Source organism: Fringilla coelebs, assembly GCF_963513975.1.
Source record: "Fringilla coelebs genome assembly, chromosome: 6".
Classification (NCBI taxonomy): Eukaryota; Metazoa; Chordata; class Aves; order Passeriformes; family Fringillidae; genus Fringilla; species Fringilla coelebs.
This window is the reverse complement of record NC_140034.1, coordinates 54,685,322-54,806,550: the sequence shown is the minus strand read 5'-3', so window position 1 is coordinate 54,806,550 and position 121,229 is coordinate 54,685,322. Positions and strand designations below refer to the sequence as shown.

Here is a 121,229-nt window from a genome sequence, read left to right as displayed (position 1 = left end):
TAAAATTTTTTTTTCCTACTGTTAGAGAAACAGAATAAATAACAGCACCTGTGTATTTTAAAATTACGTTGTTAATAAAATCCTGGTACATTTACATAAATGACAACATTAATGTACAATTAAACAAAGCATTGTAATATTACAGCAACAAAAGAGGACCTACATATTTGTACAGATAGCTGGAGCAGCTACTTGAAAATACTTTCCAAAATAAAGCCTTCTGTGGCATTTCTCAGTGATAATTTTGACCCCCCCTGTATGGCTTTCTATAATAAATAGGGTTATTGGAGCTGGTGATGTTCAGCAGATGTGTACCTAAAGCACAAAGGGAGTGTGCCCTGACCAACCTGTCAGCTGACTAAAAATCCTTATCCATGCATGCAATTTGCCTCTGTTTAAATCCTTTAGGAACAAGGCCATGTCAGATTTTGATGGATTTGCTGGGAGATGCTGGTGGTTCCTTCTCTCCTTCCCTTTATCTAAACGTGTCTGTGCTGGGCTTTGGAGCCTGAGCCCAGCTGAGCCTCCTCCTTCCACTGTGTTTAGATACAATGGGAATAAATTGTTGAATTTCTAATAAGGAATAAATAGTTCTCCACTGAAAACTTGGTTTCCTCTTGCTTACCCGTCTACAACAAATGGAAATGTCCTGGCAAAGGATTTTTGGTGGGTGTTTAGCACAGCTCAGTGGGAATGGCTGGAGATCTTTCCTTAATCCCAACCAGCTCCAGAGAGAGACCAAACAACTGAGCTGGATGTTCTTTGGAGGTCAGGGGAGGCTTTTATTGCTTTTATTGCAACTGGGCAGTTTTTCAGCCTATTGCCAGCTCCTGCTGCACCTGAGCCTTCTACAAAGTGTCTTTTGTGAAGTAGGGTCTCACAGGTAATATTCAGAAACAGGCTTTTAAGGTGAAGAAAGTGACTGACACTATCAGACCTTGACAGCAAAAGGGTAAACAGTCTTTTTCTTTCTCCTCAAAACAGATCCAGATTAACAACTGGCACAGTGAAACTGTATTTCAAAACACTCAAACCCCCAACTCTCCCCTCCCCTCCCTGCCCCAGCTCAGCTCCTCATATTAGGCTTAAAGAGTGAGTAATTTCAGTGTTAGTATTAGTTTCTACTCAGCTTTGAACATACAAAACCTCTCTCTCAAGGTGCAAACAGTTTTGGGGGAAGTTTCTGTCGGTCTGTTGCGATGCACAGATGCTGGTACTACTGAGGGGAAGTATTTGTGTGCAGACAGATGGCTCGTGGGATGGGCTTTAGGATCAGGAAACTCCTTCTAGGCAGCCTTTTTACAGGGAAAACATCTGTGTGGATGAACCTAAGCCCATGTGGGCTTAGCTCAATTGCCTCTTTCTCCACAGCCCGGCGCCGTGCTTGTGGAAAGGGCAGCGCCCATGGCTGCGGTTTGGGCTCTCCCCTGCACCCCAGCTGGTGTCTGGGCCGTGGCAGTGTGGTTGGTGTGACAGTGTTGTTCTTGTGGCAGCAGCAGCAGCACAGAGAAGCCAGCTCCTCTCCCTCGGCACGGGGGGTGCCCGTTCCAGGCTCCAGGGCACTCACAGGAAGGTGCAGAAGGCAGCCAGCCCCAGCGACGCCTGCAGCGCGGTTTGCCAGCCAGACCGGGGCTGCCTCACACCCTGGAGGTGACGTACACCGAGTGCAGACGCCCGGCCAGGGCTGCCTGCAGGTCCCTCAGAGGGTCCAGGCCCTGCACTTTGCTGTTCCTGCTGTAGATGAGCTGCTTGAACGAGTCCTGCTCCAGCAGGGAGCTCATGTGCTTGAGGAAGAAGCCCTCGCAGAAAGAGGCCAGTTCTGGTGCATTGTGAATCTGAGGAAGACAGCAGGATTATTAACCTCTTCTGTACGTCACAGACCTAAATGACATCCCTGAGCCTCTCACTCCTAATGCTCTTCTCCTTTTTGTCTCTTGGAAAACATTAAAAGACAGGAGTAACAGTGGAACACCACTGAAGGCAGGACTTTGTCCGATCATTTCTCCTGGTGCTTTTTGCAGGGAGGCATCCAGGCTTTTTTAATTCCTTCCCCTGCTGCTGGCAGAGCTGCTGGCCTGCACTCCAGCCCCTTCCCTTCCTGCAGCAGAGCAGCTGGCTGATGAAGTGGCCAAGGTACCTGTTTGGCTGAGCCACAGCACACAACAAGGCTGCTGTGCTGGCAGATGGTGAGCAGGGCTCGGGGCAATCACGACACGGGTCACAGGACGGGAGCCTCATCCCATCAAGGAGGGGCTGAACACAGGAGAACAGGGATGCTGCACTCCTGAACCACCACGAGGTGATTTCTGCCTGGGACCTGGCTCCTTTTGCTTCAGGATCAGTAACAAGAAAAATGAAACTCAAATTCAATATTAAGAAGCTCTGTGTATACACAGCCTCTTCCGGGGAATTCTGTGCAAATAATAATTTAAGGAAAAGTACATAATGGCCAGTAGGGAATGCTGTTTCCGCTTTTTAATACTGCACACTGTTAAATTTTAGGTCTGAAAGAAACCAGCGCAATGTGAGAGAAAAGCATCAGTGGGACACTACACACACAGTGGGAAAAAAATCATTACCAGCCCTCTGTGCAGTTTTCTCCTTGTGTTTAAGGGATCTGATCCTGCAAAATTCCAGGAAGAGCAGAGTATTTCTCTGATTTAGGTTACTTGCTACAGAGGTACGTATCTGTCACACAACAGACTTTATGCTCCTTTTGGAACTGAAAAGAATATTCTATAGCAGCAGGGGTGCTAGAAAAGGGTTCACTCTGTAGTTGCTGTGGTGTGATCAATTGCCCCTGCTGCTCCCAGGATTTGAATCCCTCAGGATTTGCTGATGTTGCTGTATCAGCCTGTTAAGACAGCTTTCCCCTACTCTGCAGGGATCCCCCATCCATTTCATCCATGACTGCTCCAGACAAGAAAACACACCGGGGCTGTGCAGGACTTTCCAGCCTGGGGCTGGGAATCGTCTCCCTCGTGTTGTGGCTGGGAGGAGTTACCTGCAGGGAGGGTGCCCACCTGGGGTTTTTAGTTACCAGCAGCAGCACGCAGGCTGCTCACTGGGGTTCTCAAACCAGGGGAGTTGGATCTACCTTTGCATATTTATAGATGTTGACAGAGTTGTCCATGCTGATGGTCTGGGCACAGAGGATTTCACAGTGTCTCTGGAGGCCGTCCAGCTGGAACAGGCTGGCAGCCGACAGCAGCTATGGGGACAAGAGAGAGGCTATTTGAGATCATGAGGCTTGAAAGGCCTGGGGAAGGCAAGCAGGATGGATGATTTCCTCTCTGAAGAGTCTCTGACTCGCTGTTTTAATGGCTAAGTCCTCATCAAACAGCAAAAAGGCTGCTTCATGCTGAAGTGACAGACTGACACATTTCCCCTCTAAGCAAAACCTCCTCCCACAAGCATATTTGCTCTCCTTTCTGTCAGCACGACACAGAAACACCAAGCAGCGATGTTTTGAAACTTTAAAGCTCATTTCCAAGCGTTAAATATGCTCCTGGACTGAATGGGAGCCTGCTGTTAGCTCCTGGATTTTGCCTTTCAACTCTGTTTTATGCCCCAGCGCACTTGGCAAGACTTAGAAGAAAAAGCTCTCTCACCTCTAAGATATCACTGGTGGGAATTTCCATGGATTCTGTCCCTCCATAGTATAAATACTGCATCAGCATCTGGAATGGGAAGAAGGCCAGGCATGAAGTTATCAGGGCAGTCACAAGGGGCTCTTGATGGCTGTGCTCCCCTTCCTGAGCAGATGAGAATTGCGTCCTGTGCCGGCTCTCACCTCCACTGGTGGCTTTTTTCTCACTTCCTAGCATACCAAATCTGCTGCTTTCTAACAGTCCTTTTTCTCTTGGGCCTGAAAAGGGCCCTGCTGGGGACTTTGGGCTGAGGGTGACAGCATGTCTCTGAGCAACACCACTGTCCTTGCCTGGGATCCGGGCTGCTGAAGCCTGGCAGGCTGGTCACGCGCGGAGCTGCCAGCGAGCCCAGCGTGAGCATCCCAGGGACCTCCCAGCCACTTACCTCCCCTGCTGGGCTTCTAATCAGCTTCCAGCCCCTCTCCAGGCCCGGAGGAAAAGGCATTAATTGTCTGCAGGGAGAGCAAGAGGCAGCTCGTGCTCTTTGATCTGCATGTGCCACCCCCAGCCCAGGCAGTGTCAAGGGAGGGAATGGATCTGGTATTGGATCACAGAAGTGTCCTGGGTGCTGTGTGGGGCTTGCAAGCTCTGCTTGCCATTCCTAACAGGGCTGGGAACAAAACTAAGCTGCTCCTTGTGAGATTGCCTTATTTGTTTAAGAGAGTTACATGAGAGCAAAGCTTTTGCCAGCAGAGCCCTGAGCAGGACCCACATCTCTGGTGGCTCAGCATCCTCCACCCTACCTGAGCCCAATTCTCCTTAACCCCTCTGACTGTATTTACCATCAAATTGTTAAATATTTCATTGTTTCAATTCTTTCTGATCTATCTCTCTCCCTCTACTGAAGCACAAGTTTATCTTTAGAAACCTTTTGATGTACAAATGCTGTTAAGGAAGCCTGTTTAAATACTCAGTTACATTTTCTTCTCTGTTGTGGCTTGAAGCTGCAAAATTTGGATATCACCTATCCAACACAAAACTTGTACAGCCCTTTACAAGCAGAACAAAGATATTCTCATGGTCAACTTATTTCCCTCTAGTGAGATAAAAGCACTGCTGACCAACAGACCAGGTCTGTTTGCTTATAAAAAGAGGAAAAAAAAGCCTCAATCCTTTAGTGAAACAGCTACATGATCTATTCTGAACTTCACATCTCCCTGTTCCTCCACTAAATATGGAAATGTCATAAAAGCAAAGCACAATTCTCAGTTCTGAGCCTTTCTTGACAGGGACACCATTGATTTCTTATCATCTGATTTGAATGAATATGAAGCCTGGCAATGCACCTGCTGTAAATAAGTTACTTTTTGCTTAGCAAAGCATGAAAATCGAGTTGTAAAAATTATGAAAATGGTGTGTTAAAGGTATAAAACTACTTTTCAGTAGAAGACTAGTTTCTCCCACTTTATGGAGGAGTCAGCTGCTTAGGAAGACAATAAGAATATAGACTGAAAGAGTCTGTTTTAAGGCTGGAACTTTGGAAAAGGCTATTTCAGAAAACTCCTAGAATTCAGATCTGTTGAAAGGTACTCCACTTCTACTTGCAATATTATCTAATCATGGTATTACTTATTTTCTACTTATGATATTACTACTTGGGTTTGTTTTACCTTCCAAGTAGTTGAGAAGATGAAAAAGAATAAAGAAAGAGTTGGATTAAGTCCCATACCTTGAAAATGTTGTATTTCATATCACTGATTTCTACAGTCTTGCTGCCGTGGCCGTCGTGCTCTGTTTTATTGGTCATTAGTGTCTTGAACCTGGGAATGGTTTTAAACAGATTTAATTGAGAAGATTTAACTGTATTAGTGTGCCACACACTCATCACAATCAGCAAGGGGAAAACAAAGATCCCTCCTTGTTGTTTGCAAGCTGAAAATTGAAACATTTCCTTTAATTTAATGATTATTAGTTCAGGGACAATTTAAAACTGTAAATTGCCTGGATCTGATCTAATCCCGCCCTGGGATAGGTGGAAAACCCTGTTTCTAAGCCAAGAACAGAGAAAGAAACTGCAAACTGCAAATGCACCAGTGTGAGATTCCAGGAAAGATGGCGCAAGTGCAGCTCTCCCTGCGAAGTCTGGGAGAAGGAATGGGAAGGCAGGGAATGGCTGGATATGTACACTCCATCTACCACACAAGATCTCAGGGATAATCATGGCTGCATTCATTATGTTCCTGGTCAGTGACTCACCTGTTAGATGCAGTGACCAGCAGGACTTTGTGTGCATAAAAGAGCTTTCCTTCCACTAAGAAAGTTACATCAGACATTTCTTTATTGTTCAGAAAGTGAGGATCTGTTTGGTAAATGGACAAAAAAAAAAAAAAAAGGTGACACTTTTTTTAATACTGTGCATGCTTTTCAGAAAAGAAATCCAAACAAACAAATAAAAAACCCCAACTCAGCAGCAACCAAAAGAAGCTCACTGCTGAGGTGAGCACCTTACCCAGCCGAGCTGGCAGAGTCTTTCGGATCTCGGGAATGCTGGGAATGGGGCTGCTGCCATAGCAATGAGTGAAGATGGATGCCAGCTGCTGGTTGATGGAATCATTCTGTGAGGAGGATGGAACAGGGATCAGCAGGGTCCAAATGTGCTGTAAGGGCTCACCTGGGGCTTGCAGCAACTGCACCCTATTGGAGTTACCTCCCCACAGAGGGAGAAGCTTTAAATTAAGGCAGAATTACAATATCTGTGGAGTTATGGAGGTATAAAGAGCTGTAGAGCTTCCCCCAGGTGTGTGTTTGTTTGGAGGCTCTTTATGAATTTAGATAAATGCTTCTCATGCCACAACTCCTAGGGACTTTGCCCAGCCATTCCCCTGTGCCTGTCATGCACAACAACAACGAAACCTCAGAACACTCAGCTCTGGCACAGTTATAAAACTCTGACTTACTTTGCTGGTTTTGAGGATGTCAAACATGAGCTGCAGCCCCTCAGTGACCAGCTCCTCGTTGTAGTCCTCCTCTTTGATGGTGACAAACTCCCTCAGCAGGGTCTGCACCACGGAGTAGCGGGACTGGGAGAAGGTTGTCCGTAGAGACTCGATCCACACATGGAGCTTCCAGGGCACTCCTGCAGCCACAGGAAAAAGGGACAGTGAAAGATGATTTCCTGAAGTGCCTGTGAGGAGATTATCCTGCTCCTATTACTAACGCTTGGCAGCACTGAAGTAGCTCTACCTACATCCTAACACAGATAGATTTTTATCTTGATATTAAACGTGACTGAACTGGGTCACTGACAGATTAAGTGACAAAGGATTGGCACCAAGATCATAAATTGGAAATTTCTGCTGATTTCTAAGGATCGGAGACTCCCTGTTTTGTTCTGAGCTTCATGGTTAGTCAGAAGCACAAGACGAGTTTGAACCGAAGTTGTAAGGATACATAGTGCCACACAACTGTGGTGTGAGGTCTTTTCTCCCAGTTACACACAAGCTTCAAAGCTTTTCTCTCTCCTGCCTTGAGATCAGTTTTGTTCCTTCACCTTAAACCATTGATAAACAGTGACTTTTAGGTGTAAGTATCTGACAGGGAGAGATGCCCCTTCCTTTTGATATGTGTGAACAGAGGATCCAGATGAGGGACATCCCAGAGCAGCAGGAATTTGAAAAACAAAAACACTTATGAGGAGCCTTAAAAACTTAAAATTTAGATTAAACAGCTTTGCAGTTGTTGATCTTCTAAGTGAGGGGGCAGAAAAGGAAGGTTTTTGTGCCTTTATGTGCACAGTGCTCAGAAGGAAGGGCTCACCCAGTGCCCTGAGCTCCATGGTGATGTCCACGTAGCCGTGCTCGGCGCTGTAGTACATGGCCTCCTGCAGAGCCTTCATGCGTGTCTTGCACAGCCGCACCTGCCCCTCGCTGGAGCTGCCCTGGCTGGAGGTGTCACTCTCCACCCCCTCGGCCAGAATCTCCTCCAGGGACAGCACATCCCCCTTGGCCTGCTGGGGCTGGCTCAGGAGCTTGCGCAGGACGTTCCTGAGCAGGGATGAGAGGTTTCACTTACTGACAAAGGAAATTTCAACAACTCAGACAGGACTGTGGGGATTTGGGATTAGGGATCCGGCTCAGTAAACAATAATTTCCTTCCCAAAGACAGCTGGCACTATGGAGCAGCATGGAAACCACTTGTCCTTCCCTACCCCACATCCGAGAAACCGGTGCCCCTCAGCAAGGGCAGAAACATGGCCCGTACTCCTCACATGGTGGGTTTGTTTGGAAATTCACATGGCAGTTGCAAGAAACAGACTTTCTTGTTTGTATCTTGTTTGGGCAGTTTGCATCACGGGTGTCCCTCAGCCAGCTGGGGACAGCTGCTCCAGACATTCCCCAGCCCAGCAGGGCCACCCAGCACTCCCTGTGCTGCTGCATTGCCACCAGCTGGTGCTCTCCGTGCACCCACATCACTCCCTGGGGCTAAATCCAGCTTATTTAAGGACCCAGCTTTAGGATCACCCCATCCTATCCTATGGCAGAACAAGCCTTGGATCTCACTAATGTTTTTTCTAAGAACACAGAGATTTCTGGAGGAGTTTGCAAGTAATGTCTTATTTCTGAACAACCACCCTGAAAACAGAGTTGGAGAGCCTAGGCTGGCTGGTTTAATGATTCACCTCTTGGTTGGTCCCCCAAAAACCAGAGATGCAGACACCCAGGCTCTGCTGTAAGTTATTCTTGCCACCTCAACCTGATTAGATTCCATCTCAGAACATGAACCACGATCTCACAATCCTGATCTCATAACCTGTCCTTAGGTGGGACTTGGTCTGCTGATGTGGGGCTTAAAACCAGCTCACTCTCAGTGCTGCAGAGCCAGACCAGCAAGTGTAAGGACAAGAAACAGCAAACAAAGATCTTTGTTCTTTGTTGTCAGGAGAGTCTTAACCCCATCTGCTGAACTGCACGCACAGGGGTTTGGGTCACAAAGTCACACAGGACACACGGCAACACCTAGAGTGCAAAAAGCCCTGTTCTGAGCAGGAGCAGAGCACTACCTGTGGCCATGTGCTGCTGAGTGGCTGAAGCAGTTCATGTCCTCATGGAGTGAGGATGACATCCCATTGACTTCCAGCATGCTCAGCAGTGGATCGGCGCCCCTGCTGAGCAGCAGGCTGACCAGCTCATAATTCCCTGGGGAAAAAGGACAGGAACATCAGGATGGTCGCTCTGTGGAAGCACAAAACACAGGACTGGCCAGAGGCAGGACTCCCTGGCTCCGTTCCCATTAGAGAGAGTAGGGAGTGGTGGCAGGACACCCAGCACTGGGTGTCACTGGGAGAGGAAGAGGCCTTTTTTATCCCTTCCATAAAGCTTGGAACAGAGCAAGCCAGCCACTCCTCTTCATAAAAGCACAAAGATAACAGAGAAAGAAACAAAAGGAAAAAAACTAAAACCACTTTGAGGTGAGAAGTGTTGACAAACAAGGCCAGCACAGACTCGTTCTCAGAATGCTCAGCTCCTGACAGCCCACTAGAAGAAATGCAGAATTTTTACCTGCATTTAATAAACTAATAAACCAAATTTCTTTATATAACAGTTATTTTTCCCCAGGCTGAATGGAAGCTTGTTAATTTTTCACATCTGGGTGTTGCTTAGGCCCACAGACATGCCCAGACTAGACAGTTTATGTTCCTTGACAGTGCTTTGTGAAGGAGTTGGTGCCATCAGCTCTGCTGTGAGGGCTCTGAGGAGGAGTCAATGAGTGAGGTAAGTTGGAAAACAGATATTTGGAGCCCATCAGGCTGGTGGCACTAAGAGACGGAGAGTGCTGAGGCCACAGGGAGCTCACCTGCAGCTGAGGCCAGCTGGAGGGGGGTCTCAGCATAGTTGTCCTCCCCAGTGTTCACGGCAGAGCCCTCCACGTGGGCACCAGCATCCAGGAGCAGCTGCAAGGGCACAAGAAAGACAGGGAGCTGGGAAAAGAGCAATTCAGAAGGACCAAGCAGCCAGGGCTGGGTGTTAGAAAGGAGAACCAGTGGGTTCAGAGTGAGGAGGGCCCATCTGGAGAGCACCACCTCCTTTTTTAATCTCCTTTATGTTTGTGGCTGTGCAATTGGAATCTCCAACTCCAAAGGGCTCTGCAATCAGAGCAGGAAGTCCATCCTAGCTCCATGCTGTGCACAGGAAGCAGATTCCCCCAGGGAATTACAAGGCTGGTCATACCTCTGGAGCCTGTGTAGGGAGGCCTGGCAGCTGCAGGGACTGTCACACAGAACCTGCTTTCACTGAGCTGCTGTGAGGGAAAGAGCCCCCTCCCAGGTGAAGGGGAGAAGGTGACTGGGTGATGGGGATGTTTTATGGCCAGATGGGGATGGCAAAAGGTTCTGGAGCACCCAGGGCAGGGCTGGCAGGGGCAAGCAGGGAGGATCAGCCCTGAGTGTGAGTATCCATCAGGATGTTCCATGCGTCCCACGATTGTGGGCACCGCAGTACACAACAGGAGCTTTGATTCACTTGGCTTCATCTCCTGGGAGAATCAAACTCATATCTCACACATAAATTAAGGCTGTCCAACCTCTGGAATACCAAAGGCTGCCTGGGCAGTTTGCCAGGTGGAATCTAATCTTTATAATTATGTACAAATGTACACAAACAAAAGATGAGTGTGTGCAGCCTCCATTTACTTACATCTATTTTTTTTTTAAATTTTATTCCTTCCCTTTGAGCAGAAGGTAAACTAAATTCAGCAGCAATTGATTGTCTGATGTGATCAGTTTTTCATTCCCCTGGAAGTTTGGGTAACATTTCTGGGGCTACACCCCATTCTGCTGCCCCCTGTGATAACTGCACAGAAAAGGGAGCAGGGAGGATGCTAAAGGCTCAAATCCCACAACAGCTTAAGTCTCGTTCATGCAATTCTCAAGGATTATGAAGGAAGTTACAGATGATTTGCTGTCATCAGAGCAGACATCAGCACACACTGGATTTTTGCATGTAAATTTTTAAACCAATTAATATCTACTGTTATAAAGCTCCTGATCAAACAGCCAACCTGGAACCACTCCATGTGAAGCACCAGTTTATTTAAAGCTAAAGAAATTATTGTGCAGCATTGTTTTGGGAGCAGTGAGCTTTGGAGCAACACTGAAAGCAAAGAAAAATACAAAAACACGCTGTGTTTTGTTATCAAGGCCTTGCTAGGAATTATGTCACCAATTTTCATTCTCCTTGTTTTAAACAGCAGCAAGTTTTTTCACTGGTGTTTAGGAGGCTCAGGAAGGCTGAGAGCGAGGGCTCCCAGGGCTGCATTTCAGCGTCCTGTGCCTCCTGGAGGGATTCCTGGCTGGAATCTTACCTGGACCACCGAGATGTGCCCGTGCAGCACAGCGAAGGTGAGCGCAGTCCAGTGCCGGCTGTCGGGATGCACCGAGGGGTATCGTGGAGAGGCACTGGGCACCTGGAGCAGGGAAGCAGCACTCATTACCCACTGCAGCCTCCCTGCCTTCCTCCCCTGCCTTCTACAGAGCCAGCTTCTTCGTCTGTGAGTGACAGGCCCAGGGAATGGGGACTTGAGCCACTTAGAGAACACTGTGACCACCACTGGTTCTGCCCCATCCCCTGGGATTCTTAATGGGCTCCCTGGTTTCTCCCTGTGGCAGCTCCTTCCCTCCCCCTCCCCTGCCCATTAGACCTGCCAGTGCCAATCCTAACTGGAGTCACTGAGTGCTCCAAGAGGTTTGGAAGGTTTTCTCCCCACTCCCAAATCCCTAAAGTGATGGTCTCTGGGAGAAATGCCTTGCTTGAAACTTCCAGGACTGAAGCCTTCAGTTGCTGGGAGAGATTTCAGAACTCCTGTTAGTTTACAGCTGGATAGTTATGGGCAGAGGGTTACTCACTGGTATATCTAAATTTGCTCCAGCATCTATAAGCATTTGGACCATGGCTTCATCTCCAGCAGCACAGGCGTACATGAGGGGGGTCATACCCTTCAGAAAGGAAACAAAAAATAAAACCAAAAGCAAAGTTATCTTTCTATCGCTATCAACTGTGCCACTGTCATGGACGCAGTGAGTTTGAATCTTAACCTACAAAGGGTGTGTAGGGACAGCATACATGTATTTATAAAGCATTTTTAATTTAATGCAGAGTGGGCACAACTGATACTGGAAAATGACCCGGACAAAACATCACTGGACAAGGCTGAAAGAACACAAAAAGGATCACTGAAAATCCTAGCCCTGTATTGTCCACAACTCTCCAGTTTTCCCAAGGCTGCCAACAAAGAAATGCCATTTCTTGGCTCATTTGTAGCCAAATGAACTGAAGGCAGAAAGCAACACAAAAATACAGAGGATGAATTTATCTGGCAACTTCTCCCCATTGCTAAAATCCTATTTGCCTCAATATTTCAGCATTTCAATCCCATAAATCTCCCTCCCTCTACTTAACCACAAACCATGACGGCTCAGAGATGAATTATGAGAAAAATGAGCCTTACTTATGGAGCTCATTCCTGAAGTAGCCAAGGACATAAAGGAAATGGCCTGGTAAAATCCATTCCTGCTCACATCCCACAGCTTTCCTGCCCCCTCCTCTTAATTATTGCAGGCATTTGAATTTTTTACAGGCAGCATCTCCACAGCTCAGTGTGCAATAACAGAGCTTCTTCCTTAATGGGAGCTGCACTGTAAAATGGAATTACATCTCTCATACAGGAGTTCTGCTCTTGAGGAGGGAGGAAAGGTGTCTTTTCCAAGCAGCCACAACTCCCAGCCTCTTTCTTTGGGGCACTTCCATTGGTGAGAATATTTCTGGCTGAGATATTCTGGCTTTTGTGGGCTTGGGAGGCTCCACACTCATTATAGACAAATAAACTGAGAATTCAAAACGCAGGTCTGCAGGCACAAACCCCAGCCAGGGCTCTAAAACTTGTATGGACTTAGTTTTGCACTTCCTGCTTGCTCCTTGCAAAGGGAAGAAGAGATTGTTCTCCTAAATATCTCCAATCCCCTGAAACCAGAGTGCTTGGTCCCCATCAGAACTGAAGACAGGGTCCTGCTCCAAACTCAACATTTCTGAGAGGATGTTCTGAGTCCTTTTCCACAGATTTGCATGTACACAGATGGGCAAGTGGGTCTGGACATCCTGGACATGCTCACACCTTGGGAGTGGTCAAAATCCCAATCTGGATCTAAAGCCTTTGTAGTAAATTATCCAGCAGCTCTGTCACGCCTAAGTCAGTTTTCCCAAGTTTGGGCATCTGGCTTTGTCTTACTCTTTTCCAAAAGGACCAAAACAAGCTTTGGTTTCCTGTTCCAGCTATTCCCAGAGTTCATTCCCAGAACTTGGATTTAACTCTGCATGGTGGGCAGTGCCATGCAGGCACTTGCTTGGACACAAAGCTGAGTTGCTCCAGAGTCAAGTGGAGAATTTCCAAGAAACACTGTCTCCAGAGGGGACCTGTCCTGCCCTTTTTGTTGGTGCCAAAACACTCTCTGAGGGCCAAAGAGACAGAGCTGCCCCTCTCACAGCATGGCTGGCAATAGGATCCCACCCACAGGATGAGACATCAGTGTGTGACAGCAGAAACTCCTCAGACTTCCCAAAGAGCTGCACACAGGAGTCTCTGTGCTGACAAATGCCAGACAGCTCCCAGTTTGCTGGGTGGATGAGAGGTAGGGGACATCCTGCAGCACGAAGTGACAGTCCTGGCACCAGTGTCTGAGGTGCTGAGGCACAGCGGCTCACAATGCAAATCACAAAATAATCTTTGAGAGAATGAGAGACCTCTGGGCTACAGTAACTGCAAAAACTTATTTAAAAAATATAAAGAGAAAGTGGGAAACCTTCATAATATAAATCTGCCACTTCAGTCACTTTACTAAAGTGAATATCTATGATGAGATACCCACCTCAGTGACCACAAAGCTCCTGGTACTGGATTTGTAAATAAGGCAACTACACACCCAGGTATGTCCAGGAGCAGCTATTTGTGTATACATTCATACTTCCCTTAAAACTGCAGGATGGTGGGAAGTGCTATGGAAGATGTGCCAGGTTCAGAGCTAGGTCTGAAATGTTACCACAGTAAAATGCTGGCAGTGAGAAAATCTCTCTACCTGAACATAAACCCTTCCCACTGCTCAATATCCTCTTGTTCCAGAGATGTGACAGCTCATTCTCCTCACTGTGACAGCTGTAACGAGTGTTTATTTAGGAGAGGTGGCTTTTCCCCCCTTTTTTTTAAATTAAAAGCTAATTCCATGCATTGAATGATATCCCAGAGGACAGACTCTGCTGTTACTTGATGGGACTGACAGCATGAGCAGAGACTCCCAGGACTACCAAATCCCTGTGGTTCAGTGTAGCTGAGCAGGGAACAGTTAAAAATGGATAAACAGACACATCAGCATGATGGACTATGAGCAAATCTAACACTGACTGACACCAGGCCACTGGGGTGGGGCTCTCAGTGCTGTGTCTTGTATTCTAAACTGCTCTGAGCCCGAAAGCCATGAGACAAAAACACCTTTAGGTCACTCCTCACTAACCCAGCCGGGATCTGGGCTGCTGAGCCAGAGAAGAGTGTCACTGGAAAAGAAACCACTTTGCTTTGACATCCTCTCAGCACGTATCAGACTTTCCATTCACTGCCCCTGTGTTAACCTGCCTGCCATCAGTGCCTGAGACAGCCCATCCAAAGAACAGACATTCCAGTTGATAAACAATCTACTCCAGGCTCTAATGGGATTCTTTTTTTGGAGGGGTGGCATAAGAATGGGGTGGGGAATATTTTTCTGTGTTTTAAAGGATGCATTTTCAGCCTAAATCATGAGCTAGAATTAGAAAACCCTTGGAGAGGCAACAAACACGACCTGGTATTGATTTGCCACATGGAAAGGAAGGAGCTGCTGATGCAGGGGATTTTGGGGTGGTGAGGGTTTGTTCTGTGGCACACCTGATCATCCATGGTGTTCACCCCGTCGGGGCCCAGTGCATCGATGGCCTGGTTGATCAGATCCGTCCTCCCGCAGTTCAGCATGCGGAAGCCCAGATCCTGCTGGAATTTCTCAGTAGCAGCTTTAGCATCCAGTCTCCTGAAGGAGCTGAAGCAGCATTCAGGTCTGTGAAAGACAAAAGAATTCCTGGATGGTGCCCGTACCATAAAAAAAAATACGGATCCTTAGTCTTTTCTGGGCAAAAAATATCAAAATTTTTAAAAGTATGAAATAAAAATCAAATTTAGGCAAGGGAACACCCTCAATGCTTTTCCAGCAACACACTTGAAAGAAGTGCTTTAACATTTCTATGAGGATCTACTAAATCCTTATCCTTTAGATGACTATCAGGACAACTTTTATGTCATCTGGAAGGAGCCCAGGGATTACTGTAAATCCTCTGGCTGGCTGCTCAGACTCTTCTGAATTCCAGACCTGGAAGTGTGTCTCCTTCACTGAAGGATCACTTCCCAACTGGAGCTGGCACTGGGAGCTCAGCCCTTTGATGTTATTTTGGGGTGAATGCCTTCCACAGTACCTGCCTGGTTTCCAGCACAGGCTCTTGAGCAAACTCTCAGTGAGTGCGATATCAGCCTGCCAAGTTCCTCTGATAAATGAGATGCTTTCAGCACAGCCATCCTCCTCTGGAGAGCCTGGACAGCCTGCCAGAGGAACAGGCCACTCATCACCTCACACAGAAGACTCAGGATGAATCTCTCATAAAATCCTACCATAATCTTGTTCTAACTGGTATCACAATCTACAGTGTTACCCAGAATAAGATGTATTTACTTTATATAATGGTAAGAAGAAAAAGAAGAATTATGTAAAAAAAAAAAAAAAATTACTCCACTTGAAATCCAGGGAACCTCAGAAAAACAAAGGTTTTTGAAGGGATGGAACTTGCTTTTGAACATTGTTCCTGTCCCACAGCAAGTCAGGAATAAATAAATAAATAAATAAATAAATAAATAAATAAATAAATAAACAAACAAACAATTAAACAAACTAGTTTCAAGACCTTTTTTCCCCCTGAACATGCTGGATACAAAATGACTGCTTTAAAGGATCAAATAATGCAATCTGGAAATAACTTTTTTTTTTTTTTTTTAAGATCTTTCATTCAAACTATCATATAAAGCAAGGAATAATCTTGTAATTAAGTCTGAGACACAGAAAAACCCTGAACCCAAATACCTGCATTTCATATTTAACTTTCAGAAAGAGAAAAAATCTTTCAGGCCCAGCTGCAGAGTTTGGCCAAAGCTCCTTTATCTCTGGAAGTACCAGAAGGTTAAACATGTATCGCCCGTGCAGCACAGCGAGAGCTGGCTTCTGAGAAATGTAGCGAAAGCATGACCCTGAGATTAGCTCCCTGGTTACAGCATGGTGGTAATTCTTAAGAGTTGGACTTGATGATCCTTATGGGTCCCTTCCAGCTAGGAATATTCTGTGCCTGAGCACTGGCAGCTCCCACCTGCGGCCTGGGCTGCAGCATTTCCAGCACTGGTGGGACTGATAAGAGACTGAGTGAGCTGAGCTACATCCCACAGAGGCGACTTTCTGAGTTTGTCACCTCTTTTGGAGCAGCAAGAGGTTTTGTTGTTTAATATTGTCCATTTCTGTGCTGGTGATTGGCCAGCACTGAACCCACCGCACTAATTGGCGCGTTGGCCAGGAAATCTCAACTTGGTGAGCCAAAACTGCTACAGGCAAGTTTTAAGAAGCTCCAAGGACCGGAGGGGCTTCCCAAAGCTTAGCCCACGTACTTGAGCTGGCGTGGCTCGCAGTCCAGCCCCGGGAGAAGCAGCCTGGCCGTCTGCCTGATGTCGTCGCTGTCCACGGTCAGGCTGCGGCGGTGCTCGGCGTAGGTGATGGCCACGCGCATCCACTCCATCAGCGGCGGCAGCAGCATGAAGGGGCTGTGAAGGGAGGGGAGAAATCCATTATGGAACAAGGGCTGGGGCTGTAGGATACTTTGTGGGTTTCCTGGGTGAGCAAGGGGGAGCCTGGCACAGATAAATCCCACCTGAGGAAGGAAACTGGATTGGAAGGTCACAGCCGTGGGAAGGAGCCGCTCAGCCTCGGTCACCTGAACAGTTTATGTAATAGCTGTGTCTGTCATTCTAAATAATCCATAGGCACAGGATTATTTATGATTTATTATTATTTTTATGCTCCTCAGCTAGGAACACTACAAATATCCTTGACTGTTTGCAACTTCAAACCTTCCTAATTCAGTCCTGCCTCCATTAATCTTTACATTACTGCTATCCCCACGGCTTTTTGCATTTTGCCTTTCTTATGCAGAGCTCAGTTTTGCCCACCTGACCCTCAGTTTTGCCCCCCTGAGTCTCCAGACCACAGAACTGGTGGAACAATGAGGTTTTACTCAATATGAAGGGCTGCAAGGCAATAAAGGAATGTAAATAAGGTAATAACATGAGCACCAGCTCATGATTAGCCCCCCCTTACTCCTGCTGTAAGAATGAACACAGCACTGAGATCACACATAATGTATAGTTACCATAATACTCTCATACACAACACATCTCATCCACCCTCTCAATATACAGCCAGACTGATCTATTTTGCTTGATTTTTCCCCAAGGATACCTGCCACCCCAGTAGAAGGCTTGGAAGTGCCAGCTGTAATGAAAACACCTCTCCCATTCCCAGAAACGACTTCATTAACGCTGTGGAAAAAGAAAAAAAGAAAAAAAAAAGTGCCTGTTCCATTTAACTATTCAAAAGAAAAGAACTGAGGAGAAAAAGAATCAATTCCTTTACGAAGTTCAGAGAGAAAAAAAATATATATGAGGGAATATGAACTGATTTGGGCATTAATGAAAGCAGCTGAAGCCATGAAAGGCATTTTCAAAGCTGTGCTTGTGTACATGTGTGAGGGCAGGAAGAGTGAGCTGCACCAATCCCGTTAGAAACCATTTGTTCATAATGGGAATTGCAAGCAGAACTTCTTTTATCACGACTTTGAACACCCTTCAGGCTGGAATAACTCCACTCTGTAAAAATATGTGCTGTTCCAATTTTCCCAGTTGCAAGGTGCGCCCTGAAATGCTGCCACTATCACTCCACAAACACACCCACTATTTTACGCTCTTCTCCTTCTCTTCCTTTTCTTCTGAGTTGTGAAACAGCTTCTACAAAACCAGAGGTGTTTTAAGCACCGGATCCTGGATTGCCCAGGGCCAGGGTGTTTCTAACAGGACATTGACTTTCTCCTGTTACCAGCTCACTTTTCTGTCAAGAATCAGAATATCAGCGTTGCTGATATTGCTACAATCACCACTTTGAAAATCACCCAGCAGCTCATCCTTCCCAAGATTTTCTGAAAGGGATGGGATGAATCATTCCACCTCATCCAATTCAGAGCTGATTGACCTACTTAAGGGAAGAGCAGGAATTGTCCACAGGCATTTGGGAGATGTCTTTAAGCAAATTCTCTGCTCCAGAGACTTTCAACTCTTATCCGGCCTGGAAAAGAGCCATTCACACTCTTTGAATGCAGGTACTTAAAAGAGGAGCCAAAATAATTATTTATCTTTTCTATGTACTCTGCAGAGCCTTTAGCATGGAATTCAAAGTTCCACAGGGGTGGTGAGGACAGAGAGGTAGGCCAGGGAGGCTAAAAGCATCAAAACTAAATACAGAATTAAATTATATTTAGATTGGGAACGCTCAGGAGCACTGGAAAAGCTCATCTTACAAGAGATTCCATCTGCCACCTTTTGTGGTAAACAAAGATTTAAGCCACATCCCAGCTTCCCTGACACTTCCATAGTGGGAACACTGCTGGGCAGGAACCCTGATCAAACCCTGGTGACTGACTCAAGGCCCTGGAGAGCCAGAACCTGTGGTCAGCCAGCAGCAAATGCCACGGAGTCTGCACCAGAAATAACACCTATCCTGAAGGAATTTCCACTCTACAAAAAAATCCACATGTGCCAGGGTTATAAATGGCTTCCACACAAGCAGACCTTGGATATGGAAAACTTGCTTTGGGAGGAATAGCAAAAAGAAAGATTTTTTTTTCCCCTTCTTTTTTTAATCTCAACAGATTTTTTTCCAAAGGCTTTAAAAGTGACAGCTCAGACTGCCTGGTTCTCCTTGTGTCCAAAGGAGAGCAGACATTGGAATGCAAAAAGCAATGTCAGGAAGTCTCATCCTGCTGTCCTGATTTTCCAAACCCCACCATTGGCATTGCTGTGCAAATTGGATAAATCGTTCTTTATTATTATTCATTATTCTATCGAGGGTCACTATAATGGCTTCAATTGCTATTTTGCTGAAAAAACTTTGTTTCTCTGCAAAATTTCTAGCTTGAGGATGGGCTTTTTACTCTTTCCCCCAGCTTTTATCCAATTATTTCCTTTCTCCCAACTTGGCCACGCTCTGGGAACAGCTTTATCTTCCTTTGCTCACTGACACTCCACCAGATAAGCAGCATCATCCCAGGACTGAAGCAGAAAGGAGAGGTGCAGTTCAGCTGAATGAAACACCAACACTGGGTCAGGTCACACTAAGAAAATAAATGAAATTACTCATTTCCTAGAAAATAAAATGCTGTTCTCAACCCTGTGGCCCTTAACCTGGGCATCCATCTGCCCCTAAGGAATCACTGATCATTTCACAGTCTGCAGCAGGGGAAGGGGGGAACCTTAGTGGAAAATTAACTGGGAGATGCTGCAAGCTAAAGAATTAATTTCTGTCTCTGTGCTCCTGCCTGTGCCATGTTCTGCCTGGTGCCATTTTCCTCTGGTCTTCCTGACATTTAGAAGCATTTGGCAGCTCATTAAATTCCACACATGAAGTGATCCAGCCTTGGGAAGCTGTCATATTCCAGCAGCAGCTCGCTGGGGACACAGACCCTCAGTTTTCTTGGAAGCACAATGCCACCATGGCTTCTTCCCTTTTTTTTGCCATGAAGTTGTCTTGGAGTGATGCCAGCATGAACTGGGAATGTGCACAGGACTGGGAAGTGGAATAGGAACTGTTCCTCTTCTGAACACCTTGTGAAGAATCACACTGATGTCTGATGCTGTCATGGGCTGTCGATATTCCACCCATAAGTTCTCTGAAATTCCCTCCATCTGGAATTGGACAGCCACTCAACTCCCGAGGGAATCACCTAGGAGTTGGGTGAGAGTGCTCTGAGAAAGAGCAGACTTTATTATGGGCTTTTCCCCCTTCCTTTGAGCTAAACCACATTGTTTTATTTAGACATAGCCGAGGAAGCCAAGCAGCATTTGGCAGAGAATTTACAGCAAGTTTTAGGATAACTTTTTCCTGGAAAAGGTACTTTCATTAGAATGGTTTTGGACATGACTGGCATGTGAACAGCACATGCAGCATCTCTGTGGGATCACAGACTTTCAGGCATATCCATCACAAAGAAATCTTTCCCAAAGTGGGCTCTTCTGGGGATTTCTAGGAGCATTGGGATCAAGATATCTTTGGCAAAGGGAAGTTAATCGTATGCAAAAAGGAGAGCACTCTAGAGGAGTTAGAAAATCACATCATCCTTCCTGTGCTTTGAGCACCTGCTAACTCAGGTGAAGACATTGGGGTTTCCCACAAAAACCACTATCACATTCCTTCCCCCTGGCTGTGCCCCCAGGAGGATCCAGTGACAAGACTGCTGAAAAATCAGAGTCACAGAATGGTTTGGGGTGGAGAAAGCTCATCTTGTTCCAACCCCCCTGCCATGGGCAGGGACACCTTCCACTAGCCCAGGCTGCTCAAAGCCCCTTCCAACCTGGGCGGGGGAAAGGAGGAATAAAACATTTCCCTGTTGCCCCACCTCTTCTCTGCTATTTTTCATTGCCTTCTGCTCTGCTACAGCAAAACAAAGCAGGAGCCAACAGTGACCGCAACAGCAAGAAATAAAAACCTTGTTCTTCTAAACAAGACTCTCCTTCTTCTAAAGTGGGAAAGAAAATCCTTTCCTAATGGAAACAGGTGGGAATGGCAAAATTCACCTCCCTTCTGGCAGCCTGAGCAGGGCCTGAGCCACACAGGCACAGTCTCCATCCTGCCTGTGCCCAGGCCTTCTAAATGGTCTGAGTGAACTAAAGCACGTGGAAATCTCACAATATTTATGGTCAGAGTGGGGTAGCCCATGGTAACCCCCCATATTTGACTTACAGGAACTATACAGAGGCTCCTGTGGAGAAGAATCCCAAATCTTTAAAGATCAGTGTCGGGTTTTGCAAAATTAAAAGGAAAGGTTTTCAGTGCAGTGAGCTAATGTTTGAATTTATTGCTGGAATCAAATTCTGTGGCTCAAAGTCACTCCGATGGAAAAAGCCCAAGGATGGCAACAGAGTCAGAAAGAAATCAGAGTGAAGTCTCATTACTTGGAGAAGGGAAAAGATTCTGAGGCAAGACAGAGTATCCAAAACTCAAACCATGGCACACTAATGTGGAAAACAATGGCATATTCACAATTTGGATTCTCAAACACTAAAATCCTTCTTCAAGCAGCAGGGAAAAAAAAATGTATCTCAGAGTATGTAATTATATGTGAATAAAATAACAACAGATATGTTGATTTAGAAGAAACACAAAATTATTGCTCCAAAATACAACCAGGTTCAGACAGGAGCTATTCTTCACAGATTCAAAAGTATTTTACAAAATTTCAAGAACTTCCCACATTTATAGAATAAAAAGTAGGAATTACCATGCTGGGCCCTATTCAAGGATCATCCCAACATGTGCAACATCTTTCAAGGCAAGCAGTACAGATCCGTACAGAAAAGGAAGAAGAAATTTAACCACATCCAAATGACCCCAAAAAGTGTTCTTCTGACTTCACTTAAAACAATGACTGGCTCACATCTCAGAAGATAAGAGTTCTCAAATTTTAGTGGATCGTTATCAAGTTACTAAGGCCTTGGCTTGGTTATGCCATGAGTTTAGAGAGTTATCCTGCAGTCAGACACTAATGGAATGAAAGCCATCTGGTTATTATTATATTTATTAGGATCCTTTCTCCACTGAATCTGCCTTCAGAGTTTCCTCTGTATATAGAGAATATAAAATGGTACAAGAGTAGTTTAAATCTAGAACTGGCAGCTCTGATCCTTCTTCTCACAGACAGTAATAACACCTTTTCCATCCTTTGCAAACTACACTTAAAAATAAGGTGCAGCATCAGACAGGTTTTACTTCATGTTGCTACAAATCAAAGGAAAAGTTAAATTTGAGTTAAAAAAAAAACAAAACAAAACATGAAGCAATCATTGGGAACTCACTATGAAACTTAAAAAGAGCTCTCAAATCTATGGTTTATTTATTGTAATCACATTTTACAAACCTTACTTTACCAACAGGGAAAAGATTTCATTTTCAGGCTGGAAACAAGCACTGGGGCTGCTCTGGAATGTGGCATGTGTCTCATTAGAAAAACATATTTGCAACATCTGCAAAGCTGAAGCAGAGGGAAGGTTTCTAGAGAGGCAGAAAATAATGAAAACCAACTTCAAATGTATACAGTTGTTGTTAAGAGGCAGATAAATATACATGATAGTTTAACTATGACAATATGGTCACAGTTATGGGGTCAAGGATGTGACAGATTTCCATCTGTCCCCCCAGCCCCACATGGAGCTGTTGGAGCCCTCATGGACACAAAGGAAATGCAGAGGAAGGAAAACCACCAATCCTGCTCCTGCTGCTGCTCCCTACTCCTCAGTGCCCTAAAACTCTCCATTAGGTGAAAAATACAGCAAACAATTTGGGGGATGAACTATTCTTCCATATGTCTGGACCTCATTGCAGTCCTGATCCCAATTAACATGAAGCGAGTGCAGTGGAAGCCATGGAGATGCTCCGAGGTGTGGAACACCCCATCTCTGCAGCCAGGCTGGGAGAGCTGGCATTGCTCAGCCTGGATGGGAGAAGGCTCCATGGAGATCTCAGGGAGCACCTAAAGGGGCTCCTGGAGAGCTGGAGAGGGACTTGGGACAAGGGCCTGGACTGACAGGACAAGAGGGAATGGCTTCCCACTGCCAGAGGGCAGGGACAGATGGGATATTGGGAAGGAATTGTTCCCTGTCAGGGTGGGGAGGCCCTGGAAGAGATTCCCAGAAAAGCTGTGGCTGCCCCATCTCTGGAAGTGTCCAAGGCCAGGATGGACAGGGCTTGGAGCAGCCTGGGATAGTGGGAGGTGTCCCTGCCGATGGCATTGGGGTGGGACAAGATCACTTTTAAGGCTCCTTTTAACCCAAACCATTCCATTATCCTGATTCTATGATTATTCCAACAATGGCTCTGGCAAGGCCATCTATATCAGATCCAAGCCTTTCCCAACTCTTACAAAAAAGTGACTGCCCTTGTTTGCAAGCACAAAACACCTTCCAGACAAGATCCAACCAGTGCAACATGTGGAGTCCTGATAGCCAGGACCCACCCTGAGGAACCTGACCCAGGAAAAACCTTGCCATGCCCAACAATTCCAGCAGCAAAGGAAAAAACTGGCACATTTTGGAGCAGGACAGAAGCACAATTTACATGCATGAAAGGAATGAGCCTGTAGCAGCACGTTAGGTGATAGCCAGAGATAAACATGGGCAGAGAGCCAGAGTGGGGTGTCTGCTATTCTTGGATCAGCCTTGATCCTGTGGGCAGAAACACCAAGCGGTAACTCCTACGGTGCATTCCAGCAGCTACACTGGCAAATAACAAAAACCAAACCAAACCAAACCAAAAACAAAACAAAATATCCCATGCTATCTGCAAGCAGATTTACCAGGTGTCAGCTGGTTCTTCACTACCCACAGCCCGGACTCCTCCTTCCCCAATTTTTTTTTGCCCATTACACATAATTCCCAAGAGCAGGAGCAGGATTGAGACAGCAGCCCTTTTAGTTATGACTTCAATCTGATTTGCCAATGTGCATATGTTAAAAGCATATGCTGGCTCTGGAGCCAAACCCAATCTGCCAGATTCAATCACTGAACTGGTTTTCAGGGCCCACTTGTAAAATCCTGACACGGAGCGTTGCCACGCTCATGAAAACTGCCCGGAGCTCCCCAGTTAAAGCTGTGTGAGCAAAGAGCCAGGAAGAGAAATGTTTTTTTTTCTGCAGTTCTGGAATACTGAGAGCTGTTCACTTAATTATAGCTGGAAAAGTTTGTTCCGTTAAACAAAGACAATCCTTACTGAAGCAAAGGGGTTTTCACAATAAACAGGGAAAGGTTTCCCATTTACATCCCAGCACAAGCCAAAACCTAATTAGTGTTTCAAATAAGACATTTTAAAACACAGAATACTGGTATCTAGAGGCAAAACATTTCAAAGTTAAAAAGATGATTCTAAGATGTTTCTTTCCCTTTCAGGACTAAGAAAAAGTTGATGAGACTCCTGTTTTTCTATAGGCCTGACTGATACGGCATTCCTGTGCCATGTCACATTCCTGTGAGCAGGGACACTGTATGTCATCAGTCACCCCACTGCTGATGTCAGTGCTTTCTTCATGAAAATCCAAGGAATCTTTTGGCTTTTCACTTTCCTGGAATCTGAGATGTTCCAGAAATTAATTTAGCATGAAGGCACTAAGAACACACCAACACATATGGGTTTGCACCCCTCTTAGGTGAAATAATGCAATGTGTGCTCTAAAATCAGGTACCCACTCCGCCCAATAATGCAATTTAAGAGTCCATCTGCTTAAATAAAGGGTATTCAAAGCCCAGGGGGTGTAGCATTTGTGAATGAATGGACAGCACTTCTCTAATAGTGCCATGTAAGACACAAAATCCACCATTAATCAAAGTTCAGAAGGAGAAATAACATTACTGATCAAATAGATGCCAGCGTGGCATTTTAAAAGTTTTTAAATTATTATTTTGCAGGAAGACATCACTCTGTCCTAATGGCAAAGTGCTCAATGAACACATTTCACCTAAATCTTCAAGAAGCTTCTGCTCTGCTCCTCAGTTCTTGTCTTAAAACACTGGAGAGTTGCGGTGCAGAATGAAGAGAAAATTCCAGTGGTGAATGAATTTGTTTCTGCTTTTTACTGGAAAACATAGAGTTCCATGTTTGCATTTTGCCTTTAAAAACTGAATAAATAGTGCCATGTAAAGTTACAGATATGAGAAATGCAAGCAACAGAAGTGTCCTGAATTTAAAGAAAACAACTGTTGCAATGAAGTCTTTCTATGCCAGACAAGAAATCATCTTGTTCTTCCATTTTGTGTTTAAGACTGTGAAATCTCCTAATTTCAAACTCTTTTAATGGTTTTATCTCTGGGATTTTTATGATCCTATCAATGGGCACCATCACTGAACCTAAGCAGCACAGGGAACGGCAGACACAACAGCTTAACTGTGGGATTCTGGTAGGTGGATTTAATTGGCCACGTTCAAATTCTCTCAGTTTTCAAATATCCTAAATTTAGAGCATGCATGCACTACATTTCAACATTTGGAGCTTCTCAGCAGATGCCACAAATTCCAGCTATTAAGTCTGCTTTTAGTGCCAGCAGGGCTGCTGAGCAGCCTCTTGCTTTGCCTGCTACAACGTATGAACTTCTACTGAATCTCAAATGAGAGTAATTAAAATGATTCAAGCCTCAATATATGGATGCAAGAGACCTTTCAGCAGGTCACAGCTTGGCCTAACCAAGAGCAATGCTGACAGGACACATGGAAAAAAGCTCTTACCCTGACACCCTCAGGATGCTGTGGCCAAATACCAGCACAAACAGGAGGCCAGAGGCATAACCAATTCCCTCCTACAAAGCAACTTGTCAAATTACCAAGGTTTTATATCTATTTCTCATGGACTGTGAGCTACAGAGTTGCAGATTTTATGCCCAGATGGCAAATGCCTGAGTAAGACACCAGCAATATTTGTTTACACCCCGACACCTGCAGCACAGGGAGATGAAAAAACCCAATTGTCACTCAAGTCTTCATATCAAGTTATCTGCTACCCCATCTCTTTCTCTCTCTCTCTCTCCCTAAAAAGCCACACTTAAATAATCTCATATTAATAGATTAGATAAACATTCTATTAGGAATAAGAGAATGAAGTTTTTTAATGCACAGATAAAACCTGTTCTTGCAACAGGCCCAGCCCGGTTCATGCTGACCACAGCAGAGGGAGCAGCTCTGGGCTTCCTACAGGAACACAGAGGAATTTCAAGCTCCAGCTGCTCTCTCAGCTAATGACCAGCATGAAAAACCAATAATTTTTGTATCTAATGCCAAATGGCAGGGTTTTTTTTTTTTCTTTTCAGCCCCATTAAAATGCTGCTGCCAAAAGGCAAATCCCAAACCACAGAAGCATCAATGATTGATATAATAAAAATGATAAAGCTAAGCATAAGCCTATTCTAACAGCATTGCACTCAATGTGCACAATTATTCTTTTTCAGCTTGTTGAGGAAAATATCAGCAGTCTAAAATTCTGCTCTACTCTTGACTACCTGTTGCTTTAATAAACTGTTCTTTCAGCATCCAATGCTCTGCATTTCAAGCACAAAGAGTAATCAATGAAATGTTTACAACACACAGGACAGACCTTTCTTCCCAGGGTTTCCACCTCAAAAGAACCACGAAGGAAAAAAAATATTTGAGAAACAAACTAATTTTATTTTCTTTGCAGCAGATACCTCCGAGCCCTGACTGTGAATGAAGCTGTACAGAGCCCAAATTTTGTCACTATGCTGGGGCAAATTGCGCTCTAAGATTAAGCCACTTATCTTTAGGTATCTTGAGTGTCTGAACACAGACAGCTGAGCAGCCTAGAAGTAGCCCCAAAGTGTGTTAATTAAACTATTGTAACTTCTTGTACAAGGAAGAATGGGATGCCCATATGGAAAGTCACTTAAGGCACATATGTTTCTGTGATATTCCACTGCACCAGCTCTTCAGAGAGATCCTTCCTGAAGAATTTGGCAGCCCCAACAGGGAACTGAGCACTGGCTACCTGGCACAGTGCAGGGCTGACAGAGGGAACTCTTTAATCACTCAGTCTGGCTGCTGGGAGTAGGATAATTACAAGCAGCTAAGTTCTGAGCAGGTTATGTTAGCCCTGTTATAATTTCATGCTAACATGCTCCTATTCCTCTCAGACCATCTTCTGGAACTGCGTCACAAACAACTCATCCTTTCCCACTTAAAATATTCCCAGTGCTGCAGCACCTGTCCAAGAAGAGCCCCGTTTCTCCAGAAGGATCTTTTCCATTTCTGAACAAAGCCAAAGGGGTAAGGAATTGTTAACTGAATTCCTTCCAGCAGCAGAGAGTTTTCCAGCAAGCCTAGGAATAATACCTTCCAGCTTCTGCCTGCCCCCTCTGTTCTCTAGACATTATGATAGAATTTCCAATCCCTGGAAGAGAGACCTGCAGATACAAACGCTCCAGTGGAACTCGAGTTGCCAGTGGTTTGACTCCAGGCTGGAAATGCCCCTTCCAGCAGCATCACCAGCAAAGCACAGCCTGGTCCCTCCTCTCTCAGTAAAACATGTTAGACCAGCACCCATGGGATCAACACCAGGCGCTTCAGCCCCAGAAGACTCTAAACCCAGGGTGAATCAGCTCAGACATGCAGCTCATTTGAATAGGATTTGTCTTGCAGAGCAGAGGTGCTTTTTGAAACACTCAGTTCAGCAGTTGCTGTAAAAACCATGTGATTAAAATGGTGCAGTTTAGCTCTGTAAGTGACCACGAGGTCAGGGCAGCACAGGGATGGGATGGGGAAATGCAAACTGCCTCGGAAAAGGAAAGCCAGCAGAGACTCACCTACCTAGGGTTACCCCAAGGAAAGCTTAGGTCTAATCTCCAATCAGGTCAGAGGGAGAACGATAGCTGCTATTATCACAAATTACACTCAGAAATATTTATTCTGCAGTGGAGCTTGGCTCTTAGCAATGTGTTACAAAGCTGTCAGGAACAATAACAGCAAAACCCCCAACAACCTGCCAGCCCTGGCTGCTGGACAGCAAAGGCTCAGGATTGTATTTATTTAGTGTGGCCTTTGTTAAAAAGCACCAGATAACTCCTTCCTCAGGAAACAGGCAAGTTCTGCAAGGGAAGGGCTGCAATTTAGTCCAATAGGAAACAATATTAACTTCAATTGGCAACAGCAATTACTGAAAAAGGAGAAACTTGTTGGCTCGTTACCATCACCATTCTTTGCAATGTGCGCAGAACTTTTCATCCCCAGAATTACTGATTTTTCATTGTATTAGTTACAAAAGCACTGTGCTGCTATCAGAAGGTTGTCCTTAAGGATCTGTTCTTAAAGAAAGATGGACACAGGAAAGACAGAAACCTGCAAGAGTCAAGCAGAGAGATGCAGACTCTCGGTGAGTCCTCTATTATTCCCATAGGCACTATCTAAAAGGCAGGAAAAGAAGCCAGAAGACCTTGCCTAACTCATTCCTGTGTTTCTGTAATGCTCTAACAGCTTTGTTTTAGGTCTCCCTGGATTCTTTTCCTTTCAATCTTGATGCTGGTTTGCTGCTCATCACAAGGAGCAAACAACAAACAACGCACAACCCAGGCTGCCCACAGGCACTGGAGATTCCTAGGTGCACCAGCCCGGAGATTCCAGGCAGCTGAGTTGCCAGGCTCTCATCTTCTTGCACCTTCGTTTTTATCTGAGCAGATGGAAACTCAGGAGCAGGAGCCAAGAGCTCAACGTGGGCATCTCTGCCTTAGTTACAGTAATTACTGGAGCTGTAATTGCAGGGTGGTAACACACACAAACACACACACAGTGCCTGTTGTCTCTTCACTGCTGAACAGCACAGCCAGAGATCATCTCTCCACTTCTCAACACTTTTACAAGCAGGGACTTTCACCAGAAGTGGCCTTGGTCAGTGACAGCCTTGGCGGGGATTTCCACCCAGCACTGGGGTAAAACCACTGTAAGAGCAGAAAATTGTGGTTTTCAAACATTTTGTTACTGACAGGACAAAGATGTCAGACACCTCACACTTCTCCAGGTAGGTGGTGAGGATCAACCACTGCCTGCTGAAGAACCAGTTCCAGGGAATAAGGTATTGATTCCTGTTGAGTGGGAAATCACCAAGCGGAGAGATGTTAAACACTCTGAGGGCAAATACAGAAATTAGAACCACAACAGCCCCCAGAACAGCTGGGGTTGAAGGCACTTCTGGAGATCATTCAGTCAAAAGCCCTTGCTCAAAACCAGGATCAGAGCTGAGCACATTGCCCAGGACCACATGAAATGGATGATTTTTCAGGTGTCCTGTCCCACCTGTACCATGACACTTGAGACTTCTCAAAACATGAAAAACAGCAGTGAAGTCTCAAAACAGCCCAAAAACCTGACTTTTCCCCCCACAGCTTCACACACAGGCTTTATCATCAAACTGCTGTTTCACTGTACTCTCTTTTGTACCTGTAATATTTCCCCTGTCTCTCCACACAGTCTGCTCTGCGCTGCTCCAGTTCATACACAGGGAGAGTCTTCTCCTCCCACTTTTGCAGAGAATTTAAATAATCTGTGTTTGTATCACACCCCTGCTCTGAAACAGAAAGATCAGAAGATGCAGGGGCTCCTTTGGAAGCCCTACAATAACACTACAAACTGCTTACAGCCAGCAATGTGGAAGAAAGGCTGGTCTGTCCCAGGTGTGAGGTATGTAGAGTTGGGAAAAAAAAATTAAAAACTGAGCAGTGCGTGTTTATACAAACAACATAAAAGAGAGGGGGGAAAGTATCTAATTAAGAGTAAAGTGCATTGCCAGCTTCAGCAGTTGCACTTGGATGGATTCGATCCTCAGGGTTTGCAATTAATTCCCTTCACCACTGCCAAGGTCATCTCTCACATTCCAGTTCTGCAATCTTGGAACTATAAAGAAATGAACAATGGGGAAAAAAAAAAAAGAGAGCTCAAAATACCTCAACAGCTTAAAAATACAGCTTAAAAATACCTCAATAGGTGATGCCAGGGACAGGCAGGAATATTCCAGGAATGGAAGCATAACTGGGGTCTGTCACCTACTGACTTTAGCCAGACTTGTTTTAATTCCCTTCCATTTAATATTCCATAAACACTTCATCCTCTGTCTCTCTGCAGCCTTTCAGTTAAAACACCAGGAGCACATATGCAGGAGTCCCACTTCCATGGGCTCTGACTCTGTCAAAATGTAATTTTCTTTTCATTTTGATCTAGAAGTTACTGCTGAATATGTGCTGAGATGTTCCATAAACAGCAGGAAAGTGAAAGCTGCTCATCATAGCTAAAGCTACTCACTTCTCATTTTAAAAGGACAGATGTTCTCAGGTCTCAAAATTGTGCAATATATTCAATGTTTTGAACTATTTAGTATGGACTCAGCAAACAAATGATCCAGCCTAAGGTCAGGAACAGCACTGCCACTGAACAGTTAATTTCAGTCAATAGATACATGTGGGTTGCAGCTTACTGGCCTCTGAAATAGGGTTATTCATGTCATCTCCTTGTGAATGAGCACCTCAAAATCACAATTAGGGCTGACATTAACTGGTCAAAGTCTGAAAAATGCATGGTAGCAGCCTCCCTGTGTTGGTGAAGGAAGTTGATCTTATCTGTTTATAACCTTTTTATTCTACTAATAAATCTACCAGACTAGGCTTTCATGGATAGCAAATAGCTTTTTTTTTTTCTCCTTTAAAAAGGGGGCACATTTATATGTGCCCTTTGCAGAAGCAATGTCCTAATGGCACAGTTCACTGTAAGGCTTCCTTCTCCTTCCCTGTATTTAATCACTATATTTGTATCAAAACAGCTTTGGGGGAAAGAATAAAATCAACGGACTGTGGCATGGGGATGGGGCTGGAATGTGTGGACACATCTTTCTGTTGACTTCAGGGATACTCTGAGTGGATTTAAGTACTGTCAAATTCTGCAGGATCACAGCATTTTGCTCTCTCAAGGCAAATGACTAGATCAGGGCCTGCTTTTATCATTCCTGTCCACCTACTTTTGAGTGGTGAGGCAGCTGCAGACAGAATGGAAAGATACTCAGAGCTCCTAGACAAGAGACCCCAGAACTTGTTTTATTGCAGACCTTTTCAAAGGAACTAAGTGTATCAAGTTCTGCTCCTGATACTGCATGGAAACAATAGGGTATGGCTGTAAAATAAAAGAATTCAGACATAAATACATTAAAGTGGAATTAGGAAAGACTAGGCCACAGATAAATCTAAAAGACAGGCAATGATGTAGCTATGGCACTTAATAAAATTCCATAAACCTGCAGTTAAAAGGAGCAGAGGGGAAAAAAGCCTCATGACAGATCAGTGAGAGTCTGGAAAGATCCATCTGGAGAAGAGATTTGTCCTGAAAAGCCTCAACCAGCTCTGAAAGCAGGGATTCCTCTCAGTGATGTTGAGGATGCAGCTCAAGCAAACACAGGTCTCAGCAGCAGGCTCTGCAGGTTATTCCTGATTTTCCTTCCTTTCCTGCCAGCTGGATGCCCATGCTATGCCAAGCAAGACTTTTTGGAGACAATTCCCACTAATAACTGGGCTATTAATATTCTCTTTAATCTGAATTAGAATCTTTGCATAAATGTGATCCATGTGATCAAATCACTCCTGTCTCAAGCAATTCCAGAAGGAACATTTAGTCATTGCAGGCATTTTCTGAACACAGGGAAAGAACCCAGTGAACCATGAGGGAAGGAGCTGCAGGCTCTAATTATTTCTAATGATGCACCTAGAAATCACTGAGTAAAAAGGAACTAGGTACAATCAAAGTCATGTGTTTTTAAAACATGGAATTTAGGAAATATGAGGAGGAGACCTAGGGTCACTAGGGATTAAAAGCCAGCCATGCCACAGGGGCTCTTTTTTTGCACTGACCACTGCAAATCCATCCATCCATCCATCCATCCATCCATCCATCCATCCATCCATCCATCCATCCATCCATCTTGGGCAGGATTTTTACACTCTACCAGGAAGAATTAATTTAGACCCAACTCTGGTTTCTGTTCCAGCTAAAGTAAGTCTAGATTACACACACGACAAAAAGTATCAAGTGTTCCAGCCAATGATGATTTAAATCAATAGTTCAGATGTTGGAAGAATACAGTATTTAAGCAAAGAGCACTGAAAAACAGCATGAAAGGGCTGCAATCTTTCCTTTTGTAGAATTGATGTATCTTCCTTCAGAATCAGATGCACTTTTCACCCTTTCCCAATAAATAACTTTGCTGGGAACACTCCACAGAGAAAACCCAAGTAAGCAGCTCAGCTCCTTCCTCTTCTGCCCAGCTAACAGAGGAGTCCTTTTTTTCTGCCTGACCCTCCTGAAAAATATGATTTCCATGTTTATCCTTTGGCTTTGGATCATGAGAGGTAATAGATGTAATGGGAAGACTCCTGGTGGAAGCAGAAAACAAATCCAGGTCACTTTTGCACCTGGTAGGTAAGAGCAGCCACTGAGCTGAAGGCCGGATGAGCAGCAGCCTTCCTGAAGGATTTTCTGTGACAAGGGAGAAACTGAGTGAGGCCAGGTCTGTTTACAAGCAGCAAATCTGGAGCCTGCACATGGCAAACCCAACAGACTTTCTCTTTTCTTAAGAGGTGGGCCCCTGGTCTTCTTCCAGTTTTCCAGCTTAAGAGCTGTGAATTTCATTTAAATTGACAAGCCCCAAAATTTCACTGCTGGCAGCTGACAAATCCTCCATCAGCTCTGGAATTTCCCCGGCGTTTTGCTGGATTTCCACTGACAGATTCAAGATGGGTACGGTCTGTGGGCTTCTCCACGTGTAAATTGTTTTATACTCTCTCCCTGATGTCTGGGTTAAAATAATGCACCAGCAAACTCAGACAACATGAAAAACTTGGTACTGCTGCAGCATGGACAGCTTGGAAAGGGCTGACATGGCTGGATCGACAGGCACTGATGGACAAGCCTGGAATGAGCTCCACAATGTTCTACAGACCAACAGTACCAAGAACAGACAAAAATTTAGAGTTTTTTTTTCATAGGGCAGCTGGAAGGGGAAGAAGCCCAGCCTGCCCTAACCCACAGATAATCAGCTACACAAGGAAGCAGGACGCAACTTTTTTGCCTGTTCTTAGGTATTAGATCATGCTGACTTTCCAACAATAAGTGCTGCAGGCAGATGATAACCAAAAAGAGACAGGATGAGGGCACAGGGTGGTGTCTATTCCCAACTTTAAGGTTGGACCACTATGCTGGCCAAGTAATTAACCCAGGGCCGAGCAGTCCATTCAGCAGTAAAATGAGCCTAAATATTGACCTCGATTTGGGCTCTGTGGGAGCTGACAAATACTCCCCATGATAAGCATCACTGCGAGAGCATTCCTGCCTTGACACATCATTAAAAATAAAACAAAAGCTTTATATCCCATGTGGGGAAAAGTGAAAAAGGAGAAAGGAACTTCGTTTACCTTTGAATGGCTCTTCTCAAGTCACAGTATCCCAAACAATCCCAGCAAACATGCTCTGGGACATGAGCTCAGGCTGCAAGAGTGCTCCCAAGCTCAGCCTGCCTGACATAAGCAATGGGAGAAATCCCAGAGCGGGAACAGAGTGAAGAAAGCAGAAATGCCACGTGCCTGGTCCAAAACCACACAGTCTGACCCCTAACACAACACAGTGTAGGATCTCAGAGAAAATAAAAGTATTTTACTGCCCAGCAAAGGCCTTTTTTGCAGCAGCAGCACAGACAGAACTCTGCTGACACGGAAAAGTTCCAAGCCTCCGGGCACTCAGGTGTATCCTCACTGAGCTAGTGCTCACCTCAGGGTCTGATTCCCTTGCCAAAATATTGCACAAGTGGCACTCTGTGTTTGCAAAACGCTTCCTCAGGTGTCCTGTTCGACCCCAAACAGCAGATGGTTTACTGTCTGTGCAGCAAACAAGGTCATTCTGGGGTTCTAAGTGGGCCATGTCTTGGTTGCACAGCAAGCAGCTGCATTTACTTTGGAAATGCTTCGTGTTTTGCCTGAGATACCTGAGTGCTTTCTAATTCTGCCTCTTCTCATCCTCCTGCTTCAACACCTTCACCTGAAGGTGCCAGAAGCAAACATCCCCAACCCACAAACTCTGTAGAGTTTCAGCCTGTTGGGTATCCCAAAGCATCCACATACTACAGAGGGCTGTATAGGTGACTCCATCCACCCCACTGCTGCAGCCCTCTTCAGCTTCCTTGCCTCAGGTCTTTTGCCAAGGTGTTTAGCATGGATAAAAACACATTTGTGTGGGTTGAAACTGGCTCTGTTCACCAGGGTGCCTCAAATTTGCAAGTGTGTCTCTTTTCATACCGTCTGCAGTTTGCTGCAGGGTAAATGCAGAAGCTCAGCTAGGCTTTTAAAAGCCCTTCACTGCACGTGACAGCCTCCATTAGGCATGGTTTCAGAACTGAATCCTAGGCCTGCCTTCATGCTGAAGTGAAGACCTTCCAGACCCTACAGTGTTATGATTTTAATAGTATTCTGCATGGCAGTGTGACACACAGAAAGCCAAACTGCACAGCAGACTGTCAGGTCTGTGAATGAATGACTGCAGCTCTTTCCACTGAATCAGCTTGTCTCATGGATCTTCCCCAAAACCAGGTCTTACCAAGCCTGCAGCTCTAACAGCTACCCCTCTCTTTGCTGAATTTCAGATCAATAGATGCACAGATTTAGGCAGAAGCGTGGGGACTGAAGCACAAGCAAAGGCAGAACAGGTCAGCGTTACTGTCCGTGCTCGTGAGTGCGATTTTTCCAGCAGAAGGAGAGCTGGGGCTGCGGAGCATGGAACACGTGTGTTCCAGAAAGTGAGCACACACACACAAAAGAGCAGTGCCCAGTTTGCAGCTGATTTAGCACAGCTCAGGGAAGAACAAAAGAACTGGGCTGCACAGCCTTGCCAAGTCACATTAGGTGAATCAGTGCCCTCATCTCTCACGCCACGAGTCCCGCGCGTCGCACGCAGCCTCGGCTGCCTCTCTCCTCAGCCAGGAGAGAGCAAAGCACCTCCTCTGCCAAGTGCTGCCAGCAGGATTCATCCCCTGCCTGTGCTAGGTATGTGCCCAGAGCTCAGGACAGCGAGACACAAACACATCCTGCAGCAAACAGAACCTAGGGTTGGAGGGGCAGTATTAATTTCATTTCCAGCTTCCATAAATTTTCAAAGCCATTCCTTTAAGTGCTCAGGTTGTTGGGTTTTTTTCTTCATGTCAGTTTTTACTCCATTTCAATATATCCTCTTTAATTTCCTTTACAGCTAAGTACTGATCAAAAAAATGGCAGAAATTTCCCTTACCCCAGCTGTTGTAGGATCTAGTGCGGATTTCAAAACAGAACAGAGCTGCAGCCTCCAGAAAAACTCTGGTGAACCATGTGAAGAGCATTGTTTGGGAGCAATTGGAGAGATAACTGCTCTCCTGATTTAACTCATTTATTATCCCCAGTGTACAAAACAAGTAGCTACAGTAACATCATTACACTGAGAGCAATGAAAAGAACACAAAACAGAAAGCCTAATCTACATTTCTGATACAAGCTGTTCAGCAGCCTCAGCTGTACCACTGTGGGAACCAGTGGCACAACTTTACACAGTCTGGCCTCATGAAAACTTTTTTTTGCACAGTGTGCAAAATAAACGGCCTTGCACTAGGTAGGGGTAACCTAGATTAAGGTTAGTGAGCACAAAAACCTGAGCCACCAGCAGGCTGACGTGTGCAGCCACGCTTCTCTCTACTCTTACTTTATTCAACTTAATTCCTCCTGATTCTTCCTATCTGTATATCTCTTCCCTCTCTTTGTAGAGTTCTTCTCTTTTTTAAAAGATTTCAGGGGAGGATCGAACAGAAAGGCAACCTTTTGTTACTTCTGTAATTAATTATTTGTGTGTTACTATGATTTCATACAGATTTCAGAAGCTGGGCTGAGTACAGTAAAGCCCAAGCTGGGGAGAAGAAACCATGTAATTTATAAAACTGCAGAAATGTTCTCCTTTCCCTGCTCACCTGTCCAATTTTTTGCTTTTTTGTTTTATGAGTATGGCCTCAGCTCATCAATATACCAGGAAACTTCCCAGCCACAAGCTGCTTTTGGGAAGGGCCAGGATAGAGTCTTCCCTCAGCCTGATGTCCAGCAGGCCAAAAAGACATCCAAAAAGCAAGCTAGAATAAATAATGGATAACCAAAAACCAGAACTTTCCATTTAAGATTTCAGAAATGAACAGAAACTTGGATGTGCACTTGGAAGTGGAGAAACAAGTCTGGAGTGGCCTGGGTCTCCCTGCAGAATGCAACTGGGGAGCAGGAGCTTTCTGACCTGTCCAGGAACTCAGCTCTGAGGACTCCTCAGCTCTCCTGTGCCACCAGCCTGTCAGGCAGCCTGCCAAGGGGCTGGGCAGGAAGGAAACCAGGGAGGCTTCCAAGAGCAAAAACATCCCGCTGGAAAATTTCTGACTGCTCTAATAATGGCCCTACTTTGAGAGTTGGTCATGGAGCTGGCAGAAGGCAAGGAGACCCACTGCCTTCCCTGGTTAGCTCCTGGCTTCTCATAGAAATTTCTTTCTACTCCAGACACACAGCACCAACTGAAGCAACCCTCAAGTAGGATGTTCATAAATCCCCTGTTCATAAATCCCCTAAACCCTCCCCTCAGCAAACGGCGTGATTTTTCCCCAGAACGATGACAATTGTTAATTGGCACCATTCAGGAGGTAACATTTTCTTTGGGAAGGCCTTTCCTGCTTTAGGCAACCACATGTACTTTTGGCAAGGTCTCCAGACAAGCCCTGTTGGCAGCACACAGCCTTGTGCCTCGCTCAGAAAGACTGCACGAAAAACCAGCTCACTTTCCAGCTCTGATTCCAAGGCTTCGCAAACTTGGCAGGGCTGACAAGCTAATGTGGCCTGGCTGCAGGAATAACTGATGCCTCCTAGGTAGCATCCCACAAACCTGCCCTGGAAATCCAACAGAAGGAGCCCTTCCAGCCTGCTCCGTGCCCACTCCCAGCTCACCGACCTACCGCTCATTGCTCAGCGTCATCCTCGGAGGGTCCAGGTTGGGATTCTCCATGGACTCCATCTGGGGACAGCGTAGGAAGTAGTAGAGGGTGTGGAGGGCATCAGGGGACCAGGAGATGGGCTGCTGCTGCCGGGTTTGCCGCACAGGGCTCATGCCGGGCCGGATGGTGTTCAGGCACTGCATGTGGTGCATAGCTCGCGAGACCAAATCGCCTGTGCGCACACAGGGAGAAAACACAAAATCATCTCTTTATTAGGCACCCACAGTGATTTCAGTCATGCTTCTTGAACAAATCAAAGCTCTCACAGCTCAGAGGAATGTTTGCTGTGTGCACAGAACCTCCTCCACAAAGGCAGAGGGTGTGCTGTCCTTCAGGCTGCCACTCGGCAACACTTTCTTTCAAATACCAAGTTATCAGTTAGAAAACATGAAATGCAACACCTCTCAGTTACCACACATTCTTTACAGTGAGGAGTTGGCTGGTTTACTGCTGGAGTTCTCCTCTTTCCACCCACAAATATCAAATTTTTTTTGCCAGCCTACAAAATGTCTTTGTACAAAGTCCTCTGCCCAACCTGGCAGTGACAGTTTCACAAGGCAAAGTCAGTAGCACCAATACTTCACTCTACTTTTTTCAGGAGGTTGCTCCCATTTCTTCCAACTGGGTCATGCTGTTTACCCTCTTTGCCCAGGCACTTGAGACAAATTAGTGACATTATGTTCAAGACAGAAACCCCTTCTCTGAGGGGTCTTCTCACTCCAGCTGCAGGTTTCTCCAGAACATCCAGGACCTGACTCTCTTACTAAAAAGCCAATCTTTATCATGCTGGCTGTCTCAAGCTGTGCCAGAAATCTGTCCCTCAGCATTATAAGTAGCTCAATCCAGGAGGTCTCTGGCCTTCTCATTCCTCCTGGTTTTTGAACTAGAGCCAAGCTGCCTCTGTGTCAGAGCACGGTGGACCTGAGGAGGCCTCAACTAAGGTGACCTGGATCACACAGTTGCATTCAGAATTTTAGGACTGCAGACTTTTAAAAAGTTCTCAGAGCAATGACCCCAAAGCTGATCTTTTTGCAATAAGCTTGCTTTAGGCACAACCCTGTTTAATCTCCTTGTGTTGTGCTGCGTTACAAACTCCAAAAAGCTTTAAAAGCTTCATCTTTGAGCAGTATGACTGCCAACGAGTGAGCTAAATTATTACTATACTTAGCTAGGATCTGTTTTTTCCTTGGGAGAATCTCTGCTGCTTTATGCTTCACAGTCCCCTCAAACTCTCACAGGAAACATTGCTCTATTGTGTCCAAAAGTTACAATACTGGGAAAGGATGGAACTGAAATAGTCACCCCATCACAAAGCTGGCTCCTGGGAAAGCAACCTGAGTTTAGTGGTGCCACATATGCATTAGCAACACCTCCCTCTGAAATTCTTGGGAAGTTATTATTTGTTCATTTATATCTAAAAGTAATACACTAAATTTGTTAGTCAGAAGCCCTGGGGTTCTACTGTTAAACAGGAGAAAGCCCCACAAAGCTACTGTATGTCTAAACATGACATTTTTAGTGGTTCAGACCAACAGGGTATTAAAAATCTCAGCTTGTAGTCTAAAGCCCTGCCACTCCTTTGTTGTACAGCACATTCAGCTTTAAGGACCCACTTCAGAATAATAAAAAAATCCTTCTAACAACTCTGCCTTTCCACTTCAGTAGCTCCAGGATCCACACGTTTTACGAGAGCATCACGGATCCTCCAGTGCTGGTGCTAACACAGAAGTCTGCACAGTTTATAGCAGAAATGCATCTGGAATTCAAATTTTCAGCTCAGAATAACATTCCTTCTTCTTTGCACACTCACTCTATTTTTCTGGCAATGGGCAGCAACATTTAAAAAAAAAAATTAGGAAAAAAAAAAGGCAACTGTATCAGGAGAGCCATTCACTGCATGTACTGACCAAGTTGGCCAGGCAGGGATGGGGGAAGAGGGAGAGAGGAAGCTGTATTCAATCCCAGGCCCTTGCTACAAATGTTCTCTTGTGTTCCAGGATAAATAGAGGTGTGTTGAAGGAATTTGAAAACCTCAAACTAAGGCAGGTTGCAAAATAAATGGTGAAACACACAAACTCCTTACTGGCCCTGGCATTCATTAGCATTCAGATGGTGCAGGCTAAGAAAGCGATGCCAGCAGAAACGTTGCAAGAGGGAAAGTAGACCAGGAAAACACAAATCATTTTTGTTTACTTAAAGGGGCTTTGTGAGTACTCTAGGAATGGAACATTTCATTTGGTCAGCTTTAAAAAAAAAGGGGGGGTTGAACAAGTTTTTGTAACCAGAGCGCTCTCAGATTTTCTTTTTCTTTCACTTTTTGTTTTTTAAGTAACCAAAAAGCTTTTCCTTGAATATCCCAGACATGTCCACTGCAGAAACACTAACCAAAAGAATCCTCTTTGCTGTCTTTGGGAGGTTTGCTGTGCTTCACAAATGCACAGGAGAGCCTCCAGAGGCATCTAAGAAAGAGCATCCAACTTCAGCTGGCAGTAACTTCTCTACCAAAAAAAAAAACCCAAACCAAAAAACCAAAAGAAGCACATCTCACACCTCTCCAAGTGAATTAGACATTAAGCAGACTAATGATACCAGCTGATTTGCATAAACAGCACCACCAGACGATTACGTCTCACCCAACATTAATGCTGCTCACGCTGCCAACAGTGGCAGCGCTCCTGCAGCCCCTCAGCAGTGGAGGAGGGATGGGCTCTTGTGCCCTGCTGGAAGAACCCCATGGTGGATTACAGGATTCCATCCCAGACTTACTCAGTTCCGAGATGCTCCCGACGCATGTGGCCAGCAGGGACTGCTCCAGGGTCCGCAGCTCCAGCTGCGCATAGGCGTCGGCCCGGCCATCGCTGCACACAGAGCCGTCGTGGTAGGGGCTGAAGTAGGCAGGGAGGGACAGCACACCTGGGACAGAGCACACAGCACACCTCTTACAAATCAGCCCATGCTTCGTGTGGAAAAGCAAATCCCTCCAGGAGAGAGACAGAACTTGCACCTTTCTCCGCAAATTTTTGAACAGTTCAAAGGAAATCAAATAGCGCTGTGAACACCGCTGGGATGGCTGAAACAGGCTCCAGGGAGTAAGGCTGAATGTTCCTACAGCCTTGAAGAGCTGGAAACAAATTGCAGTCGAGATAAAACTACATGAAAAGCTTTGGTTAATTTTCTACTCTTGTTTATACAACAACAGGGCCGCGCACACACGGCTCGCTGCTGAACAGCTGTATGCAGATCTCCAGATAGAAGGGCCTGATCTGGAGAGATGTGGAATATAGCCTGGAGTCCACCTCATCCCTTCAACCCTGCAAACAAAACCAGGGGCTGTGCCAGCCCTTTGAACCTGCCATGCAGTTTCAGGTGCTCAGACTGTGGTTTCTGCATGTGCACACCTCTGGATGCGCCAAGCGACGCCCAGCAGGTCTGAGGCTGCCTGAATTTTCATCTCGTAAATGACCCCTGTGTGAGAGAGAGAGATTAGGAAGGTAATTACACTGCACACACGTTTACCACACACATCTCCTCTCCATCAAATGCACAGGAACTGATTGCTCTGTGTGGCACAGAGAAAGGGGGAATGTGATCTCTGAAGTGGATGCGAGGCAGGGAGCACGTTGTGACAGAGGCTGGGCTGGGAAAGTGACCTGCCCTGTCCAGTGGCACCTAGGGGTAGATCTGGTGCCACTACATCCACAGGGCAGGTGGACTCCAAAAAGCCACCTGCAGTCACTCAGCCATTGTTCCTGTGCCCTCACTACTGCCCCATTTTTAATTACAGATCCATCGCACAATTCCAACAGTACCTCCTGGCCCATATTTCCCCTGATTCTGGACAAGGGCACTCAGAGCAGCCACGACTGCCTGTGCTCTTAGCCTGCTGCATCCTGTATTTCTGCTTTTAAACTTTGATCCACAGCAATAGAGTTCAGCTCCGACCCACGTTTCCTTCCACCCTCACCTCCCGACCCTGGCTCAGGCTGGGACGTGGAGATTCTTTACTCCCGTGGCAGTGACCTCCTGTCACATAGGTGCTAGGTATTGTTGCCCAACAAAACCCTGCAGCTGATTGTGCAAGACCCTTTGTTTCTTTGTCTTGATGTTTTCTTTTGAGATTTTATGCTGGATTGATCTCTCCTACCCTTTTCACATCCTCTTTGCATCCTGCTTTGTGGCAAAGCCAAGGGCTGTATCAGAAACTTCCTGGACATGATGACAATAAGGGAATGATTTATCCTGTTGTGCTCCTTCACTGTACATCACTGTTGGTTCATGGAGAATGCTCTGCCAATGCCCTCTTAACCTGAATAATTAGGAAGTTGAGGCTTTAAGAGCTACCAGAAGCCATGCATGCAAACTAGGAGAGCTTTGCTTTAAATACACTATACAGAGCCTAAGCCACTTCCTTTTCCATGCCAAAGCTATGAAAGGATGTTTGAGAGACATATGGATTGAATTTATGGCAGAGGGAGAATGAAAACAGCCTGATTTGTCAAAACTTTCAAATAGAGGCACATAATTCTACAGAGGCAAAAACAGAAACTGGCAGCTCCACTGCTGAGCCCGGCAGAGGGAAAGGAGTGGGGTACATTTTCTCTGCCAGCCCCTTTCAGTTGGTTCTGTTTTCTAACAAGGAATTAAAAATAAAGATTTGCAGAACGCTTTGGCTCGCAAAAGGCAACACCATTTTCTCAGTTTTCCAGTTCACAGTTTGTCAGGTGATGCTTGGAAACATTGAGGATTTATTTACCTTAGGAAAAACGACTCATCCAAGGTAGCTGGGGATAAGATTTATGCTGTTACCTGCCTTGGCACAGCTGAGGAACATCCTTTAGGCACCAGAGAGGAATACGGAACTCAGCAAGACTTTGGCCATGTGCCAAAGCCCAGTGATGCCACTGGGGATTTTCCCTGGGACAGGGGGATAAATGACACAGAGATTCCAAGGTTCCCCACATCTGGCAGGTCTCCACAGGTAGAAGCAGGCCTGGGAATGAGGACACATCTCCCAACACTGAGTTTGGGACAGTGGGAAGAAAAACAGAAATGTACCCCACAACTATTCTATCTTGCAGCACCCTAATCTGGGTTTCCTCCCTGATCCACTCCCAGTAACTGTATAGAGCTGGAAAAGCATCATTGTTGCTCCTCAGATCAGAAATTCAGGCACAAGGACATCTGCAGTCAAGCTTTGCCCAGTGATGTCTTAAGTAGGAAGAGGACTTAATCTTTAATACCAATTAAATACCCCCTTTTTTGATAACAGGCAAGTGCCTTGTGCTGATTATTTGTAACCCAAACTATGGTTCTTGCTCTCCGGCTTCCCAAATCAAGGAATTTTCAGTCAAAAAGTGTTACAATGGTATAAACCATGGGCAGTTTCTGTCTGGAAATATCATTCCTGCATTTTCATACTAGTGGCAGCACTGGTTGTAATAATGACTAGCAAGATAAGCAAAACTGCAACTGAAATAAATCAATCCAGGTCAGAACACTGTCAGTTTAATATTCACCTTTATTTCCTGAATTTCCAAACTGTGTTTTTTCCACAAAACAATGTGAAACAACACATAGTTACTGTGCAGGGATGAACTACTTGGGCAGTATTTTTAATTAAGATTTTATGTACAGGATCCAGGCCCTGGTGGAGTTAAGGAGAGACTGTGAATTCAAGTGTGGCTTAGCGCAAACCTCAGGAGCAGCAAGAGCTCACAAGTCACCTCTGGAATGGCCTGATTCTCAATTAAAGCATGGCTGGCTAACAATTTTTTCCTGATCTTTCCATAGCTTTTGAAACAGCAGCTGGAAATAAAGCCATATTTATTCTGCCTCGGTTAAATATGAAACCTGCTCACAAGCACTTGCTGCCAACGCTCTTAAAAGGCAGTCATGACTGGGTGAATTCCAGTTAAGCAGTTCCTTAAACTCAAATTATTCTGCTTGCCTAAAGAGTTTGAAATTGTTGTCCGTAATCTGATGCTTTTCAATAGCAACTGAAAATGTTTCCAGCCTGTGCAAGATCCAGGGAAAAGTCTGTTCACTCTCCTGGACATCTTTCTGCTTTAAGAGGTGCAGCAGCTCTGTGGAGAGCTTTGGCTCTAACATGATGGCTCCCCCGAGCAGGGCTGGGCAAAGCTCTTGGGGTTTCCAGCACGTGCTGGAACACCTCTGCTCTGGAGACATGCTGGGAGAATTGGGAATGTTCAACCTGGGGAGGGGATGAGTCCAGGGAGAACCCTAGGGGCTCCAAGACAGCTGGAGAGGGGCTTTGGAGAAGGGCATGGAATGACAGCATAAAGGGGAATGGCCTTAAACTGAAGGGGCTGGGTTTAGATGGCATGTTGGGAAGGAATTTTTTACTATAAGAGTGGGAAGGCCCTGGCACAGCTTCCCAGAGAAGCTGTGGCTGCCCCATCCCTGGAAGTGCTCAAGGCCAGGTTTGACAGGATTTGGAGCAACCTGGTCTAGGGCAAGGTGTCCCTGCCCATGGCAGGGGGTTTGGAACTAAATTATCTTTAAAAGGCCCTTCCAAGCCAAACCACTGCCTGATTCTATGATTCCCCTAGCTGAGCAGTCAATCCAGTTCCTCAAGCAGGACAACTCCTGTAAGGAACCCCAGGTCCATCTCTGAATGCCCTCACAATTCAGAGGCTGGCATCAAATTCTGATCTTTTGCTCTCAGATACAGGCAAATAGACCTTTCCCTGAATTTTGCTCTGAGATTGGAATGTTTAACTTTCCAGCTACCCACAGCCCCTTCACACCTCACACCATTTGCATGCCATGGTCATGCAAAGGGACTTGCCATCATTTTTACCTTGTTGTAATGGTTTTGTCTGGGCTTTCTCCAGTCTGGACCCTTGATATTGGCAGACAGCTTCCTAGAGATTAACTCATCAGCCATTTGATGGCTTTCAAACACTTCTGTGATGTCTAGAGGTTAAGATGGGGCCACTCACAAGTGGCAAAGGGCCAAGGAGTCTTGGCTGGAAAGCACTCAAATTCTGCTGTCTGGGATTCCTCATGGAAATTGCCCAGGGTACTGATTTCCTTATTTCAGAAATGCACTGGCTCTGCTCATGACAGATTAGGCAAAGAATCAGGAATATAATTAGGACAGGGATATACACCATAAACTACTGACACGGAAAAACTGTTTTTTTTTTAAATAAACCTAGCAAAATGCATGGGACAATACAGTGTGCTATTTATACCTAAACACATCCATAAAACAAATCAGAACAGTAGGATAAAAAGCACCTATTTGGCCAAACCAACCAGAAAGCCCTTGGAAAATTCAAAATCATCTCTATACATTATCAATTGCTGCTAAAAGCCCCATGTGTGAAACCAGGAGCGCTGTGAGTATGCTTGAAAAATGCATTAGGAAACCAAGCAGGCATCTCTACAGCAGCATGCTTTTGCAATGTTTGGCTTGGGATAAATTCTGCAAGAAACATTCTGGGGAGTGGGAATGATGGCTAATCCCTGTGAACTGAAATTTTGGAAGGCCCAAGTTTTGAAGGCAGACGGTGACGACCTGACTGCGCTGGAGCTGCCAAATCCCACCAATTCCAATGGAGCCAGGGGAAAGCTCAGCCAAGTGCAAGTGCAGTTCCCACATTGGAACGTGGCCATGACATCGGGATGGCTGTCACCTTGCACAAAGTCCTGCCATTCCTCATGGCCAGGAGCATTCAAGGCTATCCTTGTTCTCCCTTCCCCGTTCTCCCACACCACACAATGCCCTGCAGTTCCCTCTTGCCAATCAGTTCCCAGTGTGGAGCACCAGCAGGAATTAATGCCAGTTCCTGGAGTTCTGTTTTCTCCTTGCTGACCTACCGCGGCTAGGAAAGCTCAACCCCTCTTTATTTTATGAAATGAGATGGGATCATTTTGACAGAACATAAACTAATCCCTCCATAAAGCAGCAACCAAAGTGTTCCTGATAGAGCTCCCTCAAAATTTAAACACATCAGGCTCTATAATCAACTGCAGCCATGCTATAGATGGTGAGAGAGGCTTGTGATCAGGGAACAATGCACCTAATTGCTCATATATAGGAAAAGAGTGTGGCTTCTGCTAGAAAGCAGGGAGGCAGGCATCTCTCCCAGTTTGTCAGCAGCAAGAAAAATCAATCACAGTTTCCTATATCTGCAACCACATTAAACAGTAATTCTGTAATTGGAAACAGGAGGAGAAGCAGAGGAGGGAGAAGCTGCAAGTGGAGGAGATTTAAAATTTTTCTGCAAGTGCTCTGCTGGATCTCTCCATCAAAGAGCTGATGTCCTAAGGGGACACTTCTGGACACCTCAGAGTCACACAGCCCTCAGTCTTGGTCCTACTGCTCAAAGAGACAACATTCTCTCCAATTTAATAAAATACAGTTTTCCTAGACTTCGGGGATGTTATCAGGGAATAAGTTGCCTTCACGCTCACAGTCTTTCCATAGCTCAGTGTCAACAGGCACTGCTTAAGTAAAGTACGAAAATAACCCAGGAGAGACTTATAAAGCACTCTCAAAACTCACCACCCCTTTCTCCTGGGGTGCAGGTCACTGCAGCAACTGGAAGTCTAAAAAGCAGGGAAAGCCATGGAGCACACAGCCAGGGAAAGGGCAGGAGCCTGTGGACCATCACTAAAAATGCGTCCCTAGTCATAGGAAACTCCCTGTGCCTGTCTTCATCCCACATATTTTGCTTTCCTTTTGCTATGAAAATGGTGGAATTGGACAAAGGTAGGAAGGATCTGTATTCCATTTGAATGCAGCTGTGATATATGGGCTTGGAAATGACTATAAAAGTAGGAGAAAGGCCTTGGTTTAATATCGAGTAAGAATTTACTGAGTCACTAATCCCACTTCCATATCCCTGTGGTCTTCTGGACAACCACTAACCTGGCCCGGCGCCAAGGACTTAATTGAACATAAGCACAAGGGAACATATCCTGAGCTTGCATTGTCCTAACTGCCAAAAAACACAGCACAATGATTGTCCTCATTCCTATTTCCCAGATGGAGAAACGCGGGCAAAAGGAAAAGAAGCCACCACAAAACTCCTGCACCAGAACCAGCACTTGGCAAAGCCCAAACCTCCCAGTTCAAATTCCCTTTATGAAACTGGGCAGCACAGAGACATTGCTCCCTGTTCAAAATTCCCAGTTCAAACTCTCAGTATGAAACTGGGCAGCACAGAGACATTGCTCCCACAACCTGGATCCAGAGATGGGAAATAAATGGAATAATTATGTGGCTTTAAGTCTAGGTTTGTAGAATTATGCTTCCTGTTTTATATGTCCTAATAAAAGACCTTTGGGGATACAATCTGTAAATGCAAACTGTAAATGCTTTCTACTGTTATTACTTCCTACAAGTACTTCTGAAGAGAAGTGTGTGTGCTCAGATGTCAACAAGTACATCCCTAAAACTCGGCTGATCCTTTTGGAATTTTGTACATGAGATTTTCCAGGCATTGGCTCTTCTATGCAGGGCCCAAGGGCAGGCAAAGACCTGTGCTACACTGTAAGATCAGTGTTAAAAAATCCACCAATTATCAATAAATCCATGCTTCCAGGACTCTTATTTTCAGGATCCAATATGGCACACTAAAGAGAAAACCCCATACTGGGTTAGAAATATCAATGAAAAAAAGATTTATGAGGAGTGGTGTAAATAGATTATGAACACTGTGAAAGAAATAGAAAACCAGAATCCTGTGCCAAAAAATTACTGTGGTCCAAGAGGCTGAAGACTTAGAATTCCCTACTTGTGTAAAACCCAACCAGAAGTTTGATTAATCTCAGAGTCTAAGTCTGCTTATCTGAAAAATGAGGATATTGCTTCATTCCTGGTAAGGGTGATGTGACAGGAGCAGTGTTCTTGCTTCATTTCTCATCCTCAACTTACTCCTTCATGCTGCTCAACATTTAGCAGTGTCCCCATTTCTCGTATGTGTCAATAGCACATTTTTTGCCCCTTACCAACAGCCCTTTTTTCATTTACAAAGCCCTTTTTACCTTCAATAAAGCTCCCCAAGATGCAGCTACTTCTGAGATAAAAGGACAGATATTGTGACAATATTTAATTACACCTCAGTGGAGCTTATGACATCAGAAGAGAAGCTTTACCCAACTCTGACAGGGTTAAGGAAAGCAAAATTATTTTAGCCCTGTAGAGATGTGAATGTCGGTACAATACTGGACAGCTATTCTGACAAACAGAGCAGAAGTACCATAAGAAATTATAAAGAAACAACATATATATATATATATACACATATATATATATATATATATATATATATATATATACACACACACACACACACGTATATGTGTATATGTATATGCACTAAAAAAATAAGCTTTGTTTTTGAAACAGGGAGAAAGGTATGACAGATAAGCAGTGGTAAGAGTCCTTTAGTGGCACTGCTCTGGGGATCAGAAAGCTTAGGAAGAAGAGGGTTCTGTCTCCATTCCCCTGGAATTCTTTTGAAGTCTCCAATTTAGGTGCTTTTACAGTAAAACCAGCTTCATTTGGTGTAAGCAATGGGACTGCAGCAACTGCAGGCACCAGCTCGAGCCCTCATACCCTCCACAATACCCCCTTCTAATCCATTCCTTATTGTTCACTGTCCTTCCTGTAATCTGGCCTTTGAATCATGCCCAGTTCCCCAGATGTGCTCTGAGTAAGCTCTTTGTACATCCCATAATGACCTCTCTTTACTTGCCTTCAATTCTTCTATTTATACATCCCATGATCTGTATGCTTGCCAAACAAAGAGGATAGTAAATTTATATCCTCAGCCACTCCCAGTTCCTTTTCTTAGGGAATGTCAAGATGGAGAATCTGACCAGGGAAGTACTCCAGAATAATCCGGTGCAATCCCTTCTAATATATTCCAGAGCAATTTTTTGGAAGAAATTACCCCTGCATGGCTGCTTCTTTATACAGGTGAGTCCTTGGCCTGATAAAATCTACCCTCCTTAGCCTCTCCTGGCTGTTGCAAGCCATTAAAATCAGATTTCAGAAACCATGGTCACTTAGTAATAAACATCAAGACTACAATTACATCAGTTAATGACCTAAAATATCAGAGTGTCATAAAAGCTGATTACTCTCAGTTTATTTTTAAAAAGCCACGAGGAAATAGGAACTCAGAAGTAACCAACTCACTGCTCCTAAAGGAATTTTTTAGGCAACTCAGGGCCTGTCTCCTTTAGCTGTCAGCAACAGCAGCTTGGGTTTTGTCAGGGAGAAATATGCATCTGTCACTCAATTTGAAATTGAAATTTTATCTAAGAGAAACACAGTGCAGCGCTGAGCCCATGAAGTCTGACCTCAGGAGGGCAAGGCTTGGAGGCTCCCCAGGATGAGCACATTCCTACCCTGCCTGCAGACGAAAATGATTCAGCTTTGGAGTCACCGGCCAGACAGCACAAAACTTGGGGCGGGTGCATGGAGTTCATGGAGAAAAGAGCCAGCACCATTGTAGATTTGATACCTCCAGTTTAATATTCAGAATTATTTCAGCACAGTAAATTGCTCACAGCAGTGTTTACGTGCATGAGTAATTCATGAATCACAAGCTTTGTCATTTTTTACCCCAGCTCTGCCCGCAGCCCCATATTAGTGCAAGCTTTTGGGACAAGACAAACACAAAAAGCTTCACCATCCTGGTAACAATGTTTGTATTTGACAAGCACCATTAGGCAGGGTTTGCTCTCCCAAGAGTATTTTGATAGCACTAAAGACCAACAGCAATTCTAGCCCAGGACAGAAGCTATGGCTCTCTTAATTTTCATTTCCTCAAACAAACACTTGGAAGTATTTGGCAGTTTTTCCCCTCAATACAGCTGATTAGTCGTTTACTAATGACAGTATTTTGCAACTTTCTGCTTCCTCACTTCAAAGCATCCTGGAGATCTTGTCAACAATGACCAATTGTTTAGACACTCAGAAGTGAAGCTGAGGAATTCCACTTACTCACCAACTGCTCAGCTTTACCCCCGATCTGAAAGATCTGCAATGCTTGAGCCCATTTCTCACATCGTGTGTGGCACTCAAGGACCATACCATCCACATTCATGCTGGCTTCCTTCCATGACGTCCTGTTCTGGTTTCAGCACCTATTTTACTCCCCGCTTCTGCGTCTGAATTCCTCTTTCTTGTCCCCCATCACCTCTTCATTGTCATCACACTTGCACTCAGGGTGCAACCTTTTCAAGGCTCCACACCAGTCCCAAACAGAGAGCAGATCCAACATCTATTTTTGAAAGTGCCCTTCAGGGGTGGCAACACTGCAAGAATTTGGCAATATTTGTAAAGCTGGCAGGCAAAAGAAAAAAAAAACCAAACCCAACTGTACTACAAGGCTCTGGCCTGTCTCACTATTGCACAAGTGCCAAGTGCATTTCAAAGTCTAAGTCTCTTGGTTGTAGCCATTTATAGTTTGTATAAAAAGCATAACTTGTACACTTCCATTAGAGCCCTAAATATAACTGCCCTGAGCAAGTACTCACTGCTCAAACAGGACCTCTTTGAATTTTGTTTCCAAAAGAATGTTGCTGCCACTATATTATTTACAGACATTTACATTAAAATCTGAATACTTGGTCAGGAAACCATTCTGATTAATGGATCCCCAACATTGTTTTATAACTGAAAAAAAACAGTAATTTTATTTTAAAACAGTAAAGTTTTTGCATAAGCATAAAAAGCAGCAGTTCTCAGGATGACTACGGTTCTTTGAAGAATCTGGAAACACAACCACATGTTCTGGGTTTTTAACACAGCATCTGGGTTAGGGGATGAAAATCAGAACCCAAATCTTGTATTTTATTTAAAAAAATACACTTTGATATCTCTATCACACCCGTGCAGCAGATCCATGATGTATTCAAACATTCAGCCCAATTGATTTTGACAGCCTGCTGCTGTCTCAGGGCTTTCCTGCACGGGATTTCCATCTACTTCATTTCATAGCATGCAATTATTTTCCTGACATTTGGAACATTGTTATTTGTAGAAGTGCAATGAAGGAAAAAAAAACCCAAACATTTTTCATCATTTCAGGCAAAATGATGGAAAAACAGGGAAAATTGCCTCACAGCAGAAGAAAGTGAAATGAAAATGAAAGATTTTAGAGCAAGATCTTTTAACTGACAAAAACTACACAGCTGGAAAAAAACTTCTTTATTTTAATGAACAGTCACAGTGTTACCTTTGTCCATAAAACTTCTGTAGTCATTAGGGTATAAAATAAAACCTCTATTTTCTATTTTGTGGGTTCTCTGTTGTTTTAAATTATGATTTTCTCTCTGAGGGCAATGTGGAGCATCTCCACTGCTGCAAGGCAGAGATGCACAGCATGGAAGGACTTGAAAAGCAAAGGTCCATCCCACACAAACAACCCCATCCCACAGAAGTAATCACTTTTTGGATCCAGCTGTTTGTCTGCAACCACTATATCCCAGCAATATTAATAGCTTTGATTACTGCCAAGGGAAAAAAAATCTTAGAAGGTTTTTTTAGATTTGTCATAGAGTAAAGCAAAAGGCAGAACCATGGCAGAGGCAGATTTGGGGAGGTTAAACTGTCTAAGAATGCTTTTTTCAGTTCTTTTCAGCAAATTATTGAAGTGACAGCTCAAATAAGAGACTGTTCTGTTAAAAAAGGACAAGCTGGTAAAGGCTAAAACTGGGCTGCCCTGCAGCTCCACTTATGGGTGGGAACAGACTGGAATAGGAGATAGGGAACATCACTTGGAACTGACACAGAAACTTATTTGGAGTTCAAACTGTACTTCAGAACAATCTTTTCCCCCAAAAGTAATACAATAATAACAACAAGGAAGGGAAAGGAGCACACAGAAGACTCAGAGAGGCTGGAAATAGATACATGGAAGAAGAGGGTAGAAAAGGAATGCAAAAAAAATAAAAAAAACCACCCAAACCCTAAACATTCCCTGATGGAAGAAATCAGTGAAAGAATGGGAAACAGTCCTATAAATAAGAGCCAATTCTGCACCATTACCTTGGAAATATTTAATTTTTCCTCAAAATTCTTGAGGAACGTGTGACACTCTCTATCCTTTAACCCCCAGTATCATTTGTCTCCTTCCCCTCATCCCATTCCCTGAGACATGGCACAACAAAGTGTGATTGAGCAGAGCTGGACATGCCTTGGCCCTGTGCTGATGGAACTTGATACCCACTGTAGCTGTGTGGGCAAAGTCATTCAGCTTCCAATGCCCCTTCCCAGGCTAATTTCAAGATCACCATAAGAAGGTAAAAATATAAATGTCTCAATTTTTAACACCCTGCTTTGAAACATGAAGTTATTTGAGTTTGATTTGGGTTTTTTTGTTGTTTTATAGTTCTTCAGGGGAGAATAATCAGACAAACAGAAAAAATATAGCAGTCTCCTCACTACCTATTTTCAAGATGATCTTCACCTTCCTGCCCTGTTCTTCCTAATAAATCACTGATTTACTGTTAGGGCCCTGCAGGCTCAACCATTGCTTCTTCATCTCAGTGGGAGCCAAATGATGATTGAGATGCCAATATATTAGGCTGGCCTGATTCAAAGCAGGGTAAGGAACAAAGCATTTGTGCAGAGCAAAGATAAATGAATATAAATCAAGTGCTAAGCCATTTTCTGTGATGGATTAGCACCTTTCTTTGACCCAATAATGTCAAGGGGTCTCCATACTGACAGGAACTAATGTGGAAATCTGTGCTGTGCAAAGCCAGGAGGAATCCTGATCTGCAGCTGCACTGCTCCTCTGTTTGCATTTTGCTCTCACTCAGGTGTGAGCAATTCATCTCTTCCATCTCCCCTTGGGAAATGTCACTACAGTGCCCACCAAAATTATCTCTAGAGTATAAAAGATTTCTTCTATTCTGACTTTTTGCCGGTAATCCCATTCTTATCAGTAAACCAGCAGGTCAAAGATGGTACCTAGGCAAGGACTGGATGGAAAAGCTTTCTCAGTATCTCAGAATGGTCTGGGTTGGAAGGGATCATCTCAAGGAATAATCTCATTCCAACCCCCTTCTGTGTTCATCTTCCTGTCCCAGGTTGCTCCAAGCCCTGTCCAACGTGGCCTGGAAAAATTCCAGGGACAAGGCAGCCACAGCTTCTTTGGGAAGCTGTGCCAGGGCCTCAGCACCCTCACAGGGAAGAATTTCTTCCCAATATCCCATCTAACCCTGTCCTCTGTCCGTGTGAATCCATTTCCCCCTGTCCTCCCATTTCCCCCTTCAAGCCCTCTCTCCTTCTTTCTTGTAGCTCCCTCCAGGTACTGGAAGTTGCAATTAGGTCACCTGAAGCCTTCTCCCTGGTATCTGGTGATATTGTCAAAGTACAAAACGATACAAAACCAGCAGCAAAAAAGTACATGTTTGGATCAAATCTGGCAACTGTAATTTTGCCAAAAACAGATGTGAGGGAAAAAACATCAGTGTACACAGAGAAAAATTCAGTGGGAGTCAAGGCCAAACATCTTAGTTCTGGCCACGTGTAGTAGCTGGAGCTGTATTGTGTTACATTAAGGAGTGGTTAAAGTGCACTGCATCACTGGCTGGTGGCAAAGCTGCAGGGTTTGAGAGCAGGAAACACATCCAAGCGCTGCAGCTCTTGGATGCTCCCTCCACCACTGGCATTTTCCAGATGCAAAAGTCGTGCATGACTTGTCCAAATCAAGAAAAGAGCGAAGTTTTCCTGTGTCTGTGACATGAGCCTGGACGCTTGGCTCTGTGAAAACAAGAGTTCTATGCCTGGGCTGCTCTCCCAGCTCACTCTGGTTCTGGATTCAGACAGCCTGGGAAGCTCAAATCCCACAGGTGAGTGGCACTTGTTTAACCTGCTGGAGACTGAGTCACCTGTCACCCTCTCTGATGAAAAACCATTGATATTATGTGCTCCAGGCTGGATTCCACCCTCGTGTCTCCACATAACACTGATAAGAGGCAATATCTCAGACACCCAGGGCATTAAAAATGAGCTGAAGGTGCTCTCATTACCACCTATATTGTTTTAAATTTCCAGTGAACTACATCCTAAGTGAGAGCAGCTCTGCTCGTCTTTGTCCCAAGCTTTGCGTTCCTGGCCTCTGCTTTTGTCAATATTCTCCCTCAGCAGGATCAGCTTTGGCTACATCAATTCCTTGCCTCAGTGTAAGCACTGTATAAACACATAAATGCAAGTGCAGGCATATAAGGTCAGTGGAGATATGTTTGGGGGCAAAAAAGGATGGGTGAGACTGCAGCACCCCTGATTTAGTTCAGCTAAAACTGGCACAAAATCACACCCTGCCAGAGCCACTACATCTTGTAGAAATAACAGAAACTGCTGAAAAGCTGAAAAGAATCATAAATTAAATAAAACCACTTAAATCTAATCTCTTCTGCTTTCAGAGAAAAGACTTACTTTTAGAAGTCAATAGAAAACTTATCCACAGTTTTGGCATTCTGAAGCAAATGGAATTTGCCAAGTGCAAGAAGTTGTTTATAAGAAAAGAAACAGAGAACTGGAAGTGGTTCCAGAAAATTTATTATGACCCACCTGACTGTAGCCAAGAATATTACATCAGCCCAGATAGCCTGAGAACTGGAACAATATTGCTCTCAAATTAGCAAGTTGCTGGTACCACAGGCAGGGAGAAATGGTTTTGCAGGAGGTCTGGGTTCTCTCCCCAGGTCTGATGGGCAAGGCTGCTTCTAAACTCACTCCCTGTGACCAGAAACAAAGGATTTCTTCTCTTTATTCCTGAGGTTGGTTGGGTGGGGAAATGGTGTTTGTTTTTACAACATCTTAAGATTCTTAGGGCAGTGAGCATCTCTTAGTAAGGCCTCCAGAACTTGCTGTACTCCACATGAGCCTTCTTAGTTCATGCTGAAAGAGGAATGAATACAAGGTAACTCCAGCCCAAAAGCTACAGAGCTCCTGGTGCTGATGGTGAGTTAGAATTAAATATAGTGCCAGCAAGCCAAGGAATTCTGTGGTGCCAAGTTCAAAAAGGGAAAGCACAAAACAGGCAAAGAGGTCAGCTGACACTTAAGTAATTCAAAGATCATAATTAGAGAACACCTCTGCAATATTTAGACAATTTCCCTCCAAAATAAAACACAGCACTGAGCAGTTAGAACATGACAGCTCATCCAACAACTTTCCCTTTCTCTCCCACTGCAATCAAAGCCTGAGTGTTCCCCACTGCAGCTGCAGGGTGATTTCTCTCATTTAGCAGCACTGATAAATTACCTATTTTATGAGAGTCTAAGAAGCCAAGACTCAAACTCTCTGATGGAGCTGGCATGACATCATTAATTCTGAAGCAGCATTATAGATGCCTTTTATCTTGAAGCATCTAAAAGAACTTTCTTATACATTAAACAAGGTGGTTCATCAGCAGTGCTTCCTGGAAAGAGGCTTTCCCTCCCTTCTCTTTTTCTCCCCTCACACTGGAGCATTCTGAGGAAAAAAGGTCTGAAATGAGTCCCTGCTTCTGAACATTCAGTTCTTACAATGGTGAATCCTCTTTAACAGCTCCAGTAATCTCCTATTAATCTCTCACCACACTCTGGGGCAAAAATATAATCATCTCATCCTTTTGGGCTGGGAGAAGTTCCAGGATACAACCCTGAACCAAAAGCACTTAGTGCCTGAGCTAAAGCTTTCAGTACATCATCCCAGGATGAAGAGGCTCCCTCCAAGTTATCAGCATATCCTGACCCAAAACCTCCATGAGCACCATGGGCATCCCCAGATGGAAAAATCCCACTTAAACATTGACTCCAGTAAGAACCACATTGCATCCAACCACAGAGAGCTCAGTTCGCGCAGTTCTTACAAGCTTGGTCACATCATCCATAAGGCCCATGTTAGGTCTAAATCATACCATAGTTCATATTTTATGTGATTTTTTTAAATCTATAAAATACATAAAACACACAAGCAAATAGCTAATGAAAAGCAGAACGCAGGAAATTTTACAGGGCAAAGAGAGGTCATCTGTTTCAAAGAGGTTATATTGTCATTTGTGTTTCTGCTGCCAAATGTCTTCTCCACTAATAAAAGAGCATTTGTTGCATCAGGTTTCATTCCCAATTTCACTTTCTGTATTTTGTCATGAAAAAGGAAATGCACTTTAGATACATCAGCACTTCTCTTCACCACTGAGGAGGAAAATCACAGGGGGTTGGTGGTTATTTGTTTGTTTAGGTTTTTTGTTTGTTTTTATCCCCACCTGCCTGAAATCTGAGGCATGGATTTCAAACTATCACAAAAAGCTGTGAAGGAGCATTTGGGCCCACTACACACAGTATTTTGTCAAAATCAGGTTAAGATTTAGGCTTCACTAAAGACATCATCATCACCATTCTCGTTCCAAACATGGTTATAAAGCTGAGGTTTGGGTCTAACTGGAGCCTTTAGGAACTATTTCCATCTCTGCACTTCTTAGATAGGAAGGAAAAGGTCTCTGAATTTATTTTCATGTAAGAGACTGAAAAAACAAACTGACAATTCCTCTTTTCTTCTGGGACGTAATGAATAGACCCAAACCACTCTTTGCAGAAACACTGATTTATGGATTTGAATTGGCTTGGCCCTTCCTCCTTTTAAAGCAGTTTGAAGTTTCAAACAATACCTGGTACAAAGCAAAGATCCATATCACTGTCTTTGTTTTTCAGCAGAAGAAACGGAGGCACAGCCATCAAAGCCCTTGGAAACCCAGTGCCCTGGAAGTCAGGGAAAAGGGTGGGAGAACAGAAGGGCTTATCAATAATTCTTTTCCTGTTTGCACATCTTTGGTGACCACATGGCACATGGTGCCATGTCCAGGTGAAATCCATCTCCGCCAAGCAGATTTATGAAATATCCTCCATGGAACCTCCCTAACAGCCTAAAAGTTCAAGGCATTTCCATGTGGATATGGTTTATTCAGTGTCTTCAGCTGGGAGGTACAACAGAAAAATAAATCATTTCAATGCCAGCCTACATCAGTACTGTTTTGGTTACCCTCTGGCTTGTTTTCTTTATGTGCCCTTTCTCCTGAGGGATAGTGCCAACAAGACATGCACCTCTACCTAAAAACAATGGAAGAGTCCAGAAGGAATGGACACATTCACTCTGCCACTCTTCTATTCTCTCCCTTCGTTAAACAAGCACCCCTGTTTTGCTTCACTGCTCCTGTGCACCAGGCTAACGGCTTCCAAGCTTTTTCCACAACAGTATCCAAAGCCCTGTTCCAGCACAGTGTTGTGGATGGTTTTTCCAGTGCACACACATATTCCCCCAGCTGACTTCTGTCATTTCCAAGTTATTGTACCATTAGAATGACAAGATGAGATTTATTGCATGGCAGACGTATCTTAAATAACCCAGAGAGGCGCTGACATTCCCACCTCTGGATGGGGCCTGTGCAAACCCCTCTCTCCTGCTGGAAGGACAAGCTGAGATCAGATTGATGTGGAGGTTTTCAGCAGGGAATGATTAAAAATTTTTAAAAAACAAACAAACAAAAAAAAAAAAAACTGGGGGAGGGAAGGTATTTTGAAGAAAAACTTCTCTATTCTCAGAAGAGAAGAACAGCTATTTTGAGACAGCATTAAAAGCCCTAAGCCTGTGCTGAAACAGAGGTTGGAGTGGGAAAAGCCTTCGGAGGCTGGAAAGGCAACAGTACGTTTAGTACACAGCTCCTGGGACCCCGCAGCAGAAATACTGAACTTATTCCAGTCTGCCACTAAATCATGTGGCTAAGGCATTTCCCTCAGCTTTCTCATCTGTTTAACAGTTACCAACCCTGCACAGACCATGCCTCAGAGATGCTGGAAAACACTCTGAGATGCGAGGAAGGACGAGGCAGGGCAAGACAAAAGCTCTCAGTCTGCACAGAGGAAAAGCTCTAAACTGAACACTAAATTCCTGATCCACTGAGAGCAAAGCTGAGCACTAGTCTGCTGCTTTATATAAAACATAACGCTGTATATATCAGCCTCAAAGCAAGGCAACTTCAGAATTCTGGATTTCCTCCAAAGAACTCTTGGGGGGAAAAAAAACCCTCCACCAACACAGAGCAAGACAACTCTCAGTGCACACAGTCATGACAAAGTCAGCAGCTGCTTCAAGGCAAGTATTAACCTGAAAAGCAAGCATTTTCTTGGCTATGGCAAGGCAGGTGTTGCTGCAATTACAGAATTCTGGTATTTGCAATTAAATCCTTAATTCTCAACCAGTGCAGGGACAAGGCAGAGCTGGGGAAGAACCCAGAAGTTCTGTCCAGATCCACCAAAGGGGTTGCTCGTTGCCTCTGCATTTATGGCAACATCTGTGTCCTGATAAAAATACAATTTTTTTTCATTTACAAACCAAAATGTGCAGCAAAGAAGCTGTTTTACAACAAATTATGAGATAAAGCTAAATCTCTCTCTGCTCTTTCCCTAGCCTTTAAAAGCCTGAAGGGAGATGAAAGGCAAGCCAGGGCACGCCAGTGGGAGCAGGCAAATTACTTCAAGAGCACTAGTGACACACAGAGAAAATTCTCTTTACTGGCACTATCTAACCAGAGAGGGGGTAAAAAATCAATTAAAAAAGAAGATCAATCTCTTGTGGTGAGACTAAAAGACACCCAGCTTCACCAGCCATCTTCACTTTGAGCTTCACACAAAGCTTCACTTTGTCTGAAACTTGGAGCCTTGAAGCAAGAGATGAGCACGAGGCTTGCTCTGTCACAAGGTAGAGCACAGAAGGATGTTGTTTTTTGGGGATTATATCCCGCAATTAGGACATTTTACTCCGTACCTTCTTTTCCATGCTTGGGAACTGAGGAATGGGAATTTCTATTCAATATTCACAGTTTCAATTCTTGATGGGCAAGGCTCATTTCTGCAGCACACCTTCTCTCTGAGCAAAGTTCTGTTTCAGTTTGACACAGAGGCTGCAGAGAGGACAGTTTGCCATAATTCTGTAATGAGTAATGAACCCACAGGGCTTCCATCTGCAGCATGTGATCCATGGAACTTCCCAGAGGAGGAAAAGGCCTTTCCCTGCAGCCCAGTCTGGCTGGACTCTATCTGCAGCTACTCCCAACCCATGTGCTCCGGCATCTCCCTCTTGCATGGAACCAATCCATGTTGAAATTGCACTTATCACCCTCAGCTTTTACTCCTGACTTCAATTGTCATCTTTAAAACAAAGTTATTTCTTTCCTTGCAGTTTTCCACATTCCCTGCCTGGTTCTGAGCAACTCCAGCTCCATCTGACATTAATTACATTGCCCCTGTGAGGACCTGCTGCTCCATCCCCACTGGGGCTGAACTGCAGACAAGTTTGTGACAGGCAGAGCCAAAAAAAAAAAAAAAAAAAAAAAAGAAAAGAAAAAAAAAGGCTTATTTCATCACATAAGAGACTAATTTTTACTTTAATTCCAGACCAATCCCTTCCAAAAATAAAAGGCAAGTAAATGGTCAGTTCAGCTTCTCTGCTGCCTTTCCCAAGGTCATGACCAAGGGCTGGCAGGCTTACAGCCAGGCTGTGAAAGGGATGAATTTCCCCTTCCTGATCTCTTAAAAAGTGTAACATTTTGGCTCACCCTCATGCCTCTTTAATCTCTTTGCTGTATTCATACATTTTCCTCACCAACTAGAATGCAATTGCTGCTCCACACTCTTTTTTTTTTTTCCCCCAGTAAACATTCCTTTTTCATTTTATTATTCAACATCATCTGATGCTGCACTCTGGAAGCAGAATGATTTTGGAGGGCCCATAAATCACATCACAAACTAGACCAAAATAACTTTTATTATTATTATTATTCCCGTTATGTTTTACAGCCTATTATTGCAAGCAGCTTATCCTGCCACATATAAAATCTAGATGAATTAACAAACAAACAAAAAAGCCCAAAAGCCAAAAAGAAAACAACAGAAGACCCAGGTACCACCTGCAGCCCCTACTGCTGGAAGTAAGGGCTAAGGAAGTTGCAAGGAGGCAGCTCTTGCTGGAATTTCTACACTGTCACCTTCACTGGAGTATTTTCTGCTTTGTGCTGGACAAAGAAATACAAATCATCTTCTCCTGTAGTATTTCACCAACTAAAGTGTGCAGGTCTGCATGGTTCAGAACCACTATGGCAGAAACCAGAAGTGAAAAAGGTTTTCTGGCAATCTCTCTACATTCTGAAAAATGAACTGTATTAAGACAGTGGTTCCCTTCCAGTTTAAGGCAACAGAAGTCAAACTGGGAGTCTGCAATACCAAAATAAAGGGCTAAAATAAGGTATTATGGATAACAAAGAACTGGGGGGGGAAAAATCCTCACACCAAGAAAGCACTTGGTATCTTTGGCTCATTAGATCACAAACTGAAGCCTCATGGAAAGGGATGGAAAAGGCTTATTCACACTCAATTCTCTTGCAGTTTTTGTGGTTTACAAGTAACATTTCTCTGCTTCTCTGTATTTGTGCTTAGGACAGAGCCCTGCCAACAATGAAGTGGTTTAAATGACTATGCAGGGTTTCACTGGAAACAATAAAATTCCAATGGGAATCCACACTGGGTCACCAGAATATCTGCGCTTTAGCTCTCTCCTGGAGGCTCCTAGCAGAAGCCTGGATCTGGATTCCCTCACAGGTATCCAGTGGGATACAGCACAGTATAATCAGCAATCAGTCTCAGAAGTTCCTATCCCCTTGGGTAAGGACCACTGTCCATGTCCAGAGCATCTCCAGAAGAGCACCCAGTGCAATGCCACCCTTAGGGCCATGGCTGCACTGGAAACTCACCCTGAAGAATCCCAGGTGGCTGACTGAAGAGAAGGAGCAGGGTCCAATCCCTACAGGGACACACACCAGTTCAGTCCCCAAGGTAAGAGCCCGTGGCTGCCAACCTTCATGTTTCATTCCTGTGAGAAACCACCCTTCCCTGCTACATAGGAATGAGTGAAGGTAAAGCCGTTAGGCTCGGAGATGAGAGCAGCCAGGCTTAAATCACTAATGTCACATCAGCATCAGCCTGGTGGCTTTTGAAGCTGGCACTGTGTAGAGAAGGCTTGGGAAGGTGCAGAACCTGCAGGAGGCTTGCATTAACAACTAGATTTGGGTTAGTAGCTGAGGAAAAGCGGGAACAGCACAGGGATAGGGCGTAATTGGATCCTGGCTTGGGGAGGAAAGACAAGGCTGTGCTCTGTGTGTAAACGCATATGGAGGAAAAGTGAAAGGAAAGCCAAAAAAACCTTGTCAGAGCTGACCACACTTGATTTCCACAGCTGAGATTTCCAGCCACTGTTTTTTATTACAAAAGAAACAAAATAAATATGAGCAGAGGATTTCTGTGAGCACGGTGGGTGTGGGAGCAGGACACATGACAAAAGTTGGTGGCACAGCAGGGCTGTGAATCATATGGTAATCAGAGAAGCTCCTGCCCAAACAATGCACACAGTGTTGGGCTACAGGTTGTGTAGGCAGCAGCTCTGAGCTCATGGACTGAGAGCTGGAAAAGCCCCCAAAAGAGTCTGAACAGCAAAAAAAAAGTGAGAGAACCTGGGCTCTGGAATAGTCACACTTTATCTGTCTCCCCAAACACAAGAACCTCAAATCTACTGAGAAAACTCTGGCTCCTACTTCACCCCACCATTCCTCTCTTTTGAAGACTTGCCTCAGAACTTTGTAATAATGAGTTAAATAAAAAAGATTTACTCAGATGCTTTTGAGCACCACCAAGCTGTTATTTACTACATTAAACTGCTGAACACCCTGACTGCAATTACCTACCCATTACTAAAATAGTTTTCTGACTATTTTTTCAGCAAAATAAAAAAGGCAGCAAGAACTCCTGAGTCAAGCAGGAGCTGCTGAGCCAATCTGGAATCCATCTCTGACTGGGATCTGGAAAACCAGTACTCAGGAGAAAGACTAAAGCCTGAAAGTCACCTAAAAATAACAATTCAGAGAAGAGAAAAGTAGTAACACGACAAAATGCAAAGAATACGCAAGCTTACCCAGCAAATGCCAGAGCAGGAGACCAAAATAAATCACAGCTGAAGCAAATCTAGTGAAAACCACAGGCATAATAAAAACCAGACAGTAAAACACAACGGAGATGGATCGCTAGCTCCGAGTTTTCTCTGGTAATGTTTCCAGTAAGGCCCAGAAAATAAATCTCATGGTGGAAACGATAAGAACTTCTGAGTTACAGAGCCCTTCTGAGTTACAAGGCTGTACAGATGCGTGAGACTGGGAAGGAAACAGCAGAGTCTCTGATTTCTACAAAGCTATGTAGTTGCAGTTTCTCTGGAATAACATCTGTGTGCACTGAGGAAAGGTAGGAAGGAAATATGCTCCTTAAAAACACGCTCCACTTCTTCCAAGCAAAACCAGGTACACACTCCAGCTCTGTTAGCCCCACTATAAGGCCACTGTGATCACAGCCCCCTGGGGCTCCAGGCTCTCTTATTTTAGATTCAACAGTCATGGGAGACCTACGGGAAAAGGCAGGTCCAGAAGGCTACAAAAGCAAACAAATCCCAAATTATGCTCTTCACAGCAGCCCTGCCTTTCACTAGGAGAGCTTGTGGGACAAACTGGAGTTGGATCCACTGCACTGACCACACTTTGTCAGGACAAACACTGCCCAGGTTGAGGGATACTCATCTGCCAGGGCTCTCAGGGAACAGGCAGCACCAATTTCTATTGAGTGCAGTTGATTCTGCTGAACTGAAAAACCCTAATTCCATAACTCTCATGCTGCCCCCTTCTCCTCAGGCCATCTCCACCTTTTTTCACTTATTTCTTCTCCCTTGATTGTCACAGCTGTTTAACAGGGCTTATCTTAGATGGAAAGCTCTTTTACACAGAAAATATGAGTCTTAATATATTGACACAGTGCTCAGAGGTGAGCTTCGGATTTGGGAGAAGGCTTATGATGGGCTGATTCTGCTTTGAGTGCATAACAGCTCATCATATAAAGAGAACCACAGAATCATTAGGGTTGCAAAAGACCTCCAAGATCATTAAGATGAAACACCCCTGTACCCACTGAACCATTTCATAAAGTGCCACATCTACTCCTTCACATTCCTTCTCCACTGCAACAATGGAGCACACTGGACTATTAAACATTCTGCCTAAACTATCCCAAATGGAACCATGGACATATATGAGTAGCCCTATTAATTGCCAGACAGCCAGTGCTGAGGAGACTCCCATGTGTAACAAAGGTACCAGAGATTTCTCCTTTGGATGCTGTGACGCCAGGGACTTGCACAACTTATGGCCAACAATCAGTGTGAGCAAGAGGAGCCTGAGACTCAGACTCTGTTCTGGCAGATGAAAGGCTTTGCAAAAAAATCCCAGGCAAGAGCTGAGCTATGCAGGCCACGCCAGTATCTGCAGACATGGTTATTAAAGCTCCAGCAGCCTCCAGATCTCTTACCTTAAAGCAACAACAGTGAGAATGTGCCAGGCAATTTGGGAATTGTCACTGGCCATACAAAACCAAGGGTGAGTTAAGGTTGAAAGTGCAACCTTTCCTGTCAACGCCAGGAGAATCCCCCACCTCCCAGTTCAGCAACAGGATCCTTCATCCACTGGGCATTCAGCCAGTGCTGTGCTCCGAGGGCAGGTACTGCCAGGATAATACATCAGACTTCCTTTTGGTGGCCTGTGTTCATTTCTGGCTCACTTACACATTAAAACTTAGGAAAACCTTGGTGAAACCAAGTGAATTTCCCAGTAAACCATCTGCTCATCCTGCAGAGACTGAGAGTCTGGGTTGGATTCGTGGGAGGAAATGGTGAGAGGCTTGCAAAGCCAGCCTTGCATAACCTCGCTGACATCAAAGGCCTGCCAGGGGTTTAAATCAGATCAAAATTTGACTGTGCAGCATTTGCACTAGAAACAATCAAAACTCAGATACCCTCAGAAGCAATTTTTGATTTGTGCTTACATTTTAACCATCAAGTTTTCTCTGCAATTCCAATTTCTTTTTTTTCCTAAAGCAAACCAATTTAAGATAAGATTATTCATATTTAGTAGATCACTTTATAGGTCTCCTAAATCAACTGCTTAAAATGCCTGAGCCCATGCAGGGAACACCAGAATATTAAACATCTGACATGTTCAGTGAAGCATTTCTATAGAGAATTAAGAATAGATAAGAAGGGTATGAGGAAAGAGGATAAAGTGCAATCAGCAGGAGGGAGGAGAACCCAACCTACTACTTGCTGGGTTTTTTGAGAGTCAAATAACTGGCCTGAATGAAACCACAAATACCTGTTCACTGTGTTATGTTTTGCATCCTGAATAATACATACACCTCTCCGGCACATTGAAAATAAAACTCACTGGAGCTGTCATGGTTACTGTGCAGATGGAGAGTGTCAGGATTAAGTGACATCCTTAGTTTACACCTGAAAAACGTGCAGAGGTGTAGCTTGTAAAGGAAATAGTTTTGTATTTTAGCTGCTGTCCCAATTCAAGAAGAGAAGAGCATGGAGTGCATCTAGAGGATGTTTCAGTGTCTGCAGAGGGAGAGAGGTCCCAGCAGAGAGAGCCAACCTAACCCAAGCATCACAACAGCTCGCAACCTCTGGATTCACAGGACAGGTTGCATAAGGCACGTACTGAAAAGAAATTCACAGCATGTGTGTAAAGGTAAAGACATATTATAATAAAATAGAAATATATGTACTTTGGTAGTGACTGATACCCACAGGATTAGAAGTATAGTTTACTTGGGGTCACTTTTTGCACAGACAGAAGTTCAAAAATGCCTTTGTTCTTAGTCAACTGGCTAAGACAAATTAATTCAGATGGAACAGATATGAACAGCAACAAGGATTAATTACAACATAATTAATTAATGGTAACGTCTGGATTAAACGATACACCAGTGGAAAGATTAAAAAAAAACCTGAAGTGTGATACAGATCCTTGGTAACCAGATCCATTTATTGCCATTAGCACCCAGAGGCAGCATTGCTGTTTCTCTCTCTGCCATATAAAGTTATAATTAATTATGCAGTACAGCCGTCGACACCTGAGATCGATTCCCAATTCTGCTCTTCCAGGACCAGACTCTGTGAGAGGAGAGAACTTTGGTGACACCTGATACTGTCTCAGCATCTGCTACCTTGGCACAGTGTGTGCTGGAACACAGTGACCCCCTCCCCTGACATAGCATAGACACAGGAAAAATGGAGGGAAAAGGGTGCATTTAATTTTTAAAAAATGCCGCACTTCAGAGTCAATCACCTGTATTCAGAGTCAACCTGTATCTCATGGGTAAAACCAGAAAGGCACAAGGAGCTCACAGACTCACAGCAAACTCTTTGACTGTGCCCTACTTTTAGCATGAGCTTGCTTTCTGGATTGCAAAGTTCCTGGAGTTTGTCAGACAAAACGCGAGCAGGTTGTGCTGCACAGCACTGACATGAGGCACTTTCTGCAGTGGAAGATCAGCCTTCACCTCAGACTGTCCCCAAAAGGAGGAATAATAAAAGGGCTGCAAGATTAAACCAGCCCGAATTGATAATGAACTGCAGGTTTGTTTTGAACTGAGCTCACTTTTAAATGGTGTCCCCTCAACTAAGTGACTCAGGGGATGGGTTTGGAATCAGGGATGGTTTGAATTGCTACGTTCTGGATTTCATTATTCCCCTCTGGCCAAGTGGATGCATTTCAGAGCCTGAGCCTTCATTTGGAGAAATCCTGCTATAGCTGGAAAAGCAGGAATCAAACCAACCAGGATGGGATACATACTCTGAGTCAGCATTCAAATTCCTGTTCCACTGCAGCATTTACTGAGTCTGGAAAGGACAAGAGGAAATAAAAAAGAGACAAGAGGCTTTCCTTACACTGCCAGCAGCACACAACCATGCATGTGCTACAGGAAACAGTCTTGGGCTCCACTTTTCAGGAAGTTTCCTTTCTACAAGAAGCAGCTCATTGTATAAAATCACAACTACATTCCTGTTCCTGGTTTATTCTGTGCCTCACCTTCCTACCAGCTGGTGGCTGCAACTGTTGCTATCTCATCTGCTAGGGAGAGGGGAGTGTTTTGCCTTTTGACAGGAGACGTGTTGCTGCAAGTCTGATATATTTAACATTCTTTCTACCTGGTTCATTTACTAACACACAATAATTAGCTTCCAGAAACAACTGGCAGGGCTCAAAGGACTCCACTGAGATTTGTAACCAGAGTTTTGAGTCTGAGCAAACACAAAGGGAAGGAAAAAAAAAGAAGAAAGGCAGAGCGTGTATTCATGATGAAACTTGAAGCAAAAGCCTCAGCCCAGTGCTGAACCCCAGGTGATAATGCTGAAGGAATGCACAGAAGCAGAAGGTTGTATCTGCAGCACCAGTGGAGTCAAACGTGATTGCAATTATGGGGAAGATGCGCTTCTACTCCTCATAGCTCTCCTTTCTCTTGGCTCACACCCAGCAAGAGTCATAGAGGTTTTATGGGCAACTCATATTTGAGACCAAAAATTAATAGAGATACTGACCACATACATAGCATACATTAATTTGATTTAAAGCACAACTATTAGTGCTTTTCTTTCTCCAGCTACCTGCCTAACCAAGAAACACTCAGAAGAGAGCAATTAGAAATCAACTTGTTGATCCTTAAGGACTAAAAGTAAATAGACCTATGCCATAGAATCATGGCATTCTAGAATGGTTTGGCTTGGAAGGAACCTTAAATATCACCACAGTTCCATCCCCTGCCCTGGGTAGAGACACCCTCCCTTACACCAGACTATTCAGAAGCCAATCCAGCCTGGTCCTGAACACTTCCAGGTGTAGGGATGTGTGTCATTTAAAATAGAGGGGGGAAAGTATCTGTTTTGGGAGGGGTGAACACCGAAAGAACATTCTCAAGCACTCAAAGGTAGAGGTGGGAACATGAGGTGGCGAGACAGCCCCGAGGTCATGATTTGTACAGTAAAAGGCTGAACTAAAACAAGAACTCTGGCTCAAAGGGATCACCACTGGGGCAGGTTCAAAAGAGAGATTTCAAAAAGTTCAGGCAAGGACAGATCCTGCTCAGGTAGAGCTGTTAGTGGAGCTTGACTTGGAAGACAAAAGTTAAGATGATTCCAAAGTTCAAAGAACAGATTAAGCAGCAAGAGATCTTGGTCTTCCTGCACCTCAGACATGGTTTCATCTCCCACTCCATCACAACTTGCTGAATTGTCAAAACTCTTTCCACACAGCACCTCACACTGAAAACAGCAAATGGCCCTTGAGAAGCAAGAAATTCAGGATCCGGCTTTGTCTTTGTCTGGCACTTCATGTTTTCATTTGTGAAGTAGAGGCAATAAACATCTCTGTTACTTCAAAGCGCTGCAGTGCTTTGAGCTCCTCCTCACAGAGAAAACAGTAGGTACAGTTATGATCTGCTATGTGATCACTTCAGGAACAGCACAAGCTTTGCTCTCCCAGATTTACAGCTCCTTTACAGACCATTCATTTTATTTTTTGTGTTACAACTGAAGGAGCTGCTGACTAACTTGCTGAATATAGAAATGCTACTGTACTCCTCAGAGTATTCCTTCCTGCATCACTTTCCCCACCCCAGACATATGTTAGTAGTTAGAATAAGCTTGCTGAAGCTCCAGATTTGACAGAGGAGGGGGAAAAATGGGAATAGGATATGTCTGTTCAGAACAAAACAGGATACCTAAAAAGACTGCCCCTGTCCCTCTAGCTACATACATACATAGACACACTTTTTCCCTCTACAAGAGATTTTTAGTTAAGGCCAAGGAACTTCTAACCAGCTGAAGCAATAAATATTTCAAATGGCCCTCACTATGTATACCTGTTCCTGAATAAAAATAATGACTAAACAATGAAAGAACTCCGATTTTGGTAATGCACACACACTGTGCATTCATATGGATCACAGGGAGTTATCCCTTAAAATATCCCAAGTTGGAAGGGACCCACAAGGATCATCCAAGCCCAGGTCCTGATGACAACATCAGCACAGTAACTATTGTAGTTTATCCCATGTCTGGTTGATGCAGTGGGATCATCTCTGGAAGGCTGAGCCCTGTACCTGAAGCAGAACAGCATTTCCTAGTAGAATTTCTGAGGAATAACACACAGAAGTAGTAAATGGAAAGAGACAAGGCTAGCAGTAGGTTTGCCAATGTTCAAAAGACAACAGAAAAAGTTTTCCTCCTTCTTACTTCTCTCCTGCCAGAGAAATGAAGAGGGGAGAAGGTAAGGGAGCAAGTAAAGAGCCACTGACTATCTCAAGCCAAGACCAGGGATGTAGAGAGCTGAGGAGGCAAAGGAGAAGAGTGTGTGGCTGGTGGTGGATATGTCACCCAGGCAGGGAATTCCATCTGGGAAGAGTTCGTTCCAGCTGTCATCGCTGTGCCAGAGGAAAACACCCCAGTGCCCCCAAGCAGCAGAGGGCACAGCCAGCCCTATGTGTTCATATCCATCCCCTGGGAGCTGTGAGCCGATGGGAAGCGATGCTGCAGCGGTGCCCACGGTGAGAGCCGCTCCTATCTCAGCCCTGCCCCAGCAGCAGAACCCCCAGCAGGGCTGGCACCCTGCCCACAGAGCACTTACTCAGCCAATTCAATTTATGTTATCGTGGAGTCACAGCACAAAACCCACAGGACAGGCCAGCTGCCCTTCCTTATCGCGGTGTTTCTCCTTGGAACAGTGTCAGTGACGGGGTGCAGGGCGGCAGGGAGCGGATAAGGGAAGCTAGGACAGCCTGGATAAGTCAGGCACTCTGCCCCCATTTCCAGAATTGGGCCTGGGAATAGAATTGTCACCTTGGCTTTAATATGCTTTCCCTGTGGGAAGCAGCAAGGCTGAAGTAAAGGGCTGAACAAACCCAAAAATACTACAGGCTTTTCAAATTTTCAATTTTTGGTTCTTAAGTTAACCAAAATTACATCAGTCCTCTGGAAGCTTTGTCATGGCACATGTATTTTTATTTTGAAAGAATAGAGCAAATACATTCACCTCCAGCTCATGAGTTTTCCCACATTTAGTGAAGTGATCGGCAGCACTTAAAATGATGAAAATGCTGCTGTACATGTTCCTGTGCTGGAATTACCCAGCACAGGAACAGCAGGGAATTCTTGGAGTTTCAGCAACAGTAAATCTCTGTGTTTTCATTCCACCAGGACTGCTTCCTAAACACCCAGCCATCCCCAAGTTAATGCCCCAAAACAGAAGTATCCTAAGAAAATAACCTGAAAACGTTAAAATCACACACACATATCTCCCTGGATTTAACACTCTCCATCTGAGATGGCCTGAAGCTTCATGTTGTAAATACAATGTCCTGCTAACCACAAATCATGACCACAATGTTAAGAGTTGCTCTGCCATGGCTGAGGCTTGGTCTGGCAGAAAGCTGTAGATAAGCCATGAAATGCTGACATGGGAAAGGGAATGGAACTGAAATTCCATTTCTGGAGTATTACAGGTTGGGAACAAAACCGTGGAAGGTTCATCACAGGGAACGGAGCTTGGCCGATCTCATGTGCTTATCACGGATTTAAAAAAAAAAAATTGTGTTAGCCCTTTAGAGTTTCCCCCCCCCAGAAATTTAAATGCTCCTAGTTAAACAACTCACTTTGGTATTTCCCATGCAATATGATTACAGCTTCATAGCTGTCATTTCTCACATGTGGTTTCCAATATGCTGTTTTGTTTACAAAGGACAATTTGATCCAGCTTTCAGATCAAACCCAGTGTGTGGCAAGTTAAAAGCCATGACTGTTTAGGCAGACTTCTTCCTTACTCTACAGAACAGAGCTCAGGATTTGCCTGGTCTAAATAGAGTGCCCAGAGTGGTCTGATTTTAGGGCTGCAGCTTATTTAACTAGCAGGAATACTGATTTTTTGCTGATACTGTTTTCTAGAAAAAAGGCTCAGCTGACTGCTGAGCACTGCAGAGATGCTCATGATAACTGTAAACATGTTCATCACTGGGAGTGCAGTAATTGCAACAGCACAGCACTAAATATGGGTTAATATACCCTGCTAGGACTCCAGGATAAATCTGGTTGCAAGGAACTCCAGGGCACCCCAGCTGTCCTTTCTCAAATATTCAGGTCAACTCTATGTACTGCAGCATAGGAACACCTGGAATCTGAGAGAAACAAAAATATTAAAGAAGGGGGAAAGATGTTCAGAATTAATTGTAAAGTTAACTGAAGTAGAAAACCTCCAGGAAAATTAGTGTTTCTCTGTAGTTTCTGAAGCTTCTAATAGCTATTCTTATAATTACAGATCAGAAGGAGCCTGGGACAGCATTTTTGGGTTTGTGACCTGTAGCCCATACATGGAGAATGAGTTAAGGAGCTGTGTTCTACTCTTGGGTACTCCAGGATAGAGAGGAACAGAAAAGGGAGGAATATCCAGGGCTGTGGCCATTCAGGACTGACTTCTGAGTCAGTCTAGATCCAGATTACTCTACAGACTTTATGACAGAAAGGGAAAGCTTGCTTGTGAGCTCCTACAGCATCTCTCTGATTTGAGCTCCAGGGCATTACTGATGTATCTATCGTCTCTCTAATTACAGTAATTGGAACAGACAAAACTCACTAGGTTTCATCTTCATCTCAGCTCAGGATTTCTCTTCTATTGAGGAGACTTTTATGCTTCCAACAGTGGGGCTTTCACTGTTGGAAACATAAAAGTCTTGCTTTCCTGCAAGTCTGCTTGACAGAGCAAGACATCCACTGTCAGGAAATCCTTTGGTATTCAACTTGAAGTTCCCGTTTGCATCCTCTTTCCTCTGCCAATTACCTCTCCAGAGTGCACTAAGCAAATCCTTCACATTTACATCTTTCAAATAATATGGCATAATTAACTCCAGGGGAACAGCTTTCACCAAACTAGCAGTATTTATCTCTTTTAATCTTGTGCTATTAATTTAACCCCTCCAGCCAGTCCCTGAGTTATTTGGGTTGCTCCCCTGTGAGCTTCTGCCAATTTGCGAGCTTTTTTCTGGTGACTCAATTGCATAAAGCTCACAGCAATGTGGTAGGTGTGGTCTGTGCTGAACCACAGGCAGAGATCTCCACAGTTAAAGTCCATTCTGAACCATGAAGGACAACAGCACATTAAAATATTTTGGAAGTGGCAGCTAATTCCCACATGTCTCTCTGAGAAGGGAAGTGTCTGGCCTGTTCTACACATTAGAAACAACAAAACATTTTACCTCTGGCCACAAAGGGAGAGTCAGTCTGAAAACAGTGCCTGAAATTCAGCATTTCACCATTAGTCTTTGACTTTAGAGCATTTCCATTGGTCCATAAAAGAAACTGAAGGAGCTCCAGAGAAAAAGTTTTCAGAAAGACATGAATTTAGCCCCAGTTGTCCTGTAATTCTGTTTCTGGCACTCTGATCATGCATTATTGTATTGGCTCTGCTGCCGAGTACCATTGTGCTTCCCAGGGTTCTGTTTTGATACTTGACTTGCCTCCCTCGTTCTCATCCATCTGAAACTGGAGTCTGAACCTTCAGCCCTCTGGATCCCAATCCCCTTCAGCTTTGAAGCCAAATGTCAAAATACTCAACATCAAAGCACAAGCCTGAGAATGCAGCACACCTCCGAAAAGCCACAAGTGCCTCTCCAAAACTACAAGTGGGAGGTGTAGATTTGTAAAGAGGACTGAACATAAAGTAGTTCAGTGCAGGATCCCTCTGTCTGGGGGGGAAAAGCCCTGTAACATTATGAAGTGTTGGCACCATTCAACTCGTGCTTCATATGTTTCAGCAGCCCTGAATTGTTGTTGGTCTTGACAGACTGAGCAATGCCAAGTCCCCAGGGAGTGCTGCAAGGAAAGTGCTGCATGCCTGGCTGGAGAAGGAACAGCTGTAGACTGAGACCAGAGACTACAGAGAACATGTTTTAGCTTGATTTTTGTTTTTTAAAGCCATTTCTACACCTTCTGCAAGCAGCTTGTTTCCCTTGTGCTCTCACTCACGGTCTGAGAATGGCTCTTTTTTGTGCCTGGTTTTTTTCTGGGCCATGACTACTTCTGCAATCTGTCTTTTTTCCAAAAAGTTTGGCAGAACTTTCTAAAAACAATACAAATATCACAGTCTGTCTCACCACGTTAGTGGCAGCTGCAGATGACTCTGGTTTAATATACCTTTGATCTGCTAAATAGATGTGCATATCTACATGCTTGATAACTAATTTTATTCACATCCAGTATCTGAATAACCTGAAGCAGTCCATAAGGCATGTGTGCACTTCACATCCCCTGCCTGTAAAAATTTGGGAGCTCACACAAGATTTAAGGCTTCCAAAGCCAGCATTTCTCCAGTCACACTCCCTTCCAAAACTCCTTGAAAGTGGAGAGACACCAAAGTGCGGGACTCACACAGTGCTGACTCTGTTCTCTGAACAGTTTTGCACTGACTGTGGAAAAAGTCTGGACCTTCCTCCAGCACTACGCAGAGAAAGCTGTAAGAAAAGAAAACAAATGGGAGGAGGCGCTTGAGAGATCCCACAAGAAAATATCTCCCAGAAAGGCAGACTCTTCTGATGACATAGCATTTCCAACCCAGGCAAAAACAAGACACTTGTACAGACATGTAAATTAGAGCACAAGTGATAAATATTTTCAATTCTGCTTCCTCCCAGGTATTCACTAGGCCTGTACCCAGAGAAGAACTTTTGAGGGGAGATTTCATTTCTCCTGGAACCCTTTCCCTGGGGACTCTGCTTCACAAACTCGAATACAATGCCTCTATTCATTAAACTCTCTTGCTTGCTTTCCTTGAGGGGTCCATTCCCTGCTCAGCCCTTTCCTCCAATTCCCCCTCCTCTTCCCTGCACTGTCATTCCATGAGCCATGTTCCTTTCATTCTGTGATCCCTGCAGTACAGATTTGATGTGCTTGGCATAGAGAGCCGATGTCTGTTTAGATTAAAACCATGTTGTAATTTCCAGGGAAAACATACAAAGCCACGGCCGAGCGTGACGGGAGAAAGCCATTCGCAGTTTTGGAAGCTGCAGGATATCCCTCCTGGGAGCAACTCAGCCTCGTGTTTATTACTTTAACCAAAAAGAGGGGAAATGGCTGAGGTTTTGCTGGCCTTGACACTTAAAGAGGCTAGGGTTCATCCCCCCCCCAGCTACAGCAAGGTGAGCATTTTACACATGCTCTCATTTCTACTTAATGGCTCTTCCATCCTTTCAAATAACCCTCTCCACTCAGGCAAGCATATGATTTATGGGAGCCCAGCAGAAAGGAATGGATTATAGGGCCAACGCATGAATCAAATGAACCCAAGAGGGGAGATCATATCATCAGCTGCGTGGGACTCACTTTCTGAAATGGCATTTCTACTGCTTAGGTCTTTGTGCATGGTTACACTGAGGTTTCAAAGAGCCAGCATCCAGACAGATACTGAATTGATTAAAAAACCTCCAAAACTGTGGAATTTTTCAGTGTGGATCTGCCCCCACAAACATCTTTCTATCAGTGTTGTCTCCATCCAAATTAGCTGCCACTGATGCAGAAACTTCTGTGACAGCCTCTATAAAACTTGGGACAGAACAACTTTGGGAGCATTTCCCTCTCAAATACACCTATGGCACCAGGCATTCCTAACAGGACACTTCTCTTGGAAAATATTCAGGGCTGTGAAGTTCTGTTTGCTCAAATTTTTTCCCTTTTAGTCATAATATGAGCCTGAGCCTCTAAGCTAGTTTGTACCCTAAGCACAGCAGCACAGCCTGGAGATGTTGGAATACCTGGAGACTCCAGCAAGAACAGCAGACTTTGCCCCAGATTTGCATTCCAGCAGCTCTCTGTGATAAAAGCTTTGCTTCTCTACCAGTCTAAAGAAGCTCTTTCAATATCACGTCCTATCAGGTTTGTGGCTCAGCATAACAAAAATCCCAGCACAAGCGTTTTCTCATCCTACTCTTTATTTTCTCAGTAAACCTCTGTGGTTTTTTCCCTACAGTTTATGATGAAGCAAATAATAATTTACACACACACACACACACACAAAAAGCCAGCGGTTGGGTTGGATTTGCAAAATCTTACCCTGCGTATTTTGCTTTTATGTGATCAAAATCATAGATGGACTTGATTCAGGTCTAACTATTTAAAAATTAAAGGCAGCTTTGCCTGAGAGTGGAACTGAGGGTGGTGGTTTAAATATAGTTTAATTTATGACTATTTTTGAACACTGAATGCATATAGGAGAGCATGGAAATAAGTCTAATTCTATCCATTTACTTATTGAGCTATGCATACAACTTCAGGCCTACTATCAAATTGTTTTTACAACATGAAAAACTGGTTTGTTTTGATTGAAAGTTTCTTCAGCTTTCACATTAAATGCCGGCAAATTTAAAATTTTAATTAATATTGACATTAAAACTTTGCCTTTTAAGTCTAAAGTGGAAATGCTTTAAACTTTCCAAATTTTAATCCTACTTATTAGGCCAATACTCTGAATTTTATGAATACCCATTTTGAGCTAAAATTAAATTGCACTTTTGGGGACTGAAGTATTTGATTAATAATTCCTAGTGTTATTTTTTTCTTCCCTCCTGTCAAAGGAGGGTCACCAGAGGGAATGAAGAGCTTTAGCTGAGAATTAGTTTAAGATAATTATTCTACATCTTTCAGGCTCTTTCTACATACAGGAGAACAAACATTGTGGAAACAGAAGTTGTTTTGTGTGTATAACCTGAGAATGTATTTTGCAGAACGAGTTGAGTGGGATATTATTTGGAAAATGCCTACAGAGCTAAATTCATTAAATAGGATTTTTTATTAGTGTTAAGAGAAATATCCTCTTTGAGCAATGCCTTGTGTTCATCATACCTAAATACTTCCCAAGACTCATCTTGCTGCCCAAACACTGAAGTTGTTTTTATTTTACCCAGTCTTGTAAGATTCAGCACTTTGCTATCAATCAGATTTACTGCTAGCTACCAGCACTGAGATGACAAAAACTGCTTCTATTCCCGACTAATATAATTGATCGGACCCTGCTCTGCACTTTATGCCATGTGGAAAAATAAGTGGCAAAGAATATTTTTCTCCTTTTTCTCCCCACAAAGCCTGACATTTCATTTCATCCAAGCCTTTTATTGGTTCTCACATCTGGATTATATAAATTTAAAGCACAGTTTTCAATATCTCAGATGCTTAAGGTTACCATATTTGACAAATCCTATTCGCCAGGCTGTCAAATTAAATTAATGCGGGCAATGGAGGGGGAACAAAAGAATAAAGAGGCTGAGTTTGATTCCCCTGTGTTCTCAAAGTGAGACAAAATTAACCCCTCTGAAGGGGAAGCACCAGCCCTGACAGGCAAACCTGCCAGAATGGTAACAGGCAATGTGACAGAAATCCAGGAATTTTGTTGGCAGACATCCCAAGGATCAAGTGGCCTTTTTTGTGCCATCAACTCAAGTTTTCCAGCAAACACACCAGGTAGGATCCATCTCCAATTCAGTCACAAACTCATTAACGGACCACGAAGACTAATTGGTCCCATATATTTTTAGCATCCCAAGGGATGCTCTTCATATCACTCCTTTAAAGATTCTTCCACTGCAGCTGCACACACAGAATCGTTTTTATTTTGTGCTCCAGGGTGGGTTTTGGGGGGGACACCACACTTCAGCAGCCAGTTCCTGTGGGGGGGGCACTTACCAACAGCCAAGAAAAAGGCACACAAAGCCCAGAAAATTAGTAAGGATAGAAGGAAAAGTCAGGGCACTGCTCTGCTTAATTCCTAACAGATGCTTAAATCCAGTGTAGTGCTGCTTAGACTTCCAGGTGAGACTAACTCAGAACAGCAATCCTGCACGGGACCTTTATCTGCTTTCATCCACTAGGAAAAAATCTTGGATCCTAGGCTGTGTCAAGATAGCACTTGAAGGTCTCTGCAGGGGGCAAGAGGGAGAATTCTTTCCTCAGAATTACCTGCAGGCTCTGCAATTGCCTCTGCATTTCTGAGATAAACTCAGGTAGCCACAGCCCAGAGCTGAAACCTGGAGGTCTCATCTTCACTCTGCTCTTCCCATTTTTGTCCCTGCTGGTAACCTGCATCCCCTCTCAGGTATGGATGGACAGACTCCACACACTCTTCTTCATTCACAGTTATTATGGCATTTCTTCCTACTATCTGCATAGAATTCTGGGGCAACCAAATGTTTAACTAATGGTTAAGGCCTATATAAAATAATTAACTTCAGTAACAGCTTCCTATCTTAAATATCTTTTTGTTCACTTTACATACATTACACAGACCCCCTGTTGAGCAGCCCCATTACACTGAGCAGGATTCACTTTTTAGGAAATTAAGAAAACCACATGGCTTTGTTATCATCATTCTTGCCCTTGCTGTGCTGCAGGGCAACGATTGCTCCTTCCAGCATCCAATGTGGAATGTGCTTTTGCTTATCTCAACTATCTGCTGACAGCAAACACCAAACGTGATCATCTAAATGTACACATTGGTACTTTTTTTTTTTAAACCACCACTTTATGGCAAAACCAAGGGACTGACAGGCAGTAAAAAAGGAGAGAAAACATATAAGCAGTGATGATGTTCTGAGGCACAGTAAAGCAAGACACATCTGCCATAAGGGACCACAAATGTAAATCTTTTTTGCATGTACATACATGCAAAATATATATTTGACAGTGATCATGATGTCAGTGTGGTACCAAGGCGGTCTGGAAATCCTGAGAAGAACTGGCAGCCCTTCCCATGATCAAAACCACCTCTCAGCTGAGCTCACTTAACACTAGAGCCACTCCTTGGGGATATTTTTAGGTTTGTAATAGTGACATGAACTGATGAATCACACTTTGTCCTCTCGACTCATCAAGTTTCTGCTTTGAGAAATTATCCCTCACACTCCCACTGCCCCTAGAGTTGTGTACTACCTCCAGTCATCTGAAACCTCCAAACCAATACTCATCAAAGCAGTTTAGACACCTATTTTCTCCCTAAGATGACAAGGTTCAGACAGCACATGACTGGCCTGTGGTTCAAAACTGAACCAGCCATGGGTGAAATCAGAGGCATAATCTTATCACAGGGACATGGCAGCTCCCAGAAGTTGTTCTATTACAAATATCTACCAAGGGCTTTTTATGGGCAAAAGGCCACACTCCAAGGAGGAGACAAAAACTAAAATGAGGCTGCAATAATCCAATTCTGAGTATTTGCAGGTGTGAGAAGGTAGAAAGAAATTGGTGAAGAAAGAAGCTTGAAGGAAGGACAACAGAACCTGAGCAAGTCTTGAGAGTAGGAAGAGGATTTAGGGCAGGTCACCGGGGTCAGTTCAGTGGAAGAGCGCTCAGCTTGCACAAATTAAGTGTGTTTGGAGTCGTGTTGGGGGAATACACAGATGAAGGCTCTCAACTGTGGGAAAGTGAGGTTGAAATGGAGGAGGGAAAGAAGCTATGTTTGGAGGAGGAGAACCTCAGAAACACAACAGGCACGATGGAAGCATTAGGAGCAAGCTCCCTTGACAAAAAGAGGCTTTTGGACAGTGTTCCCTTTGTGCTTCCTTAGACTCCCAGCTCAACTTAGCACAGGCAACATTTTGAGGCCAAGGTATCAGATCAGATTCTCCTTTCCCAGTGGGAATCTAAAGTTACAAACGGACTTCAAAAAGAGGCAAGACCCTGCTTATTTCCTTATCAGTGGTTTCTGAAGCAGCTCCTTATCTCAGCAGGAGGGAGCGGCACTCTGAGCTCAGCAGCCCCTGCCCTGGCTGATACTTCAGATGCCACAGCTGAAGGACCTGGCTGTCGAGTTCTGGTCTACACCTGCCTCAGCAGCCTGCTTTGAACCTTTCCTAATCAGCTTTTGTGTCCAGATACACCGCCCCAAACCTTACAGAGCCCCAGAGACCCGCCTGACAGAGCTAAACCTGCAATGAAGCAGCAGGGGAGTTGTTCAGCATTTATTTCTCAGAAGGATTAATACCGTGCAAGAATCAGAGGCATGAACAGAAACCCTTCAGCTGATTGATTGGTGTCTGCAATTGTTGAGACTGTAAAACTCCAGTGAATGAGGCAGATCACTCAGAACAGAGAGAATCACAAGTTCCTCCTATGCTCTGCTAGGATGGATAATGTTACACAAGGCTTCCTGGGAGCATTAAACCCCAATATAATGTTCATTTATCTGGCCAGATCTGCAGTTCTTTGGGGGGCATTACAGTCACTTGGCAAAGGAGAATCTCCATCTCCACTACACCCAGAGGAATGTAAAATAAGAACAGCAGCACATGGCAACACTCATCCTTGCTTAGAAGGAAAGATTTTAAAAATGAGATGCTTTAATGGACTAGTTATTCTAGAAAAAATATTTTGTGATTAAGTTCAGTTTTATCATAGATCCCTTACAGAGGAATTCAAAACAATTTGAAAGAGCAAAAGCATAGAAAGCAATATGAATATTCAGCAAGGGACTGACCAACACAACAGAATTCAAAAGTTTCGGAACTTCAGAATGACAACAACCTCAACTGCTGGTCCTGAAAATTATTACATTTAAATTTGGGAAATGATGGGGGAAAAAACCCCACAACATCCCAAACCAAGAGCAACCTGCACTCCTACCTCTGAGCATCAATATAAAAGCAGGGCCACATGTCACCACAGCTACTCCTGCATGTTCTCTTCCACACAATTATTGGTTCTGCTGCCACAGGATCAAAGGGAGAAGGCAAGATTCCTTCTTGGGTGGCTCCCATCCCAAATGCTGCACATATGGCAAAGTACAGCAAATAAAAACCTGATCCCATCACCTTCACTCTGGAATCAAAAGGGTTTTTTCCAAGATCTGCTTTTCACAATTTGCTCCAGTCTAAAGAGAAAGCCAGAAAAAAAAAAAAAAAATAATCCCTATTTGAGAGGGATTGAACCAGGACGAGGAAGGTCAAAAATACAGAGGAACAGGAGAAAATATTTCAGCTTTTGAAATTATCCACATACCAGCTCTTTATCCTACAGTGCCCAGATATCATGGAAACTAAGTTGCAACATTGTCAGGCATTCCCCATTTCTCTGAGACATTTATTATTTAGACATCATTTTTCTTTTATGGCTTCCCTGGAAGGTCAAGACAAATTTTCTCTCATCACCTCCAAGGCCCAGGTTGGTAATGAAACACCTACCCAGCAAAATAACTGCTGCATTATAGTCTGTAATGCTCCATTGGAATAAGGGGACATGAAATAGCTGTATCCTTCAGGGAGCAGGGCTTCAACTCACAACACCAAGAGCTTTCACATTTCTCTGATTTTTTTCCTTCCTGTTCTGTAATATCATGAATTTCTGGCCAGAGGTTATGCTGAAAGAGATCAAAATAACTTTGCCACTTTCTATCCCTTTCACTGAGCAGACCTGCAAACCAAAAATTAAGAAATCTAGTAACTGTAGGGAAAAAGACACATCAAGGAGAATTAATTATATGAAATAATAGTAATTTTCTGAATGTAAAACTCAGTACTAGTAAACAATACTTCTAACAGAGGGCTATTAGAATTATCCATCTGAATTTCCTGCTCTCTTCCCAGTGTCAGAGCACAGCCTCTGTTGTTGCTTCCAGTGTTGTGACACTAATTTCAATTTTCATTAAAAAGCCTGGAGTTTGGCCTTCAGATTTGCATTTGTTCCTTGTACATTAACAATGAACCATATTAACATGAAAAAGCAGCTTCAGAAAATGCACTTGTGAGCCGCGAGAGTCTGTTTATTATTGTTACCCCCAATTCTGTACCTGAACAAAGGCAGGTAAAGCACAAGGACTTGCACCATGGCCATAAGATATTTTTTGCATGCTTTATATAACACACTGGGGTTTGTAGATTTTGCAATTCAGTAGTTGGCTCATATTTGATAGCATGATTTAATTTTTTTTAACCAATTTTTACCACAATATATGTGCTCAGGCCACGTAAAGTGAGTTCCTGGCAAAGGAAATTGTGAAGAGCTGGGAAGAGAGGATTTACTGGGAAAGTTGTTCCATGCAAACTCCTGTTTGTGGAACACCTCACCACCACAGGCACAGCTGCAGGACTAGATGGTCCTTGCAATAAACAGGGAAATGTTTAAGGAAGACAGATGCAAGAACCAGCTACAAAGCAGAGTAACCTGAAAAAGCTCTTTTTAGCAGCTACTGTAATAAAGAACCTTGATCTGCAGCACACAAAGCAAAGTGAATTTCTGGAAGAGTCCCCCTAAAAATGTGCAAACATGGGCTGAGTGTGGCTTCACTAGTGACAACAACTTCCAAGGGCAGATCCACCAGGTCTGGGATCTTATAGGGATATTGCTCTCTTAAAAACAGATAATTAATTTACTTATTCTACTTTCCCCTGCTGAGGAGTGGGAGAGTGATCAGAGTTTTATAACTTGTTACTATATGCCCTTTGTAGTATTTATTCCCACCACGAAACTGATCCAGAAAAATCACCATTTCCATCAATTTAAGGTTTGGTTCTGCAGTGCATATTCCCCCAGGTTACCGGTAAGGACTACTTCCAGGAATAAAGGGTAACATTCTGCTTTATGAACACCTTGACTTCAAACAGAGCTAATCCTGATGTATATCAGAGTGAATGGAAAGGGGATCAGAATGAGATGGGATCTTGCATAAAACTTCTAAGAGAAAAGGAAGAAGTGTGTCCATTCACTCCTTCATGTAGCACCAATCAGGAAGATGAGATTAGTCCACAGGAGATGAGAGGATAAAGCATTTGTTTTCAGGCTGGAAATTGCAGTTTCCTGCTGGTTAAGTGTGTCACCAACTCAAGGAGAAGCACTCACCCAGAACTCTGACCTGGGCTGCAGCTTCCTCCTGCTCCTGACTCAAAGCAAGGTGTTTCAAGACTTGTTCCACACCCTCTGATAAGGCTGCAGGGAAGTTTCATGTTTATCTCATCCTTCTCTAGGAAATGCCCATGATGTAACAGCTGCTCAGGACTGCAGGTGATGCATCTGGGCAAGGGGTGAGTCAGTGGTACAAAGAACAGGATATTTGCCTGTCAAATTCCACCCATTCCAGTGTTTCCACATGCAGAGCTATCATTACACAGGGCAGCTCACATCCAACAACACAGAAACCAGGATCTCACCTGGAGGTACCAAATGATGTCTTAAAAAGATCCAAATTATTCTGTAAACTTCAGCTAGGTGTTATCAGAATTTAATCACCGAGGTCACATCATGCCAGTGCTGTCAAAAAGTGAAATCCCATTTTCTTTTTCCCTTAAGGAGCAGATTCACACCCTCAGCCTTGCAGAGTTTTGTGTCTTAGAATCCAATCCAATAGAAAAATTACTTTTATAGTTTGGAAAGCCAGTTTTCCATTAAGTCAGCAAACTGATCCAGCTTGCCCACAGTCAGAGCTGCCAGAGCAAACACAAACAGAGGGAGCACATGGCTGGCCCGGGGATAACAGGATCTCATTTCACTGGCAGCCCAAACTGGGGCTCAACTCCATGTAACACAAACCTGCACCCTGAATTGTCTCTGACTGACTCACAGGACACTGAAGGATTTCTGGACAACTACAAAAGTTGCTGTGCATGAGGCTGATTTCTCTTCTCTCCCATATGAGAAAATTGAACAGATGTTAAGGATTTTGCTGCAACAGTTTTCATATGTAAGTGGTGACAGAGGTTGGCACAAAGCTCTGGATAAACAGAGGAACAACAGATCCAGAAAGCAATTGTGAGATTTTCCTGATGAAAATGTGTCCACATGCTATGGACTCAGGAAAAACAAGATTTACCAAATTACTGATTATCATTATTAGGGCTATGCAAGCTCTTCATAGTTTTCAGTGCAAAGCCAAGGCTCCAGAGTTGCCGCTCTATTGCAAATTTGGGGCTTTCTCCGATTCTCAACCATGAGAGTTAAATGAGCAGAAAAATACTCTTTAGAAGAAGAACAACAAAAAACGAAAAACATCCATCTTTTTATTTTTCATAGGTAAGGACAATTTAAACACTACAGGCTAAAAAGAGAAAACAACCAAAACTAAACAAGCAAAACCTAACCAAAAGTAATGTTTTTTTGTTTTGATCTGTATTAAAAAAATCAGGCTCCTAACTTTTGAATAGCCAGGCTAATTTTAGAATATTGAAGACTCTAAAAGAGCCAAGCCTTGATCCTGCAGATAAGAACTCTTTAGCATTCTAGGACTATCATCAATATCAAAACAATATATAAGGTATTTTGTGCTAGAAGGGTCCTTCTGATTTAGTCAAAAAGCTCCAGAAATTTATATTAAGTTCCTTTGATTAGTGCTTTTTTCTTCTGTGGTTAATATCTTGAATATTTAAAGAATGCCAATTATAAGTATTAAAACTTTTATACCATCATCTATTAATGTCTTTTTTATTAATTTTGGTATTTGAATCTTATGCCAGCTCTGAGGAGAAAATGTGGAATTTAGAAATTCACAGTGTAATTATCTTATTTCTGCCATGCAGGTCTTTACTGCATGTCCTGGAAACTCACCTGGTCAAACAGAACCTGCCCAGCTTGAGTTAGGGGGTAATTTAAATTCAGGTTGGCCTCTTCAAAACTGAGCAAAAAAGGTTGAGCTGCTCAAGATGAAGTCCCCAAGCAAAAGCAACACCAACACCAGCACACTCTGAACCAGCGCACTTTGCAAGGGAGGAAAGAATCCCAAATGGCAGCAGATGCTTTTTGTTCAGATGTATAATTCTGCTGCAGAATATTAAAGTTCTTTTTCAAACTCAAGTTTCTAAAGATGAAAAGAGCTGTTAAGATTAGAAACAACCCAGTCAATCTGACAAGAGAGTCAGATTTGGGGTCTAATTCTAGAGGACAACATCCTTTAGCACACAGGCACGTTTTACACAGGCTTTTTAAATGGCTTTCACATTTATTTTGCCTCTCCATCACTGACAACACAATACAAAACTGCCTGAACTTAAAATATGCATTTCATTTCCACTACAATGGATTTATCTTTCAAGCAGATGTTGTGTGGAATATCCAGTGATTGCAAGAGGTTTTGATCTAAAGTGATGACTAAAATGTGCACCAATAACCCCCTTTCTTGAGGGAGATTGGTTTTTTGCAAATCTAGTTCCTATAATCTGTGGGACAGCCTTAAAATCCAGGCACCAAGACGAAGTGTCCACAGCACTATATTCTAAAGAAATACTGAATAAAGGATGTTGTTTCTGATCTCTAGGCTGAGACTTCTCAGCAGATCAGGTTTCCTTATTTTGAGGAATGGCTTCTTTGGAAATCTGGAGCAATATTCCTCCTGGAAAACAATGAAGGCAGTTGTTTGAAAAGCAGAAGCTGACCTGGATTATCAGTGTCAGGGCAAGAACTTCGGCTGCTTGATGTAATTTTTAGTAAGCAGGCCAGGAAAAGTGCAGAGTGACCGTGACAATAATTGCACAAACACTCCTCTAAATTGTTGTCTCCTTGGCTTTGAAAACCTCTGCTGCAGGAGTGGAATATTTGGAAGTGTCATGGAGGTATTTGTGTAAGCAAAGCCCTCAGTAATACGGTCTCTTATTATTACAGTGCCTTACATCCACTGCTCCAAGAGTTTTGGTCAATTCTATGTCCAGGATTGTTACTTCACTCTCCATAAATTTTCTTCCAAACCCTCCAACCTATTTCCCTAACCAAGTGATGGTTATTTGACTTCTCTAACTCTCACTCTGGTCCCTACTATGACAGTGTCCAGGAAATGCAGTGTCTCTTCTTCATATATATATAAAGATTAAAAACAACTTTACGACTTGCGCAGTTTGTCTCTTCTTGCTAATTCTGAGATTTTCTGAGGGCTTTTAATTGCTTTTGCTGGCAATGATTTGATGCTTCTGTGATAACTTATCTTTGTCCAATGTTTGTTTAACAAGCCTTCTCCAACAGACTGCACATGTGAATAAATAATTTTTTTAAAAATTGTGAAACCAATTACACTCTTGATTTGCAAGTTCAAACCTACTTAAAAAAAATCAGACTGAAATCAGCTATAAGCATAGAGACCAGAATTAAATTAACTCCCATCAAAAAATTTTACATCTGGATTTCAATTAAGCTCAGAGTTAATTGTTAACTGTTTTAACTCCTGACCCATCAAAGAGTTAAAAAAATTAAAAGGAAAAAAAAAAGAGAGAGATCAGGCTTTGATGCCAGTCTGGAAGTTGCTGAGCTATTAATCAGTGGTTATCAGTTTGTCTTAGATGACTAAAACTCATTAATATAAACGAGAAGCCTGAAAGGATCACATTAGTGTGTTATCAGTTTCATCATTTACAACCCTGGAACAGCTAAAAGAGTTAAGCTATCACACACTGCACTGAAGGATAATTTGGCATCATTAATTTTGTTCTGCCATTTGCCAAACCTCATTAGGAATGATAGGGGCTTGGAAATCTGAATTCATAGCTTTCACCTACATCCCTTTATTTTTTCCCCAGAGTCCTGGCATTTAATGAATGAAAAGCACCAAAACCATTCAAAGGTTTTAATAATTTGAATTTTGGTGAATAAATTTCACATTGCTTTTGATTTCAGAGATATATCCATCATAAAAGAACAGTGCTGTGGCAATTATTTCCAAATTTGTTCATTCTTTAAGAGGCTTTTACACTTTTGGCACACAAGGAACATGATGAAATGGAAACAGTTTCTTATTTGCTAGTTTAAAATGAAAAAATAATTTTTGAGTATATGGCCAATAGAGAGTAAAATGCACTCTCTCCTCAGCCTCGTTCACACTGCTTTTGAGTAAAAGCTCAGTATTTTGATAGTTTATGAATAAAATAATAAAAAGTAATGCATAAACACTAAATATTACTCATCAGATCCAACCTACCTCTTATTTCAGACTTGCAAATACTTAGCTAGGTCAGGGAGAGCAATTCTTAACTAAATTCATGTGTGGAAAATGCCTGTTCCTGGTCACTATAATTCACCTAAAGGTGTAGTGAAAGCTAAAAGGAGGAAGGCATTCCAATGGCAGAGGTCGATAAATGTGCTGGACCACGATTATGGTTATTTATTTCCACTCCAGATCTACGTTCAAGATAAGCTGAATTAGCTCCTCTGTAGCTGCATCCCTTGGATCCGAGAGGCTCTGCTAATTTCAAGGAATCATTCCCAATGAGACAAGAACAAATCATACCTGTGCTTTCTAAAGAGATGTCATTCACTGCACAGAAGGAAAGCATTCATCTTTCACATTTTGGCACTTGCCAGATAATCCCTTTAGCCTTTGGGTTGATGCACTTTATAGAAATTCAAAATAACCATCCACCAGACTTATTTCATAGCACAGCCTTTTATGACGCTCTTCAAAGAGCATTCTTATTCCAAAGAGATAAGGGAGTTCTTTTGTCACATTGACAGAGAGACTGTATTATCCTTTAATGGAAACTTCATCATCTGTGGCAGTTTTGAACCTTAAGGAGGTTGTGCTATTAAGACACAACAGACGTGCTACTTTTAACCATTAAAAGTTAACATTCAAGAAAAGCATTTTTCACTTCCCTTGAAATAGTGTGATGCTATACAAGACATTTGCTATTTTCTTGAATCACAAGAACATCCAAATTACAGTTCTCTTCCCAAAACTCCAGTTTTTTGGTTTTTTTTTTTAATAAACGTTTTTGAAAGCAACTTTTAAAGACAGGGATAAACAAGGGCTTCTCACAATTCTGCGTCCTGAAATTCTGTACCATTAGCTTGCTTCACAAACTGAGAAATAATCTTCTGCAAGCCAATAAAGGATTAAGTCCATGAAAATATATTTCAGAATATCTAAACTAAACCTGTTTTGATACAACTTGAGGCCCTTTCCCCTTGTCCTGTCCCTGTTCCTGGGAGCAGAGCCTGACCTGGCTGCCTGCATCCTCCTGTTGGGGAATTGGGCAGAGCCAGAAGGTCCCCCCTGAGCCCCCTTTTCTCCAGGATGCCCCCCCCAGCCACTCCAGACCCTTTCCCAGCTCCATTCCCTTCTCTGGACTACTCCAGCCCCTCAATGTCCTTCCTGAATGGAGGGGCCCAGAAGTGAAGAAAGTTCCCATTTTCTCCCTTACACAGAATGCAAGATGTTAAGGAGCAACAAATTCTTTCCCAGAAATTCACCAACACTGGAGCTTTGTTAACCACAACTCCTTGAATTTACATAATCCCAGAGTTTGAAAAACGTGAAAAAGCATCCACCACCAGGGTGGTGTTTGTGAAAGCATCTCAGGGGAATAATTTTGCAACCTGCTGACATTGTGTAAACACACGAGTCTTGGGGGAACCTTTTCAAAAACTTGTGGTGAATTCTCATTCTGGCCAAGTAATGCAGCTCACACCAAACCACCCCAAGGAGGACTAACAAGCATCCTTCATTGTTCTGTTTGATACAAACCCACGCTCAGCAAACAGCAGGTACAGGATGTTCCTTGTAGCACTAGGAACTACACAAGTAGGAAAGAATAAAACCAGTAACATTCCCACGGTAGCAGCAAGTTCATTTTGCTTCTTTGTTTTAGAAGCAAGGACAAATTTTACGTAACTGAGATTCTGGAAGACTCACAAAATATTTTATTTTCATTTATACAACAGGCTGAAGGGGAGTTGTTCCCAGACTTTCAGAGCACTTGCTATTTGACAAGGAAAAGTTCAACTTCATCTCCCACTGAGATCGTGGGATGCCTCTGCTGAAACCTTTATCTTTACATGCCACAGGTATTAGGGATGCCTTTTCAAGGATGAAAACAAACCTCCCCAAACACACTTTGAACCCAGTCATGCCTAATGACTACACATGCAGTTCAAACCACAGTGATGCCACCAGGGGTTAATGAAGAGGCAGAGAGAAGTGCTAATTACCAGGGTCAGAATGGTATCCACGCCTTATGACATTATACAGCACAGCACTTCCTCATTTCTACTATTTCTAACACTGGACACTAACCCATTTCTTCAAGAATGGGAAAAAATCAGTGCAAGGTGTCTAATGAAAGGTGTCCCTGCCCATGGCACAGGGTTAAAGATGGTCTTCAAGGTCCCTTCCAACCCAAACCATCATAAGAATCTAGGAGGATCTTTTTTTATTTTTTTTCTTTCCCCCGTGCACTTGCACAGTAGATTTAACAGAATCCAGACTTCTTAGCCCACATTGCTAAAACTCCCATTACTTCAGAGGGTCCAAGTCTTGCAGAAATGGAACCGGCAATATGAAATGCAGGATTAAACCCTGGCCACACCAAAGAAGTAAACAGGTTTTGACATACAGAGGGCAATTAGGGAGCATGTAAGCAGAAAAACAAATAAAAATGGGAAACTGCAAAGCAAGAGGTTCCAAGAGAAGCAGACTGTTTCCAACACAGCCAAACAAGTGGAGTAGTTTAGTACAGGCAAAGCCACTTAAGTTTGGGCTAAAACTCAAATTCAATCCAGAAATTAGATTCTGAACCCAAATTTCACTACTGCATTTCTGAGGGGTGTCAGTGACTTCCTGAAGCTCCAGCAGCTCTGCCAAATACATTAGCTCAGCACGGATTCAAGTCAAAAGATGGCATTTCAAAATTGCTCACATGATGTCTCCAATTCTACTCTGATACCATAAATATAAGTCTGTTTGGAGTATAAATCCACTCTGGAAATGTACCTGATGATAAAAGATGACAGCATCTATTTTAAATGCAATTATTATTTGAAAGGTGCTTGTTAATGCTAAATGATTCCTCTTTGATAGAGCTCAGTACCTGCAACACAGACTGGTATTCCACTGGAATTCCACGCTCCCAGGAGTGAGCAGTTCCCTAAACTGCTAATTAATGTGATAACACCAGGGCTCCTCTCAGATACACTGTAATTGAACTTAGGGTTGAGAAAGAACAAGCTCTGCCATCTGTATCTGCACAGAGGGAAGTGCTTGATTTGGACTGGGATGGGGATTTGTTTGGGATTTGTCTCTCTTTAGCCAAAGGGAACCCTCTCACAGGGGATTGCTTGCTCAGAACTTGAACTTGGTACTGACACTGGTGTGTCAGCCCCTGGTGTGCTTCAGAAGTCTGTCAAGCTTTGTTTGCAAATTTTCTACATCTTTTTAAAAAGCATTTGTGCCACTGTTCCCTTCCCCCTGCCAAGCACTTCTGAATAATTAAAGCGTTTTTACAAATTTTGTAATTAAAAGACCTCCTGGAGTTACTATAGTAACGGGGCCTTTAGAAATCAATTCAATAAAACAAAAAAATGGGGTTGATTGGTTGGCTTTGATCTTCTCTCTTTGTTCATTGGCATTAAGAATCTGAAATATCATATTTTTTTCCCCCTCAACTGCAGAGCTGTTATATTCCAGGATGTACAGCGTGTAAGCTTTAGTAAACATCATCAAGCCATGGCATAAATGGGGATTTCTGGGTGCCCTTTTCTTTCTGGGACCAGCCCTGACAAACACAGAGCAACTCCATTTATTCTAAGACAGCCTTATCAAATGTTTACCACTGCTTATTTTGCATTGAAATCAAAAACTGGAAAAACTCTCGGCCACTGTACTCATTTTAGTGAATATTCCTCCAAAAATACAACCCAGTTCAAATTACAAGAACAAAACTCAGAGTTGATGAATTTCAAAGCAGGATCCAACTGGATGTTGCTGTTAACTTGCTTTAGTGAAAGTGTTCTGTTCAGTTTTACTTCCACCAGCACCTGACTCTTCAGGTTTCTGTTTCAGGAAAGTTTCCACTTTGAAAAAATCACTTTAAAGCAATGAAGTGCTCTTCTTAACAACTCTGCTCCTTCTCACAGAGCCAGATCACTGCTCTTAGGGCACACATCATGCCTTTTGCACTTTTCTGTTCTTTTATTTCAATTTCTAGCCAATTAACCAGAAATTTTCATTAAGGAAAACATTCAACAGGAAAACACCAATTAAAAGACCACAACAGTCTGGATCTGGTGGCATGAAGAGGTTGAGAGCCTATCTACCAAGTGCTCTCCTGCTGCAGCTGAACATAGGGGCTGCTTGCTTTGGGATCCCAACCCCTCATCAGCACAAACACAGCTCGGTGCAGCTACCACCCATGCTGGAAGGGCAGGATTTGCACTCCAGAGCCTTTCCTGAGCAAGGACGAGCTCAGTTCTCAGAGCCAAGTCCGGCCTCTGTTGCGAACAGCCACCTCCAGCACTGTTTCAGTTCGCAGGGATGAAAATGAAACTTTACCCCCATAAGGAACAATTAGCTTTCATTAAGATATTTATAGTATTTACTAGGATCTGTTTGGCAAATACTTTCATAAACATCTCACTGCCTTGCAGAAGATGAAACTACAAATTCGAATGTCAAAGTCCTACCCACAGGTATGGAATGCTCTGCCTTATCTCTGGGGTCACCTCTCTCCTGGGATGCTGGCATGGCCCCACTTGGTCCTCACCCGTCAGTTGTGCTCAACTCCAACACCATTCCAGGGACTCCCTGCAGTCCCATTTTCCCAACTCTGCTGCTGTAACTCTGCTGGAAACTCCCGTTTTACTTGGAAGAACATTTGGGTGCCCAGGTAACCGGGCAGACTGGGGAGGAGGTGAAGAGATCCACACTCAAGTCCTGTCCTGCCTTGCGGTAGGTAGGAACACCAGAAGGTGTTAGACCAGCTCTGCAAGGCACATCAGGATGAATCCACCCCACAGCTTATGCAGAACCAGGGAGACCAACACTTCAAAATTATTTTTCTCCAGAGGAAGAGACATTTTAGAACAAATTTAGCAACAAGGAAATTCAGCGGCACATAAATCAATAACATTTCCAGAGGTTTAACATGACTTATGTAAAAGCTGTTCTTTATGTCTAATTTAGGACTGTTGTTACAAGTTTACTCAACCAGATAAATTTATGGTCACACACATTTATGGAACAAGCCTAAATCTCCATGCAGAACTTGCTTTTACCTTAAATAACCAATTATACTGATTAACTAATTTTTATTGGCCATTGTTTAAAACAGGTTTCTTTGTAGATAAGAGATAGGAGCCCAGATGCTCATTTCAGATACATGACTGAAGCTCAGATGAACACCAGATCCATTTGGTAAAGTCAGAGCCTGATCTGAAAGCAATAAATCACAACTTATTGTTTTATATTTAAGTTATGCTAGTGAACTTCCTCAGGCCTTTGGAATTTTCTATTTGTAATTTAAAAAAGAAATCATATTCTTGGCTGATTAATGACAGAAGCTGCTTTTATCTGTGCTAAACCAGTTCTTATTTAGTGTAACACTGAATTGAGTTGCAGTTCTAAAAGAAGCCATGAAAACATGACAGATTGATTATTTTTTTGGTGAAGTTTTATAAAATAGACAGTTATGAACTCTCTATACAGCTTCCATAAAGAAAAACGCAGTAGCAGATGCAACCCCCTTCACCTTCAGCATCTACTAGAGGGCTGTAAAAGAAAGAACTCCTTCTGGAAAGGACCAAACAGAAACACTGAGATTTCACTTTCAACATAGAACAGAGTTTTGTAATCAAATCATATGTGACGCACTGAGAGTTGGCTCAATCCAGGAAGGCAGTTCCCATTCCCACCTTGCTGCAGGAGCATCTCTCTCCAGCAAAATTCCGTGCAAAACCTCTAACCAGAATAATTCCTTAAAATGAACAGTCAACACTCCATGGCCTAAGGATGGCATAAGCTTTTGTTCCCTAAATCTCAAGCAGGCCCTCTGCTAATTCCCAATATCCAAAGGAGTTTCAGGAAGGCAGCATCCCATTTCTTGTCTGGGGATAGAATAGGATGCTGAAGATGCTTTGCTGTGTTGTGTTCCCCCTCCACTGTCTGTGGGCTGTAAATTCAAGCAGTCCTTGGATTGCTTTGAAAACTCCTGAATTCTACTGCAGCCTCTCAGCACATTCAGGACACCTCTGCTTCAATTCCTGAAGAATGGTACAAGTCCTGAACTTACAGCACTTCTGGCCATTAGGTAGCACCACAATATCAACTCAGATTCAAGGATTCTTTCCAGTTTTGCTACTTTTTGGTGTCATTTTAAACAAATCACTTCTACATACATTTCATATTTTCCTTTTTGTTTTAAATTTGCGATACCTTCTGCCTTAATAAGCACTACAAAGCTTATTTAGTACTTGCAAAACTCCAACAAGAAATATTTAATTAAAAAATATAAGTTATTTCTTATAATAGTAAGGTTTATAGGCTTCTTTAAGGCTTGCCTTCTAGTGTTTTGTAAGCAGGGTGTGAGGTAGAAGCAGCACACAACTTCTTGTGTGTCATCTTCTCCACCTCTATGTTGCCTACAAATGCTTGGAAATCTACACAAACACCCAGAGAACCCACACAGCTTTTCCATATTGCTGAAAGGGGAAGAAAGGCTTTCCTCATGTGCCTGGTATGCCCTAATTCTGCCCAGCTGGAGAATATTTTAAAAAAGAACCATGACAGCCTCTGACGTGCCCGGCAGAGTCATCACCAACGCCATGCAAACTGAATCCAAAAATAAAAGACTGAGCTTTAGAGAGAGAAAGAGACCTTCCCACGATTTGCAACAAGGAAACCACCTTGGCTTATCAGAAAGCAGAAGTTGCTGGGCTGAGCCAGCGTTTGTCACCAGGCAGATAACGTGGAGGTTGCTGCTGGGGAGCTGCCCCAACATGTTCTGTAATGAGGTTTCACAGTGTTCTGCCCTCCTGCAACATGGAAATATTATCCAAATATGGCTGGCTGTACACAGGGTATTCCTCAGAATATTCCATCATGATACACTAACTTTCAATCTGACAGAATGCCACAGCTGAGCTGAATGGAAATCCCCAGAGTTATTTGGCTACTCAGATTTTCACTGCTCTTCCTCATGGCTGTCCCAGCCTACCAGGCTGCAGAGAAAACATCAGATGAGCAAGCAGTTCAAAGCAGTTGTGGAATTTATTGCAAGCATCAGTGATTTTTACTGCAGTAAGGCCTTGCAGTTATTTTCACTGAAGGCTTGATGCTCATGGTATAAAATCACTGCTAAAGATTCCCATCATCAACTGGTGCTGTCCCAAGTGCAACTTGTCCTCTGGAATGTTAAGCTCTAAACTTTCACAGCAGGAGAACACAAATTCAAAACTTGAACCAGCCAGGACATCCAGAATTCAATCCCAACTTGAAGACTGACTTAAAAGGTGGTCTTGCACAGTTAATTGAGTTTTCAGTACAACATCAATATAATGGGTAGGGTGCTGTACTAATTAGCATCAATATTCAACTTAAATAAAGTCAGTCCTTGCTGAAAAAATAAAAAGGTACTCAAAGTACAAGAAAAATCTATCCCATACATGTCTTTATTTTCATAAAGGGATCTGCTTTCCATTTCCTTTTTTTCCCAAAGGGATTAGTTTTCCTTTTCCCACAGACCAACCCCAGCAGTGAATACAGATCCCATTTTTTAAACCTTGTCATGTTTATTCACCCACAATCTTCCATCCACTGCTACATTCCCTAGAAATAACGGAGACAAACCTGGAGAGGTTTGCAAATATTTCAAATATTTTGACTGCATCCAGGCCAATTAACATAAAAGCAAGAATAATATTTGATCCCTCAGGAAAACAGGGGACACCCCTAGACCTCCGCTCACCTACATGCTCTTCACAGGATTTTACTACAGAAGTAACTACAGTGTACTTCTATTACAGTAAATCCATTCAGTGTTGGGTTCCCTGCTGTTAGGTCATAATTCTCATTTTTGGTCATCCTTCCCTTTTTTTTTTTTTTGTGAGAAGAATGAAGGAAGAATTCTGAGCAATTTGTTTTGCAATCTCCACCTCCTGCTTGGTTTCCAAACCACAGTATTCACACACAGCTCTTCCACAACCGTGTTACTTATGTATCTGTGTCTTCTTCCCACCAGAAAATTACCTTTGCTTTAAGTGTATGAAGGCTTTTTGTGGGCAGTAAGTGTAAGTTTAAAGTTAAGGTGCTGGTAATAAGACTGTTACTGGTACCAGTGAAACAGGTTTCTCACAATGCATCACAACAAGCCTTCCTATTGAAATTGTTTAAAGCACATTGCCAGTTTCTTGAGTTTGTTATTTATGATAAAAATGCAAAGATGAACGCCCTCAAAGTCAGAGCTAAGCTACGTACCCAAATTCATGAGCTGTTGTGATTAAGAGCAGCTGAGCGGCAAAGAAAAAAAATTACAACAGAATGAAAGAGAAAACTGCCAAACCAGATCAAAGAAGTAAGTGAAGAAGCCTGGAAAGACCTATTTAGCTCAGAATCTGAACAGCTTTTTAGACAAATAATAAGAGATCCCACTGCCTTCAGAACACAAGAGACCTTCATCCTAACACTGCATTTCTGCTATGAGGGTATTTCACAATTATCAGTATTCCCAAGAGTGGGAGCAGGGGAGAATTTGTGGCATAGGACCTTTGGAATGAGTTGGGTGTATATCCATATCTGGGGAGCAATGCTCCTGTACCACTTATCCCAGCTCTGACCCCAAATCTCTCCAGCCACTCGTATTTGCAACTCAAATGCTTTAATCTCCTGTTAATCTATTCTCAAATTAATTTATTCTGAGACAAAAGCAATAAAAGAGAACTTTCCTTCCCCTTTTGCAATCCCAAACTCCAGTTCCACCACCTATGGTGACATTTTCAGGAAGGCTTTTTATATTTGTGCTTGTAGAGAAGACATCAGATACAATTGCAGTAGGATCAGAAACATATAAGTACATGGTTTGTTGGATAAAACTTTACAAATTCCCTCCTAATACTTGGAGAGGGAATTAACCAGCAGCAGGGCTCAGTTCTGCAATGAGCAAAGTTTAATTAATAGCTTTCAGCACAGTGCAGAGGTGGTTTCTCCAGAATCCTGGGACTGGGAGAAGCTCACTCCTGTCTGGATTTACAAGCAGAGTACCTGTACAAACCAGCAGCCCAAACATCCCACCAGCTAATCCCAGGACACAGATGAGGAGTTACACGGGGAGTTTGCATGGGGTTGTATTGCTTTATAAAAAGGGTTTTACTAGCACACGTTTCAGATGACTTGAGAGCTCAGTAGTAGCTTCCTGAATAATGTGGCTGGCTCAAACTCACACCAATAAAACTTTTACACCGGCCCAAACTGCCACCTAGTATTTTAACATCACACATTATGCAGGAAAGCTGTTTTAGAGAGCTTTAAATGCTCTGTATTTGCTCTACTTCCTCGTGTCTCCAGCCATTCCGTAGCTGCCAGGAGCAAATGGCACCCAGCTGCACAGTTACAGGCACAAATACAACACTTCTCAGGTCCCTCGAAGGGATCTGGTTATTAAACAAAGATGAGAAGCATTGACAGGCTCTGTCTGGTCAGGAAAAGCCCATTTATCGCCCTGTGTTTAATACAGGGCTCGCCTGTGACAGATGCACAGCCCGAACCTGGTTTCAGGGATGCTCTCCTGAATTAGCAGAGCTGCATCCATCGGGACACAGGCAAACCTGGCTCTGAGCCACCTCCAGCTTCTGAATCCTCGTGTGTGCGAGGAATCAAAGGGCTGGTCACATCCCCCGAGTGGAATGAATTAGTTCCTGACAAAAGATAACATTTTCCTGGAAAATGCTGCTCCCTGAATGAGAAAGTGCTGAAAGGGGCTTCATTTCTGTAACGAGAGTGCACGTTTAAGGGTCCCCTCCGGATAATCCACATGTAAATGAGGCAACATTTAGTTGCAAGTATCTCTCGAAACTTAAACCGGCTGCACATTCTGAAAGTTAAGTAGAAACAGAACCACGGGAGAGAACCCCTAATTACCACATAGCAAGGGGACTGATTAAAACCATCAGGGCAGGGATCCTGTGTTTCATTAAATAAATATACCAAGCTGGGCTTTATTGTTATTTTAGCTGATGAAGGAAAAATAAAGTCTACCTCTGCATGCATGAAATTAACTAAATTCGAAGTCTCACTGGCAGTAAGGGTAGTGCAGGATTCCCCCCTGCCCCCTCCCCAATGTTTGTATTTAAGTAGCCCACTAGTTACTTAGATTAATATGAAATGAACAGTTAACCTCTGGCATTTTTAGCATCTATACAGAGCCACTTCTTCGGATTTCACATGGCAGTGTGTAACTAATAAATGCAACATTAAAATACTATTTAAATTTTTTTTTCAGCTGAAAGCAGAGAGGAATTACAGAGCATTTTGATTAAGGGACAACACCACCATCACACTCATTCTGTAGCACATGGGGGGGTTTTGCTGCTTTCTGGCTACTGCATTAAGTATTCAAAACTGATTGCCAAGAGCTTGAGCAAACAGCCTTGGTGAGGTCATTTCTGGGGTTTACTTCAATTAGAGCAAGACAGACATGAATTTGTGTGCAGTTCCCTCTTGCTACTACCAAACCCAATTTAGTTCCACTGCCCCAGACAGGAGAACACTATTTTCTGGGATATACCAATATTTGCAGTATAGATCATTAGTCAGCATTACCTCTGCTGACATTTTCCAGAGTTTTTAATTATGTAAAAAAAGAAGTCTCTACTCTTTTCCCATCTTCCATTCCTCTGAGGGAAGCCTGCACCCAGGAATGGCACTGCTGGCTGATGGGATATAGCCTCTTCAAGGAAGGCTTCGGCACAGGCTCAACTTTTCCACAGGAGAAAAAGTTACAAGTCATATCAGTTATTTGTCCTAATTACTTCAAAAGCTTGAGATTTAGGAGCTTTGTTGAAGAGCTGAACAAGTTAAGACAGAGTAACTTTCAGTGTTACAGTCTCCATCCCCCTCTCTCCCCCCAACGTTTATAACCCTGGAAGCAAAATAAATGAAAGTTGGAAGACAAGCAGTGTGGCTACACTGAAACTTGCCCAGTCACCAGCAATGCTATTTTTAATTGAAATAGAATCCTCTTCAACTGCTTGCTTTTATATTATTGGTCTGTAATTTTTGGTGGTGACGTTATGTTTTTAAGGGTTATGTAAAACGACAACATAATCCCATACCTGTCTTCCTGGGCAAGCAGTGTTTAGAGCCACATTTTTCCAAAGAAATGTTGAATGAGCCTTTGGTTTTTTGTGAAAGCTCCACAATGCAGTGGGTAGAGAAACCAAAACATTTGCTTCTCACTTCTCCAGTTGCACAGAGTGCCTCAATTCTCCAAGTACATGGAGGCAGCATTCATGCAAGTGACTGCAAATTTAGAAAGGGCAGCCAGTGATGAAAAATTACAAAAGAGAGTCTGCTGTAACCTTCTTTCCCATCTTCTAAGCTTAAAATCATCAGGCAGGTTGTGCCTTCAACTCTGGTTGGGGGGACAGGAAAGGAAAGGAGAAAGAAAACAAGCACTGAAACCTGAGACTAGATCTCAGGCAGAAGCAGACTCACAGCCAGACTTCAAACCCTTGGTTTTGAAGGTGTCTGGGCAGTGAAAACACTGATATTCTCACACACTGCAATAGCTGTAATTCAGGTGAGTTTGCAAAAAAACCATAATATTCAAATGCCGCACCGAAGACCTTAAGGATTTTTGTTGGTTTGATTTTGCCGGGTTTTTCGGGGAGTTTTTTGGTGGTTTGGAGATGCGGTGGCTTTTTCATTTTTGTTTCATTTCAGTTTTTTTAAACATCAGATATAGTTTTGACTGTACTAATGGGTACAAAGGAACTCAAGAACTCCTGCTTGTGGCAGCAAGCATCCCAGTCATGAAATGAAGTAATTTCTCTATGGAAACTCCAAAGGACTCTCTGAGTTTCATGCTCTGACAAAATGAAAATTCTACATTTGAAGCTTCTCTTTTTCCACCTCAAAAAGTCACAGCCTCAACCACATAATTCAGCACCACTTTCCAACCTGAAAGGTCTCCTGCACTCAAGGTGAGGCAGAGATGAGAGCAAACCACACAATACAATGTACTGATAGTGATCAGAGAACAGCAGGCGGTCCTGAGGTCCAGCTTGCTCAATCACTTCACAAGCAGCCTCAGCAGGTTTGTGGGAACACGATTTTAGGCTCCCCACTTCAAGTGAGACGTGGATAAACTGCAGAGAGACCAGATGGTCTCTGCCTGGAAATTGTGAGGGTACAGGAGCTGAGCTTGTAGCGTCTGGCTTTGAGAACACTAAAGGCCAATTTAAAAAGCACTTACAACTATCTGAAGGGTGGCTATAAAATGTATGGAGTCAAATTCTTCTCAGAAGCAGCACATGATGGGCACTGGCACAAACTGTGACTTAGAAGCCTCAGGCTGGACATCAGGAGAAACTTCACTAACAAAGTGAGCAGGTTGCTCAGTGAGGCTGTGGGATCTACCACAGGGGTGTTTCCAAGATTTAGAGAGGCAAAGCCATCACTCAGCTGATCTAGTTCTGGCAGGAGTCCAACCAGAAGTGGAAATGGACTGAACAACCTCCAGGAACAAATCCTAACCAGCATTTCAGTGATTCTAAGGTGCACTGCAGCTGAGATTTCCAGCTTGTGACATAATGATTTCTATTCCTCCTCCCACCCTTCCTCAACTTTAATTCATCAGCTCACAATACTTTCACAATGAATCACAAATACTTGAAAACCCCCCCCAAAACCACAAATAAACCCCAAAACACATTGAACTGCTAGTCCATGCAACTTCCCTGATGCTGAATGTAACACAGCACATCCATGACATTATTGGGAAAAAAAGCCTATGAGATATTTCTATTTGAAACACCTCACTCCTTCATTAAATACTGCTTTTATCTTAGCTTGTCCTAAGCTGAGGAAAAGAGAGGGGGGAAAGGAAGCCTCTAATTCCCCACCAATAAAAATAAACTTAATATACATTCAACGTTTAGAGCAGACCCAAACACTTCAGCAATACTTAAAGCCTTCAACAACACTGCCTGCACTGCCTGAATGCTGTTACCAAAGAGTGGCTGATGACTTACATTAGGAAGTTAAGGCCAAAGAATAATGTGTCCCAAAGAAGCCAATTGGAAAAAAAATAATAATCAGTGAACAGCTGTGTGATTGCTGCACAACAGTTGTGGGAAAAGCAGTGCAGCAAGGTCAGGTTCTGATCCATTACATCACTGGGAATCAAGACAGGCTCTGTTGCAGAAGGAAGCCATTAAAGATGTGAAATAAGCACTAGAGATGTGAAATAAGCTCAGAGTCCAGTCCACAACCTGCAGGACAGGCAGCAGAACATACTCATTAGCATAGGCACATGAATGCCATTATGCAAACAAAATTAATACTACTGTGCTCTCAGCCCCAGCTACTCACTGTGCCAAGCCATGCGTATTTTAAGAGGAGGCACAACTCAGACCCCAAGAGATCTCATTCTGGTTCACCTCATGCTTTACACACCCTTCTATCCAATTAAGGCTGCCAGTTTTATGAACTCCTATATATTAATGACCACACAAACCTGACTGTACCCTCCCAATAAAATGAAAATGCTGCTTGCGTTCCCGCCTCAAAGGCTGAATAGAAGCTTGGTCCCATGCTTATGATCCCATTTTGGCTTGTAGGAACAGACAATTGTATTATTAGACAAATAAAGAGCAGGTTTCTGACCAAATCTACTGATCCCTTCCCCTGTCTCAAAACTAATCTAAGTTTTAATGGTTGATCCATTTACTCCCACTCCTCAAAAAAACCCAACTCTGTAACAAGTTAACGTGATTATAATGTAGTAAGCTCTTCTCATACCATTAGGACTACACAGGGGATATATAAGAAAGACATCCTCAAGGAACTTGGGGTTTTAACTACAGAATAAGTCCTGCTGTAAAATAAGCACTGGGATTTTTAAGAGGAGAGGAGATGCAGAAGCTGGCTAATGCATTGAAAGACTTTTAGGAAAGTGAAGTCTCTTGCGTTATCAAAACTGAACAAAGGGAAGAAGCCACTATCCCAGGACAAAAATTTACACAAGTGGAGAGTTCAGAGCAGTTCTTTGTGAGGTATTTATACAGCCACCTCCCACTCCTAAAAACGAGTAAAAGGAGAGCCAATACTTCAACAGGAATCTCCTTTGGTTTTACTCCCTATTATAACTATTTGATGCTCTTAACCTATAGATCTGAACAGACAACATATGTCTTAGGATCCCTGGCATTTCAAAATGTACAAGAGATGCAAGAAGTTTTTTTAAATAATAAATGAAGGTCAAGCTAAGTGATTAATGAGTTCTTTAATGTGTTATGCTGATTTTGTTCCAAAATAAGCAGCTGCTTTATATGACCTGCCTCATTTCAACAGCAAATCACAAAAAAAGTAGAAGAAATCACTCCCACACGAGTCTCCTAAAGCTCGTGCTGTTCATCACAGAACAAGCCCAGAGAATAACCTGCTGTCCTTGAACATCAGAAAAGTGTCCTCAGATGAACTGTCCATGTAACAAATACTACACATTCTTCCAGCTATTGCCTGAGCAAACTCCTCAGTAACAGCTGAGAACAAAAAGCAAGGTTAGGAGAGCAGTTGATTATTAATGCAGATCCATATTCAGATCCAGAAGTCAAATTACAATGTGCCTATCAAGCCCTAATTAAGACGAATCAAATACAACTTCTCTGTCTCTTCTAGAAATCACTCTGGGTGACAAAGTCAGCTGAAGCCAGCCCATGCAAGCTCCATGAATATTTTAAAGCAAGAAATACTGTCTCTGCTCGCCCCCCACCCCCGCCCACCTCCCACAACTGGCTCGAGGGACCTGACAACAAAAGATCTCGTACCTCTAAGCAAAATACAGACTGAAAATATAACTGACAATAGCTTCTCACCATTGTGGAGCATCAGAAAGAGATGTTGCCCACAACAGATTGTTCCAATCAGCCTTACTCAACCACTCGAGCACTCCTTTGTTATGCACTCTCATCAGAGAAATACTTGGCAGTGTTCACATGTAAATCACCAGCAGCTTTTTGGATCACTTCTTTTAATGTAGAATCAGCTCAAACTTTTCAGAATTGGGATGTTTCCCTAGAATGCTCTTTCAGGAATACAATGCGCTGCTGAGGGCTCAGGCAGATGGCTTGGCTGAGAGAGTCTGCCATTTGAACACTGTCTCCCGTCAGATTTAAATAAAATCGAAAAGGAAAAGCAGCAAATCTTTCTGACATTATATTACACATAAAAAGACAGCAGTTATTGGAAGATCCAGGGTCATGAAATGAACTGCCTTAGTCGGTGATCCCACGCCCAGGGTTAAACCCTACCAAAGTTTTTAATTTCTAATGAGATTAATTGGTAGCTCCAGTCTCATTCTTGACAAATACATCACAAGTGCATCCAGCAATATTTGGCAGCGTAACACACAGACCTCACCTTACTCCTGTCACAGTTCCATTCTTCCAAGCAGCTGGAGAGGCACTACATACACAAGCCAAATTGGAAAATGCCCGGTGAACAAACCACCCTCTCACATGGCTCCCTTCAAGTCAGAATTAAAAACCACAGATGGGCCTAGGAGAGAAAGTTTTAAAGCAGGTTTTTACCACAAGAAGTTTGCTTAACTCCTGTTCTGTCTGTCCAGAATGCCTCTCAAGCACGATGCTCAGTGTGGATTTGCTGGAAATTTTAGTCAAGGAGTATCTCCTTTCCTAAAATTAAATTAGGAACTGCTGGAGAAATTATCCTCTCCCCCATCTGTCAAGGCAGCATAAGCTGACTAGTCCTACACTACACTTCAGACACACTGGAAGCTCTGCAGACTGTGCAGTTCATTATACACAGATTATTGTGCTTATCTCTTATAGGCAGATGATAAAACTTTGCTCTCCAAAGCAAATCACTCCAGTATTGCCTATTTTAACCTACAGCTCAAGGAAAATGCATTAATAACTCTGACCCTGTGATCTACCCAGGGTTAGAATGCAACCCAGCTCCACTAACCAAGCACCTTCTGCATCCCTGTCACTTCATGGGCCATACACACACAACCTCCCATAGCAACACTCTGTAGTGCAGAGAACCCAGGCCTTGATCCCTGAAAATAGAACTAAACCCCCAAAATGAGTCCCTGGGAAGGAAAGGCAGGGGCTCCTCTTCTGCCTGATGTGCCCCAACCTCCATGTGGTTACTCCTTTCTCCTCTTTCAGCCCAGCACGACCAATTAAGCAAGGGCTGAATCAGGCCCCTCGTACATCAATGGATCATTTGAAGTTCTGCACGTTACTTTACGTGGAAAAAATTCCAGCTTTAAAAAAAATGAGCATATAAAACATACCAGGACATTTAAAGCACATGGGCACACACAAGGCAGCTTTGCTTCTCCCTGCCTGGTGAGCAGAACAGATAGCCTGTTCTCTGAAACTCCCTTTTAACTGCAAACCTTATACAGGCTGTGTGTATTTTGGAGCCTTTCCCATCCTACCATGATTTCCTGTCTGAGTCTGCAGCCCATGGCAACAGCAGAAAATTGGAGTGCAGGCTTCGCAGATGGTGCAAGGCCAAATGCCCCATGCCAGCTCGGTATCTTCTGCCATAACTTGAGAATTATCTAAGTCTTGGTTGTGTGGCAAGGGTTACCTGCATGCTAATAAATTATACTAATTTTCATTTATAAGTTGTGCTTGCCTTAGGGGAGCTTGGCCTTCTGCAGTGAACGTGAAAAACCACAATCACACAGCCTTGCATATACATCATCACACTATAACAGGAGAATTTTGAATATTCTGAACTGCTGTGGAGGTACAAGAAAATTCAGAGTTCAATCACTCAATTCCAGCAGGTCACAGGTCACCTCAACTGTATGAAAACAAAGCAAGACAGCTCCCTCCCCAAATCTATAAATGTGCAGCACATACATCATCCCACAAAATAACCTGTGGTGAAAGATGCATTTCCACGTCTGCTACAAAAACATGAGCCGCAGAATTACACACACAGGGAAGCAGTGCCAGAAACAATTCCAAGGTTGCTTTCCAGGGAGAAATGTTGAGCATGAATCTTCCTTGAGTGGTTTTAATAAGAGACTCTGCATCTGGCATTGACCTTAGAGAACGGAGCTGGAGGATGGACACACTTTTCCAAATAATATTAACATCAATAAAATAATAAGACTAATGAAAACCTACCAGTCACCTACATTGCACTCACCAGCACAGCTACAAAACTACCTCAGGGCACAGATGATGATTTAAATCCCCCAATCCAGGTTTTCCATGGAAGAAATGGTCACCAAAGCCAAAGCTTGTCCCACCTCAAGGTGTAAATCCCTTAAGTTTATTACAAAGCACTAAAACAAAACCACCTCAGACAAACATGTGGCCCCAATCCAAGCAATTTCGAACCCAGGCAACTGCTTTAGAAAGGATCCAGTCTTTTCTGCTAAGCAAAAATTTATCAAATATCTATTAAAACAAGTGAAAATTATTCCTTAGGCTGCAGCAAGGTTAAACTCCGAGGTAAGCAGCACTTTGTGCATGGACTCTGAGCTTCTTTCAGCAGCAGATCATTGACAACAACTCTGACAAATCTCCTGATCTCACTTCAGGTTTGAACAAAACCAACATCCATTCAAGCCAAAGTTTCAACATATGCTGACAAAGCATAACAGAAATTTTCATAACACTTCCCAGGAGGGGGGAAACTTTAAAAGTCTTTATATATTGACAATAGAATGAGATAGTTTATTAAAAACAACAATAAAGATTATGAATTGGTTACTGCCATTATAGTTTTTCACCTTCTTCCCTCCCAAGTCCAACTGTCCCTACAGTGCAAATATCCAGACACATTATAAAATTCATTTAACAGCTTAAAAGTACCAGAAAGCACACAAAGATAGTAATAAAACTGTATCAATGCAGCTCGGGAGACATTTTTATGATCTCTAGACTAAACAAAGTCGCCAGTGCAAGCTGAGCACAAAACAGGGTGGGGGGCTGGAATGAAGATAACATTCAACCAAAGAGCAGAAATTCAATGTGCAATTCAAGAGAACTTATATCCACCCCCTCAGAGGAAATATGTTTCATTATATGTTATCTCTCATATTATTACAACAAACACCCATCCCTAAAATTTTAGTTAGGCCTGTGGTGTTATCTCAGGAAATTGCACAAAAACTGGGAAAAGAAATAAAAAGGAACCTCACAACTACTTGTAAGAGGAATCAAAGATAAAGATGAGTGAACTGCCTAAAAGCAGCTTGAAACCCTGAGTTTTGCTTTCACCTGATATGAGTCAGTGCTGCCTGGAGTACTGAGTTGTCATTTAAACAAAATAAACAAGAAACTGACTTCTACTAAATTCTAGTAAAACATCAAAAACCCAAATAGTCTGAAGAATAAATATGAGGCAAAATTGGCCCAATGCCCTACTTTAACTGTCTGCCAATATTCAACTCTTGTCCTTCAACTCCAATAGTAGTGTGCTTGCTTCACAAACAATAAAATGTAAATATTAGAAGAAAAGCTATTCACTGTCATCTTGGAATTAATCAGGAAAAAATCCAGAGCTATATAGGATCAAAAAATAATAGATAATTATGCCTCTGCATGCTTATCTTTTTAATGTATAAGTCAGAGCATAAACAGAGTTATATTTTTTTCTTTATTCTCCAGGACCCAGGCAACAGACTCCAGACTGAGATAGAAATTAAAGTGACAGAAGTATCCAGCATGGACTGTGATGTTATAAACACTGAAGAATGGAACAAGCAGATTATGTCTTCTGTAGTGTTCCTTTCCTCTCATCCCCAAAATATCATAAACAACTTTTACTTTGATCTTGCACAGCCCCACAGCAAATTTATCAGTTATTATAAATCTACATCCACAAACTGCAAAGCTGCCCTGAAATGTTTATTTGGCTTCAGTTCTTTGTCCGTACCCCAGGATTCTACCACAAACACTCTTCATCATCTCAAGCATTTTAGTGTCAGTACACAAAAACTACAGGAATTAAGTACATTTTCCCCTTTTTTTTGGTGTTTTTTTAGCTTATGTCAAGGCTTTTAAATTTTTGGATAGGGAGAGCCAAATGCAGCCTCATGACAGATTGCTCTGGCATTTTGCTTAATTCAGACTTGGAGCAGGTCAAGCACCACATGATGCGAACATCAAACAGGTTTTAAGAAAGAGATGGTCCAGGTGTAATAATTAAACAACCAGAACAAGACTGACAAGTGCTCAGGTGTACAACTGACCTCTGAGTGTCTGGGTCAAAGCCACACCAAGAGCACCAAACCGTCCCTGAGACCCAATTTAATGATGCTCCCAGGTCGCAGCCCAGCACCTCAGGCTCTGCTGAGGGGCAATTTCAGAGAACTGCTTCACGTAAAATCACAGCACAGACCAACCCAAACCACTGCTCCACAGAGGAGCTCCTCAACAGCATCAGCCCAACCAGGAATCACAGCATCAAGGAACGGGTTTTGAGCAGATGAGGAGAAGGAAGTTTACAACTCTAAGGGGCTTTCACCTTCAAGTACCACATAACAAGTAGGTTTTACAAGACAAGGATTTTATGACTCAGAATTCCATTTAACTTCAATCCTCAGCATCCCCTCCTGAAGAGCACAGCAGTCACATCATCGTCTTTCCTCAGAAGTTACTTCCATGCTATTAATTCCATCCCACATGTCCCAAGCTCACAGAAGCGCAGCCACCTGGCAGGCTGCAGGCAGACACCTGAATTAGGGGTTGACAAAACCACCTCTGCCTTGCCAAGCTCAGCAGGTCACCTGCTGTATCCCAGCCCTTCCCAAAGAGCAGGCTGAGCTCAAAAGATCCTGCCTGGCTTGTGACCCAAGGCCAAAGGCAATTGTGGATATGTTGGGGGTGAAAGGAACAAACCTTTCCTCTTTCTATTGTTGCTTTCTTGGGACAAGTCCAGTGACACAAACAAGGCAACTCCACTTCAAAGGCTCTCCTCACTCATGTGGTTGGAAGGGTCATCTTTCAGGTCCCTTCCAACCTGATATTCCATAAAAAAATCCACAACTTGGAACCCTTAAATTGACTCATGCTCTCAACAAGGTCCCACTGGCTCTTTATATATATATATTTGTTCTTTGTTTTTTAAATGTAGCTGCTCTTCTGTGCAGAAAAGAATCAAGAGTTCTGTTGAAGTACTTTGGCCCGAATTTGTAAATGAAGAAAGCACAAAGCCACCACTGTCCTGGATGTACTGGAGCCTCAGGCTTGTTTGGATTTATTGGAATGTCATGTTAGGCACTACAAATCAAAATACCATGAAGTCAATCCCAATAAAACAAGAGTAGCACCAGAAATTCAATTGGTTTTATCCTTTTGTTCATCAGCCTGAATTCTCATAGTTCAACATGAGCAAATGGACATTTCATCCTGTTGTCTAGTGGTGGGGTAAAACTTCATCGGGGAGAGAGATGTTTTCCTTAAAAAATCCTGAGCCTCCAACAACAGGAAATGTTTATAAATAAGTACCACATACACTGACTGTAAGGCTCAGCCCTGACCAAATGCAAAGTGAGAGTTCAAATGTAAATGGAGAATTATTTTCATCTTGCTTCCAAGCATTCAGAAGAATTAAGACAGCTGAGAGATTAACTGGGCACTGCAGAGTATCCAGTGGGTTTACTGTGTTTACAAGCCTCTGTTTCTCTTCTGTTTAATTCTGCTGGCACAACTGACAAATTGCTCAAGAAAAAGTGAAATGTAAAATGCATTAGCCTTTAAGAAAGGACAACAAGCTAAGTTAGTGAAGATCACAGGATTAATACCACTTTTGGCGTTATTCTATTTTCTTGCATTGCTGTAAAGTGAGTTTTTTAATAAATTACTTCTACTTCAGCACCAAGATTTTGGGTTTAAGCTCCCAAGTGCAAGCGGGCACTTTGGAGTTTCGGCTTTCTCTGCAGTTAATTAAGTGTTTGAGTCCTCACCCACCCTCCCCTCCAACTTGGAATTGTTTATTGTAAATAAATGCTTCCAGTACTTTTACTTTTTTTTCCTGCAACAGAGGACTTCATAAACTGAAACATTTCCTTTGAGTTGTTGCAGATCCATCCATTACAAAGCAAGCTGGCGAAAGGGACAGAAAAACCAAACAGATGAAGAAAGCTCTAAATGGACCATTAACTGGAGTAATTGAATCACATGATGTATATCAGCAGAAACAAATTATTACAACATGAAAACATTGCAATAACAACATGAAAACATTGCAATACTACCCAAACAAGATTTTTCAGTGTAAAAAGATGTTTCATCTCATCCCCATTAACAGAACAAAATGTATTCAAAATTCACCACTACTCTTTGTTACTACTGCAGTTAGTTTTGGAATAACTCCAAATCAGGATGGATTAAGATGTCAAAACAGCCAAAATATATATATATGACATCCATGCTCTGGATGAGTGCTGATCTCAAGGAAGAGGAGGGTATCCATAATCCTATAGATCCGTTATGGAAGTTGATTGACAATCAGCAACCCTCCCTTGATCAGGTGAGTTGCTGTTTCAAATCACATAAGAAATTAGATGGGGTACATGAGAAAAAAATCCCACTCTGGTGGCTCAACTCAGCAAAATCAGCTGCAAGATCTCTACTTTAATTCCAGTTATTCCAGGATCAAAAGACATGTACACCAAACACATTCCATTTTATTACTAATAATATGAACATTTAGAGCTCATTCCTCATTTTCTGCTGACACACACACAAAATGACATGTAACAGCACCTCAGATATTGCACACGTGTTCACTGCTAATCTTTGAGCTAAACCAGCTTTATTGTTCACCTGGAAAATCAATTAATCAATGAACCAAACACCAGAACTCTGTTGTCACTTAGGAATAAAATTCTGTCCTGACCCCAACAATATATGTTCAGTTCAAACTTTAGCAGTAACGAGAAATTTCAGCCTTGATAAAAGGGGTCACGGAGTTCTCTCTCCAAGAGAAACAACTCCTCTGTTTCACAGGGTTAAGTTGCCACCAGCACTGATTCCACTAAAATTCTAAACATCAGCAGCATTTGCTGCTGGTAGTAACAGACAGAGGGATTTCAACACTTGCTCTTTAACCAATTTTACTGAAAGGACACAAATTTTATTGCCATGAGGTAGTATCAGCAATATGAAGGATTAATTTAAGATAGAATCATTACATCATTCATTTTCCTTCACTATAACTAAATATATATATAGAGAGAGAGAGAGAGAGAGAGACACAGTAAAGAGGAAAAAGTAGGCAGGTTAGCCTTACTTACTCTGTACTTTAACATAAGATGCTCAATTAAAAACACAAACATCTGCAGATACGCACCTGGTGGTTTATTTTTTGTAGGAGAGGAGAGCATGTGTGCACAAGCATTAATATTTAGGCTTAAAGAATTTGTCCCTGTGGGTTTGTGGATAGAAATCCAAGCTCTTGGCTGTGCAGGAGTAGAAGCACACAAGATAGGCTGGGGGTCCAGAGGTGAATGAAGCCAAAGTTGGAATAGGATCATAGCTACAACAAGCTCACCCAAATGGAAATGTGTACATAAATTACCAAACTCCTGCCCAGGAATCCACAAAATTGCTTCAGACAAAGTAATACAGAAGACAGAGTTACTTGATTATTTTTTCTGAAACAATTTACAAGCCACTTTTTAAATTGTACCTGCTGTACCACCATATGAATCCTGTATTTCCCCTCAAATTCATTTATAGATTGCATTTGCAGCTCTTTTCCCCAAAATGTCCCCCCGTCCACTATGCAGTGCTTTCCTAAAGACTTGTGGAGCTGATAGCTTATTAAAATTGATGAGGCTCTTGATGAGCACACCAGTTTGTTCAGCTCAGATAACAAAAGGACATTCCGCTTATTGAAATGTCATTATTTTCCCCCCATGCTGCATTTCAATACAGTACCATGACTATGCAGAAATAAGTTACTTCATACCATGTGACAGGTATAAAAAGGAATTTTCATCACAGTGTAGCTCTAAAAAATCCTCTGTTAAAATCAGCTATAATTTTTAACTTGTAGTGTGAAATATAAAAGAACACAGGGTTAGTGACAATTAATGCTAAGCCCATGTTTTATGTTCAGTAAGGTTTGTCAGTATTTAATATTAGCGAGAAGAAAATTCTTGCCTTGTTTAATTTTACAGAGTCTAAACCATTCCCTCACACTGTGCAGAAAGGTTACACATTTCCCCCCTCAACCCTTCCTAAGAAAAATACCTCAAAACACAAGTAGAATTCTTTCAGACCCTATTTTTCTTCATCCTCAGGTGAGCAAACCACAAGACTCATTTGTGTATTAGTTTGTCCAGGGAGAACTTTGAGTGTTTGGGCTAAGAGGTACATGAAGAAACAACATTATCAGGTTAAATTCCAACCCTTCCCCCTCTCCTTTTTTTTTTTTTTTCCTTTGGCAAAACATCTGTCAACACTTCTATCTCCAGAGCACCAGGATGTGCTGATGCATTAAACAGCACAGCAGGTGGACTAGCAGACAGAGGAGTGCCTGACCATAACCAGAGTTCACTACAACCCAAGTGCTGTAATTAACAGGGCAATGATATCCAAATGTATTTGCAGTGCTGACAGCTCAGAGTCTAAAGAGCCATGCACTAAACACAGGCAGATCAAGTAAAAGAATCGCATTCCCAAGGTAAGTGCAGATTTCAACTTCTCTCTCTGTCATTTCAAATTAATAGACCCTAATATTCCTAATTAGAGTGTCTCAAAATCCCTATGAAACCACTGGGTGCATTTTCCACCACTGCATATCTAGATCACCATGTAAATAAAAATAGAAAATAAAACCTGTATTCCAATTCACACTCGCTTTACCTTTCAATAGCTACATTGTTCAGTAGCTGCTTATCTTTTTTGCTGCTTTTGTTTCATTTTCTTTCCAGCATTGCATTGTTTTTGCAACATCCCACCTGAACTCTGCTTAAGATGACCTTACCCTTGGGGGGGCATTAAGAACACAGGGCCACAGGCTCGGTCATTCCTCCTCCTTCCAAGGCAGAGCCACGAAGTCCTGAGCAGAGTCAGAACTCGCACTGAGAGCAAAGAATGGCTCACAGAAGCAGCAAAAAAGTTGATTAAAGAACAGCTTCACAGAAAGGGCAAATAAACAAGCAAGCCACAGATTATTATTTATTTAAAAATAATATTAAAATTCCCCCTTAAGCATTTACAGAGTTTAAAACTTTACCCTTCACACAGCAGGTGTTGATTAAAACACATTTGTTGTAATATACAATATTGCTCTTTCAGCCTCCAAAGCTTCAAGTGACTGGACTGTGGTCTTTGATGGGAGATTAGTCACTGAAGAAATACAGGTCTAAACCTCAGTCTCATGAGAATTTAGGAAGATTTATGTATTTACTTACTGTTTCTTTGACTCCAAAGCAGCAGGCTGTCCTGATCTAATAATGAAAATGGTATTCAATAGATCATAATGCCAGAAATGTCCATTATGATAATCCCATGCAATCTTCTGCAGAGGACAGCACCATGGATTTCATCCAGGGATTACAATGCTTGACTGGAGCTAGAACTGAACCTCTAAGTGCTTTTTATCTCTGCCATCAAACTCAGGGCTATAAAAGAAAACCCAACACACACACACTCCCCAAGTTTGCAATTTACCAGTGCTCCACTAAATGCTTTTACTAGGAAAGAAACAAAAGTGACAGTAAAGCAAGTTTCCCTGTTCCTTAAACAGGAATAAATCCAGTTATTTCACTGCCAGATCTACTTCAGATTTAAATTAATGTAAAAGACAAGATCATTTGAAAGCACTGTGCAGAATGATGTGAATACTTCTCATTTACAATTCCTACAGGGAGAAGAATAGAGAAGTTATTTCAAGCTTTTTTGCATCCATATAAAACCATTTGTGGCCTTCCAACTGCAAGAAAAGCCATTTAGAGGATTCACTGACTTGTGTCAGGTAAAACACTAGTGACAGACTGTCACAGGAAATCACAGAATGCCTTCATGTGTGGTTTTATTCAATTTCCAGACTTAAAAAATGCATTCAATTATTGACAGGATTGATCTGAAAGGCAGGAACAACAAAAGAGGCAACAGAAGCCAATCCTTCTGTGGCCGCTGACTGCTTGGCTTTCCACTGTGCAGGAGCGTTATCATAACTGACCATTTGGTGCTCTGCATATTTATAAGCATTTCCCTGCAGTCAACCTTCTTCCCATTCAACACCAGCATCCATTCACTCACTGCAGTTTTTTCAGGGAAATTTCTCTTAAGAAATAGATTAAAGAAAAAAAAAAGCTGAGTGAGGGTCCAACTCTTCACTTTAGACACAGAACCTGCGTGGCAGAAGCACTGAGCAGAGAAGAGCTGAAATGTACATTTCGGTTCACAGAAGCAAAATATTTTACTCTAGGTTCCTTAAATAAGGAACAAGGGAAGGGAAACAAGTCTTTTTCTCAGAGCTGGTGGCAAACAACCACTCCCATGAAAAACGAAGAATGACAAGTGTTTTCGCAGACGCATGCTCATACCTCTCTAATCACCCAAGCGCTTTTAGTTAGAAGTGTAGAGGTCTGTGTTTTACCTTGAAATTTACAGTTATGCCTTGAAGTAGAGTCAAGAGAACATCCAAAAGGCTCTAGACATTTATTTCACAAGTGTTTAGTTAAGCTGACCCAATGGGGACAACCCCCTGCAGTCACCTACTCGTGATCTGAACAACAGAATTGCCTGGGTATGGAAAAACTGCAGGAAATCAATGCACCCAGGGACGAGAAGGTGAGTCAGCCCATCTCTGACAATTTCAAAGGGTTTTTTCCGCCTCAAATTATAACATCTCCTTTACTTCTCTCGCTAGGAGATTCCCTTTTGAAAACCCCCTTGGTTTTATAGAGTTAAATCACAAAAGTGTTAGGCATGGAATAGTCGACCGTAACAGAGGCCAGCAAAAGTCATGAAACCGTGGGTGGTACACAAAATACTTTTCTAAACTGGACGTTTCCCTGAATTTTCCATGGGAAAAGTATGGTATTCCTCAGTGTGACTATGCAAAACAAACAGTGCAGCTCCTTAACACAACTGTCACGGCTTAAGCCTTCCAAATTGCTCCTCGCTCCCGTAAGAAGATGCCAACATTCCTCTATCTGCTTAAGTGTTCGGAAATTTTACTTTGCAAACAAATGGCAGCGGTAAGTACCTTAACACTGTGTTATTCTCATCACTGAGACACCGTCCTACGCTCACACACGCGCTCTTGTTTATGGCAGGAAAGGACACCACAGGTTTCTGCTGAGTTACAAGGAATTCCAAAGTATACAAGTTCAAAGTTTTTGCTCATAAAGTGAATTTTACTACCGCAAAGGAAAAAGAAAATAATAATGTTTTCCCTCTCCAGGCTGTACGTGGTAACAGCATCTTTAAGATGAAACTACAAGATACTCGCTGTAAGATAAATTTTGTTTAAAAGAGATATAGTGGTACTTTCTTGACAGCAGCTTGTAAAGGACATTTCATCTTAGGATTACAGAGAACATATTTGCACGCCAGTTAGAGGGAAAATGCTCCAAACAGCAGCTGGTAGAAAGTCGGATGTTTGTTAGGACAACAGGGCTTGGTTTCCCACAGCCTTTTATAACCCGGTACATCTTAAGGACAGAGCAGGATCATTCTTGCCTGGCAGGACCGTCATGCCTGCTTTACGCACACACAAACCACGAGCAAGATGCAATCCAGATGCAAAGAAAACCTAGAAAAACCCCAAGTCCACAGAGAGCGAGGACTTTACAGTAAAGCTTCCTGGTATGAAGACAACAAACCATAAAAACTGGATCTTACCATTAGCGTTCTTCCCACAGATGAGGTGCTCGTAAGGTTGCAACACTCCCCAAAGTTCCGCATCGTTGTTGATAACCATCTCCAAGATTTCAGCCGAGATCTCCCCTCCACCATCGGGGCTCTGACTCGCCAAAACCCTAGCCTTAATCTCTTCCACCAGGTTCTCCATGCAAGCGGTTAAGGAGATGGCCGCGTACTCGTGGATCCTCACCGAGATCCTCGTGTCCACCATCCACCTGAAAAACCTGCCCACCGAGAAGGTGAGGCCGCAGCGGGCGGATTTGCCTTTCCTGAGCCCATCGCCGGCGCTCATGCTGTACAGGGAGAGCGCCTTGACGGTGGCCAGCACGCAGCTCTCGGCCAGGGCCCAGCTCTGGATGAGTTTGATGGCGCTCTGCACCTCGAAGCGGGTGCACTTGGAGTGCATCACGCTGAGGCGCTGAGCCTCCCGCGACACTCTGATCAGGGCGCGCCGCAGCAGCTGCGAGAGCCGCCTGACAGCCTCCTGCGAAAAGCTCCTGCCCCGGCCCTCTCCCTTCCCTTTGCGCAGGATTCTGCCGATGTCTTCATCAGTCCAAGGGTACTCCTCGAGATCCGGCAGCTTAGGGCACTTGGAGAAGATATCTGCGACCTCGGGGTCTTCCGGCAGCACGGTGTTCACGGTGTCCCAGCTGTTATTCCTACTGTTCATGGAGCCCGAGTAGTACCACCAGTTGCCTCTGTGCTGAGAAGAGGTGAAGGCTTGCGAGTTGGACTTGGAAGAAGAGAGACTGAGGGACCTGCAGGAATCCCCTGCCCCATAACCAGAGTCCAAAGTTAAATCCTCCAGGGTCTTCAGAGTCGAGCTGTATATCCCAGCCATAGGAAAGACGGGTTAAGCCAAGCGGCACGACAAGCGCGAAAGGTGAGGCAGGGGCAGATCCCTAGCGAGCCCCGAGCGGCGCGGGAGGACTGGCAGCGCAGCGGGCAGGAGCCCTCCCCGAGGGCCCGGCTACCTCCATCCCGGCGGGAGGCTGCGCTCAGCCATGTCCCGCTCGGGCCGGGGCGGCGGAGGGCGCGGAGGCTGAGGCGGGCCGGGCTAGGACGGGCGCTCGGCGGCGGCCCCGGCGCAACTTCTCCGCCGCGGCTCCGCCGCGCGCCCCGCACCGCCGCATGCAAATGAGGTGCGCTGCGAGCACCAATCGGAGACAGCGGGGGAACGGCCCGGCCAATCACAAACGAGAGGGGCGGAGCTGAAGGCGGGGCGAGGGAGCGGCCCGTGCGGGGCGGCGGGAGGGGGTCGGCGGTCGGCCCGGGGATGGTGCGGGCGGCCCCGGAGCCCCCGACGGGAGCCTTTGAGGCGCCGCGGGTCCCCCCAAACCGGTCACGGGCCGGGAGCCGCGCACGGAGCGGAGGAGCCCAGCGCGTCCCCGTCCTGCCTGGGTGCGCGGGACGAGCGCGCCCCCGCGCGGCCGTAGCGGGAAGCGGCGGGTAGAGCCGCGGGTCTCGCTGTGTTTCGGGTTCGGGTCCTGAAATCCCTGGAATTTAACTTAAAAACGCGTTTTGCGCATCTTCCTACAAGACGCAGACCCCATAAGATCCCGAACCCGCTGCTATTTACAGTCCCGATCCAAGAAAACGCGATAAAGCAAGAGAGAATGCGTGTCATTGATAATGCTGCCACTCTGACAAAGTCTGTAAAAACCCAAAAACAGCCTAAAGGATGCCATTTTTATCTGTTCGGTCACACGGATTTTGAATCTTGCTCTCGATTGCTGCCATATACGCACTGTTTGTAGTATATATATGAATGAGTATGAGTAAAGCCTAAAGAGAGTACATTCAAAACTTCTCACAAAGGACATTTTCACTTCAAAAAGTACTGTCAAGGCACATCTTACACAGTCCTTAACTACAGACTGAAAAACAAAACAAAAAAATCCATTTTCCACAGTCATGTTCCTTACAATATATGGCTTCCAACTATGACCAGATTCAATAACTGGATTTCCAAAGTTCAAAATGACAAATTGTCTTTGCACCATGAGGACAAACTTTTCAGCAGGGCCTGTTTCAATAGGACAAGGGGGATGTTTTTGAACTGACAAAGGGATGGTTTAGATGATACAGAAAAGAGATTTCCTGCTTCTAAACAACAATGGCCTACAGGACATCCCTTTGTCTTTTTGTACTGCGGTATGCACATTACTTAGTGTCAATAAAAATGCATCATAAGTATTAGGCATGAATTAAATACATGAAAAATCATCTCTTTAACTTATGCACTTCTGCTCACAGGACCAAGCAGCTTCTATTTATACTAATAGACAAAATATTTAACAAGGCATCCTAACTTCCACAAGCTGAACCCCAAAACTGATTTTTTTTTTTAAACATAAGATCATCTTTTGTCTTTCTTATACTGAAGCCCAGTTATAATGCAGCTCTTAGCTTTTTCATAGCTTCTCCCCATGAAATCATGAACACAAATGAAAAGTTGTCTAATAAAACCAGACCTAATTCTCTCAAAGTAATTCCAATTTATTTGGAAATCTTAACACCTCAGCACCTCATTTGTGCTCCACTGTCAGCTCAGAAATTGGTATTTTTACTGCACAACTGATGCTTTGCTCAGGTGTTATTTTACAGATCAAAGCTAACTCTGCTATTTTGGTGTGTTTTTTAGGCTATATTTTTAAGAGCTGACAATACAGAACTGACAGTAAACATGGTAAATAGGTCCCTAAACGTGAGAGAAGGCAGGACTGATTCAAAAAGCCAGTTTTAAGTCTCATGTGTTCAATCAATACACTTCTTTATAAAAGAATATAATATTTTTTCTTACATCTGTATTTATTCCCCAATCTTAGGGTGCCATGGACTACTGCAGGCCTCTTAAACTAGACTTTCGGTAGGTGACCATGTGGTGCCTCCTCAGAACCAGGGTATTTATTTTATTCCCTGTTAGTTCCTCCAAGATCATGCACAGAAGACTTGTGTCTTCACAAGGATCACTGCAAGAAAGGGAACGGGACAAAAAAAGGCAAAAGAGTTGGCCTCTCTCACCAAAAACCCTTCATGCTTTGGTTTGTCATGCATCTTTGCAAAAGCTTCTTCTAAAACTCATCCTGTTCTATCTCCTAGGATTCATTTCAATCACAAAAGCAAGGCTAAATTGTCACAGAGAATTGCTACACAGTTGGCAAATAGGAACTTGACATTATTTAGGAAAAATGCAGCTGTGCAAGCACTCAAAACTTCTACAAATCACTTCTGTTCCCTCCCTTTATCACACTTCTCCCATACTCCCACACAGTTTGTTATTCCTGCCATTCCATGTCATTTAACAACACCAAAAATCGTCTGGTTTAACAAGCAGTGTCTGCTTTCCCCACTTCCTTCAGACAGTGTTTTCTCCTTGTAGTATTTATTTATAAAAGAAAACCCTTTGCCAGATAAATCCTCTCTCCTCCTGCTACAAAGGTATCGCCAGCCTTTTCCACAGGGGGAAAAACCCTAGAAGCACCCTCATATGCGAAAAGGATTTTCCTTACTGAAGATTTAAACATCAAATTCCAAGATGTTGAGCCCAATAAAGACAAGAAATCATACACCAAAACACCCATAAAAACAACTCAACATTCCTTAATTTATAAGGCACAATAAATACTCAGCTTTTCTTTGGTTTTTGTTTGCATATGCTTCAAGTGGAGCCATCAGGAATCTCAAGTTATTTTCACACAATAAAAATCAACTTTCAACAGACAGATTTTTCTCATAATCATTTCTCTCTAAAATTAGTGTTAAAGTAGAAAGCACCAGAAGACTTCCAGGAACATAAACAAAACAGATAAAACATGTAACACTGGAAATTCCATAATAAACAAAACCATGGGACTCTGGCAGCTCCATTTTCCTTCATGTAAAGGGTTCAGATATGAGCTTTTCTAGCTCTGATAAACTACAGCATTTAAAAAATTGAATTTAAAGTAAAGTACACTAGAATTAATTAGAAATAAAAAGCCTTTGTATTCTCTGATACACCAAAAGCAACTGGATAGATAGGAAACCTAGTTAAAAAACAAACACTTGTTTTAAGGAACTACAGCAGTCAAAGCAAATGTAAAATCCCCATAAACTTAATCTCTACCAAAGAGTCCAAATCAATACTTTTTAAAGTAACCAACACTGAGATGGGCTTGTTACTGTTCAAGCCACAAAGTTCAGTGAATATCTAGGAAATAATATTCATGTACATAGTATTGAGCAGCATAAACATCCCTTACCTCTAGGTCCCATGTAAGCTTATTTTACTCACTTGAAGAAAAGAAGACTTAAGAATTTCCAGCAGGAAAAGAAAAAAAAAATAATTAACAACAAAGCTGGCCTTAACAGAACCCTCAAAGAAGCTGCTTGATTGGTGCTACCAACCCCTGAGAGCAGTACTAAGAGGAAAGGAGCCCTTTCCAAACCTTATTTAAAGCATTTGTGGGAGGGAGTGTTGATGAGTCCAAAGGCTCAAGAGCTGGCTGGGCTTCCATGGATGTTGCTGGAAATTTCCTTCTCAAGCTGCTGTCTCTGTTTTGAATGCGTGCTAATGGCATTTTCCTTGTGTAGCTACTTCATTAATCTGAATTTTATTGGCAAGGTTCAGAACTATTTTTGTTAATAAAGAAAGATAGCTGCTGTCTGATACCTGAAAATCAGTATGAGCCCAGACAGCAGGAGATGTGGGGGAGCAGAGATGAAGTGTGACTAGAGCAGGTGAATCACATATCAAGTCTAAATTAAATGAAAAAAAAAAGTGTTAAGATAATTCTTTTTACATATTTTTAAAGCACCACTGATGGAGAGAAAATGTTCATGTGGTGTGTTTTCTACCATGCAGCAAAATCCCCATCCAGCCCTCAACTTATTGTCTAACTGGAGTTGCTGGTCCAGTATCTGGAGTGACCAAATACTTCCTGCTGACCTCACCACTGCCAGGTTCTTGTATCTTCCCAGCTGGAGAGAAAATTTATTCAACGTGTAATAACTCAAAGTCTCCCCCCATTCATTTTGTGCAAAATGGCCTTTGCCAAGGTTACAATACTTGTCTTTCAGAATGTCTTGATTGGTAATTTAGGTAAATCTACTTGATAGCACTAATTAAAATTTAAAAAGAGAACATAGAATCTCATGAATGTAGAATTTTAGGAATAATACTGTCCCTTGTGTAAACTTTTCAGATGGTTAGAAGTCACTGAAATCAGTGTGTGCTGAACAAATCTTCAGGCTATTAATAATAAATGGACATCTCACCTTCTCCCTGTCTTGGTTTTATCTGTGATTTAGCATAGCCTAAAACTACATTTGGCTATTAACAATTTCTACCAAGAGAAACACTCCTGCTTAACAAATCTTGCCTCATTTTTTCCGTACTCTACTATTTAGTCTAATAAAAGACATTTCTTGTCCTTACATAACTTGCCTCACTCGTATCCTTAGGCTGTCAATTAAAACATAATTTCTATTTAAATAAGATCAGGAACTTAAATTTGCTTAGCATAAGAAATCAGCCCAGATCAGCATTACTGTTATTTATAATGACAGATAAGGCAGAGCTTCTTAAAATTAATACTGTCAAGAAAGAAGGGGTCATGTCTATCATGACTAATAGTGACTGTTAAGCAAGACCATTTAAAAAACTTTAATTGCTGAAGATTTTATATTACAGTCTGCTTCTGACACACATTTTCAGGTATGAAAAGCATAAGAAGCACTGAGAATCTATTAAGAATATCTTTTCTACACTCAAGAGCTGCCTTTTGTAGTAGATATAATTGGAGTGATAAGGAACTAGGAGTGAAATCTCCATGCAAGAGTGTATCAGATGCCCAAATGAACAAATAAGTGGTTTTCTGCTGCTGCTGTACAGAGAACTTCTTCACAGATCCTTCAAAGCAAACTGGTCAGCTACCAGTCAGGTACAAACTTCTCAGAATCACCTTTATCCTTGGGAAAGGGGTGGAACAAATAAGCTTGGAAAGCATTAAGGCCAAAAAGGTGAATTAGAATCACAGAGTTTGGATTGGAAAGGACCTTCCACTTACTTCCTTCCACCCCCTACCATGGGCAGTGACACCTCCCACTAGACCAGGTTGCTCCAAGCCCCATCCAATCTGGCCTTTGAAGCCTTTCAGGGATGGGGATTCCACAACATGTCTGGGCAACCTGTGCCTGTGTGTCAGCACCCCCACAGGGAAGAATAAATTCCCAGTACTTGATGCAGGATACAGTTGTCCTTCTGGATTGCAAGTGTGTGTTGCTGGGTTTTGTTGAGCTTCTCATCAACCAGCACCCCCAAGTCCTTTCCAGGCTGCTCTCAATCCATTCTCCATCGATTTAGGAAGGGGAAATGATGCCTGACCAATCTGTCAGCCTTCCAAGATGATATCAGTGGTATGATGGATGAGGGAAGGGCACTTGATATTATCTTCACCACAGCAAGGCTTTTGTCACTCACTCCTGCAACATCCTCATTGACAAATTGGTAAATTTTTTTGCCTGGATAAATAGCTCCTTTCAATCTAAGTGGAAAACAACTTTGGATAAAAAGACCTGTTGGAAATCAAATTGGATGTGAGCTGGGAATACAACCCTGTGGCAATGAAAGCCAGCGTCCCAGGAAAAACACTGCCAGCAGGTGGAGGAGGTGATCCTTCCCTCTGCTCAGTGCTGATGAGACTCAGATGGAGTCAGAGTCCAGCTCTGGGTTTTCCAGTACAAAAGAGGTGCAGACAAACTGTAGTTAGTCTGTCAAAGGGACACAAAGATGATTGAGGGACTGGAGTTTCTGTCATTTGAGAGGCTGAGAGACTGGGAGTGTTCATTGTGGAGAAGGTGGGACATTGTCTATAAATACCCGAAGAATAAAAAAAGGAAAAAGACAGGTGGGCTCTTCTTAGTGATGTCCAGGGAAAGAACAAGGAGCAGTAGGCTCAAACTGAAATACAAAATATTCCATTTAAACTTTAACCCCCTCACCTTTTACTGTGAGGGTGGTAAAATACTGGAACAGATGAAACAGGTGAAAATCTGGAACAAGTTTCCCAGGGAGGTTGTGGAATCTCCATAATCAGAGATATTCAAAACCCAACTGGACACAATCCTGGACAAGGTGCTTTAGCTGACCCTGCTTTGTGATCTCCAGAGGTGCCTTCCAACCACCAGAAGGATTCCATGAATCCTGCTCTTTCCACTGCAAAGGGTAGAGCACCCATTCCCAACACAACTTCCCCTTTCCAAAGTCTGCCTACATTTGGAATGATTCTCCTCACAAACTTTCAGCACTGCTGCTGAATCCTCTGAGTTTTAAACATTTCTGGTTCATTTTGTTTTTAATCTCTCTCAATTCAGCACACATTGTATATGTTAAGGCATCTTTAAATCAACCATTTTCTAAGAATGAAAGTAGCACTGAAGATGCTTTCCACACTTTTAGGAAAGAGCATCCCTTCCCAGCAGCTGTTTCACTTGTGATGCGTTTGTTCCATGGGTGTTTTTTGAAAAAAATTTGAAGCAGGAAAAGTAAACTAATCCCAGAAACAACCAATGACATTTCACCTAATTTAAAATGTAATCCTCATAAGCATTAAACATTTCTGTCCTAAAATTTGGAGTGTATGAAGACAAGAGTTGATATAAAATTGTTTTTTAAAATTTTAAGTGCAACCAGACAACCAAGCAAGTGTTACAGTAGGCCCTATTTGGAAAGATTATGGAACTACAAAAATGATGGATCTGTGTTGGATTATTATGCCAAATAAAATGATTGTGATGACAAAGGGTGGAGGAAACTGCCAGAATAAGAAAGATCAGACTAGAATGCATTAAATTCCTGGATAAAAACTTGGTACAGTATCAGACTGTCTCAATCACTATCAGAAATCTTATCAGTGAGGGCTGGTGGGGAGAATTATATTTTACCTGGAATCAGATCAAATGAAGGGAGTAAAAGAGTATTTACTTCATCACACCACAATATTCACGATGAAGGGTGTACTGAAATTTACTGAGGCCTCTTGTCCCACTCCTGCTCTTCTCATTTCACTCCTACTATTAATTACAATTTTACAGAGACTGCATTTTCTTCCTAATGTAGGAATCAAACAACCAGAACATTCTGAGAGCCATCAGGCATTACCAAAGAGCTGCAGACAATGATGTTGTTCTTCAGCATTTAACAGCTTCTAATTTATGACATCCAGCTATAAAGTTACAGCAGAATAAGCTTCCCCAGTCAGTCAGATCCTTAGCTCTGATCTAACACCAGGCCTGCCAAGTCTGTGTATGATAGCTACCAGTGTAAAATAACTCTTTGGAGGTACTTGAAATAATCTCAGTTGTCTGGTCACAGGATCCACTGCTATATCATGTCTGTGTGGAAACCTGCTGCAGTCCTGTGTGCCAAAACACACATTTGGAAGAACTTCATGTCAAAATTGCACTTATTACTACAGCCATTCACTGGCTGTAATATCAGCCTGTCTCCTGAGGCACTTGATAGAGCCAATTACGTGTATCAATTGCAACGGATGTGTGTCATGTTTCCTGAAACAATGTTCATATCCTCAGCTCTCCCCTATTGGCCAGGAACACAGTATTGACAAGAACATTATCAAGACTCCATCACTGTAATTGTAAAGCCAACAGAAATAATAGCCAAAGAGAAGAAATTACAGCTAAATATTGTATTTTTCATAGCTCTGAACAGTAAGGAAGTTGCCAAATAAAGCATTACCCTCTAAGAGTGCTGTGAAGTGGATACCCCAAAGCTTATCAGGCCATGCTGAGATCAGTGGTTATTTACAATGGCAAACAGCACTGAAAAGAATTGGAGAGAAATTATTGAGCACACTCAAGGTCAAAACCCCGCCTGCCTTGCCTGGGATCATTCAGAACCATCGGACAACAGCCGCAGTGTTTGTTCTGGTACTGAAATACACCAAGTGTACCAACAGCTTCCTAGCTACTACTCCATCGTCATCTACAGCGGCTGTGCCTAAATTCTGCTTCCCCCTGGTCGTGCTTAAGCCTTTATTTTCCGAAGGAATGCCGAACTCGGTAGGATTAGCGGCTTTGCCGTGTCGCGTAACCCGCTGCCTCCCTCTTGAGGCCGCAATGCCGCATTTGAACTGCGGCAGGTTGTCCGTCGGGAGCTCCGGAAGGAGCAGAATACGGGATGCTGAGGGGAACGATGAAGGCACAGCCGTGTGAACAAGGGCTGCCTGTCACTCCTCGTGCGATGAGCGTGTGTGTGAGCTCTGACGAGGCGCTGCCTACGTGGCACAGGTGATCCTGTCCCCACGATGTGACACTGTCACAAGGTGTTTGCCTCACAGAGGGACCAGCATGTGCAGCACCTCACACACGAGGATGTCCAGAGGAACACCCCGATTGTGTAATAGCAAAGCTGCCGACTTTCTAGTTATAAAACTCAAAATAGAAATCTGCTCTCTTTCCTCAGCCTAAAGCCTCTGGAAGGGGGAGCATCCCTTCTCTCCACTGGCAAGACAGACTCAGCAGCATTGCAGAGATTTTTCCACAAAGGGAAGTGGGTGCAGTGTGATAGTGAAACTTTGCCACTGCTTTTTTCCACTCAACTGAGGAGCAGATCAAAAACTCTGTGAGGCTTCAGGCACCTCACTTTGAATCAGTATACATCGTGTAAAGTTCAAACATGTTTGTGGGGGAAAAAAAAACCCAACAATGAATCATTATTTCCAGCAACAAAATAATTCCTTAAAAAAGCCAAACATGAGAATAAGGGGGAAACCCACAACAAAACATTTTTAATTGCAGAATTCTCTTTTTGCTCAGAACTTCTTACCTTTTTACTTCATGACCCCGAATGTTCTTATCTCTGATTTCTCTAGTAAACTCAAGAGTTTTTCACCCTTTCCACTAAGCACCAGAAAACTTTGCCTGCAAAGAAACCTACAGTAGAATGCTGTAAATGTTTCAGTTTGAGGTATATTTCATAGTGTTTAAATACCTCAGAACCAATAGCATATAATTCTAATTTAGTAAATAAATGAGCGGTTGCCCAAAATTAGGCTGAAATTTTAATCGTTATATCTAAAATTTTTAAGTCCTACGTGAAAAGGGCCATATAACTCACTCAGCATGATCATTAATATTGGCTTTTTTTAAAAGAAAAACAAGCCAGAAACCTAAGCTTTGTACCACTGTGAGGCCACTAAAACAGGACAGTTTGAGACAGAGGAAAAATCTTTCTCTCTCAAAGAGTCTGTAGAAGAGTTTCAAAGAAATCTCTTTATTCTGTATAATATTGGAACACTATTCTAGTATTCTCTACTAAATTATAATACCCTTATAAAAAACTTTAGAAGCCTATTTCAGTGAGAAGATTTAATCTCAGTATGTTGAGAGCAGGAATTTGTAGCTGGACATTTATTGCCAAGTGAGTGTAGTAATTAATGGGAACTTTCTAAGTGAATATGTTGGTCAGAAAGTACCTTCCATAATGCACTGGTCACACTTTTCCAGCATGTCCCTTCCCAGTTTTTATGTGAATGAACAGTCTTTTGCCATCTCATCCATCTTGTGAAGATGCAGAATGTGTATCCCACCATGGTTTTGCTACAGCAGAAGAGCAAGTGTAACTCCAACCTCAAAAAGTAAAATCCTGGGGAAAAAACATTAGGGAAGCAATCCCATACCAAGGTTTCAAACCTAATTGTCAGCTCAGTACAGGCACACGTTGTTAATTAGCACTGTTGGCTCAGAAACCATGTTGTCAACGTGCAGCCTGAATAAACATAACACCATCCACCTCCTTGGATCCCTAATTCCAGTTATGACACAGGGTTGCTTGTTATCACA

At 43.2% G+C, this 121,229-nt stretch overlaps 1 protein-coding gene across 1 annotated transcript; it reads right to left on the bottom strand.

Moving 5' to 3' along the window:
• Positions 1-1,637: 1,637 nt before the first annotated feature.
• On the bottom strand, positions 1,638-111,225 carry ABTB2 (ankyrin repeat and BTB domain containing 2; the record flags this gene model as incomplete). The annotated part of the gene is made up of 17 exons (XM_084208260.1): positions 1,638-1,835; positions 3,098-3,211; positions 3,612-3,680; positions 5,320-5,410; positions 5,847-5,949; positions 6,100-6,205; positions 6,548-6,726; positions 7,407-7,633; positions 8,650-8,785; positions 9,444-9,540; positions 10,950-11,051; positions 11,491-11,580; positions 14,553-14,718; positions 16,362-16,514; positions 36,587-36,797; positions 39,392-39,538; positions 110,364-111,225. 17 exons carry the CDS (start codon positions 111,223-111,225, stop codon positions 1,638-1,640), a joined length of 3,051 nt encoding a protein of 1,016 aa, XP_084064386.1.
• Positions 111,226-121,229: the final 10,004 nt, after the last annotated feature.